At 41.2% G+C, this 144179-nt stretch overlaps 6 protein-coding genes, 1 non-coding gene and 3 pseudogenes across 7 annotated transcripts; 5 read left to right on the top strand and 5 right to left on the bottom strand.

Moving 5' to 3' along the window:
- The first annotated feature begins 4959 nt into the window (after positions 1-4959).
- Positions 4960-22900, top strand: LOC127756687 (protein LAX PANICLE 2-like). The gene is made up of 4 exons (XM_052282050.1): positions 4960-5730; positions 5828-5878; positions 6213-6285; positions 22441-22900. Exons 1-4 carry the CDS (start codon positions 5081-5083, stop codon positions 22603-22605), a joined length of 939 nt encoding a protein of 312 aa, XP_052138010.1. The 5' UTR covers positions 4960-5080; the 3' UTR covers positions 22606-22900.
- An 8941-nt stretch (positions 22901-31841) lies between these two features.
- On the bottom strand, positions 31842-35034 carry LOC127756688 (uncharacterized). The gene is made up of 2 exons (XM_052282052.1): positions 34366-35034; positions 31842-32167 (listed from the first exon to the last, which is right to left on the bottom strand). The coding sequence occupies exons 1-2, from the start codon at positions 34995-34997 to the stop codon at positions 32086-32088; spliced, it is 714 nt and encodes a 237-aa protein (XP_052138012.1). The 5' UTR covers positions 34998-35034; the 3' UTR covers positions 31842-32085.
- Positions 35035-42237: 7203 nt separating this feature from the next.
- On the top strand, positions 42238-48850 carry LOC127756322 (putative wall-associated receptor kinase-like 16; annotated as a pseudogene).
- A 10396-nt stretch (positions 48851-59246) lies between these two features.
- Positions 59247-59353, bottom strand: LOC127758255 (small nucleolar RNA R71). The gene has a single exon (XR_008013679.1). It is a non-coding gene; the product is annotated as a small nucleolar RNA R71 (small nucleolar RNA).
- Positions 59354-63764: 4411 nt separating this feature from the next.
- LOC127756320 (wall-associated receptor kinase 2-like) lies at positions 63765-68643 on the bottom strand (annotated as a pseudogene).
- A 982-nt stretch (positions 68644-69625) lies between these two features.
- Positions 69626-73567, bottom strand: LOC127756319 (uncharacterized). Its single transcript, XM_052281693.1, has 6 exons — positions 73399-73567; positions 71980-72846; positions 70862-71560; positions 70650-70768; positions 70284-70329; positions 69626-70062 (listed from the first exon to the last, which is right to left on the bottom strand). Exons 1-6 carry the CDS (start codon positions 73565-73567, stop codon positions 69626-69628), a joined length of 2337 nt encoding a protein of 778 aa, XP_052137653.1.
- Positions 73568-76130: 2563 nt separating this feature from the next.
- Positions 76131-78080, top strand: LOC127756805 (GEM-like protein 5). The gene is made up of 2 exons (XM_052282182.1): positions 76131-76608; positions 77341-78080. The coding sequence occupies exons 1-2, from the start codon at positions 76224-76226 to the stop codon at positions 77844-77846; spliced, it is 891 nt and encodes a 296-aa protein (XP_052138142.1). The 5' UTR covers positions 76131-76223; the 3' UTR covers positions 77847-78080.
- Positions 78081-91824: 13744 nt separating this feature from the next.
- On the top strand, positions 91825-102006 carry LOC127756318 (uncharacterized; annotated as a pseudogene).
- Positions 102007-105948: 3942 nt separating this feature from the next.
- Positions 105949-113847, top strand: LOC127758095 (uncharacterized). Its single transcript, XM_052283725.1, has 2 exons — positions 105949-106228; positions 113149-113847. Exons 1-2 carry the CDS (start codon positions 106067-106069, stop codon positions 113236-113238), a joined length of 252 nt encoding a protein of 83 aa, XP_052139685.1. The 5' UTR covers positions 105949-106066; the 3' UTR covers positions 113239-113847.
- A 14279-nt stretch (positions 113848-128126) lies between these two features.
- Positions 128127-129580, bottom strand: LOC127756608 (NAC domain-containing protein 83). The gene is made up of 2 exons (XM_052281959.1): positions 129061-129580; positions 128127-128977 (listed from the first exon to the last, which is right to left on the bottom strand). The coding sequence occupies exons 1-2, from the start codon at positions 129233-129235 to the stop codon at positions 128370-128372; spliced, it is 783 nt and encodes a 260-aa protein (XP_052137919.1). The 5' UTR covers positions 129236-129580; the 3' UTR covers positions 128127-128369.
- Positions 129581-144179: the final 14599 nt, after the last annotated feature.

Here is a 144179-nt window from a genome sequence, read left to right as displayed (position 1 = left end):
CGGCCGGCGGCAATGAGCGGATCCTCCTTAGCACGCCTCAGGTCCTCCTTCATCGTGTCGTGGGTGACCTCAGGATGCGGGCTAGTGTTTCGGGGATGTTGTGTGGCAGTGGCTAAATGCGGGCTAGGGTTTTGCAGTTTTTTTGGAATTTTTATTTGTTTTGCCATAATTATAGAGCAAGGCGGCTTTAGCATGCCTGTCTAAGAAAACAATTTTCGCTTGCGGGTGCCATGCAAAAATCTTTATTTCGCATGCGAAATTTATAAATAGCCACATGCAAAAATCGTTTCTGTAGTAGTGGATCCGAGTCACTAAAAACAATCATGTATTCATGATATGAAGTATATACCAACAATTATTGTTGGCCCTGTGGATTTATCTCAGCCGTCCGATTTTTCATACCACGTGAAGAGATGCTGCACGCATGTATGGCAGAAAAAAGAAAAGTATGGTCAGGTAAGGGAGAGGACCCTGAAGGAAGGAATATATATATATATAGCGTGGATCCCAGTTAATTGGGCACCATCACACGCACACCGTACGTACTCCCATCTGATGTGACAAAACGAAGCGTACTACGACGTTGCGAAAGCAGCCAATCACCTTCCAAACTTGTGTTTCATCCCACAGTATATATGGTTTATAAGCAATGCCAATAACCATATGCAATGCACTCACATAATTAACAATAAAATCAATATAGGTGCAACGTACGAACGTACAATGCGATGCACAGGCCCATCGATCGATAATTGATCATTAACTTGGTTAATTACAGCTCGTGTGTTCCATCCATGTAGTCACAAGCAAACAAAACACATGAGACAAATCAATTAAAATTAAGGAGAAACTAAGCATAAGTGCGCAATTAACAGAAACCTCGAGGACGATTTCGTTGCACGAATTGAAGCCTATCCCCCGAGCCGTTGGATTAATTAAAAGACAATCTCAGCCGTCAATCCTTTTCTTTTTCCTCCTATCCTCTCCAATCGACCCTCCCTTCCTCCCCCTCAAATGCATAAAAAAAAAGAGGGATGAAAACATATCAGATAGGAGTAGTATATATGGTGCGTATTGGGTTTGGATGTGGCATATATATTGCAAAAATACACTGGATGCGCATTATCCAATATTTTGATTAGATTATCCGTTGACTGTTTGACGGATAATTCGACTTCCTCAGCCCATTAATAAACTGAATGGCCCAATTAATCCATCAATTAATCTAGCAAGTGGAGGATCTAGGCATAGGGCAGCTAGGGCTCAAGCCCTAGGCTTAGGACAATGATTCCATGTAATTTCCAAATAAATTGCATAAATTTTTTGAATTTATAGAGAATTAGGGTAAAAATAATACAACTGATCCCTAGGTGTGCCTCCAATTAATATGGCTCTGCCCCTAAACCTAGCTCTCATCTCACCATCTCAACTTCCTTCAATAATTTCTCACCCGTTCGTCTTACGACACCGTTGACACCCACAGCCGACGGTAGATGGAAGCTAAGACGATGTGCTTTTACTGCACCCACTAGGCGAGTGGCAAGTGATGCGCGTTAATATTCATCCCGCGCCTCCAGTTGAAACATCCACATGTCGATGACTCATGCCTCCACCTTGTGACAACACAGCGAAAGATGACACCTCACATGGTAGTGGCAAAGCGACGCCCCTCCTGGTTCCCGCTTCTGCCTTTGCTAGTTTGATGTTGTATTGATTGCATATACATGTAACATCCAACAATTTCAATTAGTTTCCGTGCCTCTACACCGACTCCATACCAGTCATGACATCCGAAACAATCTGCTCTACACCCGTATCCACACACCTGGTGCACCCACTCTAAATCCGCTTAGAAAATATGGGATATGATGTGATATAAACTGTATTCATCTGAATCCGTTCTGTTTTCAGCCCTAGAAGTGCAAGGTGAAGATGGTGATGACCCAACATAGCTATAAGCTCGTTGGCCTCACCGCACTGAGTTTTCTTTTGTCATTTCTTTGTGATTATTTATGAGTTTGAATGTTGATTCAACATTTTTGCATTTTTATATATTTTAAATTTTTGAGTTTTTGAGTTTAAATTTCTAATTATTTTAACATTTCTTTTGTAATTCCTAGAATTCAAGTTGGTTTCTTTTTTTTTTGCGAGGGAAATTCAAGTTGGTTTCTAAGAAGAAAAGATCTCTTTCACCGTTAAAAGTTTTTTAGGAAATGGTTTTCTATACTGAGCCGATGAACTTCTTTTACAGCTTTTTTATAATTGATTTTTATAATTTATTTTCTGTCTTCTACATGGAAAGTCAAAGGGACAGAAGTGGATGTACATGAACAAATGTGAGTACTAAAAATAAATAGATGTGGCTCTCTGCAGTGATAATTTCTCTCTACGAAATCAACTGAGAAAGGCATGGAGCGATTACCATATATATATTGCACTAAACGTCACCAGTAATATATACTCCTATTCATGGTTTCTTTGGCAAATCTGTGAGCAATGATTCACATGCAGATCTAAGCAAAAAAAAAAAAAAAAAAAAAAAAAAAAAAAAAAAAAAAAAAACTGTCTTGCATTATTACACAACTCGAGACCAGGAGCCCGGCCTACCACTGATTTGTCTGTTAGAGCTGTTTTGAGCTGCTTAAGCTCAGGCTTGCAGATAGCTAGGAGATTAATTTGGTCCATATATTCTTTTGTAGATCTAAGGTTAGGAGATTTGGTGGAGGGCCTACTTTATTTTTGAAGATTACACCTTAGCGAGGTTTTATTTTTTTTTAATTATTAAACCTCAAAATCTTGACTCGCTAATAATATTTTAAAAAAATATTAAGATATTGATGTGTGAAATATGATATTATTAGATTCATTAAAAAATAATTTCATGCAATTCTATTTTTATAGTTTTATAAATATATTATTAGAAAAATAAAAAAATAAAATATAATCATTAATCGGGGACTATGACTATATATGTCCTTTATATACAAGTGAAAGAAATGGAGGGAGTATATTTTACTTTAGTAGAAAAGAGAGGGAGATGCATGGTTTAGATCCACTTCTTTCGTTATTTTAGTTGGAGAAGAGAGAAGAGGTAGCTTAGATCCTTTTTGTTCTTTCTTGTAGGTCTATTGTTCTTATAGTTTTAAATAAAGAGATAATTAATGCAGACGGTTTTGATTCAATTAGCTTATAGTACTTATATTCCCTCTATTTTAAAATATAAGACATAACCACCCGTAACTCAAAGATTAAGAAATATTTATTATCATCACCTCGTTTGGATCACTCCGATAAATAGAATCCATGTATCCAATATAATTAGAGATTTTAAGGGTGGGGGATTTAAAATACAATAATTTAGTAGAGAGAAGGTCATAGTTAATTACTGTCATATATGCATGCACGCCTTATATTATGAAACATCTAGTTGTGCCTTATATTTTGAATCAGAGGGAGTAATTAATTTACTACAATTAATTGCTATATTAGCTAGCTAGATCTATGTGTTTATTATCTAGGGCCAACTCATTTCATCATGCATCATCCCTGAGCAGTAAGCACTGTCTCATCCATGTGTGCCCCCACCATCGGCAGAGCACCACTATTAGAGTAACAATAACTGAAGTTTGTAGCAACAGAATCGTCCGTGATATGTCGTGTTATTTCGCAGACGGCCGCGAACCATTTGTGTTGACTTCTAGCTCGTGTTCTAGATGAGTTGCACTACAAATATGAAAATTTTTGAAAAGTATACTTCATCCGGTTCTATATTTTCTGTCGATGTAGATATCAGTGGCAAAATTATGATGCAAATCGAGGGTTGGATGAAAAACACTGTTTTTATTTTACTTCCTCCGGTTTCATATTTCCTGTTGATTCTATTTTTTTTATTTCCAATGTAAGAAAAGGTGAGTTCAAAGGTACTTTAATGAATTATTCCGTAAATAAGGTTACGTCTAAGGAAATATGAAACCGGAGGGAGTACCGGATTTATACACATCAATGTTTTCTTTTTAATAAAGGAAGTCACACATCAATGTTTTATATACATACATATATATATATATATATATATATATATATATATATATATATATATATATATATATATATATATATATATATATATATATAGGACACTCATATGGGGCACCAAATCACTCAAATTTTTCAAAATTTGAGTTATAATAATTCGATTCATACCTATACTTATCAACAAAACAACTCAAATTTAACTTTATTTTACAATCCATGATTACATACCTAACTAATTATATGTATGGATGCTATATACCTAGAATCAAAATCTAACAAAAGCAAGTTCAAATTCAGTTCAAACTTGCTTTGAACTAGTTAGTAAAGTAGTTAATGTTAATACCTAAGTAATTGAAAAAGTTTCATACTCATTTGAATTGGGTATATACTAAATTTCAACAATGGTGCCCGGGCACCATGGAGCATAAAACAAATTTACTATATATATATATATATATTTATTTATTTATTTCTAGCTCACATGGATATTTGATCTTTATGGTGTTACTGAGCAATTAAGTGGCTGATAATATACATTAAAAACCACACAAGCCAGTAGATGTGCACATAGCTAGAATGTGTTGGTAACCATAAACTAGCTAGCTAGTAGTCATGATCAGAGGGGGGCACAGCACAAATGGCACTATAGTGCATGGCATGTGATGACCTCAGCACAATATTATGCCCCTTTTCCCATAAATTATTCCTGTCTTGTAGTACATCCATCCATCCATTCACTTCCATCCACGGATCAAAGTTGGGCACTGTGCAATCGCCGTTGACGTCTTACCAGCTTCTCTCTCTAAACCCTATTACCACTTAATTAGCACTTAATTACTGAGAGTGAGAGAGATTAGAAGAAGTGATTAGTGTGTGCATTAAATGAGCTTGTCTACCTATATATGAAAGCCACTCTTCTCCTTTGAACATTCTTCTCCTTTTCTTCTTCTTCCTCCTCTCGTCGATCGATCGATCTCCTCCCATCCCATGGTGGTGTCGGCCGCGGCGCGGCGCAACGCCACAAGAGGGGAGGAGGCATGAGAGGATGGTGACGTTGCTCCGGCCGCACCGCCACGCCCATGGGCCGGCCGCCGTCGACGTTCGCCGCCTCCAGCTCACCGTCTTCGGTACGAGAAGAGGAAGAAGAAGAAGCGATAGCAGCCAACACCCGCCGCCGCCGCCGCCGCCATCGCCGCCGTCGTCGTGGTGTTTCCTGAGGTCCATGGCACAGGACCCCTCGCACCCCCACCGCCAGAGCAAGGACACCGCCGCCGCCCCTCCGCCGCCGCCGCCGCCGCAGGAGCAGCCGCAGCATCAGCAACCCGAGCTAATCACGGCGCCGCCGCCTCGCGACGACGTCGCCCACCAGGAGCCCAGCACAAGTAGCAGCAGCGGCGGCGGCGGCACCGACGCCGCCGGCCTGTCGCTGCAGCTCGGGCTCGGCCCGTCGGCGCCGGGCTCGCCGTCGTCGTCTCGTCGGAAACGGCCAAGAACCGACGCCCACCATGAGGCGGCCGCAGGCCCATCAACGTCGGCGGCCGATCCGCAGCTACCGGAGCTGCGGCTGTCGGTGCTCCACCCAGGCCCAGGGCCTTCGTCGTCGGCGTCGGCGGTGGGGGCGGTGGTGGCGGCGGCGCCGCCGCCGCCGGCGCACGAGGCCGGCACGTGGTTCGTGCTCCGGGCGGCGCAGAACCAGTGAGTACACCATGGCCGACGACGATGATCTCCATGAATGGATTAGAGACAATGTGGGTGGTTAGTTCATGCGGTTGCCGTTGATCCATGTTTGCAGGAGGAGGGAGCCGCCATTGCCGCAGATTCCCCGGAGTTTCTTGAGGGTTAGGTTAGTAATTTTTCTCATGCATCTCTACTTCTCTAGTAGCTACTACCTCCGTTCCAAAATATAACAACTTTTGGCTGTCCGGATTGATAGCTAAAAATGCTTATATTTTGAGACGGAGGGAGCAGTAGAAAAGCTAATGATCTTCTTGTTAATTTGTTGATCAACTTCTTGGGTAATTAAATTAGTTTTAATTGATTGATTTTATAGTTTTTGGTCTTGTTGGTGATGGATATTTGTATATGTTTTTGATGATGCCACATTGACTTGGGGGTGTTTGTGTGTGCATGCATGTGTGCACACATGTTGTGTGTGCATGGTGTGGCCAAATTAACAGAGATGGGAGGATGACAGTTAGAGTAGTGATGAGGTACCTGGTTAACAAACTGAGTCTTGAGGATGATTCACAGGTATGTCATGCATACCTAGCTCCCTGCTTATTTTATTTTATTTTATTTTATTTTTGCACTCCTTTGCCTTGTCTTTATGTTTTTTTTTTCATGTTTGTTTTCTTTGAATGAGTGTGGAACAATGTCTGTTGGTTTACTGTTTTCGATTCGTCGCGGTTTTGAGAGTTTCTTAACTAGAGTTATTAGCTTTGTTAGTTTAGTAGTCCCCACTGTGGGTCATGGCCTCATGGGGGCCTCATGGCTCTTGGTAGAAACAAACAATTTTAACCACTGAGCTATAAAAAGGATTAACAAGATTCTAAGAAAATATTAACACATATAAATTAAGTTTTTCAGTTGCTACAGCTATATGCAAAAGTATATATGCAATATACAAAAATTTCGTGGTATCGATCGGGCCCGACACGGCTAAAATAATATGCATCATCATGTTCTTGTGAGAGACTGTCGCTGCCAAGTTCCATAATGGAAGTACATTAATTTGGTTTTTGTGTGGGGGAAATACATTATTTTGTTTTGTGGGGAGAAGCACATCAATTTGTTTTGCGGTGAGAAATACATTATATACACATAATATTAAATATTATCCCCTGTATATATATACATAAATATATCTTCCTGGTATCAGCATATACAGATAGATACAGTAATTTTTTTAGAAAAAAAAACAAGAGGAAAAGTAGTGCAACAATATTAACTCAACTGAGAAAAATGCATGGACTAGAGAGAACAAGTTTCTAGGACAAGTGGCATCCACAAATAAGGGCAGGCCAGAAGGGTGGTTTTGCTACTTGTACTAACCTATTGTCAACAGCCACTTAATTACACTGCATGCCTAGAGCTAGCTAATCTATAGTTATAGTGCATGCATCTGGAAAATTTCGTGGCGTGTTTTATATTAATTAATTACCTTGGAGCTTGTTGCTAGCTTAAGTAGATGATCAATTATAATCGCTGCAGAGAGAGCGCAAAAATATTGGTAGGTGAAAGGAGCTTTAGAGCTACGGACAGTAGTTTGGATGTCGGGATTCCAATAGGTCTTTGTTGTTGTTGTTGTGACAAATTGGTGTAGGTGAAGGGTGTCCGTCCAAGTGTTACATCATGGGTGACCCCCCATGATTAAGGGTCTCTCTCTCTCTCTCTCTCTCTCTCTCTATTTCTCTCTCTCTCTCTCTCTCTCTCTGCGTGATTTTGTTGCTGCTTAAGGTTCCATTTCTTAATTAGTTTCCATTACTTAATTAATTAGTGACCTCACTTACTTAATTAGTTGTGTCTTGGGCATGGACTTGTGTCTCTACCATATTTTGACTGTTTTACAGTCTTAAGGTTATATATATGGTGGTTGGGAGCTTCTGTGTTGGGGAAAGGCACCAAAAAAGGTTCAGCATATATATATATTGCCCATACATGATGGCAAGTTGAAAACATTTCCACAGTTGTTTTGCCTCAAATGAACTTACCAAAGAATTGCCAAATATGTATATATCTATAGTCATGTCCCCTCATCCTGCTGGCCGGCTAGGGGTACCAATGAAAAGCATAATACATTTTTACTGACCTGATTCGGTGAAAATAGCCTATAAATTTCCCAAGTTCAAAATTTAGATCAGATTTAAACTCATGTAATTGCATAAAATTAAGTTAAAATTATCTTCTCTTTAAAAAAAATAACCTATGTAAAAGAAGACACACCTACAATTTATTCGGAATAGGGATAAGAGCACGCGTGGTACCTATATATATAATTTGCGAGAAACCGATGGGAAGTGTGTGAGGGGTATTGAGTTTACTTGAAGATATTACTGTCCCCAAAAAAGGCCAAGTCTCACCTAATGCAATGAAAGTCATGCACCATCCTATATACCACAATGTATGCTTTTGTTTGTGGCATATATATGCCTTCCCAATAAGCTAGCTGACTGAGAAGCTTTGATAGATGGTACTACTAGCTTGCTAGCTTGTAGCTAATTGCCAACATTGCACAAATGTATATCTGCCAGAGATATCAAGAGATCTGATCATCATAATGGCCTCTGGATCCTTGTTGCGACAAGCCGGCCGTGTGGTGGACCTGATTTCAATCTAAGCTAGATGCACAAACTGTAGCAACATTGATCTGATCTGATCTCATCTCATCTATATATGTTCATATTTATTTTTGTTTTTTGCTATATAGTTAGTGGTGAATTTTCTAAAACAAATGTTGTAGCTAGCCATGCATACATGCTACTATAACAGTACCGACATCGATCTCATGCGCATGAAAGCACTTTTTTTTTCTATTAGTTAGTATAGAAATTCCCTATATATATAATTAGCACAGCAACTTCCTAATATTAAGAAATAATTTTATTCAGTGGTAAATGAAAATCCCATCCCATTAAATATATAGATTTTTTTTATAAACACGGATATGTACACTTATGCCCCGTTGAGAGATATTTTCTGCGCACGTGAAACGAGAAAACTCATTAGCACGTGATTAATTAAGTATTAACTATTATAAAATTAAAAATAGATTTATTTGATTTTTAAAACTACTTCTACATAGAAACTTTTTTGTCAAAAACGCACCATATAATAGTTTGAAAAGTATGTTAACAAAAAAGACAAAGTTAAAGTTTAGAGTTAAGAAAAAGAACCGGGCATATAGATATATTGTTTCTCGCATATACTAACTCCATTCCAAAAAATATATATAAGCATTTTACATGTTTTTCCAAAATTGATGTATCCAGTTAGGTGTGTACATATAGAACATAGTACTCGGTACTTGGTCAAAAAGAGAGACCTGCCAGTTTAAAAATCATGTGCTGAAAGGCTGCAAAACTATTCACTGCATACTGGAGTAGATCAAATATTGTCGGTGCTGCATATGCAAATGGGTGGTTGCTGCATGAGAGATAGATGGATGGATCGAACACACTGCAAAGCAGCCTACGCATATCACTCCAACAAAAACAACAACTGGATGCCAATTGCAAAAGGACAAAAACTAATTAAATGTCGTATACAACTTACAAGACATGGGATTCGATCGCAAAAAAGAAAAAAAGAAGTATTTTGCTGGAACAGAAAACTAACTACCTTTTCAATTGTACTATGGACAAAATTGAATATATAGCACAAGAAACTCTCCTGAAAAAGAAAATAAAATGATAAGTCGACTTGACTTTACGAGTACTCGGCCAAGTATTTAAAATTGGATAATTAATAGCAAGACGTACAAACCATTATATATAGGAGTATTTTGTGTAAATTAACTCACGTGTCTACAGTAAGTTATATAAATATAGTTCAATTGGGCCATTATGATAGCGCTTGACGAATCTTTACAGCAAGTGCTATCTGATTCCAAATCCAAATAGAGTTAATGATTCCTTAGCCCTACATTGTACTACTACCTTTTTCTTCTTGATACATACACCTTTTATTGTACAGACATTAATTGCGTTTTTTAATTAGTGTATAGGACAAAAAAAGGATGTAGTGCAATAATACTTCTGAAATCCTGAAATCTATTAATTTATTAAATATTTAAACACAATTATAAATGCTATATACATTTTTTTTCTTTCGCACACAGATCAATTCATAGTACATCTTTTAGTCGTGGAGCCCAAAATACACACTGGCCACACACGTACTACCTTATTGTAATCTTAATAAATATGTTGTAGTAGACCTATATGCTTATTCCTATTAATTGAAAATTTTATACATCAATTCCAACAGCTGGATCTTTTCTGACACAAACTTCAAAATGAGTGGATGACAAAAAAGAACTTACAGATATATCTGTGATCACCACCGGAAGAAAACCATGAATAACAGTTGCAATATAAAGGCTGTCATGTGGTGCACCGAAAAAATTGTACATAAAATAAAATCGAGCACTGCTACATACTAAAATTTTCTTATAGAACTCTTAAAAACAATATCTTAACCGGTCAATTTAATTAACTAGATAGAAATTATAGAAAATCTAGATGTACGTACTTATAACAGGTCTCTCATACAAGATACTATCGGTTACAGCAGAATCAAAAGATGTGACACGTAGTCATAGTACATAAGAGTTAAATATATAGACTTTTCCAATAAAATCAACCTTTCGATTTTTTTATTAGAGTATTTACAAAACTGAGTCCCCACCGGTAAAGCTATATCGACTTTTATATAGATTCAAAATAAACTTGTCAAAATTTCCCTGATAGGTCTTCCTCATTGATTTCTTAACTTGCGTTCACCTTAACTACCAATATACCCTTGTGCATTAAATTCAGGTTTTGGCTAAGCTGATATATGGAACTTGGGATAATAAGGAAATGAATTCTGTAACGATCTTTTCAATATAATAACGTATTTTTTTCTGATTTATTAACAGCACTCCTCCCTAGCTATCTAGTTAGCCTCTAGAATAAAGGCTACACAAAACATCATTATTTTTCATGAAAGGGACACGTCATTTTTGTTTTGTTTTAGCTGTGCATGCTTACACATTAAAAATGTATCATAAAAATGTCAAAATACTACTTTCTACTAAATTGTATTGATTGTTTTATTGTTCAGTCGTTATCCTGCGTTGCTAATTAATCACACACACTTTCAAAATGCTCTATGCATATATTGATCTATCTAGAGTGGTAGTTGAGCCATGCATGTACAGAGACCCTTTGTTTTATGTTTGGACATCTTCTAGTAGGTGGCCCATTCATCTTTGCCATCTCTCATCTTTTTTTTTTCTTGTCTCCTTTCCTTCTTTCCTGCTTTCCTTTAGTTAGACACACTGACCTTGGCTTTTGAAGGATTATTCATATTCTGTACATTCATTTACACAAGCTTAGGCATTTTTGTAGCGAGTTAACAAGCACGCATTCATATATACTCCCTCCGTTTTTAATAAATAACACCATTGACTTTTGAATACATGTTTGACCATTCGTTCTATTCAAAAAAAAATTTATGCAAAAGCATAGGATATAAATTATACTTAAAGTACTTTTAGTAATAAAACAACTTACAATAAAATAAATTGTAATTACATAAAATTTTGAATAAAACGAATGGTCAAACGTGTGCCTAAAAGTCTACAGTGTCATCTACTAAAAACGAAGGTAGTATATATCTCTTTTTTTTTCTCAAAACTTAACGAGTTAATGAGATGGTGTACTCTAATATTTAAGAGGAGGAAAATTCAAACTACAAAGAAAGCAAAGTATGGAAAATTAAGGGACATTGGAGGATATGTGTGCTAGGGGCGGTGTATGTATGCGTCTTTCGTGTAATTATAAAAGAAGACGTTGGATGATTTATATTATATATTGATAGACATTGTAAAAGGTGCAATTAGCCATGTTAATAATACCGCTAGCTCATCACGTACGCTTTAAGTGAGTTATCGGTATTAAAAACATTTCGACCCTAATCTAAAAGTTCAAGGCGTATATTAAAATTGGAAGGTTGCTTATAACTTTATTCAACACCTCAATAAGCTCAAGGCCCTTCATCTCCAATTTAATTTTATGTAATTGTACCCAAAACTTGATTTTCTTTGGTCTAAGCACATGCACTCAATAAACTTAATTACCTGCCATCGAAAACCTTTAGTTTATTATTTTTTATGAAATATGAAACTTACAAAATTTTAGCAAAAAAACATATAGGATATATTAGTTCATAATTTTACATAAAAAGATTCGTATTATGTGGGACATAAAAATTAAACAGATAATTATTTATTCCAGAAACTAAAATAACTATGTTTATGATTTTTTTATATAATCATATTATTTTACTGAAGGTGTATAACCTATCAGCTGTAAATTAAGTTTAACTGTCCTCGCAAAAGAAAAGTTAGATTATATTTTTTCTTGTACAAACACGTAAAAGTTTTACACGTTGATATATTAGCAAAAGAAAAGATTTTTACAACTACAACACACTGGGCTAACTAGGAGGAAATCGGGCCCCAAACAGCAAGAGGAAAAGTGAAAAGACAAGGTCATGCATACGTTTTTATTGAGATCGATAATTTCATCTTGAATACACGGTTGACGATCGAAGGAATATCCAATAATTGTGAATTAACTTGACACAAACCTAGTGATCACTTGGCGTAATCAAGGTCAAACGTTGGTACGCTGTTGTAAGTTAAACCAGTAAGCCACACACAACAGGCCACACACTACGAAGTGGACGTCATAGCTTTATTAGCCACTTTGAGCTGTCAACTATCACTGCACTAGCTCCCTACGTACCATGCCACTGCCCAGATCGATCACGACTAGAGCCTAACGTTCTCCTGATTAGAACATACATTTTCTTTTTCGAAAGCGCAAAAAGCATTACACGTCAATATATTAAAAGAAGGGAGGTTCAATTACACATTGCAACCAGTCAGGAGACCATTGCCAAGGGATTTTTCTAGCAACAAAAAGACCATTGCCAAGGGATTTTTCTAGCAACAAGTTTTCGATAAGCCACTTTGACCACCTTGTGTAATATAGAAATTGTTCATGATATATTTTCTCTAAAAACTATGTTACTAACAAAATATAGTTTTCAAAAAAAAAATCCTAATATATCCAAGTACAGTATTTATATACACTAATAGTAATTAAGCACCAAATGCTAGATAAATTTTAAAGGGAGTATAGGTATATAAATATATGGAAATTAAGGCTTATTTGGCACATATCTAGATCCAAGATTTTATTTTTAGCTGAGTATTTCTAGATCTGGATATATGATTACATTGATAATTTAGGTATGAATCATTTTGTTCCTATTCCAGATGAAACATAATTTTTGAAACCACTTGCAAACTTCAAACCCAACGTAGATTTGAGACCTGAATCTATACCAAACTAAATAAAACCAGATTAAAATTAAGTGAGTGCGCGCACGCGTGCGTGAGTCGAGGGACAGATCGATCGAGCTGCGTGACGCCCGCGTACGTAAGTCATGATCAGCCATATATGTTGGAGCTTTCACGGGTGAATGGACGTCAGACCTAACGCACAATATATACACACCAGCAGCAGCAGCGCCAAACCCTGCTCTATATATCCGGTTAGATGTAAAGACCGACCGAGAAAAATAAATTAACCCTCCTTAGAAAAAAAAAACAGCAGCAGCAGCAATAAGAGCAGGTACAATAGCAGGCTATAAGCCAGCAATAAATATATTTTAAAAAGATAAAGAAAGAGAGAGAAGAGCAACGGGCTACAGATTTGTAGCCAGCTACAGCATGGACTCCAAGACGTAATGTGTGTATGACAGGTAGGACCAGATATTAAAAGTATACTAAGCGACTATTGTACGAATTAGCTATTACATTGGCTATAAATGATTTGGAGATAGTAGTTGGCTATACCATTGAACTTGCTCTAAGCAGTGCATATTACCTCTCTCCATCGTTGCATATACAATAGCTATAGCTTATGCATGCATGCAAGCAAGTTGTGCAACGTGCCATGGCGATGACGATGCATGTCGTAGTTATCGCCATGCATGTCTGCTGAAAAGAAATATATATAATGGTACTTAAGCTAAGGCAATTACAGTGGTAATTCTTTATATCATGCTCTTGCCAGATTAATTAACACACGCTGACAATTAATCATCATGGGGCCGGTACATATATAGTTTGTGTTTGTAGGGTCAACTAACTAATAGTACTATTAACAGTAGTACCAGTGTACTAATTAACAGTAGTACCAGTTATATATATTAATTAATTGTTACTATCATTAATCTATAGCTATATGTTCCTTTTTTTACGGGTTGATGCACACGTTAACTAACGCTTTTGGAATCGTGCATGCGTGCGTGCGTGGTAGTACAGCCTAGCTAAGCTAGCTTTACTTTTAGGCTGTGTTTAGAGCAAGTTTAATAGTATAGCCCACTGCTAATTCCAATTCATCTATAGCCAATCTAATAGCCAATTCATACAATAGTTGCTTACTATACTATTAATATATGGTTCTACCTGTCATACACGCATTGTGTCTTGGAGTCCGTGCTGCAGCTGGCTACAGATCTGTAGCCCGCTGTTCATCTCTCTTATCTTTTATTTCATTAAAATATGTTTACAGCTGGCTAATAGCCTGCTATTGTACCTGCTCTTAGGGGGTGTTTGGGAGAGAGGGGCTAAACTCAAAAACATAAGTCTCTCCCTTAGGGACTTACTCCCACCGTCAAAAAAAAAAAAGACAAACCCTGGTTTCCGTGCCCAACATTTGACCGTCCGTCTTATTTGAAAGAATTATGAAAAAAATTAAAAAGATAAGTCGCATATAAAATATTAATCATGTTTTATCATCTAACAACAATGAAAATATGAATTATAAAAAAAATTCATATAAGACGGACAGTCAAAGTTGGACACAGAAATCCAGGGTTTGCCTTTTTTTTGGACGGAGGGAGTATGTTTTTGAGTTTAGCCCCTCTCTCCCAAACACCCCCTTAGATTGGCCCAAAGTTTAAAATTTGGTTGAAATTGAAGACGATGTGACTGAAATGTTGTATGTATGAAAGGTTTGATGTGATGAAAAGTTGGAAGTTTGAAAAAAAAACTTTGGAACTAAACACACCTTTAAAGAGATGAACAAAATGCCCGAAATTCGGTGGTGGCTACTCCATTATTGTAGTGGGATTAATTACTTACTGATCGAGTACGTGCATCATCGATCATCACCGGATCATACTCCCTCCATACTTATATATAAGTAAGTCGTTTAAGACAATGTTTAAGCCAAACCTTGAGAATATAAATCATAAATAACTCTCAAGTTGTTGAGTTTAAAAATGTAAAAATTATACGTATAGATTTGTCTTGAAAAATACTTTCATAAAAACATACTTATATCACTTTTCAATAAATATTTTTATAGAAATAAGAAATCAAAATTGTGTTTTGGAGACAATATCGCTGTTCTAAACAACTTCTTTTCGAGTATGGAGGGAGTACATGTTCTCTTATTCTTAATTAATTAATTAATCTAGTACTATAATATTAGGAAGTCTCGTACAGTACCTAGCTAGTTGTAAGGAGTAACCACTAAATATAGTTTTCTCCCCCGGTCGAGATGATTAAATATGAGTTAATTCAAGGTGTTTTGACTTCAAAGAATATAAAACGCACAAACACATACGACAAATTAAGCACAAATAATTAAGATCGAACGAGATCACAATTAAGGAAAAAGGGTTAATTTATGACACATGCATGTCCCTTTAATTATTTCAAAAAATAGATGCATTATTTGCAAGCTAGCCTAGCTAGCCGTTTGATATTGTTCTTTCGAATTTGAACAGGTATTTTTTAAACACTGTTTAATTAGTTAGTCCTAGCTAGAGCATGAGAAGTCCCTATCACAGGCACTAGCATATACTAATATAATTGTTATATGTTCATGGATATATGTTTCTCCCTCCGAGCTATTATATTACTTGCATGTCTAGCTAATCACCAACGCCCATGGGTAGTCACAAAATTCAAACGAGGATTTTGATTTTGGATTAACTTAATTTAAAGGTACCTAAGTAAAGAAATGTGTACGTATATCTGCTCAGTCCCTAAATTAAAAGACCATATTTGTAGCTATGCACTTAGACGAAGTAATTGTTCGATCAGGTGCATAGCCAGAAATGAATTCTTTACGACGGAGAGCAGCAAACTTAATTTGACATGTCAGGAAATTGTTGGTCCATTAGACCTAATTGGATTTCTACAAGTAAAAAAAAATCCAATTTGGTGCATAATTAATACATTTATTTGAGAATTCAACTGAAAAATTATTGAAAACAATCCATTTTAAAACCGTATAGGAGAATAGTACATAGTAGCAATTAAAGATGTAGCTAGATAGGGTAAACGGGGTGTAGCCAATGGGATCGAGGTCCTTAATTTATTGTGACTATCTCGATCGACCATATATATTTGAGAGCAACTAATTAACGTCTAATTCACCAACTTGTCCTTGATCCAGCTAGGTTAGGTCGATCTTTGAGTTTGAAAATCACTTGGTCGTCGATCGTACACTGAATTCTCCATGCTCGAAAGCCTCAGCAGTAGCAATCGACAGGTGATGAATGGTTACCAAGTATACCAACCACCACGACATTTTATTCTAATCAGTTTATTGTGAGTGTTTTTGTTAGCTATAGGGCTGTCAAAAAAATAATCTCGACTTCTGAATAATATTTAAACAAAGATCAAGCCTTGGACAAATTATAAGCTCGCAAATCTATTGACTTCTCAAGCTCGATGCGGGCGTATATGCAAAAGCGATCCACGTAGTAGCCCAACATGATTTTTTGAAACATGTTGACACAAGTTTCCAAATGAACCAAATTTTGTTGTATTCCTGAAAATTTCATGTGAAATATTCCTACATTTCAAAGATGAGCACATTACAAACTTGATTAATTAATAAGGGTTTTCACAGAGAATATTAGTAGTATCAAGGATGTTCATGCTATTCCTGCTAATGGGTTGCCAGATAAGGTTATATTACATTATAGAGTACACACCAATATAACCTCACTATAAAAGATCCAAAGGCCCCACAAAGTACAGGCCATTGACTAGAATAATTTAACCTCTACTCCCTCCGTCCAAAAAAAACCCCAATCTAGGATCTGTCCAGATTCGTTGTACTAGATTGTGTCCCATTGAAGTCCTAGGTTGGTTTTTTTTTATGGAGGGAGTACAATATATATAATTGTTACATATAGGGTTCACTAATTCCCTGAAAATATTGTGTCTGTAACGCTCTATAACAAAATTTGTGTATTAATTATTTTGTTTCAAAATTATCTTAAGTATCTTGTACGTACGTATATGGAATACCTGCTGCTTAAAAGTGAGGGAAAATAAAAAAAAAGATAGTATTCTCTAACTGCCCTTGTTAATTATAAATACTTGCATGTTACTTGGCTGCCTCTTGTCTATATATGACTAGCTCGTGGCATGATTATTTTTAGTTTTACTGTAAAATTGAAATGTCTTATGAATTTCCAAAATTAAGGATCATTTTTTCTTTCTTGTCGTATTACTTTAATTATTTAGTACTGTTTAGTAAAAATAACATAGTATCGTATGGAACCAACTCAATTTCAGTTAATTAATTAGGGAATCAGAATATTATGCATTTTTTTCTACGTTTCAAATAATTTGTGATCATCATTTATTTGCCATCAAATTTGACATATCCTTGGACGTGCTAGCTATATATAGCTAGCTAGCTGGTCCTCCTCACACATCATGCTACAGTACGCCGCGATTCGCTGTTCACCAATCGCAACCAGCTATATTATAGCTTGACGAAGAAATTAGTACCATATATATACAACTAATTATATATGGTCCCTATATATTAGTATTATTTTGATACTATACGATCGACTAAGAGTGTGTTAGCGAAGAAGTAGCGTCGCTGTGTCGCATTCTGCCTTAATTACGTAGGGAGCGAAATGATGAGATGAGAGATCGTTGTTGTACTTGTATATTCCCCACCGACACAGCAGCCTCCCTCATTGGTGACACTGTGCATGGGGCAGCGACCCTGTAGGAAATTAATCAATTAATTCAATTAGCTGGTACTCCCCCCATACTCATAAAGAAAATCGTTTAGGACAGCGATACGGTTTTCAAAACACAACTTTGACTTCTTATTTTTATAAAAATATTTATTGAAAAGTGATATATGTATACTATTATGAAAGTATTTTTCAAGACAAATCTATACATATAATTTTTACATTTTCAAATTCATCAACTTAAGAGTTATTAATAATTTATATTCCTAAGATTTAACTTAAACATTGTCCTAAACGACTTACTTTATGAGTATGGAGGGAGTATATGTAGGGGTATTATATTAGCTTGCTAGATATATATATAGAGAGATGATTGAACAACTAACAATTGTGTTTAGAAAAAGTACTAATTAACACCTGTAATTTATAAGGATTTATACTATTGGATATTTTGGAGTAAAATGAAGTTTATATGCATCTAATTATTTTCTTAATTAATCTGTAGTGCCTTTTGGTTTCTTGTCATTTTGCGAGTTTTTACTGACAGTCCTATGAGCTGTAAATGGTGTAATTAATAATTAGTTATATAGCTTCTTATGAATTAAATGTCAGCAATTCTTTAACTATTTTTTAAATATCTTCTCTTAATTAAGAGAATATATGATGCATGTACTAGCTCGATATACATCACACTCACGCAATTAAAATTATTGGAGACATCAAATATCTAGCTATATATGTGAGTGCAAAATTGCAAATACACAATTGCTTTCTAAGTATGCATAAATATGTCTAGGACTTGAATATCTTAATTACAGGTTGTGTGCACCCTGCACGCTGTTAGCCGCTAGCTAGAACATCACACAAACCGGCCAGCTTCTAGTGCCACTCAATTCTTTAGTTGCTCCATTGCTTGCAAATTATCTCACAAGCACCCTTTCCAAATATGACTGTATAATTAACTAACCCTAATATACTTTTTTAGGGTCCCTAACTATTAACCGTATGTTTTACTTCCTCCGTTTTGCAATGTACTCCCTCCGTTTCACAATATAAGTCATTTTTAGCATTTCTCACATTCATATTGATGTTAATGAATATATATATATATATATATATATATATATATATATATATATATATATATATATATATATTTCTAGATTCATTAACATCAATATGAATGTGGAAAATACTAGAATGACTTACATTGTGAAACGGAGGAAGTAATACGTAATACTTTCTAGCGTTGCCTAAATTCATATAGATTTTAATAAATCTAATATATCTATGTGTCTAGATTTATTAACATTTATATGAATGTGGACAATACTAGAAAGTCTTATATTATGAAACAGAGGGAGTATGTACTATTGTTGTCTCATAAACTAGCCAAAAAAATTTTTCTGAAGCTTAATTTGTACACAATAGATTGAGTTTATTTTAATATAGCGGGGCATCATATACTGTTTTCTTCCCTTCATTCTTAATCTCTAAATAAACTATAAAAATCCTTATATTTAAAAACGGACATAGCGTTAATCATATAATGTGCGCGTTCATGTATCTCTTTTCTGTAGAATCCTACTTCATTTTCTCGTTTCGAAGTCATGTTATCGGCCTTAAATTAAAGTAACTAAACAGTCCTGTACGTAGCGAGCTCATCTACAATTTTCCTTTTTTTCCCCCAAGAGCGATTAGTTTTTTCGTGGTATATATATTAGCAAGCATAATTTCAGTTTTTTTTTAAAAAAAAACAAACATATCAATTCAGCTATCTGAAGGCTTTACACTAAAAGTGTGTATAATTCAGTATATAATTGTGAGAACAGTCCTCTAAAGATATAGTTTTTTTTACATGTTCGTTGAATTGATTAACGAGGGTAAACTTTCAAAATCTTTGATTCCATGCCATTGAACATGCATATCTGAAAAGTATGTCTGTAAAATATACAAGGCTAGTAGTTGAGTTGTGATCGATCATGAACGATTTTAATTAGTGCGTGGCGGCTTCCATTTAACCATAGCATGTTTATATGTACATATACATGTATTGGTCCACCACTACAAATACCTTTCTGCATGCATGCCAACTCTGCATGCATTTATAATTGTGTACTAACCTCACTTTATTAGTTTAGCTCATCATCATTATTATAGCTGATGAGATATATAGTAGTAGTATCTATTATTGGTTCCACCTTGAATGGTGCCCTAACGTTCTTATACCTGGTGATCACTCTCGATGACTTATATATACGTGCATGTAGGTGTGGTACTGCTGCAATGCACTTTACCTAATTCAATTCGAAAAGGTAAGAGAGGCTACATATATATAATTGTAGCAAATTAATTGTTATTTGAAGTGTTCTAAAAATAAAACGGAATACATTGCTGTGAAATACTCCCATTTGTAAATTAAACTATATTTTTTAGTCGCCAAAGTATTTTTGTAAGATGATTATTATGCGTGTGTATATAGTACATAAATATGGTTCTATTGTGTCACGCCTGCTTATGGATTTTTATCTAGTTTTTTTTATAAACCTAACTTAATTAAGATACCATGAATATCAAGGAATATTGCAGAGAACAAGAAGAGTACATATCGGGTTTTAGAAAAAAAAATTTCTAAAGAGCACTACTAGATGAGTTGTTTTAATTGTTTAAAGATGTGTTTAATTCTATTAGATATTATACTAATAGAAAAATAAATTTACAAATAAGTATTTATTTATCACAATGATAGGGACATGTACAATGAGAGCCCGAGAGAGAGAGACAAGTATCTACTCCAGGCACTAGTACTTCCCATCTTTCCTAAACATAGGTGTTTTGCGCCTCTTTGTTTGTTTCCCCAGAAAATGTGGCCCATAATACTGTACCATATCTGTCACCGGTCCAGTGACACGCAACTCACAACTTGCACAGGGTTGTCGGTGAAGAGGCCCTGTCCTAAAATGGTACTCATCTTTCTGAAATTTTACACGATATATAATATCAAAGTAAATGAAATTAAATAGAGCAGAGGTATGACCGATCGAGATAAGAAAGTAAAAGTCGTTATATGCTGTAACAAATTTTGAACCCTATAAGTTGCTATATTTTTGGCAACTTCCTAGATTTACCAAAAATACGTCGAATTGAAACTTAATTGTGTTTATTGATCTCTTCAAGAATCGTAAAATAACTTGTAGAAATTGGGGGCACCTTCACTGTATTAACATAAGAATTAAAGTGGCCTTAGAAAGGCACAAGAATCGTGTGAAATTCATGGCTCCTAAGCGTGCAGCTAAGCCATCTTTACTGGTTCCCTCCTAAAACGTTTGATTGAAAGTTTGAAACCAGTTTCAGGGCGAGTGACGTCTTTTTTTTTTATTTTTTTTAGATAAGGATATGGAACTTAGCCCCGGAAACAACCCAATCTAAAATTCGCTCTATATCCAACCGGATATATACGGCCATTGAAATAGGGAACTTAGCCCCAGAAACAACCCAATCTAAAATTCGCTCCATAGAAGATTTGAACTTAGGACTTTAGGGTACTACTCAGGCCACTGTAACCACTAGGCTACATGCCCTTTTGTAAGAGACACGTCTACTAGGCGACAAGGCAGCATCATTTGCCAAAGATATTGTAGTATAAACAGCTAGGATTAGGTGGATGGGTTCCGGCCTCCTAACAAACATCTCAATCGAGATCGACAGTGCCCTTCCTGGGCACTACTACTAACCCATCTCTTGATTTCTGCGTTATATATTTGCACTTCCCTTTTGGGCCTTTTCAATCCTCCAACCTCAAAGTAAACAAAGAAGCCCTTTCGTGCATTGCGTGTGTGAACTTTGTTATTAGTATAATAAAATGAATTAACTGGAGTGTTAGGAATTCAGGACCTGAAGGATTCCTTACTGGATTCGGATAATCAACCCTGTATTGCTCTGGGTCCAGATGCATTGAACTGCACCAACAAAATAGTTTACACAAAACTATTAAATTAACGGTAAAACGAAGACATTATATATATAGTCTAAGAATACAACAAACTAAGCTTAATACAAGTGTGCCCCACTCATTAGCTCCTATATTTTTTTTCCTCTTTTCCCTCTCCTCTGCCCTTGACTCTCTGTCTGGCTAATGGCTATATCCATGAATCAGTAAAGGATATCGTCCACATTGAGATGTTTGTAAAACTTGAAGGAAATAAGTTGCCAAAATATTCCTGGTTCCCAAATTATATGTATACATATAAAAATTAGGCTCTTACTTTTCCTATTGCTCTGATGTCTGAGCGGAACAAACCATGATATAACAGTGAATTACTTGTTCCAAACTGTGGATATATTGAGCTGTGATATTATTTCAATAATCATTGCCAGTAATTCATTCAATGAAAAATTTGATAGCCCAGATCACCAAGAACCATCAACATTTATTTTCCCTTGACATGGAAAAACAAAAAACTATTTCAAACTAGAAATTTAGCAGAGTACACATTTCAGTCTTTTTCTTGATAATATGTTATTACTGGTTGTACAGTCAAGAGTGGTAGCAGTGGCAACAGAGTTCACAGTACAAGTGCATTGATATATATGTGGATTTATGTGCAGTTAGAGATTACCTGTCGAGGGCAGCGCCTTCCTCTGGAGATGACACTGCAACACGTCCGCGACACCATCTGGCGCACCCCGCCGGCAGAGGCTGCAGCGGTTTTGCCGGCCCCCGGCTCGCTGAGCACAAACCAGGTCATGACGTTGAATTACGGCAGGAGCTAGCACCTGGAGAGAACAGGACACCGACAGACAGACACAGCAAATTTTCACATTGTAATTAGTTTTCACAGCCCACACAGGCACTGATCCCCCCCCCCCCCCCCCCCCCCTTTTTTTCCCTCCCCTAACATCTAATCCTCACCACACAATTCAATGAGAAAGAATAGCATTACACCCAAGGATACTAGATTATAGGTAACACCCAAATGTAAGTGTACTTCAAAAACCCTGAGAAATAATTCTTTCATATTTATTTAACTCCAATATATTATTTTTGTTACAATCACATTGCTTCCGTATGCAATTCCTCTTACCTTTTTCCAAATATATGGAAGTGCAGCAAGTCCAGAATCTCATATGTCCATTTATTAATCTGTTAATAGAATTTTTGCACCTGAGAAGGGAGAAAAGAAAGGTATAAGATCCAGCCTTACTACAATGCTCAGGACTTTTTGTATCTGTAACAGAAAGAAACTTTTGGTACAAAAGATTTAAAAAAAATGCAGACGATGACCTAATGATGTCGCAATGTAGCACAATGGAAGTGCCATGAAGCAGCATCCTAGTGTTCAGGTAGCATGTCAGGATCAATGAAAGAGAGTGCAAATGGGCAGTACGAAGTCAGCATCAAAGACAAGGAAGTGCAAACGATTACTCACAAGTCAAGATACAAACGAGAGGAATACAAGCAAGCATAAGTGCATAACCAAGCATAGATCAGAGTATCTATGACAGCTACAGACAGGTCAAAATATAATAAACAAAATGTAACAATGAAAAAGTTAATTAATGGATGGAGACCCGCAAAATTAAACCTTTTCTAATAAATAAGGAAGAACCCCAATTACTCCCTTCAAATATTTTGCCTGAATATTTAGCCTTGCAAATTATTTTTCGGTTTACTCTACCCATAAACTACTAAAATGGACTCACTTTACCCTCTAATGATATTTCTCTTTTTTTTCTGTTTATCTTTATACAGGTTTATTATATATGGCACAATCAAAATTTTCACTTAAAACATGTTTTCTGTCAGGATAAATTAAAAAAAAATTCTATCAGGGAGCAAAGTGAGTCTTTTTTAGAAATTCAAAGCGTCAAATGAATCAAAAAATATTTAAGGGGTTAAGTGCTAATATTTTGGGGGTAATATGGTTTTTTTTTCCCAATAAACAAGTAAATGGAGCATTATATTGCAGCCAACATACGTTGGAACATAAACATCGTTTGAAATAAAGTAGTGTTAGCCAGCAGACACAACTCCAATACAGAGGTCTCACCGACAGAGGATGCAAGGATATACTATGACATAGTACTTACTGACTGTAGTAAACATAGTTAAGAACCTTTGATGTAGCATGCTAGGAATGAGTAAGACAAAGTTGAGGCAGGTGGGGGTAGGTCCCATTTAACAGAAGACAAAGCACCAATACTAGTGAGAAGCACCTGCTATAGTCCTCACCGACAGTTGATGAAAAGAAAAGGATGAAATAACTGATAAAAAAAATGAAATTTTAATTGATTGGCTAGTACCAGCTAAAAGTAACTTGGTAGTACCAGCAAGATACTTCCATCCAAGTGGCTTTCACTACAGGAATAAAAAAAACATTAATACCGTAAGAATATCATAGAACAAAAAAAGCAGATTGGTTTGACAGCATATCTGCATGGCTCGTGCCATCTTGAAAGTGAAGGAAATGACAGAGCCAATTCAGTAATGCAAGTATATACTATGCAACTTCAGATCTGAAAAGAAGGATGAAATGGTTAGTTTATGTTGATTGCTTGGTTATTATATTCACAATTATGATGATAATAAAAACTAAAGAGAACTTCCCAGGTAAATTAAGATAACATAAAAGTGGTGGGTCTGACACTAGTGCACACCCAGTATCCCAGAAAGAACATGTTCATGTGTACTGAGAAAAGAAAATGATTTTACAAGGGGCTGTAATGAACTAATGATTTCATAGCACTTTAAGCCCACCACCTGAATCCACTCACACAAGTATAGCACAATATAGGCGCAATGATATGCCCTTCAGTAATAATATGGTGTTCCCATTTACTAGAAAACTTCCTCAAGCATCACACGTTGAACTGACTTCCAATGATTCATTAACATACTAAAATAAGGTGGCCCCATAAGGTTAAACTATCAATCCACTTTTGCCACTGTCTTTTCATATAAGCCACAACTAGTGTCATGAACAAAATAAATAAGTCAGAAGCTAATTGAATTAATAATAGTATATTAAAATGTCTATATAATGCTAGGGGCATGTGACGACATCTAAGTAGTAAAATAGTTCATAAATCAACATTTGCATGGCACTCCCCCTTTGCACATGTCAAGAGAAAGTTGAAGTGCATAACTCCCTTCATCATATCAGGAGAAGGCCCATCCAAAATTCTACATGCCATATCTCAAAGAAAATGTTTTTCTTTTCTGCATGCAAATATTTCTGTTTCATCAAATATTCATGCCTTTATCTGTTGTTATTCGATTGGACCTTCATATGGTGCACAAACTGCATCTAAAGTAGACTGCACGTTCAAACAAACATTGGAATATTGAGCATCAAACAGTCCTGGTTTCTGTAGGCCTTCAAAAATGACTAAGAACAGTGAATGGCCTTCAGGGAGCAACCCTCAATCTTGTACAAGAAAAAATCTTCTAACAAAATATTGATACCATCCAGGATGCTGCCGTTGATCCCATTCCAACCAAAAAAAATGAGAACCTAGAGAAATACCATTATTTTTACAGTTTTGTACAAGGGTATGCTATATTTGGTCCCAGAATCACTTGAGATTCATCATAAAATCGCCTATCTGGCTGCACTTTACAGCCCTACTCGCAACCAACTGCTCCTTGGCACGGCTGTGTCGCAGCCGCAGATAGCATTGTAAAGTACAGCCAAGCAGGCCTCTATATTGCCATATAGAGCACAGACATTTAGGATCCCCTTCTGAGCATCCCTATAATGTCCCCTGAGTAACTGGTGCTATCTAAAGTTCCCACCATATTACCCTAGGAAACAGAATTGGCAGAAACTTCCATCTGTGTCATTTTCCATTTCACCTATACACCCTTGCATTGCATCCATCCATGTGACATCCCAGCCCAGATTAGATGATCTCATTAAAGCCCATGAGGAGGGACAAATGTGTTGAGGGTGTGAATTGGTACCAACTTGCTAGTTAGTGCACACACTGACCAATATATAGGCCAGGGTGCGAAAGAAATTGTCCATTACCCTGAGTAGCTGGTGCTATCTAAAGTTCCCACCATAATACCCTAGGAAATAGAATTGGCAGAAACTTCCATCTCTATCATTTTCCATTTCACCTATACACCCTTGCATCCATCCATGTGACATCCCAGCCCAGATTAGATGATCTCACTAAAGCCCATGAGGAGGGACAAATGTGTAGACGGTGTGAATTGGTACCAACTTGCTAGTTAGTGTTAGAACCTCAATGGTTACTCTCATTGAGAAGAGGATGGCACAAGAGATGGGGCAATTTTCTGGTTTTCTCTCATTCACAAACACAAAGCCATACCTTCCCGAGGAAGGTTGGATACATATATATAGCCATAGCTGGCTGCAAGCTTATTGCTGCACTCTTCTAGTCTAAAATTCGAATTTCCTAGAGGGCATCCCAACTGAATAAAGCATAAAGGGGGGCATAAAGGAGATGCTAACCGCTGCTGTCCTACTAACCGCAGCTGTCCTAGCAACTGAAAATATGCTAAAGGAGTAGATGCTGTCCTGAAAAGGTGAAAAGGTGAAACTACCCAAAAGCAAAAGAAAGAATCACAAACAAGGACCACAAAGACTTATCCATCATTCTCCCCCTAAGTCTTGTGCGTCGTCTTGTGGGGAAGTTGGGCCATCCCAATCCTGGAGCAGAGCTCGAGGAACTTGATCCTCCCAAGAGGCTTGGTGAGCAAGTCCGCAAGCTGGTCCTTGGTGTTGATGTAGCTCGCCTTGATGCTCCCTTCCTCCAAGTAGCTTCGGATGAAGTGGTACCTCACCCGGATGTGCTTGCTCCGTTCGTGAAAAACGGGGTTCTTTGCCAGGGCCAGAGCGGACTTGCTGTCCACCCTGAGCTCTACCGCTCCAATGTCTCTGCCGAGGAGATCACCAAGCAGTCGAGCAAGCCAGAGCGCCTGGGTCGAAGCGGCGGATGCCGCCATGTACTCGGCCTCGCAGCTGGACAGGGCCACCACCTGCTGCTTGATCGACTGCCAGCTAACGAGGCACTCGCCGAGGAAGAAGAGAATCCCGCTCGTGCTCTTGCTGGTGTCGATGTCGCCGGCGTGGTCGCTGTCGCTGTACCCGACGAAGTGTGCCTTGCCAGGACACCTCGGGTAGTAGAGACCGTGGTCGAGAGTCCCCGCAACGTAGCGGATGATCCTCTTCACAGCCTGCTGGTGCTCCGTCGTCGGTCGCTGCATGAACCGACTGACGTAGCCGACGGAGAAGGCCAAGTCCGGCCGTGTGTGGGTGAGGTAGCGAAGACTCCCCACAAGGCGCCGGTACTGTGTAGCATCCACCTCCTCCGTCGTGCTATCGCGGCTCAGCTTCAGTCTCTCCTCCATCGGAGTGAGAGCTGGGTTGCAATCGGTGAGCCCAGCTAGCTCAACGACGCGCTTGGCGTAGGCGGTCTGTCGAAGCGTGATCCCGGAGTCGTCCTGGTGCACTTCGATCCCCAGGTAGAAGGAGAGAGGCCCCAGATCACTCATCTGGAAGGTGGCCTTCATCTCCTCCTTGAACGCCGCCACCTCCGCATCCTTGGTGCCGGTGATCACCAAGTCGTCGACGTAGACACCTACCAGCAGGGCATTTCCTCCATTGCCCCGCCGGTAGATGGCCGCCTCGTGTGGGCTTTGCTCGAAGCCCATCCCCTTGAGCGTGGAATCCAACTTGGCATTCCACGCCCTCGGTGCCTGCTGCAAGCCGTAGAGGGCCTTGTGCAGGCGTAGCACCTTGCCCTCCTTGCCGGGGAGCACGAATCCCGGAGGCTGGTGCACGTAGACCTCCTCCTTCAAGTCGCCGTTCAGAAACGCCGACTTGACATCCATGTGATGGACACCCCAGCCTTCCTGAGCAGCCAGCGCAAGGAGGAGTCGCACAGACTCCATCCGTGCCACGGGAGCGAAGGCATCGTCGTAGTCGATCCCCTCCTGCTGCACGAAACCGCGTGCCACCAAGCAAGCCTTGTGCTTGACGATGGCTCCGGCTTCATCCCTCTTCAGCTTGAACACCCACTTAAGGGTAATCGCACGGTGACCACGAGGGAGGTCAGCAAGCTCCCAGGTGCGGTTCTCCTGAACCGCGTCCATCTCCGACTGCATCACGGCACGCCATGCCGCGTGTTTCTCGGCCTCTGCGAAAGACCGAGGCTCACCGTCGTCGCACGCAAGGTGCAACTGCGCCTCCAGGTCGCGAGGCACCTGTCCCGGCACCGGCTGGTCGCCGAGAAGATCTTCCATCGTACGGTACCGTAGCTGCTCGCCGTCGTGGTACGCGTCGATGCGCTCCCCGTCGTGGGAGAGCGGAGTAGCGAACTCCACCGGGCTGCGCTCAACACGAGCTGGCGTTGGAGTAGACGTGCCCGGAGGAGTGGCTGTTGGTGCTGGAGCGCGTGGGGTCACCGGCTGGGGCGGTGTCGGCGAAGAGCTCGTCGTAGTCGAAGTCGTGGTCCGAGGATGTGTTGGTGTCGAAGTCGGTGGAGGCTCGGGGACTGGGGTAGACACGCTCGGTGAAGAAGAGCTGCCTACTCCCCCAGCTCCCTCGAAGTGGACGTACTCGATGGTGAAGTCGTCGTACGTCGGAGTCGAACCATCGTCCACCGCCTTGTCCCATACCCACCCTCGCCCTTCGTCGAACACTACGTCGCGCGCCGTGCGCACACGCTGTGTCTCCGGGTCGAGAATGCGGTAGGCCTTCGAGCCCTCCGCGTAGCCGATGAACACCCCTGGGGTGCTCCTGTCATCGAGCTTGCCGATGTGTCCAAGCTCCTTGGCGAACGCGAGGCAGCCGAAGGCCCGTAGGTGGGAGACCGCCGGCTTGCGCCCATGCCAAGCCTCGTACGGTGTCCTGCCATTGAGAGCCTTGGTAGGCGAGCGGTTGAGGATGTAGACGGCCGTCACCACCGCCTCTCCCCAGAAGATGGCCGGCATCCCCCTCTGCTTGAGGAGAGCCCGAGCCATCCCCACAACCGTCTGGTTGCGCCGCTCGACGACGCCGTTCTGCTGCGGGCTGTACGGCGCGGTGTAGTGGCGCTGAATGCCCTCATCAGCGCAGTACGACGCGAATTCAGCCGCCGTGAATTCGCCGCCGTTGTCGGTGCGCAGCACGCGCAGCTTGCGGCCACACTCCGCCTCTGCAGCAGCCTGCGCGTGCCTGATGGCGTCCGCAGCCTCTCCCTTGTTGCCGAGGACCATCACCCACATGTAGCGGGAGAGGTCGTCGACGAGCAGCAGGAAGTAACGTCGCCCTCCTGGTGTGGCCGGTGTCACTGGGCCACACAAGTCCCCGTGCACGAGCTCGAGCCGTTCCTTGGCTCGGAAGCTCGTCTGCTGGGGAAAGGGGAGCCGCCGCTGCTTCGTCACCACGCAGACGTCGCAGAGCTGCTCCACGTGGTCAAGGCACGGCATGCCTCGCACCATCTCCTTGGCACTGAGCTGCTTCAGGGCCTCGAAGTGGAGGTGCCCGAAGCGCTCGTGCCACTGCCACGCCTCGTCGTCCCGACGAGCAGCGAGGCAAACTGGTTGTGCGACCTGCGCGCTGAGGATGTAGAGTCGATTAGTGCCTCTGGTTACCTTGGCAAGAAGGCGACGACGGCGATCCCAAATCCTCATGAGTCCGTCCTCGACCAACACGCGTGAGCCGTTCTCATCCAGCTGTCCCACGCTGATGATAGAATTCCTCAACGCGGGGATGTAGTAGACTCCGGTGAGCAGCCTGTGCTCACCGGACTTGGCAGTGAAGGTGACGGAGCCAACGCCCTTGATCTCCACGCCGGAGGCGTCCCCAAACTTGACAGAGCCTCGGACGCTGGAGTCGAACTCGGTGAAGAACTCCCGTCGGCCGGTCATGTGATGGGTGGCGCCGGTGTCGAGGTACCACCCATCAGCCTTGTCGTTGCTGGAGTCGTTGCAGAGGGAGACGAGTACCTTCGGCTCATCGAGGTGGAGAAAAGCCGTTGCGGCCGGTGCCGCTGGAGGTCGCTCGATGCTTGCGTGAGCCAGGAGCAGAGCCGGTTCTTCCTCCTCCACCCGTGCAACGTGGGCCTGGCCGCGTCGTGGCTGGCGACAGTCTTTGGCCCAATGGCCAAGCTTGCCACAGTTGCGGCAGGCGTCGTCTCGTGCCGGCTTGTGGTTGCCGGCGGCGCCGCCTTGGGCACCTCTGCGAGCACCACCCTCGGCGCGTCTTCGCGCCCACCGCAACTGGACACCTCCGCGCCCCTTGCGCGGCTTGCGGCCGCCTGTCGAGGGAGAAGACTCCCCCTTCCTCCCGTCGCTCTGAGAAGCCTCCCACTGTTCTCGAGTGAGATGGAGCTTCCCGCCGATGGTGATAGGCCCCGAGAGAGGCTGTGGCTCATCACCATCGACGACCTTGAGGCGACCTAACGCCTCCTCTATCGACATCGTGGAGAGGTCCAGCAGAGACTCGATCGAGCGAGCGATCTGCCTGTACTTCTCTGGGACGCAGCGAAAGAGCTTCTCGACAGCTCTCTCCTCGTCGTAGGTGTCGTCGCCGTACTGCACCATCTTCTGCAAAAGAGTGTTGAGACGAAGGGCAAAGTCATCAACATCCTCACCCGGCTTGAAGGCCAGGTTCTCCCACTCCTTGCGGAGTGCCTGCAGTGTGGACTTGCGGGCGCGGACGCTGCCGATGCGTGCCGCAGCGATGGCGTCCCAGGCCTCCTTGGCAGTCCGCTTCTGGGAAAGCGAGAACTGCATCTCGGGCGGGACTGCAGCGATGAGGGCATCCAGTGCCCGCCGATCCTCATCGTAGTCGACGTCGCTGTACCGGACTGCCTCCCACATGTGCCGCACCTGGAGCCTCACCCTCATCACCGCGGCCCACTCGATGTAGTTGGTTTTGGTGAGGGTAGGCCACCCACCGCCGGGACCAAAGTCCCTGACCACTGTCTGGACGCCGTGGTGACCATGCCGCCGGTCAGGGGAGGGAGAGCCGCGCTGCCTACGAGGGCCGCGCGCGGGCTCCGGGCTGCCGCCGGCACGCCAGCGCCCGTCTAGGTTCCCGTCGGCGGGTGCGCGGTCCCTTGGACCGCCGCCTCCGCCGTGGGGGTGGGCTGCTGCCCACCGCTCTGCCCGCTCCCGCGCCCTTCCTCTTGCCAGCTCCTCAAGTTCCCTGTCGGCGGTGATGTCGCCGGTGATGGAGCCGTTGATGCTGCTGCGCAAGGTCTCAACCTCTACCTCCGCTGCACGTGCCACATCTTCCGCCGCCTCTGCTTCCGCCTCCGCCCTGGCTGCTGCCAACTCCGCTGCCGCCAGTCTGGCCGCCCTCGCTGCTGCTGCAGCGGTCTGAGCCGTTGCTCGCCTGCGCTCTTCTGCTGCGGCGAGCTCGGCGTCCTGCTGACGCCGAGTGCTCGAGGCGACCGAACGCCGAGACCGAACGTCGGACATGGCGTGCCTCCGGGAGGCTGCTGCGTGGAGAGGGGGAAGGGAGAGGGGAAGGAGCAGCCGGTGCTGCTGCTGCTGCTGTTGGCTGAGAGCTCAACCGAGCTTGGGAAGGGGTGGAACAGGAGATGTTTAGCCTACAGGAAAGTGTGGCTCTGATACCAGATGTTAGAACCTCAATGGTTACTCTCATTGAGAAGAGGATGGCACAAGAGATGGGGCAATTTTCTGGTTTTCTCTCATTCACAAACACAAAGCCATACCTTCCCGAGGAAGGTTGGATACATATATATAGCCATAGCTGGCTGCAAGCTTATTGCTGCACTCTTCTAGTCTAAAATTCGAATTTCCTAGAGGGCATCCCAACTGAATAAAGCATAAAGGGGGGCATAAAGGAGATGCTAACCGCTGCTGTCCTACTAACCGCAGCTGTCCTAGCAACTGAAAATATGCTAAAGGAGTAGATGCTGTCCTGAAAAGGTGAAAAGGTGAAACTACCCAAAAGCAAAAGAAAGAATCACAAACAAGGACCACAAAGACTTATCCATCAGTTAGTGCGCACACTGACCAATATATAGGCTAGGGTGTGAAAGAAATTGTCCATTAAATAAACCCTTCTATGGAAAGCGAAAAAGAGAGCATAACTGGGGCTATGTGAGTGTGGTAATTCATGCAACAACCAGGTAAACCTAAGACATTTTGGACCATAAGGCAATACTAGCTACAAATTGAGATAATTAGTTTAGACTATCAGTCCCTTCTGCTCTGTAGTCTGTATACTCCGCTAGATTGAAGTTGAACACTATCTCTAACCCCGTACATTACGATGCTTTCCTGAATAAACTGCAGCTTATACAAAGACTGGGAAGGTACATTTCATTGGCTTGGCTCCCTGACATCTGTCTGGCAACATAAAAACAAGTAGTCCGTGATAATCAAAATAAGAGGGGTCAGAAAAACTTGGTAATTAACATAGATGGAAGAGAGACAATCTTGACTTCAAAGTATGTAGTAAAAACTTCCATTTTCCTATTGGCTGCGAATTCAAGTTCCTAGTAGAAGATTAACAGCAGTAACTGATTTAGAACTTCTTGATCTCATACCAGATGTTATGCTAGCAGGCACAACATGCTAGGAACAAAATGAAAGACTAGTAAAGAAACACTGATTTTAGTTCTTTCATTCGACATCAGGATATTTTGTTGTAAATTTAACATGAATAGAACTAGTTGTCACTATGAAACACATTGAAGAACTAGAAATACTCCCTCTGGGTTGACAATACTTGTTTTGGATAAGGACATGGTTACAATGGGTTAATAATCCATTGAAGCCAAATGGTATGATTCACGAGTCAGCCAAAATAGATAACAAGAAAAGCATGCAAAGAAAGATCAGATACACCAATCAATACCAAATAAGAGTTAAAGAGCATTACACAGGAAGGCGATTAACCCAAAAGTGCAGAATGTACTTGAGGTGGATCAATGAAGTTGCTGAGTGTACTAAAGCATAGAGACCTTGAGTTTTCAAAATCATAACGACATGCTTTAAGTTCTTCCTTATACTTGAACATTTCAAAAAAGTGAACTAAGAATATGCAAGAGTTTGTTCTGGAGAATTCAATTACTTTGATTTCATTTATTGCAGATGGATCACCTCTCAAATTGCTTAAGCAACTGGTCTCATGTTCTTGCTGTGAAAAAAAAAACTAGAGCATATATGGCTTCATTTACAGCATGAAAAGAAACAAATTAACTACTGAGAGTCCTGAAGATTTGTTCTTTGTCATCAACAATTTAAGACATGTTAAGAACAGAAGCATATAAAGCAGATGCAGCAATAATGTGGGAGGATATAGCCTTGAATCTGTAACTGGGACGGCATCTCCTTACTGGAAATAGCAAAAAACACAGAAAAGGCCCAAAAGCCCAAAACACTAGCATTGTAAAATGTGACCTTCGAACCAGCAAAACTTGCAAGAAAAATGAGATAATGACTGACCAGAAAGAAAGCAATCCAGTGAGCTGTTACTATCTAGGCTACATGAGCCATGGACAAGGATGTAAAACCTTATCAACAAGGGTTAAGGAAATGAGGAAGAATTCAATATTTAACTGACTAGCCATGCACCAATGTGGCTTACTTCAAAATGTCTCTGAACATCTGTAAGTTCGATTCCAAAGTCACATGATTTCAGGCATTGGCATCTCAATATGACAGAAACTTGACTTCTGCCATTCAATGATTAAGAAAGCTAGAACTGGTAAGCATAGTGACAGATGGGCACCGACCTCCTTCACAACAGTACTTTCCAAAACCAAGAGGAATCTGAGCACACTAAGCAATTTTACCCAGAAAAAACACATCAACATACTCTAGTTCAATCTAAAATTGGAACCAGCAAACCTGAAAGTACACAACTACACACTAAAGTAATTACTGCCATAAAGACAAATCAACTTGTGAGAAACAATGTTGCATGTAACGTTTGTACATATTTTTTATGTGTTTATCACCTACGAGAGGAACCAAACTGCATAGCAAAATGCCAAAATCTACTTGGAGGGCATATTATGATATGGACTAACATGCAAGATTATTGCAGTTGCAGGAGCTAATCCGATCAATCGCAAACAACAAAACATTAGATAAACACCCAGCACAGCTAAACATATTTGTCACACTACCAAGCAACATCATGTTATTCCACTAATACCAAAGCATGTGGCTACTTCACCTAATCCAATTAAGATGCATCTCCAAAAACTTGCAAAAGCATTGCAGTTTCCATTTCGATCTCATCTTTCCACATTCACAAATCCTACCACTCCACGGAGAGAATTCGACAACATTAAAACAGAGCAGTTAGCATTTCCATTTCACCTCTTTGCATTTGTACACAACACTAGTGACACTACCATGGGCCAACACTACCATTTCCACAGGGAAGAACAGATCAAACCTTCCTCCCCATCTATTTTACACTTTTTACACCTCCTAAATCTATTCGGCACGGTGACACCCACGCATCCTAAGTTTCCGACGAAGTTAGGGCCGAGCTAAGCTACTACCAACACCACAGGAAGAACGATTTTCACCTCCGTGGCGGCGGCGGGGGAGGCGGAGGCAGAGCGGGAGGAGGGGGCAGCCTCTGGATGGCGCAGTAGAGCTTGCGGCGGGCCCCGACGGCGCCGATGCCCATGTCGCGGAGGTCGTCCATGGTGAGGCAGGGCAGCACCTCCCCGTCCACCTCGTGCGCCTCGAACGCCGCCGCGTACCTCCCCATCCCGATCCCCCACAGCCACTCGACCACGTCCACCACCTCCCCTTCCGCCGCCTCCTCCTCCTCCGCCGCCGCCGCGGCGGCCGCGGCGCTCTCTCCCTGCGCGGCCTCCAGGGACCTCGGCTTGCGGGGGAAGGCGGCGGCGAGGACGAGGTCGTCGGCGTCGGCGTCGGCGGAGGCGGGGCTCGAGGGGTTGTCGTCTTCCTCGTGCTCGGGCTTGGGGTGGAGTTGGAGGTGGAGGGGCTTGCGGGAGCGGGAGGCGGGGGTGATGGGAATGCGGCGAGGGTGGGGGAGGTGGGAGGGGAGGGGGATGGAGCCGGAGAGGCGGACGCTGGGGCGGCGCTGGCGCTTGCCGCCGGGGTCCGGCTGCGGCGGCGGCGGCGAGGCGGAGGAGGAGGAGGGGAGGCGTTGGTGGTGGGGCCCAGCGGCGGCGGCGGAGTCGGCCATGGGGTTGGGGGGGATTGGATTGGGACGGAATGTTGGGGGAAATGGGGACAGGTGGTGGCGTTCGTGTCGTCTTGTGCGGTTGCCTCCCCTTTCCACGGCCACCGAACCGTGTTGCTACTACTACCACGACATGTGCGAGTGCAACCGCCACGAGCAGATTTGCATATCCGAAACACCAAAAAAAATCAAGGAAAATAAATTATTATTATATTGTTTTATTGCCATAAAAGGTTAACCTATATATTGTATATTTGCCTATTCGGAAGAGCTAGCTCAATATCTACAGTGTTACAATAGTCAACAGCCAACCAACAACGGCTATAGGAGCTCCAACCAGCACAAAACAGTTATGTGCATTTAAAATAGTCTAGATCGCTGCAGCCGAACGGCTGGGCTATGCAGTTCAGCTCAAATAGCTGTAGAAACAGGCTACCAAGCATGCCAATTATAAATTATTGTAAAATTTAAATGTTTCAGAAGAGACTTAACAGAAAGGTGTCCACAATATATATTAATAAAATAAACCCTAAGCATTAAATATTATAACAGTAAATACTTTAGTCATTTTATAAATACAGTCAAAAAGAGCTTTAAGCTTTACCATTGTAGGAAGCAATTTATCGGTAGGACCCAACTGGACTCATCTTATGCTCTTCAAAAAAAAATTTAATTGTTATATATATTGACATAACTATTGCTTCATGTAGTTGGTACCACTCTTGTATGCTGACGGAGTCACAAACATTAACTTTACCCTATCTATCTAGTGTGCCAATTTTACTAGGAGGAATGAACACACTAGTACCAACACCACACACTAATATAAAAAAGTAGGTACCATATGGAGCTTGGTTCCACTCTTCCAACCGTAGAATCAACATATACGTCACAATCATTACATAAATGTGTCTTTGTGAAGTAACGTTGTATGGATGACATAGGCATGGGAGACAATAAGCAGAGCAACATCTTCGTTCCTACATCTCGTTGAGAAAGAGCATGTCGTGACTCTACTAGAGATGATATATTCATGGTCTGTCTTGTTGTTATTGGTATGAAGCTTGAGTCAACATTGCTGGTGGGGCTCGTTTTCACATTCCCTGCTTATATCATGGGAAGAGAAGAACACAATATTCGCTGCTAGATTGCTAGGAACAGAAGTGACAATATCAAATAGATTAACTCTCCTTGCAAAAGAGATAGAGTATATTAACACTAACATGAGAAATATGGATCAAGGAGACAGAATATGTTCAATGGATGTTGATGTAGATATTTTTTATTGCCTATGGACCATGCGTCTTGAGATTGAAGAGTATACAATATTTATAATGAAAGTGGTTTTGTGGTGTAGCCCTCACGAGAAAAAAGCGCGCTACTTAGGTAAAATCATGTAGAGAGATATAACTCTTACAATGTTAGATAACTCTAGATAGGCCCTACATAATTTTGCAATTCAGCTCTTCTACTTTCCATCAAATTCTTATATATTTTTATTTCACTTATGACTAAAAGTTTTAGTCTAGAAATTATAAAACAAACCTTGCATAGAAAACCTCTCCCTTATTTCTTCATTATACCCTTCCCTTCTCACCTCATGAGCAAGACCTTTGCCCTCATCACAACCGGCTACGTCTCCTTCCCATACCAAGACGCAACCGGCACTCTTTTTCTCCATTGCCAACCTCCGCCAACGGAGCCCTATCCTCCTCAATTCCCTTTCATCTTGGATCGATAGGGCGAACTAGATCCATGGAAGCGCTCACTTCCATTTTTCTCTCCTTTGGATCACCTCTCTCTTATGACACCCATACCTGTGCCTTGTGGAAGACACTGGTAAACATTTGAAGAGCTACTCCAAGCCTCCAACTTGGCATTCGAGCATAACTGGGGATTGAAGCCACATGCTAAAGCCACAGCGAACACTGAATGGAAAATATGGGTTGCAAACACCAGTACGATAGTCATTCCATCATGTATCAGTAGAAATGGATTTCATTGTAGGACAATGTCTACATTCTTAATTTTGTTTACAGCATAAGGTGGCAAACTGAAATTCAGAAATTTCAGGCTTCAACCCAAAATGGTGTAAAACATAACAAAGTAAACGTGGGGATCGCACATTACACACCTACCACCAACAACATCTACTGTTATTTTCCACACGCAATTCTCCCTACCTGCCATTGTTTTCCTCTGCTTTCTAGCTTATATCGGCGCTTGAACTTGGCAATCTGCCCTAGGCTCTGAGCCATCTGACGCTTCGCTATCTGCGGTGCACTTTGCCGGTGTGGCTGATCTTGGTCATCATGATGTTCATCAGCCTGCCACTCTGAGTCACATATGAGATCCACTGCATCTGAGGATGTAGTCCCTTCCTCATCTTTCCGACCTAACAAATACAAGTGTAGTAGATTCATTAAGGAAGACAAGAACAACCATGACCATATCTCAAAGCAGTGGGTTCTCCTTTGTTTACATTTACAGAACCAAACCAGGGTAATTTTACTCTGCATATGCATAGAGTAAAGGAAACAGATAAACCATCTTGGCAATCATGGATTCATGACATGTTTTAGACTCCTCTTTCTTTTCCCCGCTTATATTTTTCCCCTATAGTTTCTCTCTGTGAATTTCCTCCTTAAAATATAAGCACAATAGGAGCCTCTCCTGCTGTTTTACCCGTAAAAAAAAATCAGGGTAATTTTGCTCGCTACATGATAATGGATTGTTTAATTTATAGGTCAATGCTCAGAAAACTACATTGCGAAAATAACAAACATCGGAATGCACCATGTGACTAATAGTAATGGACATGAAACTAGTGATGATACCAGAAGAAGCCAGCCTAGTTCAAGTCCAAAGTACAAGAGATAAGTATTGCATACAACTACAATACCGTTCCTTACCCGCGTCTGCATCTTATTCAAACATTGATTATTCATTTATTAGTGTCACTGCCAAGAGTTGCCATACATCGATCAAACCATATCAGCAATATACTAACACATCACATGGGACAAAATTTTGGTTTTTTTTTCCTATGCAGTGCTTTCGGAGGAAAGAAATGCCATGAAAGGGACACATCCCTGCTTTCACTTAATTGAAGCGACCACATGAGCGCAAAAACAAAAATGTCATATACGAACTAGATGTTGATGGCACCAATTCAGTTATATGGTCAAAGCAAATTAGTATCGCTAACACAGGGAAATCAGAAATCCAGGAATTAAGCCAAGCCAAACAGGGAGCTTGAAGAGCAATCAAGCCCCGCACATCTTTGAATCAAGCATTTGGAGGGGTTACTGACCTTTTCCCCTTGCTTCTCGGAGGAGACGGGTCTGGGTGCCTGTGTTCGCCGCCTCGCCTGCCACCGCAATCCGCCGCCGCCGCCGCCGAGGAGGAGGCCGAGCTGTTCTTGCGCGACTGGAACATGCTGTACTCAGTTTTGGGCCTCCGCGTGACGGACCGACGGCCCAAGACTGACGAAACGGAATGGAATAAGTTTACTTTAGATCTCTAAAATTTGTCGCCGAGTTTGAAAATTCGTCCCGGAACCCTAATTCGTGGAACCATGTCAACTTTCATCCCAAAGCTGTATATGGCTCCCGATTTCATACGACATGGCGCTTTGCCTCCGGTCATCTATGTTGAGAAAGCGCGTGATCCACGCGGGTCCCACATGTTAGAAGCCAACCCTTTTTTCCCCTTCCCCTCTCTTCCCCATCCTCACCAGGTCGGGAGGCAAGCCGCGTACGGCGTAGACAGAGGTGGTGGCCGGCATCCGTCGAGTGGCGGGGAGAGGGGCGGTCGGCCGCCGCCGGCATCGCAACAACTAGAATCAACTTAGGCGTCGGTGCTGGCCAATCTCAGGATCATGGCAAGACATCTCAACAGAACCAATCCAATCTCATAAACCTAACAATCAAATCTCCCAGCAAAAAACTATCGAGCAAAAATTCCAAAAACAAAACACGAATGGACGACAGAGAGAAAATTTCAACTCACATGGCGGGGTGAGGTGATCGAGATGGCCCGACATGGACGTCGGACAAACAAGCACATAATCGACCTCTGCCTGCAGCACCACCATAAACACCACCTCCTCTACTAAACCTCTTGCTCCTGAAACGTAACCTGCATTCCCGTCAGAAACCCTAGCCCCCTCAGTGACGACATCGCTAACATCGCCACAACCGGAAGTGGGGGTGCCTGCTTGGCGGCGCCGCCATTCTCTTGGATCACCTACCGCTAGCTCAAGGTGGACCCCACCGCCTCCCTGTCCATGCCACCAGCGGCCGACCGCCTTTCTCCCTACTGATCACCGGATGCCGACCACTGCCCCTATCTACGCTACCCGTAGCCTGACTCCCGACCTGGTGAGGATGGCAAATTGAAGGAGAGAGATGAGAAAGAAAGAGTTGGCTAATGATATGTGGAGCTTGTTTAGGTCCCACGCTGACTCAACACAGCTGACCGAAGTTAAAATGCTACGTCGGATGGAACCGGGAGCTATACTGCCTTGGGATGAAATTTGACACGATTTTGCGAGTTTGGAGATGGGCTATACCTGGTATTATGGTTCAATTCAAACTCAGCGACAAATTGAGGGACCAAAAGTAAACTTGTTCCAATTGGAATTCAACACAAGGCCACAATTTCATTGGGAAGTTATATATACACTTTTGAAATGGTAGCTGTGTCCGATTACATGTTCACCCACAGGAGAAAATCCTATTAGGATATTTTTAGGCCTGTGTTATTTCTCCAAAGTAGAGTTGCGACGCAACCTTAACCCTGCTCTATTTTTTTATTTAATGTTTCAGCTCTAAAAGAGGTGGAGTTGAAGTCCTGTCAAACATGTCCTTATGTCCTTAGCGTTTCATGTCACGAAGTGTTCATACCGATTGATAGAATGCCGTATAAGATTATGATACGAAGACATTCAAATGCTGGTTCATGGTATACAAATCGCTGCACTTACTGTTTCGTAACAAGTGTTATACTGCTTCAATTGTATTGCGTCATAAACGGGCCTCGTCTTTTCGCTTATGTTTATGTCTATCAGTCAAAATTTGAATTTTCAATCTTAAATTTGGAGATGATTTTAAGGTTTTCTCATCGAAGTTTATTTTTCAGCATTTTCTTTTAGATAGCTAAGAACACATATATGAAAGTTTTATTTATAAATTACTTTTCATTTGCAAATATAATAAGCGAAACAATGGCTCCGAACAACTCTCGAAATCTTTTCGAGCAAGACATGTATAATCACTCTCGTTTAACTTATAATTATTTTTTTATGGTTAATCAGTAAATTTCATCCCCGTAAAAAAAATAGTAAATTTCATAAAACTCCGTATGTTATAGTTGGAGTTACAGAAAACTATATTTTAAGGCATATCTGAAATGTTTCACAAAACCCACCTTTTTTGAAATTTCTTTTAGTTAGACCAACAACCTTGATAAGAAGTTGACAACTAAAAGTTTTAAATTGTAAAATTTGAAGTAAATATTTAGGGTTGGGTAGGGTTTTATAAACTTTAAAACCATAAACCATAATAGCTTAGGTAATATATATGCCACCCATTATAATACATTGGGTTTGTGCAATTTCAACCATAAAACATTGGGTTCTAAAATTTGCTCCATAATTAATTAACTTCTCTTTTATAAAAGAAGTCAATCCATGTAAGTACAACCAAGTCCCATTGTTTCGCTTATTCATATGATTATCCGAATTGCTTATTAACAAAAAGAAAGATCATTTTTTAGATAATGGAATATAATCCCGGCCTTTGCTTAAAGAGATACAGTCAAATATTACACCAACTCAATAAAAACTCACACCTGAATAAATAAAAGCACACACAAACTAATAAAAACTCACACAACATAAAAAGATCACAAAAATTATTGAATCCTATTTGTGGATCTCCATCCAAAGTTAGTGAATAGCTGCATAACCATAACTCAAGATTACGATATGCAGTTTTCACTGACTTGATTTCTTCATCACACTTTAGTAGTTGAGCCCAAACTTGCATATAGGACATAAATGGTGATTTATCAAAAACCATATCATTTCTACACAACCATATAGCCCAACATATAGCGGATGCTCTAACAAGAATAAGTTTGGTAGATTTTTTATCAACTCCCATGAGCCAATTCTCAAAAATATTAGGTATACTATGAGCAGTATATAAACCAGTAGTAAATTGTAGAGCTCTCCAAAGAAATTTTGCATAGTGACACTCCACAAACAAATGCTGAATAGTCTTATTTCTCATGCAAAAACAATATTTCAAACTACCATGCCAATTTCTCCTAACTAAGTTGTCCTTTGTTAGAGCAACCCCTTTAAGTAGTGAACGCACGAAGATGTAGCCTAGAGGGGAGGGGGGTGAATAGGCTTTCCGAAAAATCACAAACAAATTGCAGCGGTAAAATTCAGCAGGCCCGGAACCTCCTGGTGTAGAACACTGGAACTTCCATTCTGCTCAGACTGTCCGGAACTTTCGGTGTTCTAACCACCGGAACTTCCAAGCAACAGAAAAACCTGAAGATCTAACAGTGACTTGAACTAAATTGCACGAATTAAACTACAGGAAGACAGAGCAGATACACAATCACAACAACATGCACAGAATCATCACATAGAGGACAAAGGCGATTTTTTCCTAAAGTTCGGATCTTGCGATCATACTCTCCGTTGAGGTGCTCCAGAGAGCCGGGTCTCGATTAACCCCTTGCCTCACTTGTGCAAAGATCTCAGAAGAAGTCCAATGCCTTCAACTCAACACCCCTAGGTCATTTTCTAGAATTGAGTGACTACCAAGATCCAACTCACAAATCCTTCTAGAAAAGACCACAAGTGCAAGTTGCTCTACCTAGGAGAACCTCTAAAAACTCAGCACAAGAATCTTTACTCACTTACCTCGTTTCCTTGCGGAGGTGAGGAAAACCTTCACAAACTTTCCCGGGACATCCACAAGATCTTTGGAAGCTCGCGGGCGACACCTAACCGTCTAGGAGAAGATCTCCAAGAGTAATAAGCCCAAGTGACAGCCCACAAGATATCCAAAGTGCTCAAACAAACCTAATCTTCAAACCTTCTCCAAATCACTCCTACACTCTCATCTATTCTCAGAATCTCACAAGAATGGCTCTAGATTTGAGTGGAGGAAGCAAAGGGATCTTGGGAGAAGAACCTAGCGCATGAAAGAACTGAAGTGAAATGGCCAAAAGGTGAGCTGGGTGCGATCTAGATATATATAACGGCTAGGTGACGTCATCTAGCCGTTACTCACATTTTTGAACTGGAAGGAGTCCGGAACTTCCTGACACTCGGAACTTCTGGACAACACTTAGGAAAATTTTCAACTCGCAAGGTCCGGAAGTTCCGGGTCCAGGGACCGGAACTTCCGGCCAGCCTTCTCTATCCGGGCTGGAGCCATTTCCAAAAATAGCTCCTAAAAAATATTCTACCACTTGGAACCCACTAAGAGCACTTTTTATTAGGGGTGGGCGTTCGGTCTGACCGAAAAATTCGGTCTCGGTCTTCGGTCATTCGGTCATTTCGGTTTTTGAAAACTCAGGACCGAATTTCATCTAGAAAAACTCAGGACCGACAAATTCGGTCTCGGTTTTTTCGGTTTCGGTCTTGGTCAGACCGAGTTTGCTAGAGACGTTCGGTGGCTCGGCGGCAAGGGTTGGTGGCGAGGCCACGTCGGCGCTCGTCGGGGCCGCAGTGGAGCCCGGCTGGAGGTAGCGCTCGTCGAGGCCGCGGCGGAGGCGGGCAAGCTGGAGACGGCGCAGAGGCGAGCCTGGCTGGAGGCTGACGGCGGCGCCAGTTGGGGCCACGACGGAGCCCGGCTGGAGGTGGCGCCCGTCAGGGCCGCGGCGGAGCCCGGCTGGAGGCAGTGCTCGTCAGGGCCGCGGCGGAGGAGGGCAAGCTGGAGGCGGCGCTGGCGCGATGGATGTCGGTGGAGGCGGCGCGGCGCGATGGATGCCGGCAAAGGCGACGCGGCGCGATGTGCGGAGGCGGTGCGATGGATAGGGATCTAAGGCGGAGGCGGAGGCGATGCGATGCGGCGCGATGGATGGGTTGAGGGCGCCACGTGTGATTTCTAGGGTTAGCAATTTACTGGGCTTATTGGGCCTCCTAGGCCTATTGGGCCACAAATTCGGTTTTTTCGGTTAATTCGGTTAACCGAAGCTAATAACCGAATTGCCCGAAAAAATTCGGTCTTTTGAGGGCTGAGACCGAATTACTAACCGAATTTCTCGGTCTCGGTCTTCTCGGTCTCATTCTCGGTTTTTTCGGTTCGGTTCTTCGGTTCGGTCTTATTTTGCCCACCCCTACTTTTTATATCCCAGAACCATACTTGGAACCCCTCTTAATAGTACGGTTTTTCCTAAAACTCGATTTCAAATATGAAACTATCCTATTGAATTTCGAGCTTCAAATCCACTTGAATGAATGTTGTAGGGGGTCTCCAAGCATCTCTTGATCACCTAAGTTCACCTTGGGACTAATCACCTGAATATCTCAATAAACTCATTAGTCCCTTAACCTTATTCATCATTAATCACCAAAACCCACTAGGGGGAGAAAAGCAACTTCAAGTAGGTACCACATAAAAATCTTAATCTTGAGAGGCATCTTAAGTCTCCATATAATCTTATTTCTCTAAATGTTGCCATTATTAATTAAAGCTAAGTACATAGAACGAACCGAGAATACACCATTTTGATGGAAATTCCATCTAAAAATATAATTCTCCTCTGAAAGATGAATATGAACAATTGAAGCACACATAAATTATGCCAATTGTTTAAATTCGGTCCTACTAAAGTTCTCCTAAAAGAAACATTCAGTGGGACAGAAGACATAACATTTGCAATTGAAGCATTCCTCCTACGAACTATAGCATATAACGATGGATACCTATCTTTAAAAGAATAATTCACTACCCATTTATCTTCTCAAAATCTCACTTTTACACCATTATTCACAATTCAGGACCCCATATTTAGAAACTTGCTCTTAACTTTCATAAGACTAGACCAAAAATGGAAATCCCCTTGTTTCTTCTCAACCTGACTTAAGGATCGATTATAAAGATATTTCCTTTTCAATAGACCTGCCACATGCCCTACTCATTTATGAGCCTAAACAACTACTTACTCAAAAGATATTGATTTTGAATTTCAAGATTATGAACTCCAAGACCACTCTGATGTTTGGGTTGACAAATAATATCCCATCTAGTAAGCCTATACTTGTTCTTGTGCTCATCTCCTTGCCAAAAAGAAACATGATCTATAATAATCATTTTTTTTTGAAGAACTCATTTTGAAATCTTAAAAAAAGAAATCATAAACATAGAATTAATCAACATCAGTCTCCCCCCAACTGGCATATATTTACCTTTCCAACTACTTAGTTTCTTTTCAATCTTAAAAAAAGATCATTTGTGAGTAAACATTTTGTATACATGTCCTCAACGACTCAAAAGCAAATGCTGTAATATAAACTAGATGAAAAAAATAAAATAAAAAAGCCAAACAATGAGGCCATATACTCAGTGCCACCCACGTAAAACACATGCTTCTGCTGAGGTGTGGGGTTTCAAATAGTGAGAGGAAATGAAAATCCTTTCCTAGCAATTTTCGTTGGAAAGTAAAGGAGCTAGAGCCTAAGCTAGTTAGCTGAGCTGCGCATGACGGCATCAGCGCATGCATCTGTGAATAAGCTTGGGAGTTTAATCCTATATAGCTATACAAATCATCCCACTACTAGAAATTCTCTGCTTCCTGGTGCTTCCACGTCATCATTTTTTTCCTAACCGTTCGATCTAATCTAATTGATCCACACCCCATCCCGCATCCGCGTCCGTCTTCCTTCCCCCGCATCTCGCTCTGCCGGCCCCACCGCATCGCACCTCTCTCGTGCGAGCGCACCCGCATCGGCTCCCTCTCCGGCATCTCGCTCTGCCGCCCCCACTCATCTCCCTCCCAGCGATTCCTTTCCCAATCACTCCTCTCTGTCTCCTTGGCTCGACAAAGCAAAATCTAAAACTAAAACTAAACTAGCATTGACATGACGATGCAATCTAGAATTCAACAAAGCAAAATCTAATAGAACAATGCAACGGCTCAAATTGTCTAGGTAAAGAATAAATATTTTTTATGGCAATATTTTGGTTATGGGACTGTTAACAGTGAAATTTGGTAAGCCCGGAGTAGTCATCGGTTTAGAGTCAGCATCAGCTTCGAAGTCCTGAGATTAGCCGATGAGAGTTGTCAAGTCGTCAGTTGTCGGATTCTTGCTATATTCGGTTAAGGAAATTGATCTACTAAAGGAAGCTTATCCAGAAGAGACCAAGTTCAAAGAGAATGCGGCATGACAAGTTATCTATTAATTAGGAATAGTTTGTTAGTTTCCTTTTATCTTTAGGAAAGTGTGTTTAGTGTCCTATAAGGACTTTATCTTTTCCTTTTATCTTTAGAAAAGTTTCTTTCTTGTCCGGTAAGGACTTGTATCAACCCATGGGTATAAATATGTACACCCAGGGTCTATGTAATCTATCGCTACGATCAATACAATTCGGCGCATCGCTACCCTTTTTATTTCTACTTTTGTTTTTACGTTCCGGCGGAACTTGGCACCCGACGCGGGGCTGCATCGTCTTCCATCTCCGGCGAAGGGATAAGTCCAATGTTGCACCGGTCCAGGCAATTGTATCGTCTACGTGGGCGTCATTCAAGGCTGCATCAGTACATTCGACCTCTTGGATTGCTCTGGTTTGGATGATATATTTGCCTACCTATTTATCATATGTCTCTGTTAATCTAGTCTTAGCATATCAATTTAGCTCTATCGGCTGCTTCTCGTTTTAGGGTTTCTGCCGGTATCGGCTAAATCGCGTTGCTAGATTAGATTAGCTTAGACATCTACCACCCTGAAACTCAGTCAACAGCTTGATTGTCTAGATATTATGTTTCTTTTCATACTTAGTGCTGTATCAGTTAAGTTTGATCTACTAAGTCGTGCCTAGAACCATAATCTCTAGCCTGCTTCTTGATTGCCAATAAGGGTTTCATCGGGGTTTCAGCCCGTGAGTTATCTGGACGTTGCATCGGCTCATAAGGATTGCATATACATATAAGTTGGATTTAGCCGATGACAACAAAGGTTTCACTGTTTAATCTAATCTTGTGGATTTCATGAAATCGGACCTCCAGCCGATGTGTGCTTTAACCTTCGGATCGATGCTTATTTATCATATCATTATTTGCCAATTGGTTTATACTGGATTATATTGTTATTTTATTACATCATCATCAGCCGGTTGCCTTTATATCATTATCTACATTGGACACATAACTGATAGCACAAAACCCTATCGCTATCGGCTGGTATCGGCATTGGCTATTGTCGGCTATCGGCTGGAAGTACTCCATCAGCTTGTCAGCCGATCGGCTGTTTTGATCTACTATTTGCATATCTTGTCAATTGCAGGATCAAACTGATTGGCAATGCCCGCATCTCACTAAGATTTGGACTTGCACAGGAGCTAAGCAGATCTCCTAGGCCATGTGTTCAATTTTTTCGTCAACAGGGACGATAAATTACCTACTGGGTAATCGTACTTTGATACCAACTGATGAAGAAGATAGGTCCTGATCTTTTGATAGGTATGGATAAACAGTCGATTTGGGCGGAGTCGCGACACAACTCGATCTGGCTTCTGAACAACACAATTACAAGGCCCAAAACCCAAAACTCGGTTGCTCAACAAGATAATTGTAGACATTATACTATTTTTGGATCATACTATGAGCTTTACTCATAAACATCTAAAAGTAGTCAATTATATATCCTAGTCCTCTCCTTATTTTTCCCGCTGGGTTTTTGAGGAGTTTTACGTGATGTATTTAATATACTAACTATAATTATTTCTAAGATTATCTCTACAGATATCTAGAACACTTGATGAGCAATGATCAAAGTGGATTCGATCAAGGGGGAGTGTTATGAAATAACTAGTTGGTGATTTCATCCATGTAAAAGGATGGGATAGCAACCGAAGGCAATCGCGCCTTCTTTCCCAATCGGCGCACCTTGGCAACGGACGCGATGATTCCCAACCATCATGTCTACGGTTGCCACCCCTTCCCCTTATATATATATTGTACCGCATTGATCAATAAAGAGACCTCTCGCTCATTCACTCTACAATTTCTATCACTCAATTCTCTCTCGCTCCAATTGATTTCATTCACTTTCAATATAAACTATTGCAAAAGTTGGTAGGTGGTATCACGAAATCATTTTATATTTTGAGATGATGAAAGGAGTAACAATATTGTATATACTGCTAATTTATGCATGTTTATTTATAGAAATTCCTGAATTTGGTATTTTATGATTTTTTTTGGTTTCACCATCAGATTAGGAGTTAGAGGTGACGTAAATATTTTTATTATGACACTTGCCGCACCTTTCATAACACATATAAAACTACATAAGTTGAAAAAAATGAAATATAGATTGGTGAAAAAAAATGATCTTGACGTTATAGGAGCTATAGAAAGCATCGGGTAATTTTGATAAAACTCGTGAAGTTGGCGGTGGAGGACATGACATTGTATACAAAGGAATATTAGACATAGATGTTGTTGCCATTAGGAAATTAATCAAGGATCATAGTGTAGAGAAAAATATATGATTTTATAAATGAAGTTGTAATCCTTTCTCAAGTCAATCATAGAAATGTGGTGAAGTTTTTGGGATGCTGCCTTGAGACAGAAGTTACAACGTTAGTTTATGAATTCGTTTTAAATGGATCTATCATCTTCACATTATTAGGGACTAATATCTATATCATGGGATGACCCGATAAGGATTGCACTTAAATGTCAGTAGAGCCTTGATCTATCTACATTCAGACCCTACAATCACTAAAATTTCATAGAGATATCAAGGCATCGAACATAATATTGTCTAGTGAAGGCATATATTGCTACTAACTATTTATTTTCTTCGTAAACAAAAGGGAGAAAAGTGCTATACTAAGTGGGGGCATTGGCCCTCGCACTTTTGAGAAAAGTGCGAGGGCCAATGCCCCCACTTAGTATAGTACACTAGAAAATCGGCTTCTAGTTGTTATATATTTATTTATTTGAAACAATCATTATTTTGTAAACAAAACACATGTGCTACATTATGTTGCAAACATACAAATTTATTCTGGCACTTGTTGTCCCCTTCATAAGATACAAAATAAAGTTGCATAAGGTAAAGAAGATGAAAGAGAGATATTTTAAGCAAAATCATTGGTTGCTACTTTGATAAAACTCATGACTTGCATGTTGTTTCCATTAAGAAACCAAGGATTATAATGCTGAGAGAAATAGATGATTTCATAAATGAAGTTGCAATTCATTCTCAAGTTAATCATTGAAATACCGTAAAGCTTCTAGGTTTTTGCCTTGAGGTAGAAGTTCCATTGTTGGTTAATTATGAGTTTATTTCAAATGGATCTCTTGATCATCATCTTCATGCTGATGGGCCAGTTTCTCTATCATGGGATGACCGAGTAAGGATTGGTCTTGAAGTCCCTTGAGCTTTGGTCTACTACACTCAGCTACTGCAATACCAATATCCCATAAGAGATATCAAGACATCCAACATACTTTTCTATGACAATTTAATAGTAAAGATATTTGACTTTGGAGCTTCAAGGTACATCCCGATTGATCAAACTGAGGTGACTACAGTCATTCAAGGAACAATTGGCTACTTAGATCCCATGTACTATTATACACGTTGTCTAACATAGATAAAAGTGATGTTTTAGTTTTGGTGTTCTTCTTATAGAACCGCTTACTAGAAAAAACTAGCCCACATATAGAACTGATGAATGGTGATAGTCTTGTTTTACATTTTCTGTCGCTACTCCGAGAAAGAAAGTTGTTTGAAATAATAGATCTTCAAGTTATGGAAGGGGAAGATAAGTATCAAAGAAGTAGCAAAACTAGTGGCAATGTGTACTAAGTTGAATGGACAAGACCAGCCGATGGATAAGGTTTTAAAATATAACATGATGTTGGACTTACTATTTTTTTAAGAGATAAACTTGATGGGAGGGGAGGGGACGATGATGCTCAGGTTACTCCCTCTCCCCCGGAAGGTTGGAATTGACTATGGCAAGGCTCTCGAATCCCAAATTCTGGATTTTTTCAGTTCTCCTGTTCATTTCTCTCCCCACTTTGGCTCTACCCCTTTCAAGTTGGTGGTTGATTTTGTGAGGTTCAATTTTCGTCTCACCACTAAATTGGTGGCCATTGCTCTTTAATCCTGCCTTGGTGGCACTCCTCACGGTTTTGAGGTTCATCATCTCAAGGGCAACAGTTTCTCCTTCCTGGTTTGCAACAAAAGGGTGGGGCTTCATATCTATTCTCTTCGTAATTTTATTGGCAAGGATTTTCATGTCAGATTTTTCTTATGGAGCAATGGTGGTCCGAATTGGCGCAAGGAATTCTTATCTTAGCAATTAGAAGAAGCAAATCAATGGACCTTGGTTTCCAAGCACAAGCGTCCTTCTGGGTTTCAGCAATCTTATGCCTCTATTGTCAGATCCAAAAGCAAAAATCATGTGGGCAAACCCTCAGTGTTCAAGAGACTGCTTCTTGCTAATGGTGCTCCGTTTGATCGTATGAAAGATTGCTCTTCCTCAGGTCACTCTAGCACCAATTGTCGATCCACCTTCCGCTATAAGGCCTGCCACAATTATGGACATTTGGCCGACTCTTGCCTTTCGCGGGTTAGGAAGGTTTGGAGGAAAAAGGCCTCGGAAACTTTCACGGAGAAATCAAAGGACCTCATTCCTTATTCAGTCGCTTCGCCTTCCGTTCTCTCTCCCACTACTTCCCCTGCCAAACAGTGTCATCTCCCTCCCTCCGCCACAGAAAACCATCTCCTGCTTCCTTCTCCATCTCCCATGGCGAACCTCCCTGATGCCGAGTTCCGGCCGGAGCTGTTTCTTCCCCAACGGCACCAACATCGAAATCCCCTGGAATGGCCGCTCGCCTCAGGCCGACTTCACCTTTCAAGGTACTGTGCACATGACACATGAAAATTTCGCTGCCGTAGTCACTGATCCCTAGCCCCCTGTGCATTTTCTCGGTCAGTTGATCCATGAAGTTGCAAATATTATTGAGCATCAGCATCGTATGCATGTTGTTAGGATCCAAAGGTACCCACTAGCTCTCTGCATTGTGCAACTCTCCTCCGCCCTGGCTAGGGATGTTCTAGTTGCTAGTGAGCCTGTTCTCTTGGGTAATTGATTCCATGCTTGGTTCGTAAAACATGATCAGTTAGCAAACTGGCATAATTTCCCTTTCACTAGAGAAGGTTGGCTAATGTTTCTTGGGATTCCGCTTCATATGAAAACTCGACAAATCATTGTTCAAGCCACTAACCTTTGTGGGGAATTCATAGACTGGCATTATCAAGACAGGGTTCTCGGGAGGGTTTTGGTGAAAGCCAGGTATAAGACTGTCAGTGATATGCCTAGTAAACTGGTTATGAGTGACGCCATGGCTTATGGGGGCCAAGGTCAGTCCTGGACCTTCCATGTTTTTGTTCTCTAGGGGGAGCCCACTGATCTGCTGCCTGGAGATGAGGACCTTCCAACTATCTGGGAAATGATTCCCCCAAACCCTCCTCTCAACGAGCATAAGCATCAAGGCAACTAGGGGAATAATGCAAATCATGATATCAAGCATAACCATAATGGGCTGGAACATGAGATTGATCATATGGGGGAGCAACAGGATGAAAATGATATGTTAGTGGAACCTATCCCTGGGGAACAGCAAGACTCCATCACAGTGCATGATTTTTCCTCTGAGGGCACAATCTCAACATTTCTGTTGGACCAGCAGCAGCACTTGGGCTAGCAGATCATTCCCTATGGTCTCCCAATTCCTACTTTGCCTATCATTAAGCTCCCTGAGGTCTTTTGTTTGGCAGTAGAAAATGGAGTTTTTAAGCCCCTTCTGCTGTCATGTCAGCCCCCTATGCCGCTCTGTAGCCATGTTTCAAAGATGGTCCCTTGTCTCTACTCGCTGGAATATCTCAGTCAACCTTTCATTGTTCCAGGCTCTTGGTGACAGTCCTAGCCCAGCCAAGAGACAAAAGACTTCAAGGATTGATAACCCTGTTGTCAGAGCACTTCAGTTTTCAGTTATTGATGAGGCTTCTCAACCAGCTCCAATCACACCCAAGCCAAGAAAATCCAGACCAAAGGTGCCAATCACCTCTGTAAACCTTAGGAGAAGCCCAAGATTCCTGGGCCAAGACAAGATGGACCTGGCCTTTGATGTGCCCAAAAAGAAATCCAAAGTGCAGCCCATCAAGAAATTCAAGTTTGAAGCCGGCAAGGGGCTCCCCCCTCCCATTCCTGTTCTAACAGCTGCAGAAGATTGGGGTGGATTATTGTGGGCTGCATCCTGAGGAAGAAGCTGAAGACAAACTTTCTCAGCCCAAAAAATGAATTTTCCAAATGGTTGTAATAATCAAGCTCTGTGGAGCTTTGCTACTCTGCTATGTAATAGGGTAGCTATTCTCTTTTGCTGGACCCCTTATTATTTGTGGTTATGGAACTACTGCTATGTGAAATGGCTTTGGAACTCTTGTTGCTGCTATTTGTCTACTGATAACTCCTGTTGTACCTCTGATGTTTTACTTGGTTTGATGAAAGGGTTTTCTCTGAATGTTCAGTGGAGTTTGTGGTGTGGGGTCATAGTTATCCGCGTCGGTAAATCTCTCTTTTCAGTTCTACCCCCATGAATAACAATATCAACAGATCCTGCAACATCCTTTGTTAGAATATCAGAGGAATAAACTCCTCCCACAAGTGGCTGGCTTTATCTGAAAAAATTGCAGAATCCTCTTGTTCAGTTATTTGCCTCCAAGAGACTAAAAAAGAAGTGTTCGACCATTCCTACCTGCAAAAATTTTGCCCTAGACGCTTTGACAAGTTTGTTTTTCAGCCATCCTTTGGTGTTTCGGGTGGCCTAATCATAATCTGGAATAGTAGTGTCTCCCCTTTGCTATAACCATGCAGTTTTTTCAACCTCATCCCGACATGAAACCTGGAACCTCACAAATATATATGGCCCATGTGCGGGTGAGTTACGAAATAATTTTGTTTCCTGGTTATATAACCTCGAAGTGGATTTGAATCAGAACTGGATTTTCATGGGAGACTTTAACTTCATCCGATCAGTTGAAAATAGAAACCTTCCTGGTGGAGATGTGAATGATATTATGCTTTTTAATGAGATCATTAGCAATGTGGGTCTGACTGAAATCCCCCTCAAAGGTATGGCTTACACTTGGAGTAATATGCAAGATCAACCTCTTTTACAGCAACTAGACTGGGTGTTCACCTCCACTGCTTGGAACCTAGCCTTCCCAAACACTTCAGCTACTGCTCTATCAAAATACATATCTGACCATGCTCCATGTCTAATCAGCATAGAAACCTCAGTTCCTAGAGCCAACCTCTTCAGGTTTGAAAATTTTTGGGTAGATATGCCAGGTTTTCAAGATCTTGTTCAACAGTCATGGAATACTAATGTCAGAAGCTCTAATTAGGCAGTAATCCTAAATGGAAAACTAAAAAATCTCAGAAGAAAGCTGAAATTTTGGAGTAAAAGGCTATCCAATTTGCACACTCTAATCACAAATTGCAATGAAGTTCTGGTGTTTTTGGACAGTATCGAGGAACAAAGGCCTCTTCTTATTAATGAATGGAACTTTAGATCAATTCTAAAGAATCATATCTTGGTTCTTCTGAAATACAAAAATGAGTTTTGGAGGAAACGATATACTGCTAGGTGGGTTAAATTTGGTGATGAAAATCCCTCCTTTTTTCAAGCCTCTGCTACTGACAGCTACAGAAGGAATAAAATTTCCCACCTGAAGTTAGACGACAACAGGATAGTCACCACTCATGAAGAAAAAGCTCAGGCCCAGTTCAATACCTATTTTCAGAGAATGGGTACTGCTGTTTTGTCAGAAAATCATCTCAACCTGAATGGCTTGCTACATACAGACACTGATCTAAACCATTTGACATCCATTCCATCTGAGGAAGAAATGAATAATATCATCAAGAACATGCCTCTTGATAGAGCCCCAGGCCCTGACGGATTCAATGGATTGTTCCTAAAGAAGTGCTGGCACATCATCTCTGCAGACTTCTAAGAACTTGCAAGGCAATTTTTCATCAATGGCTCATCCATTGCAAATCTCAACAACTCTTTCATCACCTTAATCCCAAAGAAGTCTAACCCTGAATCACCAAATGACTTCAGACCAACTGCTTTACAGAACTCCTCCCTTAAGTTCATATGTAAGATTACGACAAATAGGTTCCAATCAGTCATCATGGACGTCATTCACCCAAATCAATATGGTTTCATCAAAGGGAGGACCATCCAATATTGTTTGGCATGGTGTTTCGAGTATATTCATCAATGCCACCAAAGCAAAAAAGAGATTGTGATCCTTAAAATCGACTTTGAAAAATCTTTTGATATGGTGGACCACGTAATAATCCTACAAATTTTGAGAGCAAAGGGTTTCAATGAGATTTGGGTAAACTGGACTAAAAACATTTTATCCTCAGCTTTCACCTCTATCCTGCTCAATGGGGTCCCAGGAAAAGATTTCAAATGCAAAAGAGGAGTCAGACAGGGTGACCCTCTCTCTCCTTTCCTTTTTGTCATGGCAGCTGGTCTGCTGCAGTCTATAATCAATTCTGCTCATGACTCTGGCATTCTGTCTCAGCCCATCCCACAACCTGGTGCGAAATTCCCCATTATACAGTATGCGGATGATACCCTCATTATCTTGCCAGCTGATCAAAAAGAGATTTTCTGTCTTAAAGGTCTCCTTCAAATCTTCTCCCTCTCCACTGGTCTGAAAATTAACTTTCATAAATCTTGTATGATCCCAATCAATGTGGATGAGCAAAATATGGAAATTCTTGCGGGCACCTTTGGCTGTTTCATAGGCTCTATGCCTTTCACTTATCTCGGTCTTCCAATGGGTTCAACCAAACCTAGAATAATTGATTTTGCCCCTCTAGTAGACAGAATTGAGAGAAGGCTCCCTTCCACAGCGGCCTTCCTGAATCATGGTCAGCGCTTAACAATGGTAAACTCAGTACTTTCCTCCCTGCCGACATACTATATGTGTTCGCTTAAACTTCCAAAGAAGGTTATTCAACATATTGACAGGGCAAGAAGGCACTGTCTTTGGAGGAAATCAAGGGATCCTAATGCTAAAGTTCATTCCTTGGCTGCTTGGGACTTGGTGTGTCAGCCTAAAAAGAAGGGAGGTCTTGGAGTCATCAACCTGGAGCTACAAAACATAGCTCTTCTGCTCAAGCATCTAGATAAGTTCTACCATAAAAAGGATCTGCCATGGGTTAACCTGATTTGGGACAAGTATTACTCAAACTCTGTTCTGCCCCCGCATGCCATGTGGAAAAGGGATCCTTTTGGTGGAAGGATGTACTCAGATTGACTCCAATTTTTCGAGCCATTTCTTTGGTTAAAGTTGGTCTTGGTGTGTTGATGCGAAAAACACACACTGGCCTGGAAGATCTGCTTAACTTCTGTGCAGGTCCAAAATCTTGCCTTTAGGCTCGTGAGCGTGCCAGTTGATTTGATCCTGCAATCAACAAGAAAAAGAAACAAGAAAACCGCAGTTAAATCCATAAACGATAGCCGATCGGCTGGTTGCCGATGACATATCATTTATCTTTGAGCCGATGTCACATTGGAATCGATCGGTTGTCATGAATAAATAAGATAAAACTAAATCTACTCGATCGGCCGTAGATATTAACAACATATAATCTTTACTTCGATACATATTTAAACCAAGTGATTGGGGTAGATCGGTCGCCATGCCGAGACAGTATAAATCACCTAAGTCGAAATATATATTAAAGCAAAGATTATATAAATGTTTATAGCATAGCCGATCAGATAGATCTAGCATGTATCGGCTAATACTCCGATACCACTCTATACTAAGATATCAAGACAAGCAGAATATATTAAACAAAAAGCCTAATATACCGTAATGAAACGAGATCTTAATATAAAGGGCAGACTTAGCAGAACAATCAAGCACAGGGGATATAAAATGGCTAAATCAGGTAAGATCGGCTGAAACCCCGATACTATCTCTCTCGATAATCATAAAACAGGCTAGATATCACAATTATAGATAGAACTCAATAGATCGAACTTAACCGATGCAACATTAAGCATAAAAATAAGTATGAGATCTAAGCAAGATGATGAAAATCTCTAAAAGATGGTAGATACACGATATAATCTAACTTAAATAACGAAACATAACACTATCGGTCACTTCCCGACAATGAGAATCAGCCGATAACAAGCTATATGATGTAACTAACAAAGATTGCAACGTGTATATGATAACTCGACGAACAGCTCCGAAGCCATCGCCACTGAAATCGGCTGCATCACCTCTATCGGCTGTCCTCTGTCCGATCCATCTCAGCCAATGCAAACTCCAGCCGATGTCATCGCAGCCGATGCATACTCTGTTCTTCGAATCCATCTCCTTGCCGAATCTGCCTTGATTCCAATGTTAAACCTAGTTCATATATTACCAAATTTGGTCGTTAACATGGTGACACAACACCTTTTTGGAAGGATAATTGGTCAGGGCGTTTTTTAGAGGATTATCTGAGCACCCTATTCTCATTTGCCAAAAATAAGGACATATCTATCAAAGGTTTCAAATCTCGGAATCACTTAGATGAGATCTTTTATACTCCTCTCCCCATCCAAGCAATTCAGGAATGCCACCTTCTTTCTAGCACTCTTCAAACCTTAAACTCAAATCATATGGAAGACCAATGGACATACATTTGGAACTCTCCCCATTATCAACCGAAAAGAGTCTATGACCTGTTTTTCACCCATATTCAACCTGAAATTCCCTTGACTCTCATCTGGAAAAGCAAATGCACACTCAAGTTGAAAGTGTTTCTTTGGCTACTTTTATTGGACAGATTAAACACTAAAGAGCTGATGCAATGAAGACATTTCAATACCCAAGGGGGAGCTTCATGTGTTACATGCAACAACTCGACCACAGAAGACTTTCTTCATCTCTTCTTTGCCTGCCCCTTTGCCCAACAATGTTGGCATTTCCTCGGCATAATCTGGGATCTAAATCTGAATTTTTATGAACATGATCATTGCAGCATATAGGAACTTCCCTCATCCCTTCTTTATGGAAGTTTTGGCAATTTGTTGCTGGCATCTCTGGAGTAGGCGAAATGACTTGATCTTCAATGGTATCCAAGCAAAATTTGGCAAATGGAAGGCTGATTTCAAGGATGAGTTTACTCTGCATTTGCATAGAGTAAAGGAGACAGAAAAACCATTGTGGCAATCATGGATTAATAGCATTTATTAACTAGCTTGCGTTTCAGGCGGTCTTTTCTTCTTTCTTTCTTCCCCCCTGTTGTATTCCCTCTGTACAGTTTCCCTTGTATTTTGTCGTTCTCTTTTTAATATATTTGTGCAGTAGGAGCCTCTCCTACTGTTTTAACCGTCAAGACCAGCCGATGAGAGAAGTGTAAACGACACTTGAAAACTTGCAAGTGAAGATGAAACTTGCTTCAGATAATACAAAACCAAGTATGTGTAATGTATCTCAAATCGCAAGGCCTTGCATGTCAAGTAGAGGGGACCCTACGGAAGCAGTAAGTAGGCAATACAACATGGAAGACGAGATAGTGTTGGAAAGGTATCAAAGATGATATTGTGCTTTAGCGTACAAGTCACCACAATATTTTTCCAATGTCATAGGGAAAATATTGTAGTTTTATATATCTTTTTTGGTACAATGTTCTCTTAAATTAAGATAGAAAATATTTGTTTCTCCATTGGTTGAAGAGTATACTAAGTACATAGTATACATAAAAGAAATCTTGCTCGCATCACACATGTAAATAATTGTTGACGGTCGTTATCGATTAGTTTCGACCATCAATATTACCAAAATAGAGGAGAACAAGTGATGCTTGCAATGGATATATCTGTTAGAATAATAATATTCCACTAGTATAGGGTATACTAACCTTTTGCAGAGAATGACAATAAAGTGGAGGAGACTCGACATCAACACAGACGATAAATCAATCGGACGATGTTGAGAACCAGACTTACGTATGAATAGGCCAAGAAATCAGAAATGACACGACACACTGGGCCAAAATTTACAAGTCTATGGAGGAGAACAACAAAGGAGGCCGCCAGCCGAAGATGGGCTGGGTTGGGCCAGCCCATGGTTCGGCCGAACCATAGGGTTCGGCCGAACCTCCCGTGGCACCGATGGATGCAGGGTTTGGATGGATGGCTGGGATTGATCCCCAATGACGGTTGGAGGGTATTACCAACCATTCCAACCGTCATTACCTGCCTATAAAAGGAGCTCCTCTTCTCACTTCACACACACACACCTCAAGCAAGAGCTCTCTCATTTCTCTCAAGTTTAGTTTAGTAGTATCTAGCTGGTGGAATAGGAAAAGAGTAGAAATCAGGAGTCCGGAAGCCTTCAGAAGAGTTCGGGTATGGCTCTAGTAGCTTTCCTTTCCTCTTTTGTAAGCTTTGTACTTTTATTAGAATACTCTTCTATATACATTTATGGTATTGAAATACTTTCTGAGTATATGAGTACCTACTTTACATTATGTTCATGTTATATTGAATATACGGCTAGCTTATCTGGGAGATGCTTTGGTGCGGGTATAATGTTTGCTTATGCAATTACTCTATGTCATGACGATGATATTAGAGTAGTATCTGGTAGTTTAGACGTGGTGTCTAGATTACGGGATATCATTATTTGGGGTTATATGCTGCGGATGAGAGGTGGGTCGCTGATGGTGACAGCTCAGTACGGGTATTCCTCCGCGCCTGTATATAATCCTAAGTTAATTCCCTGAGGAGGGTATTCCTCCGTATTTAGCCCCGATTGTATGGTCATGACGGGCTGTCATAAGGAACTCGGCAGTCAGGGGTGGCTTCTCGAAGTACCAGGAGGGCATCGGATAGAGGGTATTAGCTACTATATCGGTTAACTAGAATGCATGTATACTATGTATATTAGAAGTATAGGAATAGATTTTCTTTCTCTCTTCTTCCCACTAAGCTTAGATAATATATTATGAGAATGAGTAGCTAATGCTTGTGTGTCATTCTACCCTTGGATTATCTTAACCCTGCTTAGAATATAATTATCACAAGTAATATATAAACTATTAATCAAGTTCTCTCTACATGATCTTACCACGGGATAAAATAAATACGATACCCTTGGAATACTCTCGGGTGAAATGCTACAATGGTATATCCGTGCGCTTGCGGATGAACTCTGTAACCATAATATACCAGAGGTATTTCTGCGCCATTGCTGTGAATTATATTTCTAGTAATGACGTTAAGAAATACCAACAAGCATTTCTGGCGCCGTTGCCGGGGAAGATTCATAATAGAGATTACCTGAACTAATACTTTATATTTACCTGTGTGTAATCATTTTCCTTTGCAGGCTAACCTTGGTTGTTTTCACTTTTGTTGTAAAAACAGGGTAGTGCATGACTGGTTTCAACTTGCCGGAAAACTTCAAAAAAAGTCCAGAAGCTTTCTTCCGGAGCGTCAGGCCGCGAGTCGTTGCTCTGCAAAAAAACTCTACCAACAGAGAAACCAGCCGTACCAGCACCACCGACCTTCAAGATTATGGCTAACAAGACTCTCCGCGAGTTCGCTACTCCCTCTGCTGACAATGTGGCCATTGGGCCGCAGATCAACATTGGAGACGTGGATTTCGACTTGAAGTCTAGCCTCATCACGATGGCGCAGGCTAGCCCGTTATATGGCAAGCCTAATAAGGATGCCAATGCTCATCTGCAACAGTTCCTGGAGATCTGTAGCACGTACACCATTAAGGGCGTCAGTCCCGATGCCGTTAGGCTGCGACTGTTTCCGTTCTCCCTTCTCGGGAGAGCGAAGCAGTGGTTCTATGCCAACCGTGCTGCTGTCAACACCTGGGACAAATGCTCTACGACATTCCTCTCGAAATTCTTCCCGATAGGCAAAACCAATGCCCTTCGTGGAAGGATTTCAAGTTTCCAGTAGACAAGAGATGAGTCTATTCCTGAAGCATGGGAGGGTCTGCAAGAGTACGTGGCCGTTTGTCCTCATCATGGGATGGACGACTGGCTGATCCTGCAGAACTTTTAAAATGGACTCACCCCGATGTCCCGTGATCACCTGGACGCGGCAGCTGGAGGAGCGTTCTTCTCTAAAATGGTTTAAGGAGCCGTTGATCTAATAGAGAAGATGGTCTCCAATATGGGTTGGAGCGAGGAACGACTCCAGACCCATCAGCGAGGCATGCACACCGTCAAAGAGACAGAATTACTTGCTGCCAAGCTGGGCCTCCTCATGAAACGCTTGGACGACCACGAGAAACGGCCACAAGGCACCGTCAAGGCCTTGGACTCACACGTTACGTGTGAGGTCTGCGGCGGCAACAGGTTATTCTGGGAATGACTGCCCGGAAACGCGTAAGGAGGCGATGTACATGGGCAACAACAATGGGTACCGTCCACAAGGAGGTCAGGGGTGGAACCAACCACGCCCATATTATCAAGGAGGTAACAACAACGGTAACTTTTCTAACCAGCCCTCCTTTAAGGATCTCGTTTTTGCGTAAGCTGAAACCACTGATGTGCTAAGGAAAAATCTTGCGGCCAATGACAAGATCCTAGAGAACATAAATGTCAAGTTAGATGGCTCCGCTTCTGCTTTTCAAAACCAGCTGAGCTTTAATAAAATGATAGAAACCCAGCTAGCTCAATTGGCATCCTTAGTCCCTGCAAATGAAACTGGGAGGATTCTGGGGCAACCTGACTCCTCCGTTGAAAATGTCTAAGGCAATCACGACGAGGGGAGGTAAGTCCACTCGTGATCTGCCATATCCTAACCCTGCAGGAACTAACGAGATTGCCAAAGAAGTGCCATCTAGTGATTCGGCTGACAAGGAAGTTCAGCTAGAAAAGACAGTGCCGCAGGAGTACTGCGACACACGTACGGTTGCTGCCGTTTCCTCAACGCAGTATGAAACCGTCAGTGGACGAGCAATTCGCTCGTTTTGTTGAAGTAATCCAGAAGTCATAAAGTCATTATTGGATACTAAACATACTTTCTTAAAGATAAAAGGGAACTAACAAACTATTCCTAATTAATAGATAACTTGCCATGCCGTATCCTCCTTGAACTCGGTTACTTCTGGATAAGCTTCCTTTAGTAGATTAATTTTCTTAACCGAATATAGCAGGAATCTGACTATTGGCGACGTAATAATTCTCATCGGCCGATTCTAGGACTCTGAAACCAATACTGATTCTAGGCCGATGATGTCTTCGGGGCTTACCAAATTTCGTTGTTAACAATGTGCTAATGGGTGGATTTGATATATTCCTTTTTTTTTCCTTGAAAGTGTTCTTGTTCAATTCCTGTAAATTATTCCTTTTCAATTCCTGTAAGAAATAGGTGCTACATAGATCGCAGATTATGCATTGGAATTGTTATTTTCCATCACCCTGATGATCATAATACATTCTTCATCAAAGCGAACTGTGCCATGGGAATGTCCCCACTTCAAGCTGAACTCACTCATTGCTCTACAATTGGCCTCCGTAATTGCACAAATAATTTTTGAACTTTGCAGATATGATCCACCTTACAGATTATAGCACAATTGCATCAACGTTCAGTAAAGGAGATTTCCAGGAGTATCCCAGACACTGGAGTCTCAGACCAATACTCAGTGAAATGCAGTGTGCGGTACAAGGAAATCATCTACAGGTGAACTGGATTCCAAGAAAGATCAATAGAAAGGCTGACAGGCGCATGATGCTAGGGACAAATTGATTCACAGTTCTCAGTTTGTTTGTAACAATACCACTCACCTAGCTTATCCGCATATCTCTTGTCATGCAGGAAGGCTGGAAAATGTCTTCAGAGGATCTCATTCCTCTATCTCTCATGTATTTTGCTTCTAACTCTATATATCTATATTATATAATACTAAATATATTGAACATTCAAAAGAAAATGATACCTAATTTACTTGGTATGTTTAGATATTATATCCATGCATTCAGTGATATAAATAAGATTGGAAAAAAGTTCTATTTTTGTTAATGTTGTATTTTATATTCACAATTCATACGAAGGATATTTGTCAGATTATTTTGTACATATAACACAGGATTAATCCTGAAAGGGCCTTGATGTCGCCTAGAGGGGGGTGAATAGGTGTTTCTAAAATTTACTTCAAATCGCAGCGGTTAAAATCAGGGCCCAGAACTTCCTGGCAAAAGGTCCGAAACTTCCTGACAGCTTTTTCTCACAAGCAGAGAAAACTGCCCGGAACTTCCGGGGATCTTCCTAGGAACTTCCGGGCAGTTGTGAATTGCTATTTCAAGCACCTCACAACAAGTAAATTAAATCACAAGGAAGCCTAAACCATAGAGAGGTACAACATGTCTGAAACAAGAGTAATACACATGAAAATATACAAGATAGCACAAGTGATCATACAATGGGAGACATGATAGCACAACTAGGCAAATAAGGAGAAAAGCATCACAATCACAAAGATAAAGAGAGTGAGAGGAGACAAACGATTTGTTTCCCGAAGTTCGGATTCTCCACCGAGAATCCTACGTCTCCGTTGAGGAGCTCCAAAGAGCCGGGTCTTGATTAACCCCTTGCCTCACCAAGCAAAGGCCTAGGAAGAGGTCTCCGGTATTCAAGCCAACACCCCTAGGTACTTCTCTTTGGTTTCAAGTGACCACCAAGAGAACACCACAAGTGAGGCTTGCTCTACCAAAACGACCTCCTAAACCTCAGCTCGGAATTCACTCACCGTGTATTCCGTTTCCTTTTGGAGGTGGAATAACGCCCTCACAAACTTGCCCGGGTCAATCCACAACCTTGTTGGAAACTCGCGGGCGACACCTAACCGTCTAGGAGGTCACCCTCCAAGAGTAACAAGCTTCAAATGATAGCCCAACGAGATACCCCAAGTGCTCAAGTCATCCTAGCCTTCAAACCCTTCTCCAATCCTCACCACCACCCTCAAAATCACTCTCTCACTCAAGAAGTACATAAGATTTGGGTGGAGGAAGCAAAATCACATTGGGAGAGGCTAGAACAAGCTAGGGAACACAAGAACTAAAGTGGAATGGCCAAAGGGTGACCTGGGGACGAGATCCATATATATAACGGCTAGGTGACGTCATCTAGCCGTTACTCACAAGTTTGAACTGGAAACCTGCCAGGAGGTTCTGGGTAAAAGTGCCAGGAACTTCCGAGCAGCACTTAGGAAATTTTTCAACCTCACCTCGGCGCTAGGAAGTTCCGGACAGAACCTCCGGGTGGGACTCTCTGTCCCGAGTAGAGCCATTTTCAAAAACAGCTCCTAAAAATATTTCAACACTTGGACACCACTAAGAGCAATTGTGTTATCTCAGAACCACACTTGGAACCCCTCTTAATAGTACAGTTTTTCCTAAACTCAAAGCGAAAAAGTAAACTAGTCTAACTCGGCTCCGAGTCTTCTCGCCGCTTTGATTTTGATGTTTTGGGGGGGGGGGGTCTCCAAACATCCTAGCCCACTTCTAAGCAACCTGGGACTAATACACCACTAGGAATGTCATCTTCTTGCTTCACCTTGAGGGTTGTCAACGTCAACGCCATTTCACTATTGGGACTATTCTCACCTACACTCATTAAGCATATTAGTCCCAAATCAATTATACCTTTGCCTTGATCAATGCCCACTTTGGATTTTGACTTGATGTTCATCGAAGAACCACATCCTCTTGATCCTCGGCATTCCATCTCGCGGTCTTCTTATAATTGATACGGATTACTCATAGCTTCAAATGGCCTCGCACGGTCCATCATGACCATCATGACAAAGCCTTCACTCGCCCTTCACTACCGGATTCGGTCCATCGGTGCCAAGCCTCTCCCCGCATGGTCCATTGTAGCCGAGCCTTGCTTGCCCTTCACCGTTTTGCCATAAATAGCCATTTCATACCCCGCATCATCAATGTCTTCACTTGCTCCTCATCAAGGTATAATGTCCATCTTCTAGCCTAGCTTTGCTTTCTCTTCACCGGTTTGCCATAGATAGCCATTTCATACCCCGCACCATCAATGTCTTCACTTGCTCCTCATCAAGGTATAATGTCCATCTTCTAGCTTTAATCTTTTAACTTGATGCCAGAACTTAACCTAATCTCACCAACTCATGGAAATAGTTAGTTCCAACAATGGGTTGTCATTAATCACCAAAACAATCACCACACTCTTAGGATCATAGATATTCCAATCTCCCCTTACAAGGCAACTCTAGTGCATAGATCTTTCAAATCCAATTAATGTATACAGAGTGGCCTTAGTCCTTTTTGTAACATGAAACAAAGCCATGGCATTTTCTTCTTTTTACAAAAGAGCATTACACAAAGGAAAAGAATGTAGAAAGTAGCAATATATTCCTCTACTAAACAATATTATGGCGATTAGAGATGCGGAAACACGATATCATCTAGGATACCTTTCTAACGACAACATCTCATCTTCCATGCTGTACTGTCTACTTATTATTACTTCTTCGATGTCCCCTCTAGCTGATATGCAATGCCCTGCAACTCGGGATACTTCATATCTACTTGGTTCTATATTATATGGAGCAAGTTTGGTTTTAGCTCGCAAGTTTTCAAGCCTTATTTCCACTTCTCTCATTGTTGGTCGGTGTTGTCCATTCAACTTAGTACACATTGCCGCTAGTGTTGCTACTTCTTCAACCTCCCCATTCTCCTCTTCCTTGACTTGGGGATCTATTATTTCAACCAATTTGCCTTCTTCCAGTAGGGAGGCAAAATGTGGAACAAGACTATCACCTCTATCAGTCCTATATATAGGCTTTTTTCGGGTAAGTAGTTCTATAAGAAGAACACCAAAACTAAAAACATCACTTTTGTCGGTTAGACGACCGGTATAGTAGTACATGGGATCTAGGTAACCAATTGTTCCTTGAACAACCGTAGTCACTCCAGTCTGATCAATCGGAATGTACCTTGAAGCTCCAAAGTCTGATATCTTTGCTGTTAAATTATCATCAAGAAGTATGTTAGATGCCTTGATATCTCTATGAAATATTGGTGTTGTTGTGGCTGAGTGTAGATAGACCAAGGCTCTACTAACTTCAAGTGCAATCCTTATTCGGTCCACCCATGATAGAGATATAGGTCCATCGACGTGAAGATGATCATCAAGAGAACCATTTGAAATGAATTCATAAACCAACAATGGAACTTCTGTCTCAAGGCAACATCCTAGAAGCTTCACCACATTTCTATGATTCACTTGGGAAAGGATTGCAACTTCATTTATAAAATCATCTATTTCTCTTTGCACTACAATCCTTGATTTTTTTAATGGCAACAACATGCAAGTCTAAAATTCCTTTGTATACAATGCCATGTCCTCCACCACCAACTTCACGAGTTTTATCAAAATTGTCCGTTGCTTTTTCTAGCTCCCGTAAGGTCAATATCATTCTTTCACCAATATTTGCATTTTGCGACATCAATTGTTGCAGGAGTAGCCCATGATTTTGCTTGAAAAATATCTCTTTCATCCTTTTCACCTTATGTAGCTTTATTTTCCGTACTATGAAAGGTGCAGAAAGTGCCATAATTAAAATACTTATGCCACCACTAACTCCCAAACCAATTGTTAAACCTGAAAATTCGTAAAGGAAAGAATTCAAGAATTTGGATCAAGAACATACATAAATAAATAAGTAATATGTGTGTGTGTTTGTTACTCCATTTGTCCTAACAGTAATACAATCATAGCATTCAAAAGACAAACTAGTAGGAAAGGAAAATATCTTAGATGTCTTTTAGTAAATAAGAGGTGGTTGGGAGTGGGATGGTGGTTGGGGCTAAGATGGAGAAAATTTGAACGAGAGGTGTTTGGATAGAAAGTAGTACTCTATAATTGTATTCTTCTTTATAAGATTTGAATGCTTGGATTGTATTCTTTGATGGAGGGAGTACAATATTGGTACCTGACACAGAATGCTTGATCTTAATACACCCTCCTCTTATTGTTGGATCCCCCTCGGTTCCACTGTGGCAATGGCATTGAAAACTCCCAAACGTATTCACACATTGTCCATAGCATGAGTAAGATTCCGGGTGCATACACTCATCAATGTCTAGAAGAAATATAACATAGAAGAATATATGATGACCAAATTAATTAATCATGGGAAAGAAGAACGATAACAAGTCAAGAGAAAAGCCAGATTAGTAAATAACATAGCCATATATGGGGAGCCAATATTGCATAAAACTCTAGCAAGCTAACTACTTCCTATGTTCACAAACACAAATCATTTTGATAAGCATCCGACTAAAGTTTCAAAAGTTTGTCTCATCGTCTTTTTAAATATATATTTAGAAACAAGTAGTAACATTTTTAACTCAAGACAAATATATTATGAAAATATACTCAATTATAGATTTAATGAAACTAATTTAGTGTTGTAAATATTACTATATATATTTATCTACGAACTTGATTAAATTTGGAGTAGTTTGACTTTAACCAAAATCAAAACGACTTATTATCTGAAACGGAGGGATCACATATACGTGTTGTTAGAAATTGTTTATTAAAAATATACATTGTAATATTTAAAATGTTTATTAAACATAATATATATTGTAATATTAGAAATGTTTATTAAACATTGGAGAGCACAAATTAGTGGTCGAAGTTATATAATTTGAAAGGGAGTAGCTATATTTATGGCGCCATATTTTTCAAAAAAAAATAATCGGACTTGATGAGTGCCTAACTGAATACTCCCGCTACTTAGTTAAGTCGTTATACCTTTACATCCATTTGGAATTGAAGCATTGCCCGTTAAGCCGAGAGGACACTGGCAAAGATACCCTCCTTCTGTGTTCTTGCAATCTCCATAACAGTAGCCAGGGGAATGACATTCATCGATATCTAACAAATAATCATGAGCGTATATTTTAGTTAGGCGAGTCATTGAAACATTAATGAACCTGAAGAAATAAAGGGACGTACCAATGACTAGGATATTAATTTCCTCTGATTCTAAATGTAAGTATTTTATAATTTTTGACAGAAACAGTCCTTTTAAATGTATGCACAGATCGAAAGAAGGAAAATAACCTTACTGCTCTTCATTTATACTAAAGAGAGTGGTAACACATTTTTTTTTAGAAAAATCAAACATAGGTAAAACAGAAAAGATAATGCATAAAAGTTCTAAAACAACTTGTGTTAGTACTAATATTCTTAAATAGATGTCATCTAAAATTACTTTATGCAATCAAACCTTGAAACTTTAAAAGATTGTTTAATGAAAACATTAGAGAAGAGAAAATGGTAATTGATATATTATTTGTCATAAAAAACACTTATATTGTTACTATACTTTTAAAGCTTTCATAAACATACATAGTTAGAAAGTAATGATAAATTGTGTATTCAAGATTGCGTAGATATAAACTGGGCAAAAACAAATGGAGGTAGTATTTAATTAAGACATATATATAGTTGAGCATTCTAAGTGCCCTATTCGGTTCATAGCAGGATTGCAATTTTGGTTCAAAATTTCCAACCCGGCAAGTGATTATCTCGGCCGAGATTTCCTTTTTCTCTCAGAATTTTGCAAATTTAGTCAAATTCAGTTAAATTATGTTAAAATTTCAAGAAATTTTGGCCCAAAAATCCAGAAATTTCAGGGATTTTGGTAGAACCGAAATGAGCTAAATTTTGGGTGAAATCGAAATTGTAAGCCTTGGCTCATAGGATTTCCAAATCAAGAAATTACGTAAAGTAAAGGATTAGAATATCACATCTATTTAATTCCTTAGGAATTTTTCCAAAAAAGATCTCATCTCATCCTAAGAATCGTACTCCTTCCGGATTGAAAATACTTGTCGTTTAGAACAAAGGCACGGTCTTCAAAAAATAACTTTGACCATTATTTTTTATTATAATATGTATAAAAATATTTAAAATATATATATGATTTTATTAAAGTACTTTTTAAGACTAATCTATGCATATAGTCACCATATTTGAAAGACAAATATTTTTAAAATGATTCAGAATCAAAGATTTTAAAGTTTGACCTCACTCTTGTCTAAAACGATACAAGTATTATCAGCTCGGAGAGGGTATAAAATAAGCTCGTAAGACTACCATCCTTAGAAATTTGGTAAGATCCATTCTTATGAAACAAGTGATATATGTTGAAAAAAATCCTAAGGATTCAATTCCAACAATTGTTAAAAAAAAATGTCCTAAGGTTTCATATAGAAATCATTTAAACCAAACGAGCCCTAAAACGACCAACATTAATCATCCGAGCGAGCACACACGTACCATGGCATCCACCAGCAACGTAGGGATTTCCTCGGTAACCCTCTGAGCAGACGCAGCTATACCCAAGGAGGGCATTACCACCACCCTTGTAATCCTCACAAAAGCTGTGTTCGCTGCGGCACTCGGCGCCGGCCGTCGAGTTCGCCGGCGTCGTCGAACACGACGAGTTGCTTCTGATCACAAAGTCTAGCGTGGCCGGGAGCGCCGCCGGAGTGGCGCTGCGGCCGGCGATCTCTTCCGTGAAATCCAGCGTCTCGTCCGTGATGTAGGCGATGTAGTGGAAGTCGAAGCTATGGAGGTTCTTCTCCTGCAGCTGCTTGATCTGGATGGTGTAGGAAGGGTAGCCCAGCATGATGTTTGCCTGGCAGCAGCCGACGCCGGAGCACTTGCCGTTCCAGGCGCCGATGATCGCGATGGTGTGGCCGTCGCCGCCGTCGCCGTCGTCGTGAGCCGCGTCGTCGTCGCCGCCGACCGGTGGGCAGACGGCGGTGCAAGAGCTGACCAGGTTGTCGCTGTGGCGGCGGTCTCCGCCGCGGAGGTCGATGCGGGCGTTGCATCCCATCAGCGCGATCGTGTTGCGCCTCGACACGACGAACGGGCCCCCGTCGTCGTCGGCGGCGGCGGCGGCGCGCCATGTCGTCGTCGCATTGATGACGCCGCGCTGCACGTCGTCGGCGGGGTCGAACGCCATGGCGGTGGCGTTGACGCGCACGGTGGAGTTGGGGATGGAGATGTCGAGCACCTGCACGGTGCCGTCGCCCATGAACAGCCTGGTGTCGTTGCTGCTGCAGGTGAGGTTGAAGCCTGGGTGGTAGCAGCCGGGCTCCACGCCGAACGGGTACTCGAAGCTGATGTCGCCGCAGCGGGTGGTGCAGTTCGTCGCCGCAGCTGCCGCTGCCGCCACCAGCAACGGCGGCTGCCGCAGAGCTGCTACGGCCGCCGCCGCCGCCGCGAACAACACGGCGGCTTGCACTCTTCTCATCTCGATCGATCGATCTCCACAAACTAGTAGCTAACTAGCTTAGATCAATGGTGGTCGTGATATGATGGATTTTCTTCTAGCCACTGTCAAGGTTCTGGGATTCATTTTCGTAAAAAATTCGGGCCTCACCGAAACGGACGAATTTCGGAAATTTCAGAAATTTCGGACAAAATTTGACCGAATTTGCTGCAATTTTTAAACAAACAAGCTGAAAACTGGGGGAAAAAAGAAAGGATCATACCGGCCTCAGCACATAAGCAGAATAACACCATTGATGCAAATTTTAAAACAATCATCAGACAACTAGCTAAAATCATCGAAGGATCATCCAGGCTCCAAGCATCAGCACACAAGCAGAATAACCAGAATAACAGTAGTACCAGTTTTACTTCCAAGTTCATTACAAATGCAATAATGCAGTCCTAAAGGCTAAAGCCAAGTTCATAACTGCATATGCATACTGCTAATAGCAAGTTCATGGTCATAACCACATAATTGTAGTCCATAAGTCTAGTCATCACTCCATCATAGAGTCTAAAGTCTAAAATAATTACAGTCCACCCATACATACACCCAAAAGAATTACAGCCATACACCCAAAAGTCAGCTATCAAATGTCAGTTGTCACTGGCACCATTCACTTTGATGGTGTCCAACCATGACGCCGAATGATCATATATGCCCCCAAAAAAAATGCTCCATAGTTGCTGGACTGTACCTGAACATCATGCATAAAACATATTAAGAATGTTTTTTGGTGAATCAACTGGATCAACTGGTTGGAAATGGTATGACAAGTACAAAATATGCTCAGCATGGCTGAAACATGTCAAACCAAGCACAATCAAATTGGCAGAAGAACAAAAACTCATGAAGATACAAATATTATTATTTCAGAGAGTATTATACTTAAGCATGAAACTGATATAATCAACACTAGCCAAAATCATAAATGGGGCATGCAACTTACATAAGTGACTTGCTACTCTCTCATGTAGAGGCTCTGGATTCTCCTCTTCTTTCGCTTGAGTCGTCCAGATCCAGCTGAAGCTTCTATGTCTTGATCAACCCTGGTTGATGTTCTCACAAGCTCATCTTGGTCAACCCATGTTGAGGTTCCTATATGCTCATCACAATTGTCATCATTATTAGCAGTGAGTTCATCAATACCATCATCATGATTGTTATCATCTTCACCACCAGATGAGGCGTCATCAAATTCATCCTCTTCATCCCCAGCTTCACTTTCCTCAAACTCAATCTCCTCACCCTCCACATCCACTCTTGCCCTCCTCCCTTTCCTATTACCACCAGTAGCAAAATCCCTCTCAAAGCTCTGATACATTCCAATCAAAGAAGGGCCTACTTCATCAGTGGACTTATCCAACCAGTCCCATATTGGATTTTCCTCATCAAATACTGCAGCATCCAACATGATAGCACATGGATCAACTTCCTTTTGTTGTCCACTCTCATTCTCTTGGATACGTACTTTCAAGTTATAATGAACATACACAAGCTTATGTAGCTTGTCGTAGCTTAGTCGGTTCCTAATCTTCGTATGCACCAATGCAAAAGTGCTTCAGTTTCTCTCGCAGCCACTGGATGACACACATTGCGAAACAATACGCAATGCATACTTTTGTAAGGTAGGAACTTCTCCTCCAAATTGGAACCACCAAGCACCTGCCAAATAAGAATATCATTACAGATAAAGGTAATTTGATTACTCACTTAATTGCAAAAAGATATGCTAATTACTACATAAAAATGAATGCAAAATTTATCCACGTTATTACATTAGTTAATCTAGATATTTTTCAACAGCAAAGAGATAATCCATATGAACTAGCATTTAATTACAACTCTTTCTTAAAGTGCTTAAAGATAGAACTATGATAGGATAGATAAGACTTACTTGGGGACATAGATGACGCTCCAGCACGTGCCACATGCCGATTAAACCTCCCAATGCACTCCTTAAAATTCACTACTTCTTTAATTGCCTGAACGGCATCATCGGGTGTCTCTGCCATCTTCTCCAAAGCATCTGTTAGCGCCAAAGCATATACAGGATTTTTGCTAGAGTTGTACTTATAGTGAGTATCCGGATCAAGAACAGCAGCTACAAGTGAATGGTGGAAAAGAGAAGTTAGAAATATAACCAGTGCAGTACATATGTAAATTGTTAATTTGTTATTAATAGATTGATCAATACCTACAACCATTAGTGTATTTGTTTCCATCTTGCAAACTCTTTTGGTCACCTTACTCATGAATGCTTGGAATTGACGTGACCCTCCACCAAGCTGAGCTTCCATTGCATGTATGGCTGCCATCATTCTTGTCTTGAAACTAGGGAGTGTACAATTCTTTTGTGTATCAGCATATCGCAGCACCAAATAGAGTGGCTTCACTGCACCTACTACCCACTCCAGTGCTGACCACCATGTACTGCTTGTCAAGCATGCTTCAGTGTAGTCATAGCTCTCATCATCTGTCCAATCACTTTCTTTCCAATCTTTTGAAACCATCCATTTTCGGAGCTTGTCTTTCTTGTCAAGAAAACTCTGTAGAAACATGAACACAGTTCCAAAACGCGTAGCATTGGGCCTTATTAACTCCCCATCGATCATCCTCTTCATCTCATCATGTAACCTGTTATGGTTGTAAAAGAACCTACAGATCAACTTGGCACTTGCAACAACATTATTAACCCTCTGAAACTTAGCAATGTCTTTTAGCATGAGGTTGATAGTGTGAGCAGCACATGGTTGCCAAAAGATATGCTTATACTGTGCAACAAGCCTCTCACATGCTTTCTTGTAGTTTGACCCATTGTCTGTGACGATTTGGACAACCAGTTGAGGGCCAATCTCCTCAACAACAACCTTTCTAATCTCTTCATATATAAAATCTGCATGACAGCAAAACATTTATTTTTAGTATCTATTGGTAATACGTACAACTTATATTTCGACTTAATAGTTGAAACTAATTGCATGGCAGAAATTTAAAGGGAAAGGAAGACAACTTAAGTGACAACGAAACAATTATTTTTAGTATCTATTGGTAATACATACAACTTATATTTCGACTTAATAGTTGAAACTAACTGCATGGCAGAAATTTAAAGGGAAAGGAAGACAACTTAAGTGACAACGAAACAATTAATTTTAGTATCTATTGGCAGTAAATACAGTTTTTATCTGCAGCTGATAGTTGAAACTAATTGCATAGCATAAATTTAATAACCACAGCAAATTGCATAGCAAGAACTTAATAGGAAAGGAAGGAAACTTGAGGGACATTGATATATCATGCAGAAACATTTACCTGCGCTTTGCTTGTGAGCAGATACATCAATAGACTTATGGAAGAACATGCGTGCATTACAGTACACCATGAAGTTGATGATAGCCATGCCAGTAGGTCCTGTCCATGAGTCACACATAACAGTCACACCATATTGCTTCCAGTCTTGCTTGAACTGTTCAAGAGAATGTTCTGCTTCCTCAAAGTTTGCTTGCAAATATTCCCCATCAATTCCATTGGCAGTAGGAATTTGTGCTGTAGCGCCCAGTTGTTGAGTAAGTTTCATTGCAGCACAGAAGTACGGACAATCAGCTTTCAACCCAGCAATGTCGTTCGCATGGAACCACTTTGCCCAAGCTTGGCCCAATTTCTCTCTAGATCCCTCCAAAAGAACAGTGTCAATCCTAGGCTGCAAGGATACTTTGCTGCGTGCCAAGTCCTTATCAAAGTAGGCAGTGATACTCTTTTTACCAAGAGAAACACGGACACTACTCCCACTCCCACGCCTTCTTTCTATTGCACGAGAAAGGTTCTTATCTCTCAATGAGTTTCTTATTGCCATCTGAACTTGCCCTTCTTCATCACTTCCAAGATCAATCACCTCTTCTCCACCATTTAGCCCTTGCATAAGCTCTCTCTCCAAGCAGAGTTTTTTATGTTCTCTCTCTCTTTTCCTTTTCCTTGACAACTGTCGACCCTCCCTCATTGCATGCCGCATATTCGGGGGCACAGTGTTGCATGACCTCACTTCGCCTGTTATACCACCAAGATGCTCCCTTAGTCGGGTTGCACCTCCACCTTTGTTTGTGAACCTACAATACCCACATCTAAAGCCCTGGCCAGCAAGCTTTGTGCTATGATTCCACACATCTTCAATGTTTCCTAGACCTACTGTCCAAAAAAAATTTCATGCATAAAATTAGCAAAAAAAAAGAGGTAGGAAATTCACATATCAATTTAATTCAACTAGTAATAAGCTAACCAAGCTATAGAGCATGGACTCAAAACTATGCTGCTTTCTGTGCATCATTCATTCATTTGGCTGCAAAATTCACAAGCTAATCCAAGCATAGAACTAAGAAGGCATGAATGGGTAGATTTTAAATAAACATCAGCATGAATAGAATTAAATTGCTAGTCTTGACTCTTGAGGCTTCAGATCATTACTCTATACTGCATAGAATCTTGTTTTTTTTTTACAATTAGAAAGGCATCTGCTCCCATTATACTAAAGTATATCCATCTATAGCCAACTATCATTATCTACTGAGGACCTTTGCTCAACAAAAGACACTAGATTTGCATGTGTTTTGACCTTGCAATATAGAGCAGAACAGGTATGCTGGCCAAAGGACAAGCAACAAAGACATACATGGCCTTGCTATACATTTCACACAAACATCATTAGTTCTAACAAAACAGGGGGCATTGTTCCTTTACCTTGGCAAGCTGGTGGAGATCGTGGCACCGCAGCTCCTTGTGGCAAATCGGTAGCATCACCAACACCAATGCGTGCATCTGGTGCTGTTGCGTTGCCCCTGTTCCTCGTCCAACTGCCGCCGCCATTGCCTTGACCACCGGTGCCATCGCTGCCGCACGACGCCACCATGAGGGAATGAGGATTAGGGACTCAAGGAGAAGATGGTGGAGGGGAATAGGAGGAGATGGAGCTGGGAGACGGAGGAGGACGCTGGAGACAGAGGAGGACGTCGGAGCTGCTGCTCCGCGTCTCCGTCTTAGTCTCTCTACCAGCCGCCACCAGGGAAGGTGCACAGGGAGGAGAACGAGTGAACTAGGGTTTTTTGTGTGAGATTTGCACTTTTATACTAGGGCAAATACTTAAGGGCTGTTTTGGACCTTGGGCTGGGCTGAAAATTCAAATTGGGCCGAATTTTTTTGGCCGGTTTAGTGTTGTCTCGGGCTCCACCGAGATGGGCGAATTTCACCGAGTTTCGGTCCACTCGGTCCGAATCCCAGAACCCTGCCATGGACACCAGGCTTGGGTACTAGTCGTCGTCGGCTGTGAACGCCTGGATGCTGCTCAGCAGCTTGCCGCAGCGCTTGAGCATTAATCCGCGGTCAGTCCGAAGCTCGTCAGGGAGGGTGCGTTGCTACACTACAAAGAGCCAAAGATTCCAGTGCTCTGTGGTTGCTGGGAGGACTGACGCCCTGCTCCTTTCCTCCTTGTGCTCTACTTGTGTTCACAGAAAGAAGAAACGAAGAAGTGGCAGAAGAAAAAGAGAGGAGGATGGAGGAAGAAGACGAATATGACACGTGGGTCCCACGTAGAGGTGAGAGAGAAGACAGAAAACTCACTGGCGATGGAATGGTTCTAATTTTGTAAAATATAAGTGACACGGCTATATATAGGCGAATTAAAATGATATTTTTCTGAATAGTATATTTGTAATGGCATGGATTAAATTAACCATTTGTTTTCTATGCTTAAACAAGCGACGATGACTGAGTGTTCAGTTTTCAATGTACGGTCTCGGTTTTTTCGGGTTCGGTACTCGGTTTATATGCCCACCCCTAGGAACAGGTGATGGTCGATTCTTTCTCTTTTTCCTGCGGCGTGACACGTGGAAGCCGGCCGAACCGCCACCGCGTGACGCCTCCAGAAGAAAAAGTTGTTCACATTGGAGAGAGAGAGAGAGAGAGGAGCAACGCTAATCTGACGACGGCGTCTTCACAGAAGGAATAAAATCGGAAGGAGAAAGAAAAGAAGGGGGATGGAGGACACGTTGTCGCCTGGGCTAAGCTTCCGGGTGTCCACGTAGGCCCGCCGCATCCTCGTGGATTAGTTGGATGCCGCGCCTCGAAGGTTCTTGCTCGCGAAGAAAATCAATTTGACTCAGACTACTCTCTCCAATTAATCATTTCCTTATTTCACTTTCTGTGCTACTAGTTTAAAGTTTGCCAATTTAGGGCCTATTTAGTTCCAAACAAAACTTTTCACGCTACCACATATATAAAATATTTAATGTAAAAAAATCAATTACATAGTTCATCAAGAAATTACTAGACGAATATTTACTAATATGGTGATACAGTAAATATTTACTATTAATGGATTAATTATGCTTAATAAATACGTCTGGCAGTTTTTTGACGGAATCTATAATTTATTTTTATTATTAAACTATATTTAATATTTTAAATATCTACCCGTATATCCAATGTAATTTGGGATAAAATTTTACTAAACGGGCCCTTCGTTCGGGCCTTCGTGTTTAATACAGTAGTCTCCGGTTTCATACTAATGTTTTAGATAATAATTACTTGGTCTCCAAAATTTATAGTCCCAACATAAGTACACACTGGGAGTCTCTGACTATGTTTTTTTAATTATAATATAGAATAAATGAATAGTTTTTTATTATTGCACGTTACGAACATGTCTAATAAATATTATTCTAGGATCATTAAACTAAATACTTTTAAAGTTATGATAGTTGAAATTGTAAAATTTTAATTTTAAATTTATTAAAATGGTAAAAGAATTAAGTAATTACCAGATTAAACTTGATAGCCGCAGCAATGGGCTCCGTCCCCTATAGCCAAATACTGTTAATATGTCATGAAAACAATATTTTATTGATAAAAGTTTGATATATGTTTTCTTAGCGATTTACACATCTTTATAAAAAATAAATTTTGATAAAAAAATACTTTAAAATCAGTTGTACAACTAAATTTCAAAATTTAAATTTAGACAACGGATTCTGTACAGAGGTAAACAGGAGGCCTCTCCACAAGTAAGCCAATCTTCCGGAAAAGTGATTTCATCCCTCGTTTTGTATATGTTAATAGTTATAGAAAAAATATTAAAAAGCCACAAGATAAATTAATATAAAATACATCATTACACAAATATACAAACACAAATTCAACTTTTACAAGTTGTAAAAAAAATATAACTACAAATGTCCGATAATTATTTCTAATTTTATTTTTTTCAACTTGTAGAAATTAATTTTGACTATACGTTTATGTAGTGACATATTTTATATTAATCTATCTTTATTAAAAATTATTTTTTTTATAAATATTTAGATAAAAATGCAAGCAATAAGGAACGTACTGAAAATCCACATCCCAATCATCTAAACCGACAGCACGGCCCACACTATAAAAACCCATCACACCGCTCATCCAATTCATCTCTGCTCTTTCCAATTTCCAAACAATTCCAGCATCATCCATCTCTCTCTCGGTCCCTTCTTCCTCATCGATCTCTCGTAGCTACAGCTACTCACCCAGCCATGGACGGCAAGGACTCCACCACCACCCCCGCCCCTGCCCCGGCTCCGGCTCCGGCGCCGGCGGCAGAGCCTCAGACGACGGGGAACGCGCCGCCGCCGCCGCCGCAGCAGCAGCAGCAGCAGCCGGAGGCGGCGAAGTGGGGGACGAGGCAGATGGGCCCGCCGGCGGCGCCCGGGGCGCACCCGGAGAACCAGCAGGCGGCGCGGTGGACGGCGGCGAGGGGCGACCAGGAGCTCCCGCCCTACGTCATCATGGGCGAGGCGGCGGCGGCGCCGCTGCGGGGGCGGCCGGAGAGAGGGGACAGCCCGATGGAGCACATCCTCGACTTCTTCAACACCTGGAGCCGCAAGGCCGAGGAGCTCGCCTCCAACATCTGGTTCAACCGTAAGTAATCCAAAACTCTCAAATCTTTGCTTAAAATGTTTCCCGTTTTGAGTCTGATTTACAAAAGACAGTTTTAATTTTGGTGTTCTTTAATTTGAGGAGAAATTGATTAGGATTACCACTTTTACTCTGCTTCTTGCGCCAAAGCTTCTGCTCACGTGTGATTTGACCAGCCACGCCCACACGTGGCAGTAACAAGCTTTTAATTTTGGATCAAGAGTTTGGATTTTTGAGTCTGATTCAGGAAACAAGTTTGAATATTGATGTATTTTTATTGAAAGATATCAACTAGGATTAGTAACTGTATAGAACCACACCATTTGTCCAAAGTCCAAAAGTGTTAAGAATGTTTCAATTTTTAGTTTTTCTAAAAGAGATAATTATAGTTGTGTAGTCTTTGTGTTAAATTATTTCTTAATCTAAACTAAGCTGTTATTTTAATTCTTGTATGCATATAGATTTTTTTCTATTTTGTGGGGATGAGGTTAATTTTTTTCTTGGTGATAAAAAAATTGAAATAAATATATCTTTCATCTTTTATGAACGGAGGGAGTAATTACTGGTACTCAACAGAAATGCAAAATTAGATGCAAACTCTGATGCTTCTAGTTGCCGGAGCAGAGTTACCTTCTCTGCTTCAGATCACGTGTGCCACGTGTCCTTTGACCAGCGACACGTGTCACGAACAGGTTGCTGACGTGTCACCTTCTTCTTCCTTCGCTCCTCTTTCAGTGAAGACGGCGCCGTCGATGTCGGACGCGGCGATGGGGAAGCTGAGCCTGGGAGCGAAGGCCCTCAGCGAGGGCGGCTTCGACAAGCTCTACAAGCAGACGTTCGCCGGCGCCGGCGCCGACGAGCGGCTGAGGAAGACGTTCGCCTGCTACCTCTCGACGGCGACGGGCCCCGTCGCCGGCACGCTGTACCTGACCGACCGGAGCGTCGCGTTCTGCAGCGACCGGCCGCTCTCCTTCGCGGCGCCCTCGGGGCAGACGGCGTGGAGCTACTACAAGGTGATGATCCCGGTGGCCAAGGTCGCCGCCGCCGAGCCGGTGACGATGAAGGAGAGCCCGCCGGAGAAGTACGTGCACGTCGTGACGGTGGACTCGCATGACTTCTGGTTCATGGGGTTCGTTAGCTATGACAAGGCCGTGCACCACCTCGTCCAGGCCGTCTCCTCCCAGCAACGTGGCGGCGCCGCCGCTGACACGGCCGCCGCCGTCCCCGGAGACGGCAAGTGATGATCGGATCGAACGATGAGCTTTGTCTGTTTGGCTTTGTACAGTGTGGCTGTGTTTCATTACTTGTATTTTGATGTGTTTTGAGTATATATGCATGCTTTGGTGTCCTCCTACTAGTTGTTGGCATGTATGGAGGACATCATTTGTTATACTATATATACTACTAAATATTAGTTTGTCGAGGTCGCTATTGTGTGTATATAATTTGACAAACATTATAGGTTTTTATGCACTGATCACTGATGAATCATATTAGCACCTATTTCCTCGGTCCGGTCCTCTGTTTCATGTTATAAAACTTTCTAGTATTGTATTGTGTCTAGATTTATTAATATATATATAAATAAATATGGACAATGCTAGAAAGTTTTATACGAAGATAGTAATTTTCACCCCCTTTTGTGCACTCTAGAAAAAAATACTCGTACCAACTTCAGCTACCCAGCAGCCTGCGGGCTGCAGGCAGCTCATGAAGGCCAAATTGTTTACGTGCAGCCCGAACTGTCCAAATGCCCAACAGCTACAACCCCTGAGTGCCTTGTGTAAATTAAGTGTGCACTCGGGTTCTCTGTGCTCTAGATTCGCCCTGGCCGGCGGCTTGCCTGGTGCTAAAAATGGGAGGTTTTTCCATTTCCTTCTTTTGACCAGGGTTTTCCCCATGAGGAGGCAATGGCGAGCCGACACGTGGCACCGACCATTGTCTCTAGTGCCACACCGGATCCCATGTGAGTCGAGACCGGGCTTCGAGAAGCAGCTTCCCCACTCCCTCAGCCTCCACCTCTCCTTGGGCCGCCTCCACCTGCTGAGCCGCTGGCTCTTCTCGGCTATCTCCACCTGATGGGCCGTTCTCTCTCCTTGGGTTGGCTCTGCTCTCTGGGCCATCTTCTCTCCTCGAGCCACCTATTGGGCCGCCCCTGTACTTGGGCCACCCTCGCATGTTGGGCCATCGCAAAGGAACAGTCTACCTCGGCTGTGCGCGGTCTCACCTGGGGCGCCTCGTGCAGGCCCAATGGCGGTGGACCAAGGGCTGCAGGGGACATGACAATGGCTCACCGGGACAGCGTGGCGCCGGCAGCTCTCTCCTCTCCAATGCACACCCCTACCACGGCAAACGATGCGTTCTCCTCCGACGGCCTACGGTGTGACGCTAGCGAGGAGCAACGGACCTCCGGTTCCTCTGGTGTATGGTGCCATCGACGCTCTGCCAGCCACTCTGGTCGTCGTCGTGCGTCGACCCTAGCTCTCCTTTCCGATGACGCCGTCAGGCTACCGTTCTCCGTCGTCATAGTGTGGCTTCTGTGACGGGCGGACCGCTGGCCACCATCTCAGTACCTGGTGCAGCATCTCCGACGGGCGACAGGCCACCGGCTTTTCCTCAACCGACATCATCGGCTCCATCACTGGCTTCGTGCCTCCGGCGTCTCTCTCCTCCCCGACGTGCTTTGGCTTTCCTTTTACCGCTAGCCAATGACAATGGTGCAGCTCCCCCAACGCCTCAGGCTTCTCCATACCCACCAGCCAACGACAATGGCACGGTGCCCATGATGGAGACAACATCAACTCTCTCCCTCTCTGCCTCATTGGCTGACGGCGCCTTGAAGACGGGTGGACACCCTCTAGCAATCGGCATGTCTCCTCCGTCGCCTCGGTCTAGTCCGGGTTTCAGGGGCTCTGGGCGTGCTCCATCTCCACCACCACGGCCGCCGGTCTTGCCCTTGCCACCGGGAACTCTGCCGACCGACCCCTCATCTTCGGTTGTGGGGGACGGGTCCTGTTCGACGTGTCCGTGGTAGTCCTCGACTTTGACGGCCGGTCGATGACACATTTGCTCCCACCCTCGATCGTGGCGAACACCGCGTAGCGTGCCTTCCTCGCCAGCTTCTCCAAGCCCCTGCCTTCTGTGCTGCTCCCGCCACCCACGCCTATAGCACTTGTTGTCACAGTCGTGGGGGTAGCGCAGAAGTGCAACAAGAGGATGGCGGCCAAGCTCATGCTCGCTGGACCCAGTAACACGGTCTCGTGTGTGTAGCGCAACCTGATACGCAAGCTAGGGCTAGTGCTGAAGGAGGGTCTTGTCTCGGCCGAGGCATTTGCAGCTTACAACGCACTATTCTCTCAGGATCACGTCATTGCCATGTATTCGCTCTTCTCCAGCTACGACTAATTACCTCCCCCTCTCTCTCTCTCTCTGCATGGCTCCTCCTCTATGGGATCATGCAATGAGAATGTGTTGGTGTGGAACATGCAGGGTCTGAACTCACGTGCCCACCAAGATGTTGTCCGTGATGAATATGTCTTGCTACTCTATCTAGAGGAGACCAAAATGGATGTAATCTCGCCCTGAATTATTTTGGAAATGCTAGGCCTGGACTTTCACCATTCATTTTTGCATGCGATCGGTTGGAGTGGGCGTATGTTGCTTGCTTGGCGGACCGCCGTCTAGTCTATCTCCAACATTCACCATGCTGACTTCTTCAAACAGCGTTGGTTCATCACCACTCTGACGGTACCCCCTGGTGGCTCTCTGTAATCTATGGTCCACAGGAGGAGATGGACAAACTTTGATTTCTTGACGAGCCCCGGTCGTTGTGCTCTTCTCGTATGGGGCTATGAGTTGTCGCGAGTGATTTCAATCTAATTCTTGAGGCCCAGGACAAGAACAACATGAACCTCAATTGTAGCATGATGGGCCGCTTCACGGCTGATTGACGAGCTGGACCTCCGAGAATTGCCACTCCATGGCCGTCGCTTCACTTGGTGCATAGAGCGCGATTCCCCCACGATCGTCAAACTTGATCATGTCTTCTTTTCCACGGATTGCGAGGAGTTTTTCCCATCTTGTCTCCTTCAAGCGGCCTCCTCCATTATCTCTAATCACTGTGCTCTACTCCTTTACTCTTGCGATTCTCGTCAAAAGCACATCGCTTTCACTTCGAAGCGATCTAGCCTAAGTTCGACGGCTTCCTCCAAGTCGTGTAGGACGAGTGGCAACTACCGGCCCATCTTCCCCAATGGCAGCACTCGCTTGGGGTTTCTCTAACACAGCTAAGTGCTTGCAGAGCTAGAGCTACCAGCAAGTGGGCAATGTCTATCTTCGATTGCTAATGGAGAAGAGCTTATATTTCGGCTCGAGGTCATGTAAGAGTCTCGCCCATCTCTCCATTGGAGTCCTGGTTATGGCATGACCTTAAGTTGAAGTGCCTTGACCTTGCTTCAGTTGAGCATACCATTGCGCACCAGCATTCGCGTCTTGTTTGGCTCAAGGAGGGTAATGGCAGCACCAAGTTTTTCCATCTTCACACTAAGGCCAGGCGGCAGAGGAACTGCATCACGCGCCAGCGCGCTTGCCTCTACTCACTTTTGCAGTGTCATGGGGACGTGCATCGAGCGAGACCTTTGTCTTGACCCCCACTCTCTTGATCTCTATTCGGTAGACTTTGCTGGCCTAGACAACATCTCCTCTGAGGATGAGGTGTGGGCGGTAATCAAGCAGCTACTTTTAGATAAGGCGCCTGACTATAATGGTTTCACAAGCCATTTCTACAAATCTTGCTGGCCAATGATCAAGTGGAAATACCGGTTGCCCTTAACACCCTCTTTTTGGCGAACAACCATGGTCTCGCCTCCCTCAACGATGCCCTCATCTCTCTCTTGCCTAAGAAAAATGAGGTTGTTCAAGTTAACGATTTCCACCCGATAAACCTCATCTTCAGTTTTGGCAAGCTGTTTTCTAAGGTCCTAGCGTCCTGCCTCACTCCCCACCTCCACGAGCTGGTGGCGGTTAATCGAAGTGCTTATGTCAAAGGCCGTTCACTCCATAACAACTTTCGCTATGTCCAGCTTGCAGCCAAGGCACTCCATGCTAGGCGCACGCCCCATCTGCTCCTCAAAGTGGACATTGCGAAGGCCTTTGACAAGTTAGTTGGCTGTTCCTGCTCAAGGTGCTTACCTACCTTGTGTTCAGCAATCGATGGCGTGATTGGATCTCCCTGATTCTCCGTTGCTCCTCTTCCCGGGTGCTGGTCAACGGGGTACCGAGCCACCATTTCCTACACTGTAGGGGGGCTCTAGCAGGGCGATCCCCTGTCTCCCATGCTCTTCCTCCTTGTCAAGTATGTGCTAAATGGGCCCTTCAATCTGTGTGCACTCTTGTGATTAGCCGGAAATATGTTTCTTTGCATGTTGGCTCATTCTCCTTCATTTGGTAGCCAATCCATGTATTTATAATATTCTCCAAGGGAAATTATTTGAAACAAATATGCGTGTAAAAATGCTAGTTCTATATATTTATTTGTTAAGATAATTGACGGTCGAAATCGGTACTTAACAACTGTCAACGTTGATATATTCTCATATGTCAACGTAGGATCCACGTGCATGCTGACTAGTGTTGATTTTTTTTTTCTACAAGTAAACTACTTGGTTTAAAATAAGTGAGGAATGTAAACGACCGAATTAGACAAGCAAAAATATACTCCATTATGATCAGACAATATGAAAATTAGTATTATGCTTTAAAATTCACAACCAATGGTGCGGCCTCAAATTATCTTTCTCCATATATGGAACTCCCTGGTTCCATTGACAACAATGAAAAAGAACATGTATACATAACAGAGGCCAAAAATTAGTTGAAGCCAAATCGGCCTAACCGACGACGCAACCTCCAGGGCCTCCATATAAGCACCTTGAAGTGCTTTCACCAAAAATAGGTGTCATGGCATAACAAAGGTCTGAGGTCTCGTCTTTGATCGTCTTCACATCAAAGGGTGCGATTTTGCCATCTTCATCGACTAATAAAATATCCTCAATTGATGCAGCCTTGTCAGACAGGATCGATGGCAATAATCCACTGCCCATTGGAGGGGTTGAAGCACCTTCTACTGCTAAAACACTCCCACCAAATAAAATGCTAGTTGCCTTTTCAGATAAGTTGGTAAATAGATTAGCTGGGAAATAACCCACAACTGTTGGAGCACTGTTGAAGCCATAGTATATCCACCAATCCCCAGTAGACTTTTCCTGTCATTATTTTTTTTAAAAAAAAAGTAAATTGAGTTTATATATGTTTTTTTAGTTCACTAGCTAGCACCGATCATAACATTTACATATGCCTAACAATATACTCCCTCCATCCCAAAATGTTTGACGCCGTTGACTTTTTTAAAAATGTTTGACCGTTCGTTTTATTCAAAAAATTTAAGTAATTATTAATTCTTTTCCTATCATTTGATTTATTGTTAAATATAATTTTATATATACATATAGTATTACATATTTCACAAAAGTTTTTGAATAAGACAAACGGTCAAACATATTTAAAAAGTCAACGGCGTCAAACATTTAGGGAAGGAGGGAGTATATAAATGGAAGTTATGCTTTGTAGTATATATATTTAGTTAATTACCCTAGACACTTTAATTGTAATCTTTTGTCGCGCTCCATCAACATCGGATACTGGGCTTATGACATCACCAGGAGTTATTTTTGATCCAAGTGTGAGTTGAAAACCTGGACACCTCATGTTGTAGCACCCTGTAGTTCGGTATGAGTCCCTCTATTTCAAATGCAAAAAAAAAAAAAAAATGGTCAATGGCCACACATGTTTTATAAGCAATATAATTTTTGAGTTGTAGAGAAAATCATACCGTCCAATAAGTGAAGAAGTGGGTGTGTGAGTCACCGTACAATTCAGGAAAAACCTAGAAAAAATGTGATATAGTTAATGCTGAAAACGAACAAAACATAAACATAAGATTACTGACTTTTTCAAGGAGAACTGCTTACCTGCCATCCAATCCTAATTGCATTCTCTTCTAGGTTGTCATTGGGACCTCTGTTGACAATCCATACTGATGATATGATTCTTTGGCTATAATTAATCTCAAATCCATACACATCCAATGTAGCAACAAACCCAAAGTAGGTCCCCTCATATGTCTGATGCATGGCCATCTGTAGAAACAAGCAAAACAAATAGAGAGAAAAAATCATGGAAAATAATTTCTATAAGGATAAAATAAAACACAATGGTTGTGCATATATACTTACATATGACTTTGTGGCATCACCAACTTTTGATTGCAAAGATTTTCCAAACATTGTCTGAAGATGAAAAGGCATTTATAGCATGAAGTAAGCAAACTACTCTTATTAGCACTTGGTTAAATTTCATCATAAACCACATATGGTAGGAGTAGAAGATTTAGAAAAGGAAGCCATATATGTATCGATACATCGAAACAAATTGCACTTTCCAATTTGGCTTCCTCTATCATCAAAAGGGCATGAGTTTGCAATTATGCTCATGTCAAAACAAAACGATCAAAGTTCATAATGGAAAATACTAAAAGTAAAATAAACATAGGCCTACCATATTCACATCTTGGTTGGTCAGATGAAATCCTCCACCCAGGATTTGGTGAGCAGCAAACATGATATAGATAACATGGATAGATAATCCTAGGTTATGCTTAGACATCTTGAAATCTAGGAGCATTGTAACTCTATATGGAACTCCATTATATAGAAAGAGTTATAAGAGGTACTCATTAATGGAAATAGATATAAAATCTACATAATAAATGTACAAATCAACTTATGATTTGTACTGCAATGAATTGTTTCCCCTCCTTGAGCTGTGAATATTAATTATAAGAGGTACCAACCCTTGAAATCCATGGACAATTAATCTGATAGAATTAAAGAATTTATTACCCTAATGTTGGTGGTTCTTACGCCCAACAAGAAATATTTCACAATTTTGTGGAAACCGCTTTAGTTTTTACCCTAAAGGATTCTAAGGTTTTGAATCCACGAGGTAATGCTTGAAGCTTTTGTGTTATTGTTAACGCGAAAAACACACACTGGCCTGGGAGATTTGCTTAGCTCCAGTGCAAGTCCAAATCTTAGTGAGGTGCGGGCGTGCCAGTCAGTTTGATCCTTCAACTGACAAGATATGTAAACAATAGATCAATGAGCCGATCGGCTGATAAGCCGATAGAGTAGTTCCAGCCGATAGCCGATAATAGCCGATGCCGATTCCAGTCAATGTCGATAGGGTTTTGAGCAATCGGCTATATGTCCAATGTAGATAATGATATAAAGACAATCGACTGATGATAATAAAATATAACAATAGTATAATCCAATAGAAACCAATCGGTTAATAATGATATGATAGATAAGCATTGATCCGAAGGTTAAAGTATACATCGGCTGGAGGTCCGATGTCATAAAATCCACAAGATTAGATTAAACAATGAAACCTTTGTTGCGATCGGCTAAACTCAACTTGTATGTAATCCTTATAAGCCGATGCAACGTCCAGATAACTTATCGGCTAGCACCCCGATAAAACACTAGCATGAACCTATCGGCTTAACAAGATTTATATTATCAACAACAATCTAGTAGGTCGAACTTAACCGATGCAGCACGAGATTGTATATAATAATCTAATACTCGATGAGCCGATAGATCTGTCTAATGTGATGGATATAACAAATCTATTTACAACAACATTGTGATTGTAGAGATATATCGGCTAAGACAGAAGATCGGACCTAACCGAGACAGTCCCAACTAAACCGATGCGTCTCTAAACACAATGCAATTAGAGATAGAATTGAGATATTAGGTAGGCAAATATATCAACCAAACCAGAGAGATCCAAGAGATCGAAGCGATGCAGCCTTGAACAACACCAACGTAGCCGATAAATTCACCAGGGCTGGCGGAACGTAGGACTTACCCCTTCGCCGGATATCGAAAGCCAATACAGCCCTGCTTCAGGTGCCAAGTTCCGTCGGATGATAAGTAAAAACCTCGGTAAAGAGGGTGGTGATGCGCCGATAGTAGTTGTATTGGTCGAGAGATTGATTACAATAACCCTGGGTGTACATATTTATACCCATGGATTGATACAAGTCCTTGTAGGACAAGAAAGAAACTTTCCTAGAGATAAAAGGAAAACATAAAGTCCTTATTGGACACTAAACACACCTTCCTAAAGATAAAAGGGAACTAACAAATACTACCTAATTAATAGATAAACTGCCATGTCGCATCCTCCTTGAACTCGGACTCTTCTAGATAAGCTTCCTTTAATTGATCCGACTCCATCAAGAACACAACTGCTGGCGACTTGACAACTCCCATTGGCCGATTCCAAGACTCTGAAGCCGATACTGACTCTAGGCCGATGATGACTTCGGGCTTACCAAATTTTGGCGTTAACAGTTATATATGCTTCTTTTTGGAAAAGGCTATCTCGATAACACATTGTTTCCTCATATGGTGCTCTTGAGCGGTTATGATTTTTTCCTTAAAATCAATCCTTAGTAGCCTTTTGGCTAACCACTTCTCTAAACTCTTAAGCCCTATGTGGGGCCCAAGGTAGAAATACATTAACTTAACAATATTCACCAGATTATTGAATTGGATTATCTGCTCCACACTTCAAAAAAATATGTTTTAAGCCATTTATTATGTTTATTTCCTTATACTTTGTGCTTAGACCACTTGTTTTAATGTTAAGTTTATTTATTGAAATATTTAATTGATACATATAGCCTACTAGATAATCCTTGACAATAATGTGCTCAATAATCTAAATTGAACATGGCCATACCAGTCTCGTGTATGTCGTCGTGTTGAAGAATGGTTCTAGTGAAGATTATAGTACTTCTCATTCCGACCATTGGAAAATAATGGGCAGCAGAAAGGAGGAAGATGGACTCAAGCACAAATATAGCCAGTAAAATTTGTCCTAGGGCATAAGCACAGTTCCTAGAATTGAATTGATGAGAACATCACCGGCTTAGATATGACCATTCCCATGTTCCACATCAACACGATAATATAAAATGTGCATGTGTTTTATATCGGGTTTTGTTTCTATATGTTTGGACATAGAATGATGCACCATGAATTTTATGTATCTTCCCTTTCAGAAGTGTTAGCATTTATCAAGCAAAGGTGAGCATACACATGGAGACAATGAATGATCAATGAAGTTGATTAGGAACATGTGAAGTTCTCCCCCCCCCCCCCAAGTATTTTTCCATGTAACTCCATTACTAAGGGGCTAGAAGGCAAGAGATACTGTTTTACATGTTTCGGATTCGAATTCAACCCTCCTGGCAGCATCAAATTAAAATGGACCTAGCTGCTAATCCAGAAGCATTTGTTAGGCCCATCAATAATTATTGGATAGGCCTTTTTTTAGATAATGGAATAAACATCCCGGCCTTTGCTCAAAAAGAGCTACAACCCATTATTACAATCTAGCACTCTAAAACGAGTGTAGTTCAAAAATGATAGAATGAAATGACCACACAATGGTAAATTTAACCAATACAAGATCAGGAGAACACATTATTGAAGTATATTTGTGAATCTACATTCATAATTGGCAAAAAGCTGCATAGCTGTCGTCTCAAGCTTACGACATACAACTTTTAAAAACTCACCATCTTCATCACACCTTTGTATTCATCACACCTTTGTAGTTGTGCCCAAAACCGGAGCCAATATGTTGCCCTGAAAATTACCTACATATAAGAAATAGATGGTGATTTGTCAAACCATATCATTCCTACTCAACCACAGAGCCCAACATATTGCAGAAGCTCCCACCAATATAAGTTTACTCTTTTTCTTGTCCACCCCCAACAGTCACCCATCAAAAATATGAGATATACTAATAGGGAGGTATAAACAAAAAGAGAACTGTGCAGCTCTCCATAAAAACTTTGCATAATGATAATCCATAAAAGATGTTGTGTTGACTCATTTTTCATACAGAAACAACATCTTAAGCTACCATTCCAAATCCATCTTGCTAAATTATCCTTAGTTAACACCACTCCTTTAAGCAAGTACTACATAAAAATCTTAATCTTAAGCGGCATCTTAAGCTTCCAAATTATCTTATCCCTTTCAATATAGCCATTGTTAATCAAAACTAGATACATTGACCTTATAGAGAACCGTCCATTCTGATTAAAGTTCCATGAAAAACAATCAGAAGAATTCTTCCTTCTAACAATAGCATATAATGATGGATACTTATCTTTAAAAGCCATATTACCTAACCATTTATCTTCCCATAATCTTGTTTGTTCCCCATTATTCACAATCAAAGAACCCATATTCAAGAAAATACTCTTGACTTTCATGAGACCTGACCAAAAATGAGAATCACCCTGTTTCCTATCAACTTGGGTTATAGACTGATTATAAAGATATTTTCTCTTCAATAAGTCCTGCCAAACCCCTTGCTCATTTATTAACTTAAGCAACCATTTACTCAAAAGACATTTATTTTGTATCTTCAGATTATGAACCCCCAAACCACCCTGATATTTGGATTGGCAAATAATATTCCATCTAGCAAGTCTGCACCTTTTCTTATGATCATCCCCTTGCCAATATCATCTCCAGATTGGATAGGTCTTTAAATCTACTTTTAGATGGTTATAGTCTCACGTCAAAATCCCACCTGAGCTTCTCGAAATCTGCGAAACAACTAACATACCTCATTCGGTCCAAATATAGTTTAGCCCTTGGGTGTTCTAATTGAGTCATGTTTAGTTAGCCTTTGTTATGGACGACCTCAGACTGCTAGATAACCATCATTGTATTTAGGGATTAGGTTTTGCTTAGATTGTTCTGTCACTATGCAGTTTTGCCGCAAGGTCGGTTTGTGCAACCCCAATTTCAAGTGCTAATCGTTCATCTGCAATTCAGATTTCACTTTTCCTTGTTCTTGTGAATTTCTTTGAATGTTTATAGGACAAAACCTTCCTAGTGAGGTCAATTATGAGAGAGTGGTCAATAACGATGAGAAGTGCGGGGTGTAGCGATTACAAGTGATGATCGTCTGATCGGAAGCCTCAAAATGTGAATATCTTCATGTCAACAAATCGAACCAATTGAAAGATCAGATACCTATTCGCATTAGAAATGATTGACTTTGAAATACAAAATTTCATAATAATCCAACCTCAATAGGACTCAACATAGAATATGCAGCCTATGTTGGGGCTCATGAATCAACCTAGGGTAAAGCTATAGAGCCCCTTGATTTCTAGGAAGAACATAGAAATTTATCAAATTTGAATCCTATAGGAAATTTTTCCTATTTGATGCTTGGAGCCACATAAGTTTTGGAAAAAAGCTAGAGTGAGGTCCATCCTCATGGAAACTTTACTTTGAGTCTTTAATTATCTCTCCTCTAATTGTTTTGCTTTTTCCTATGGTCTATTGTAACGGTCATTCATGTTTTTCCTATTTTTGCAATCCTATGTTTTTACACTTGTCATCCTATCAAAATCATGTCTTTTTCTATTTTCACTTTCTCAATCTTGTGTTTCAAACAGATCCTTAATGTCTAGCATAGAATGACTTCTCGAATAATGAACATTGTTGATATCAAACATGGCACTAAAACAAGAAAGGTTCATTCTCGGAAAATTGTCAATGGTTATACTTCGATAGAACCATATCTAAGCTAATGATTGAGCATGCTTGGATTCTCCTAGTTGACTACTTAAAAAAAACTGTGGTGAAGTCTTCATATTTATAAGTTCCATAATTGAGCAAACGTAAAATCAGTTGATAGGATTAATTTTCACTTGTATTGAGCTTGTCGCTCTTAGCATGGAATTGAAAGATCTCATAGACGGTATAAAATTGTTTGCAATCTTTGATTTCACTTTTTAAAGATCACTTACTAAAAAAATGGACATGTATTTTCTTTTACAAAATTGGCACTGCAATTTTTACAATCATGATCAAATTTTATTTGGAAAAAGTCAAAATGACTTATAATATAAATTGGAGGGATTATTGAATAATGAAGATGGGGAACTTACGATAGCTAATTTTGGGTTGGCCTTCGCTTTTAATCCTAAAAGCAAGAAACCTATCACTAGCCAAGTTGTTGCATTGTGGTATTGAGTGCCAGAACTGTTGTTGGGGTACATCTTTGGAGAGAGTTGCTTATTGGACAGCCTATTTTACCTAAAAGATTAATTGAGTATGGATGAGCAAGTGTTGGGTTTAATTATTTCTAGAATATCTGGTATCTATAGAGGTATATGCCCTGTTTGTGACAAGTGCAGAACACACCATTCAAAAATACACAAACTCCATTGCTTCCATCTTTTTAAGACAATTCTTGGCCATTAGCATACTCAAATTACTATGAGATTGCAATTTCCTTTGAAAATCACTCAAGCTACATGAATACACAGAAACCTACATCATGGCATCCTGTCTGGAGGAGACAAGATACTTAATGAGCACAGCGCTCCTCATCATTCATCAACCCAACACACACTCCTTATCCACCCATCGCTTTCCTCCTCGCACCTGTGGCACACATCTTCCTCGCGTTCTCCCTCCTCCCTCTCATCTTCCTCCTCGGCTACGCCGGCTAGAATGGTTCGCACCTCTCCCTGCCAGTGCCGGCTCATTTTCCTACTCTTCATTCCTCGCTTTGCTCCGTGCACCTCAAGACAGTCGACGGCTGCAGTCGGGGTTCCCCGGTGGCCATGGAATGGGATACGGTGTTCTCCCCTACAATGGCGATACATGAGGGTTCCTCGCCCTCCCTTCTTCTTAGTAGATCTGATGGAGCAGAAAGTCAAAATGACTAGATGTGGAGATTCGTTGTGCTCCTCGCTAGCCCATTGTGTGAAAATCACTAATTAGTGATAAACCATGCGCCTCCTTGCACGCAGACAGTTCCTAGCTAGGGCCATAGAATATTCTATTTTTCACATGTATATGTATAAAGTTTTGTACATATACCTGCAAACTTTATATGTATACATGTAAAGTTTGCGTGCATATGTATAATTTTTTTATACGTCTAAAGTGTATATGTACTTATATGAATACAATTCATACATATATAAAAAATTGAAAAAATATATATGAAGTTTATACATACATACTTTTTATACGTACGTATAAACTTGATATGTGTACATACAATCAAATAAAATATGTATTCAAAGTAATATACTTACCTATATACGTATATAGTAGGACTTAATGAGGGTGGCTATGTGCGCCGCCCATCAGCACTACCCCCATTGCGCAACTCGCTGGCATTGTGTCCAGGTAAGTCATGCAACACGTTATTTTTGGCTGGCACTTGTAGTATCAGGCCTCATACCTAGAGATATCACGGCTAATACCTACAAGTACCAGGTGTTGTACCCAAGTACTAGATCGGCATGATTACTTGTGTCATGATCAGCCATTCTGGCCATCTCATTTGGCCCACTAGCGAGACCGAGGCCAATACTGACCGGTCTCGCGTTTTCGCTTTGCGAGACCACTTGTGTCGTCACGCTGTCGTCTCTATCGCGCATTGGTCTTGCGATTTCGCGCTGCCGAACCGTGACGACTGTCTATTTGTTTAAATCGGTTCGAATCTCGTGTTTCAGAAAGAAAAAACTTGAACAGTATAATTACAAAAAAAAAAAATCTCATGCATGCATCCATGCACCCCACCCCGGCGGTTCACCTTCCCGCGCGATCATCGAGGCGCCGGCGCGTCGATCGATCGATCGATTCACGCGTACGCGCGCGCCTCCTCGACTGGCAAGCAGCCCAACAGCCGCCTCCTTCAACAAATAACGTACGGAGCGCCATTCAGAATTCAGCAGATAGCTTTGCTTGCTTGCTTGCTCCTCCTCCTTTCCGGCCAGCGATCTCTCTTTCTCTTCTTCGATCGGTTAGCTAGCTCAATCAATCTAGGTCTCAGCTACGACGTACGGCCGCCGCCATGGCCTCGCCGGCGGCGTTGACGGCGGCGGCGGCGGCGAGGGAGCACGTGGAGAGGATCCGGCGGGAGCGATTCTACATCGGGCGAGAGGAGAGGAACCCGCTGGCGGAGGACATCCACCAGGCGGTCACCTACCTCTCCCAGGAGCTCTACTCCAAGGACCTCCATTTCCTCATGGAGCTCATCCAGGTGGGTGTATATCTGATCACTTAAATAGTACTAGTGCAGGATTTACCTGAATATTCATCCATGCGTGCGTGCGTGTTAATCAGGGTTGGAAATTTCGGACCGGTCATTTCGGTCATCTCCAATACGATATTACTTCGGCTGAAATTTTTAAAATTTTCAATTTTTTCATGAATTTGGGTAATATTTGTTCAAATTCAACTAAATTTTGCTCAAAATTTCCGAAATTTCGGTGACCCCGATACAAAGTCCGAAAACGATAGAGTGAACCCTGGTGCTAATCCCATTGTTAATTATTCCTTTCTGAGATAAAAATTAATTAATTAATGCGCGAGTCGATATCGTATGTTTGATTGAATAAGAAAATTTCTATGTGTTTTTCTCTCATGGTCATACATGCATGCATGAAGGGAAAACAGAACTGATATAATCTCTCCTATACGATCTGCATCTTGATCCCTGATGGGATGATTGTTTTTCGGCAATTTTTTGCTGAATTTATTGTTTGAAATTTGATGAATTTCTCGAAAACCATTCAGAATATGCCAGGAAATCTACTTTCGTCCTACATCAAAGTATTAAAGTTTAGTGCTTTGATTTTTGATCGGTTTCCATTTGAAACATGCAAGCACCGTCGGCATCATCAACGTCTTATAGAGTGCTAGTACGAAGCACTTGAAAAAAAAGGCGAAAACTAAATGTATGACTCCTCAAACAAAATGGAAGTTTGTTGCAAGTTTTTTTTGTGTTTTTATTTTTCTAAAAAAAATAGTCTTGTGGTACTCCCTCCATCCTATAATATAAGGGATTTTCGAGTGACGTGATATTTTCGAGAACTATGAATCTGGACAGGCTCCTGTCCAGATTCGTAGTACTAAGAAGTACCACATCCCTCCAAAATCCTTTATATTATGAGACGGAGGAGTATATTTTAGGGAAACTGCTTACACAAAAGATAATAGCACAAAAAATATTTTGTGTAGCATATAAAAGATAATTTGCGTTATAAATAACAACAGAAAGAAAACATTATAGATAGCATATAATGGATAAATTATACTTTTCAAATAGAATGCAAAAATCTTGAAATTCTACACAACTTCTGTAACGAGGCTAAAAAACATATTTTTTTTCTAAACTTATGTTAAGATAAATCAATTGTTAAAATTTACTCCATCTGTCACAGAATATAATAAGTTTTAGAGTTAGAAACGGTTATTAAGAAAATAAGGAGAAGTGAGTGGTGGAGGATTGTGATTGGATGAGTAGTGGAGGTAGGTGGGAAAAGTGAATGGTGGAGGGTTATGATTGGTTAGGAAGAGAATGTTGGTGGAGAAGTTGTTATATTTTGGGACAAATCCTAAGGGCTAAAAGTTTTTATATTTTGGGACGGAGGGAGTATGGGCATGTTCACTTTGATGCCAAAAAAAACCTTACCATTGCCAAAATTTTGGCAAATTACCAAAATTTTGGTAGGATTTCTTATATAGTTACCAAAATTTGGCAGCAAACTAAATGTAGACACTTTTTGGTAAATTTACCAAAATTTGGTAAGGTTGAAAATAGCATCAAAGTGAACAGGCCTTATGTCTATAAGGGAATTTTGGGTATTTAAAAAAAAGTTAGCCCAATAACACATTGTAGAAAAGTAGATAACTCGCTAGTATATTATAAAAGAACAAAGTTAATATCAAATCGTTTAAGTGAGACAAACTTAGTGACATAGGATAGATTCTCTTATCGTGCATGCCTTAGCCAATGTTAACAAACTCCAAATAGCTCTTTGATTGTACTAATTTATAAAACTAAACTCTTCGTGGGCCAACATCAATAATAGTTAGCATTTGGTGCACTTTGCACTGCGATCTTTGGTGTTGCTAACATAGATTGAAACTTTATATCAAAGCTAGTCTGTGAGAAGATCAAAAAAAAAAAAAGCTAGTCTCTGAGGATATTTTGATTGAGTACTGCATTATTTCTTCCTGCAAAAAAAAAGACATAAAATTGGTATTGGAAAACATTTATTAATAAGTAATAATTAATCAAATCCTATAAAAAATATTGCCGGTGCTCTATTGATTAATTTTTTTTAAGAAAAGAAAAATAGTATAATACATGCACACTCTCGAAAATCGTTGGCAGGTCACGCAACCTGTTCTGTTTTTTTTTTTTTTTTGATCAATGAGATGAGATCAGTCTCTGTTCTGAACAAGAAGGGTGTGTTTAGATAATTGGAAATGGGGATTGGGATTGGGATTGGGAAATGAATGAAGGGTTAGGATTAAATAAAAGTGGGAGAATGAATGGTTAGGATTTAAAGATGTCTTTTGACGGGTGGGAAATCATTTCCATTTCCAATTAGCCAAACATTGCAGAAAAGAAAAACTGATGCATCGCCAAACCCATTCAGATCTTCTGCGGTACTGCACACGTTGCAGACAACCTGCGTCCTCAACGCCGTTCTGATCCTTCAATTCCCCCCACAAAAATTAGTCTACTCTCTCTTTTCCCCCCAACATCAAGATAGGCCGCAACGCGCGCCTGCGAAATCCTTAGGAGCTGCAGTTCATCCTGGTTCGATTTTCTCCTCGTATCTACTGTTTTCCGATGTCTCTTGTCCTGGCATCCCTCCTGCTTCTCTTGATTTGAGGAATACCCACGTTTTCTATTATTATTATTTTTTTGGTCTTGTGCCCTGCAAATCTGTCACCACCTAATGACGCCCTAGAGGTGTTCGTCGGATTGCCGCTGAAGTGATTTGTTACTTAAAAGCCAGTTTGTGTTGTGGCGCACTAAACTTTAGTTACGAGGGGTTGGAATTCTCAAAATAGAACACTTTGACCTTAGAGAATTAATTCCATCTTGGACGAAATTAAGAGGTATGATTCCTACAACTAGCATTTGGATAGTACTTTATTTTACCTGTCAGCTGAGGCTAGCAGCATTCTTCACTTGTGTAATATCTTCAAGCGCGCTGGTACTTTGGCTAAACCTTAACTTTCCAACTTATATCACACTATTCAGCAGTGGACTCTGTAAAAAAATGAGACTGTGAGGATGTAGAGGTACCAAAAGCACCATGTAATCGAGATTTGCTAATGTATCAGGAGTTGCCCTTTACTGTTGTTGCCTGGGCATGATCTAGTTAGAGCAATATAATTTCTGAACTTGATTTTTAATTATTAACGATATTGAAGCTGAATTCACATATAATTGAAGACATCTCGGTTTTTTTTATTATTATGTCTTCTTCATTATGTGATCATTATAACCTGTTGAAATATTGAAACTGTACCAGGGGTAACATTTATTAGTTAGTGATAGAGAGCATACAACTAGACATTCAACATTCTCTAATGTGCTGACGTTTTTGGTAGAATGCGGAGGATAATGAGTATCCATCAGATGTGGAACCTGCACTGGAGTTTGTTATCATTAAGAAAGACATCACTGCTACAGGAGCTGCCTCAACTCTTCTTGTCTTCAATAATGAAAGGGGATTTTCTGCAGCAAACGTTGAATCCATTTGTAGGATTGGTAAATCCACTAAGAAAGGAAACAGACATCTTGGCTATATTGGTGAAAAAGGTAATCTCTGTCAGAATATTAGTCTGATTGGCAGTGCCACCCCTGTTGCTTACTTTATTATTTTACCTGATTTAGACAAGTATGCAAGGACCTGCAATGCAAATAGTAATGGCTATTTCAGTTTCTTAACATTCGTATTGAATTAGGATCATTTTGGCAGGCTGGATCAATATTTTGGTCCTATTTTTGCTGTGACTATATGAATATTGGTTCACTTTTTACTCTGGATCAAAAGATTTGCTTACCTCTACCTGGTGTTAATAGTACATTTGAATTTACTAGTCATCTATACCTTGTCGATGGTCTAAAGATGTCCCTACAACTTGTTATACACTGAATCAAGCATTAGAATTTGCATGGTAACCAACACTTTTGCTTTTGCAGCAAATAACATTGATTTTTTAAGGCTATCCCGTTGGTATTTAAGACTACATTTATAACATCTTGTACTATAGTAATATTGCATTTTTGGTTGTTTGTCCTTCTAAGAAAAAAGTAATCACCTTTCATTCAGGTATTGGATTTAAAAGTGTATTTCTGGTATCTAGTCAACCACACATCTTCAGCAATGGGTATCAGATAAAATTTAATGAAGAACCCTCAGAAGATTGTGATATCGGATACATTGTTCCTAAATGGGTTGATGAGAAGCCAAGTATTGATGACATACATGCGGTATATGGCTATTCTAAAAAGCTTCCTACGACCACTATCATCTTACCCCTGAAGAGTGATAAGATACTCCCAGTGAAGAATGAACTATCAAGCACGCATCCTGAAATTCTTCTGTTTCTTTCGAAAATTAGGCAGCTGTCTGTCAGGGAAATAAACGAGGATCCAAAGGCCAGTAAGCTTAGCCAGATTTCAATCTCAAGTGAAGTGGACTATAAGACACAGAAGGATATAAATGCAGAGTCATACACTCTCCATCTAGCTATGCAAGAAAATAAAAGGGGTGATAAAGAGGAGTGTACCTACTATATGTGGAAGCAGAAGTTTGTGGTCAAACCAGAGTGCAGAGATAAGAAAAGAATGGAGGTAGATAAATGGGTGATTACCTTAGCATTTCCTCATGGACAACGACTAAGCAGAGGAGCACGGTCACCTGGTGTCTATGCATTCCTGCCAACAGAGATGGTTACTAATTTGCCCTTCATTATTCAAGCTGATTTCCTTCTTGCTTCATCCCGTGAGTCCATCCTGCTTGACAGCCAATGGAATCGTGTTATACTTGATTGCGTATCTTATGCTTTTGTCAGTGCATTTGAAGCTCTTTTGAAATCATCAAGCAATGCCCCATCATTTGCCCTTCCTCCAATTTTTAGGTTTTTGCCAGTAGCCACTTCTTCCATACCTGTGTTTGATTCAGTAAGGTTGTGAATAAAAAACAACATTGCAACTAAAGATATAATGCCTTGCGAGTCCTTTGATACACACAAGGTTTTCTGCAAACCCAGTGAGGTCGCTAGGCTGGATGGTGCGTTCTGGAGAATTCTAATCATGGCCAAGAAACGTGGAATTAATCTGCAGAATTTATGTTCTCATGGCACTTCTGTCCTGAACTCCTATCTTGATAGCAAGGAATACAATGATGTATTAGGATTTCTGGGAGTTGGATATGTCAACCATGAATGGTATGGTAAGTTTATTGATGGTTCAAATCTTGTGACACAGGCTCCGGAAGATATTTATCTTGAAATATTATCTTTTATTGCTGATAATTGGTGGTTGAAGTTTTCTAATACAAGCATGTCGGATGTACCCCTCATAAAATATGTGACTGGAGCTGATTGTCCGTCATATTGCAGTGTAAGTGGAGCTAACATGCATCATAAGAGGATTTGTATAGCATCCAATGTTAATGACTTACCATGGATTATTGACTGGAGCAAGGAACTCTCAACTACCTCTAACATGTTCTTTCTGCCCCTGAACACACAGAAGTCTCTTAACACGTTTTGCAGGAGAACACAGATTATTGAGTGGCTTCAGAAAATTGCGAAGCTGGAAATTCGGAACCTCTATGAATATGCTTTTGCAGCTTAGAAGACTATTTATAAGGCAAGTTCTGCTATTGCTTACTGCCACTTCCTTTATCACTCACATGCAAACAAATACATTACTGAGGGGAGCATTATCAACCTGTGTCATGCAATGCCTTTGGTAGATAAATGTGGATCCGTGATAAAACAGAAAAATGCTTTGCTTGTTCCTGCTGAAGGGAGCAACTGGTTTACTTTGATTGGAACGAATCCTTGGAGATCTCAAAAGTATATTGATCTATCAGCAGATTACATGTCTTCTGGAACTTATGCCGGAATTATACACCTGAAGGTCAGCTCATAACATTCTTAAGGACTTATGCACAAGCAATGGATGTGCCGTTTATGCACCCTCCCAATGCTAGTTTCCCCTCTGTTTCATCTCCTTTAGCTAGGGAGAATGCACTTTTGCTTCTGCAATGGATTAAGAATATAAGATCAAGCAATATCAGTCTACCACATAACTTCTTGAGCTGTATCAGAAATGGGAAGTGGCTAAAGACTTCTGTTGGTTACAAGTCGCCATCAGAATCTTTTCTATCAAGTGTAGGATGGGGAAGCAAGCTACAGATTCAATTTATTTTTTCTGGTGTGCCCATAGTTGATGAAGAATTCTATGGGAGTAAACTGCGTGGGTATGTGGAAGAGTTGAGAGCAATTGGAGTGCAGTTTGAGTTTGCAAATGCTAATTTACACATTGCCGACCAACCGTTGAGCATGGAAAATGTTATTTTACTCCTACAGTGGATCAAGGATCTAAGATCGATAGGTGTCCAACTACCTCATAACATCAGGAGCTATATTAGGAATGGAAGTTGGCTGAAGACATCAATCGGGTACAGTTCTCCGTCACGATCTTTTTTGTTGCCTGCACATTCAGGAAATTTGGGGCAGATCATATCTGTATTTTCTGATGTAGCCATCATTGATCAAGAATTTTATGAAAATAAAATAAGCGCATACAAGGACGAGCTGCATGGTATTGGAGTGCAGTTTGAGTTTGCAGATGCATCTGTACATATTGTCAACTATCTTATGTCAAAATCATCAAACGGTGCTCTTTCTCGGGTCAATATGTTTGCAATGCTTCAGTTTATCAGAAACCTGACCGAGAATAACCTGACCTCTGTAAATTTCATTGAAAAAATAAAAAAGGGCTGCCAGTTCAAGACTTGCCTTGGGAACAGATTGCCAGTAAATTCTATCCTGTTTAACTCAGAATGGGAAAATGCTTCTGTCATCAGCTCATTGCCTTTTATTGACACCCTGTTTTATGGTGAGGACATACTTGAGTACAAACCAGAGCTTGAGCTACTGGGAGTTCATGTTGCCTTTAAACAGAATTACCAGCTGCTAGTTGACAACTTCAGTCTCATTAGAGATCAAATTACTCCTGATGTCACCGTACTGATGCTCAAGTGCCTTCGATATGCCGAGACACCTCAACATTTTGTTAAAAAGCTGAAAGAGCTGAAATGGTTGAAGACTTGTCTTGGCTTCAGAGCTCCTCCTGGAACTTTCGTTGTTAATGATGATTGGAAATGTCTTCTGAATATTGTTGATGATGTACCGCTGCTTGATTTGAAGTTCTATGGAGATGAAATTAGGGTGTACGCAGGAGAGTTAAGGAAGGTTAGTGTAATCATTGGCTTTATAGAGGCAAGTAAGGCAATTGCCTGTAGAGTCACGAAACTGTTATGTTCTTCCTTGTTTACAGAGGAGAGGGGAGTTGCCATGCTGGAATGCTACAGAGAACTTAGTACCAAGCATGGAAAGTTACCTGTTGATCTTGCCAATTGCATGAAGTATGAGAGATGGCTGCATACATCACTTGGATTCAGAGCTCCTCAGGAAGCAATTATTTTTGGTTCTGAATGGGAACATGTTTCTAAAATTTCCAATCTACCCTTCATTGATGATTATTATTATTCTGAGTATGGCCAGGGGAAAGGTATCAGCATCTACAGAGATGAACTAATGGCCTTGGGTGCCAAGGCTGAACTAAAACATGGAGCACCCTTTGTCATCTCTGGACTCAAAATTCCTCATGATGCTTCAGCTATTACACCAGAAGCTGTTATATCATTGCTGAAGTGCATCAGGAGCTGGAAAATGCTTGGCTCAGCTTTACCTGACAATTTCATGAGCTCAATCAACCTGAGGTGGGTGAAGACGACTGCAGGATATAGGCATCCCAAGAATTGTCTCCTGTTTGGTCCTGCCTGCTCTTCTCTTCACAGGGATGATGGCCCCTTCGTAGATGAAGTGTTTTATGGGCAGGAGATATTGTCATATGAGAGTGAGCTGCACACATTAGGAGCTATTGTGGATGCTAGGGCTGGCTGTGCGCTGATGGCGCAGTGCTTAAAGAGTTGCTCTAATGGCGATGCAATTTCCAGGATATACTCATATTTGGAGGCATTACGTTGGAAGCCTCGCAATGCTAACGATAATTGGATTTGGGTACCACAGGGAAGTGATAATGGACAGTGGGTGAGCCCAGATCGTTGTGTTCTTTATGACAGAAATAGCCTCTTTGGCTCTCAGCTCCATGTTTTGGTAACATGGTACGACTACAAGCTACTTAGGTTTTTCAAAACTGTTTTTGGTGTGAAAGGTCATCCAACGATTGGCGACTACTGCAGGCTCTGGATCATGTGGCAGAACTCCAAATCCACTCCGACACCAAAAGATTGTGCTGCTTTCTTTGAATTTGTTGATAAGAATTGGAACACAGAAATTGGCAAGTACCTTGCTGGATCCATCACAAAAGTTCCTGTCTGCTCAGAAGATCGGATCTTGCTACTTCCGAAGCAGGATGTGTTCATTCCAGATGATCTGCTGCCGGAGGATTTGTTCAGGATGCAGGCTGAGCGACCTTTATTTGTATGGTATCCACCAGCTAGCTTGTCTCTCTTATCTCCAGCAAAACTAAATGAGATTTATAGCACTGTTGGTGTCCAGAAAATATCCAAGGTTGTTACGCGGGATGAATCTGAGGACTTGAAGCTCGATCATTCGCTAACCATGGTTCAGAAAGGAACCGTGATCAAACCTTGCTTGCTCAGGATCATACTAGCATTTCTTGCAGATCCTGCTCTCGACTTTCCTGTTGAAAAGAGGCATGAAATGGTATCATGCCTCACCAATGTGGTTGTCTATGAGACAGCTATGCCTCTTACAGCAAGCTATCAGGTAGGGCTTTCTTCCGGAAGAAGCTTGAACGTTAAATCTGCACGGATTTTCCGCTGGGAAAGGGAGGAGTCCAGAATTTTCATGACTAGGAATTACGGGTCGGTGTCACTGGAGAATGCGGAGAGGGTACAGTGTGCAGCATATTTTGCTGAGGAGATACCAAAAGGGTTGTTGTTTGAGAGAACAGACCGAGTTCCTGCTCTCGCTGAGCTTATCATGGCTGGGTTTCTGTTGGACTTTGATGTTCCTGCTGTTCGGTTTCTGTTGAAGTTCAAGAACGTAAGGCTGCTTGAGGACGATGAACAGTTCTGCAGCTACCTTGCATAGTAACAAATCATGTAATGCTCTTGCATATATGCTCTTTCGCTCTCTCTCTCTCTGTGGACTGTGGGTAACATACTAACAATCCTTGCTAACTTTTCATCTCATGCAGGTTAAATGTTACCATTTGGATACTGCAACTCTGCGAGTCACTAATTCCCCCCTGTTTATCTGCATCAAAGTTTATTTTTTTATGTGCAAAGCAGCACTGGTACTGATGTACTGCTCTTAATTCTAATTCATGCAGCATATGTCCATTTTCTTGTAACCTATGATTTCTCACTGCTTGTGTTCTGACTAACTATAGGACTTCTGGACCACTAGATGTGTACTCGTATGGAGAATGGTGGTTTACATCGTGGCATAGCAAACTTTTTTGTTCTTGGGAGACAGAGTCTGAGGCTGCAGGATTGAGCGATGCAAATTATTGCGTAGTCATGTTCAAGAGTTTGTTGTTTCGTTATGCTATCTCGTGGAACTGTGCCATTTGAATTGTTTGCCCCCGCATTATTATTAATGCTAATTATCAACTATGGCATGAATGCTTCCGAAAAAGAAACTGTGGCATATGGAAGTGTTTGTGTTAGCCATATATCGGTGCCTTCATACTTCAATTTAATCTTTATCGATGGTATTCGATATGAATGGTAATCTCCTCTATAAACTATGTTTTCCTTACTTAACCATTGTCTTCCTTTTTTGAAGTAATAAATAAGTGGTTTCCTTACTATTCATTGAATAGTTGGTTAATTTGCCGGGTTGCATTTTGTTGAATTTCTCCAATCACGCCTCTTGTATACTTTGCTGCACTCTTGGTTTCGGAATGAAGGGAAAACCTTTTGTAAAGCAAAATAAACCTAATGGTTATTAATGTGGGCTGGAAGCCTGAAACCATTACCTTTTTCTTTGAACAGAAAACCTACACCACGGCATCTCGTGGAGACGGGATCCCCTCCTCCTACCTCACTCCTCTCCTCAAAATCATCCGAATCCTCTCCTCCTCCAAATCACACAGCACTGCAGCCCTCCCTCTCCCTCTCCCCTCTCTCTGAAGAAGGCCGAGCGGAGACGAAGCCGGCCAGGAGGAAGGGGTCGTCGTTGTCGTCTCCGGCGGCTGAGGAGGACAACGACGACGGCACTGCGTCGGCGAGGTCGGCCAACCCTCGGCGGGGTCGCCCTCGAGCTCGCCTCCTCTCGCTGCGCCGCTCTGGCTCACCGCCCTCGTTGGTCGGGTGTGCGCCAGGGAGTCGTCACCCCGGGGAGGGCAGAAGCGGGAGCTCCCCTCGTCCTCGCCCTCGGCCTCGGCGTCACCGTCGTCCCCGCTGTGGCCTGCCGCTTTTGCGCCTCCAGGATGGACACCGGCAGCCCGCGTCGACCTACAACAGGTATGGCCGTCAACCTCCTCCTCGGCTCCTCCTTGAGACTTCTCGCGCTCTCTGGCTCAGTCTTCGCCCCTCACCTCGCCATGCCTCCTCGACGCCATCTTCCGCCATTGCGGCCCTCCCTCCCCCACGTCTCCTCTTGTTTTTGACAGTACCCTCTGATACCCCACAAGTATCAGGCTTGATACCTTGGTACCAAGGTTTGATACCTAGGTACCACCCAGTACCTTAGGTACCAGGCATCAGGTATTGGTCGATACCTTGTCAGTACCAAAGATACCAGGTACCAGGTACCAACCGGTACCTAAGGTACCAAGTACTAGGGGAGCACACATCCCTCACCTCGACGTGCCTCCTCGACGCCATCCTCCGCCATTGCGGCGCTCCCTCCCCTACATCTCCTCCTCTTTTTGACGGTACCCTCTGATACCCCACAAGTATCAGGCTTGATACCTTGGTATCAAGGTCTGATACCTAGGTACCACCCGGTATCTTGGGTACCGGGCATCAGGTATCGGTCGATACCTAGTTGGTATCAAAGGTACCAGGTACCAACCAGTACCTAAGGTACCAGGTATCAGGTACTAGGTACTAGGGGAGCATACGTGGACAGAGAAAAGGAAAAGGGAGAGTCACTTAAAATATTTCGTTGCAACGGTATCCCGTGGGCTAGCAGCCCTCTTCTTTGAAAGGGACCTGGAACCATTATATTACCAGGTAGGGAAACTGTATGTATATAGTTTGTTAGGGGAAAAGTTATAGTTATTATCTGTATATATGTTTACAAAATAACAAGCTATTTATAATTTTCAAAGACTTTTTGGTCTCCTCACTACTACAAAAACCCTCATAGGGACCGGCTCATAGGTGCTGGTTCATTTAAAACCGGCACCTATAGAGCTTTCCCCCACTCCCCTGAGCTGAAAAATTGTAGAACCGGCACCTTAAAACACTGTAGAACCGGCACTTATACTATAGGTGCCGATTTTTTAAAAGAACCAGCACCTATAATATATTATAGGCACCGATTAATTAAAAAACTGGCACCTATAGTATATTATTGGTACCGGTTAAATAAAGAACCGGTACCTATAGCTTTGAGCCGAGCCGTCCAGCTGATCGAGCCCATCCGCGCGGATCCACACCCGGCGTCCTTATCTACTCTCTCGAGCCCATCCGCTCTCGCATCACTCTCTCTCGACATCTCTCTCTCTCTCACTCTCTCTCGCATCTCTCTCTCTCTCGACCTCTCCATCCGCACGAGCTCGCAGGCGACGGGTGGCGGCGGTGGCGCCCTCCCCTCCGCTGGATCTGGCGGGAGGGGAGGCGGCAGGTGGCGGGCGACGGGGTGCGGCGGCGCCCTCCCATCTGCTGGATCTGGCGGGAGAGGGGAGGCGGCGGGCGACGAGCGACGGGCGGCGGCGCCCTCCCCTCTGCCGGATCTGGCGGGAGGGGAGGCGGCAAGCGGCGGCGCCCTCCCCTCTGCCAGATCCGGCGGGAGGGGAGGCGGCGACGGCGGCCGCCGCGGCCCGGAGGAGCGGAGGCGGCGGTAGCCGCTCGGAGGAGCGGTGGCGGCGTCCTCCCCTCCGCCAGATCTGGCGGGAGGGGAGGTGGCGTTGGCGGCCCAGCCGCGGTGGTTCGTCCTTGGTTTTTTTTTATGAATGTTGTTTTTGATGAATGTGATGTTGATGCATTGTTTGAATGTGATAAATGTGATGTATGTGATGAATGTGATGTATGGATTTGAGAAATCTTTGGGGGAAATTTTGGGATCGGCTTGATGGCTCAATTGGCTCATGGGCGTCTCAAAGGTGCCGGTTCTATTTTTGCTATAGGTACCGGTTGCTAGTATTGGTGCCGACCTATTGGTGCCGGATGGAAAACCGGCACCTATTGTCAGTTTTCAACCGGCACCAATAAGTCTTTCTGTACTAGTGCCTTTGGATTGGAGGATGTTTGAAAGGAAAATGGAGGATTTGAATCCACAGGAATTTTTCCAATTGAGGTCACTTGGATCAAAAGATTTGGAGTTGTCAAATTCCTGTGAAATGCATTACCGTCCAGCACCTCATATTTTATTTTCGTTTGCTAAGTCCAATGCATGTTCCCTCTTCGTCCCTTCTCACTCTCATTGATGCAGGATTTCTTATAAAATTCATATGTTTTAATTCCTATGAACCAAGAATCACTTTTTAGGACCCTTTGAATCGCACGATTGAAAAAACGGAGGAATAGGAAAAAAAGTATTATAATATGAATGCAAGTATAAAACAGAGGATTGTAAAACATATAAATGACCGTTTGATTGGACCGCAGGAAAAGTACAAGAATCAGAAGAGAGATATAAATTTAAAGGAAATTTTCCAAGAGGTTAGAGTGGATGTTAAATTTCCTACGTTTTTCCTCTAGAATCGTAGGAATAGGAAAGTTTCATACGTTTGTCCTTTTCTCATTCCTACTACAAATCAAAGGTATGAATATTATAGGATTCTGATTCCTTTGTTTTCCTCCATTTTTCCTCCAATTCAAAGGGGCCTTATTTGTTCCTTTGTTTGAAGATCCCTTTCATTTGACTATCATATCATTTGACTATCCCTTTCTTTGTTTTTTTTTCATTCCTCTATTTTGAAAATTCGTGTTCCATGTAAGCCCTAAAGATTTTTTGCATTATTTCACAGGCTAAAGCTATAGTGCACCTTACAATTTTTTTGCTGAACATTCTGCTGAAACTAAAATTTCATATGGTATAGTAAATGGGAATTTAGATTAACGTCGAAAATGGTGCAGAGTCTGTGTGGAACCGATTTGAAAACGGATTAAAATTATTGGATGTTACGTGTGTATACAATCAATGCAATATCAACTTAGTAATATAACAGACAACAATGCAATAATCAATGAACGATAAATCATAATAACCATATTCTTAAGTGCTAAACAAAATAAATACATGATGTCCATAATATAAAAAAAGTAGCTATATAACTATGAGATGAGACAGTCATTTGATGAGCCAACTCATGTAGGCAACATATAAAGTGGTTACATATGCTGATAATTTTGAATTATCCGACAAATAGCATCCTATGGATTTTAAAAATACCATATCCGCATCCGTATCTATACCACATTATCCGCATCCACGTCCATGCATGTCGGATTTCTATAAACCCATATCATATCCTCATTTCGAACGGATTCCAAGTAGATCGGATTGAATATTATCCGATTCATTTCCACACGAGGCCTTAGAGCAAGGTTAATAGTATAGCCCACTACTAGCCAATTCATACAATAGTTGCTTACTATACCATTAATATATGGTCCCACCTATCATACACACACTGTGTCTTGGAGTCCGTGCTGCAGCTGGCTACAGATATGTAGTCCGCTGCTCTTATCTCTCATCTTTTATCTCATTAAAATATGTTTATAGCTGGCTAATAGTCTGTTATTGTACCTGCTCTTATTATTACTAGTTCTCCTCGTTTGTGGCACCGGGGGTCCCACTGGCAGCGAGCCAGACTCAGTTCACTGCTTATACTAACCGGGCCCACTGGGCCGGAGGCCCAAAACCCAAACAAGTCCCAAACCCCTCTCCTCTCTCGTTTCTCCTCTCCTCAACCCTTCTCTCCCCGAGCCGCCGCCGCCGCCGCCGCCGGAGAGCAAGAATACGGAGGAGCGAGCAGGTCGTCGAGGGCGATGGCGGGAGGCGGCATGTTCGGCGGCGCCGGCGCGTTCTGGGCGACGCGGGCGCTGGAGGTGGTGAAGCGGAACGATTCCCCTGGCCTGCTCTGGAAGCGGATCAAGCTCACCACCACCCGCAAGAACAACGCCAAGAAGCGCCTCAAGCGCCTCTGGCAGGTAAATCAATCCCCCCCACGGCCGCTCTTTCGTCTCCGTTGACGTTTACCCCGCCCCGGATATGCTAACCCCACCCGCGTGGATGAACGTTTCTTGCCGGGGTGCCCAGTTTAACTGTCCGTGATTCAATTTCAGTGATTCCGTTTGGTGTAATCTATCTGGGATTGGTAACATTTTGTGTAGTTTGATTGTGTCTAGTAGTATGTAGTTGGTATGGACTTGCACTTCATTCCGGAAGTACTTGTTTGTGATTTTAATTTAGTCATTGATTAAAGGAGAAGGGTTGAGTGGGGATGAACAGTCTCAGTGGTGAAAATGGGTGGATGTTAAATTGGACCTCGTATTCGGACGGAGGCGACCATTCGGTTTTTGTTCCTTTTACATGAAGGGGAAATCTCATATACCACTTCCAATGTCAAATTCATGCGCATAAGTATGCAGTTCGATAGGATACTTGATGTAGATTAACCGGTAGTACGGTAGTAGAAAGTTAGGGCATTGCAATTTGGAACTTGTTAATTTCATAGGAAAGGGTTTACCTGCCCTTAGAGGAGTGGATTTTTTTTTTTTTTGAAATTTCTCTGGGAATAATCCTATATACCTAACAGGATAGCTGCTTGCTTGAGAATGTTGTATGTAGAATCATCATATTTACTTCTTAGGCTGCGTTCTTTGCATGGTTCTAGAGAAAGATTTGCAGTGCACACCAAACGAGAAAATCTATTAACACAAAATTAACTAAGTATTAATTATTATAAACTTAAAAAATGGTTTAATTTGATGTTTTAAAACAAATTCTACATAGAAATTTGTTGCAAAATACACATCATTAAAATTGTATGAAAAGCGTGTCAATGGAAAACGAGTAAGTTAAGTTTGGAGTTGAAGAAAAGAACTGAGACTTAGTAGTAGGAACAAATTGGTTGTTTGTGCTAACTGGGCCTCATACCCCGAGTTTGCTGGTAATTGGGTAATCCAATTCAAATCAAACTCTAATTTTGGAGAAAATCTGAGTCCAGTTCATTATGAGAGAAAAATACGAACACAAACATGCAGGTTCCCTGACCTCTCCCCTCATCCCATTCCCATCTGTTATACGCCCATGAATCCACATTGTGTGTTCCACATTAGTTCACTTGTGCGATCTTTGCCTTGCTTGTGGGTTCAAATCATCCATGTGAGTTCCCTTTGCTGCTACACACCCCTGTTGCTTTTGCACTTTGCCGGGGCAAGGTTTTGAGTTTCCTGGGCTATGACACAGTAAAGTTGTAGGCGCCTGGGCCCTGGGTTGTAATAATTAGTAAAGGGCTGCATGGCAACTGGCAAGAGAAATCCTTGTTACATTTGGAGTGCAGTAGCCTGAAAAATAGGGAAGGATGTGTTCATCTGGTTGTGGATTTCATCACCCATTTAGAGTGTATTAAAAATCCAAGTTTGGTTGCATAGGTGAAAATTTGTGCTGCTTAGAATTAGAAGTTTATTATTGTGACAATTTGTTGCCGTCTTTGACAGAAGTCATGCATTGCATAATACCTTTGAAAGTTGTTGCATTAACTTCTAAATTTAACTTTAGTCTTTAAAGACATATATTAAGTTGTGTAGTTGCTGAAAGAAATTAAACAAAGTTTACTTTAGCAAAGTTATTTTGGCTGATTTTGCATGCTAATTCAGGGTATAAGGCTCAAAATAATGACCAATTGTCTGTATAGCACTGACAGAACGTTGAATGCCACTTTGGGGATGATCTTAACAACTTTCTTGTTCATTAACTTTCATGGCTACATCAGGAAACAGCCCTCAAAAACTGTGAAGCATTACACTGACCCCATATTGATACATCAAAAAGTTATCTTCCTGGCTCCAAATTATGAAATCACCTCCACTAATATACAACAAAAAATTCTAATCAAGATGACTAACTAGGGTAAGGGAATTTGACTTGATACCAACAAAAGCAAACAGTGAATTCTCTTTGGAGTCGTTTCCGTGTAGTGTTTGTAGTTTATGAGTTTTCACCCTCATAAGCATGCTCAGTAAGGAAAAGTACAAAAGAGGCAAAACTAAAGAGTTTCTACTCATATATTTAGCTTGAAGTCCCTAGAAATCTCACCCTCTTGAGAACCATTGATGTGGAGAGGGAAAATAAAAGTAAGCCATATTCTCAAGAGTCTATAGATTCGGACATTAAATGGTGTACCTTCTCATCTGTGATTTATTCTGAAGAGTGGACAATGTGCATAAGATGAAAAGATAATAAGACCTCAGAATGAATGCTGCATTTATTAAAAAAAATGATAGTCTCCTTGATTACAGACCATTTCCCTCTATCAGAACGTACCTTTTTGACCACAACCACCTGTCGATCCCAGAACCTCATTTCTCAGGCCTCAACAATACGAGGTGCAATATGATATATAACCATGTTAAGGATAGTGCCTGTATCTAAATATTCATTGTGTACAAAGCAAATAATGCAGGTTTGTTCCATGCAAAATATGTCTACACAAACTTCAGTACTTTTGAGTTTGATAAGTTATATACCTTAGTATTACATCAGAACCCAGTACCACCCAACTCCTCAGAGTACTTTCTGTATGACATTGGTTGCAATGATCTTTTTTCTGCTGTGTGACTAATGAAGTGCCTACATGCTGATATTCAGGAGTGAATAAAAGGAATCAATTGACACTCTAAAAGGGTGGAAACTGGAAAGAGTTTCTGATTTCATCATCACACCTAATGATATAAAGGCTAGTGAATTTCTTATGTGTATTGATTGAACAGGATTAGGATCAAAACATGCAAATAAGGAAGGGGGGTATTATTAATTGCACAGGGCTTTCTAGAGTTACTAAGTAGAGTATTGACTTTGCATGCACTGTGAAGATTGTTGATCAACACAGAGAGATCTAATTGATTTGCTTAGGCAGGAGGTAGTTAGGATGCAGGGAAGGCACTTGATGGTATCCTATGCTGAGATACCACAGTCAGTTACAAAGTCTGTGACCAGTTGCACTCAAAGTGTTGAAAAAATTATCTTTGCTACTGCTTCTTAGTATATACATTTGGTGCATGAGTGCATCACTTGAGCCTTTTGATCACCAAAATGTGGCGCCATAATTTTAGCAATCCCTCGATTTTTGTTCCTTTGGCATGAAGGGGAAATTTCATATACCACCTCCAATGTTAGATTCACATGCATAAGTATGCAGTTCGATAGGATACTTGATGTAGATTGACCGTTGGTCTGGTAGTAGAAAGTTAGGGCACTGGAATTTGGAACTTGTTAATTTCATAGGGAAGGGTTTACCTGCTCTTAGAGGAGTGAGATTTTATTTTTATGGAATTTCTCTGAGAGTCCTACGTATGTAACAGGACAGCTGCTTGCCAATGTTCTATGTAGCATCATCAAATTTTACTGATGTTTGTAGTAACTGGGCCTAATGCCCCAAGTTTGGTGGCAATTGGTAATACAATTCAAATCAGACTATATGGGGGAAAAAACTGAGTCCAGTTTATGAGAGAAAAATAAGAAGAAAAAAAAAGACATGCAGAAGCCCTGAACTCTCCCCTCAGGCCCTCATCCTATTCACATCTGTTGTTATACGCCCATTCATCCACAATGCGTGTTCCTCATCAAGTCACTAAACCCTACTTCTGCTTCTCATCTTCACTCGTGTGATCTTTGCCTTGATTGTGAGTTCAAACCATCCATGTGACCTGTTCCGGTTTCATGGATATCAGTTCTTTTCTCTTGATACTACCCATGGACTTATTATTAGTTTTTAGTATTACCCCCATCCCATAATGTATGATGTTTAGTTCAATTTTGAACTAACCAACAGCAAACAAGAATGAATGGAGGGAGTAGTAGATTAGTGGGCAGACTTGGGGACCCCGACTTCTAGAGTGTAATGAAATCCAAGTTTGGTTGTATGGATGGAAATTTGTACTGTTTAGAATTAAAAGTTCATTATTGTGATAATTTGTTGCTTTCTTTGACGGTACCCATGCATTGCAAATGAACCATTGAAAGTGCTTGCATTAACTTTGAGATTTAACTTTAATCTCTAAAAACATATATTAAGTTGTGTAGTTTCTGAAAGAAATTAATTAAGGTTGCTTTGGCAAATTTACTTTGATTGATTTCGCGTGTTAATTCAGGGCACAAGGCTCAAAATAACAACCAATTGTTTGTATAGCACCAAGCAGAACTTTTAGTCCCACTTTGGGGATGATCTTAACAACTTCCATGTTCATTAATTTTCATGGCTACATCAGGAAACGGCCCTCAAAACTGTGAAGCATTATACTGACCTATATTGATGTATCAAAAAGTTATCTTTCTAGCTCCAAATTATGAAATCACCTCCACTAATATACAATAAAAACTTTTAATCAAGATTACTAACTAGGGTTAGGGAATTTGAACTGAGTCCAATGAAAGCAAACAGCGAATTCTCTTTAGAGTTGTTTTCATGTAGTGTTTGTAGCTTATGAGTCTTCACTCTCATAAACATGCTCAGTAAGGAAAAGTACAAAAGAGAGAAAACTCAAGAGTTTCTAGTTTCTATACCTATGCTAAGGTAGGAAGTCTCTAGAAATCTCACCCTCTTGAAAAGAGTCTACATGTATTCAGACATTCTGTGGTGTACCTTCTCATCTACGATTTATTCTGAAAAGTAGAAAATGTGCATAAGATGAACATATAATAAGACCTCACAATGTATGCTGCATTGCTGCATTTATAAAACACTGATAGTCTCAGACACAGACGCTTCCCTACATCAAAATGTAGCTATTTGACCACACCACCAGTCACTCCCAGAACCTCAGGCCTCAGCCATATGAGGTGCAATATGATATAACCATGTTAAGGATATGCCTATATCTAAATATTCATTGTGTTCAAAGCAAATAATGCAGGTTTGTTCCATGCAAAAGATATCTATGCAATCTTCAGTACTTTAGATACCCTAGTGTTGCGTCTGAACCCACTAACACCTGATTCCTGTTGATTTCCTCCTGGTTTACAGATTCAACATTTATAGCCCGATGGAAGTACAAAATTAAATAACTACATATGAATGCCTGTGTGAAATAAAAATGCAAACTCCTAAGTGCTTGCTGGATGACATTAGTTGCAATTTTTTTTTTCTGCTGGTAGGTCAAATTTTATCTAGAGACTACAGAAGTATTAGTGATACTCATGAAGTGCCTACATGCTGATATGAGGAGTGAATCAAAGGAATCAATTGACACTATAAAAGGGTGGAAGGAGTTTCTGATTTCATTAGCAATGCCTAAAGATATGAAGGCTAGTGAATTGTAATGTGTTATTGATTGAACAGAATGAAGATAGTAACATGCAAATAGGGAAGAGTTTTTTTTGTTTATTGCACATGACTTTCTAGAGTTAGTAGAGTATTAATTTTGCATGTGCTGTAAAGGTTGTTGATCAGTAGATATGGATGTAATTGATCTAGAGACAGGAGGTAGGTAGGATGCAGGGAAGGCACCTGATTGTATCCTATGCTGAGATACCACTATCAGTTAGTTAAAAAGTCTGACCAGTTGCACTCTTAGTATAAACATTTGGTGCATGGAGTGCATCAGTTGAGCCTTTTGATCACCACCAACTTGTCACTTGAACCAACATTTTATCCTTTTTCTGTACTCACCATGTCACCTTTCTTGCTCTCTGTGAAGTTTGGTCACATAAACAATTATACTGCCAATATAATTATTTTTCTTCTGTTCTTATTCAGTTTGTCGGATGCAGTTAATACCCTCTCACTGAGACTTAACTTTAGTGAGGCATATGGAATTGCAATATGCTAGTTGAACTATCCAGATCTTCCATCATTACTCCCTAATGAATAGCTTAAGTAATTCATGAGTTCAACTTAGCAGTTCTGTTTGTCCAGAACCCATAAGAACATACTTCATGTTGTTGTGCAACCAGAATTACAGTGTTATTTGTTTGGATGATCATCACTGGTTATCTTGTTCAGTTTATATGCATGGTTGAAGATCATTTTAGTTTTGAGAACTCAAATTGTTTGCATAATTTCACATTGCTTGTTATTTGCGCACGTTTACAAAGTTATCATGTTCCCTTCATTTGACTATTTTGCAATTTACTCATGATACATTATATCCATATTTTCCCAACTAAATATCACTCGGTGTTTACTTCAAATGGAATGCATTCTTCACTTTTGTTTATAAGTTCTATTTCCAAGTATGATTTGGAGTTTAAATTCTACGATTTGTTTAGATTATTTTATTCCATGCAACAACAAGATATCAAACGAGGTTTAGCAAAAAACAAGAATAAATAAAAGAAACTTTCTTCCCTCCTAAGTTTTTTCCCCGAAATTTTGTTGGACAATAATATGCTATGATTTGTTAGAAAATAGTTTTTATTAGATACTTTAAACCCTAGGATAGACTAAAAGAACATTAATTTGCTGTTATTAGTAATTGGCATCAGCTAATTTCTAAGACAAATAATTTGCAAAGTCCTGAACCAAGGAATCTGTAATAGAACCTAAAATTCCCCTACCTATATTATGATTATGTGCGTACTCCTAAGTGATTATTTATTTACACATTCCAACCAAGCTGTGCAGTTTATCCCATTGAATTTGAGCCAATATTTGTTGGATGGCGGTTATGAGGCTCTTTTACTATGTTTTGATTAAAAATTTGTGATTGCGTGTACTTCCATAATGATAATGAACTGTCCTTTGATGCGAGAGATAAGGCAAAATAGCGTTTACGGGTTGCATCTCTGTTGTTTTCACTTTGAACTCTATTGGCCAGTCATCACTTAACCTTCTAGTATTCTTGCATTTCATATTCTCAGATCAGATGAGTGAAATGCTAATGACTGTTTGCTACGTTTTTGTTTTCAGAATGAGGCAGTTATAAGGGCTTGTGGTGAAGCAGAGTCGTCGTCGTCGTCAACATCAAACACTGCATCGGCCTCTGGGAAACAACAGTAGATCCCAAAGTCAATCTGATGACATGCACACAGGTTTAAATGCAATTTGAAAAGGCCCAGTCAGTGACCTTTGCATGACAATGCTGAAAGCCTCTCCATGTTTCCAAGCTTTGTTACTTCATCAACTGGAACAAGTACATGCATGTACACATCCAACCTTTTTTCATCAAGAGGACACATACATCATTGCTTGCTGCCATATGCTTCCTCTCCTGCTTACATCACCCTTTAGCATCTTCCTCTCCCCACTGAACCCCACAACTTTGTGCTTTGCATCACTTCCCTGAAGCTTCATATTTGTCTGTTTGCTTCCATCCACTATGCATCATGCTTAGATCAGTGTACTCACATCTACTGTTATGCAGATGCTTCTATGCTAGAATTCTATTCAACATTGCAATAATGTGGAAACTTGAAAAAATGCAATGCACCCCCATTATGTCGTTGACGTCAGAGGGTCACCATTTCCCAAGCTTGCAAGTTTGGTTAAAGACATGAGACGAGGAGGAGGAGGAACCTGTTGCCATCACGGACAGCTCTTGTCCGTTGTGATGTTTTTGCCATGTAATTTGCTCCTCTCCCATGTGCCAGCATCTGCATCTGCATTAAACATATGTGTTTTGATGTGAGCTAACACGCAACAGAAATATCTGTCCTGCGTGTGACCTTTTTCACCTGTGGTTGGGTCGGCAGGAGGAACCAAGAAGAGGCAAGGGCCGGCGCCGGGAGCAGATAAAACAGAGGCTTGCAAGCATGTGTTATTGATGGATTGTTGTGGTTTTTTCTGACTTTGTTTACCGTACATAGGGTTGAGGTTGGGAAATTCACCTTTCTGTGCACAAAACGAAGCGATCCACTAACACATGATTAATTACTCCATCCCACAAAAAACGTATTTTAATACCATCCGTCTTATTTGAAAAATTTATGAAATAATTTTAAAAAATAGTCTCGTATAAAGTACTATTCATGCTTTATCATCTAATAACAATAATTTTTTTTAAATAAGACACAATAATTTTTTTTAAATAAGACACGCAGTCAAACATTGTGTTAAAAACTGAAAAATGCACTCTTTATGGGATGGAGGGAGTAAGTGTTAGCTAAAATAAAGTTAAATAATAGATAACTATGATTTTCTTTAAAGCAACTTTCCTATACGTGAAGTTGATAGAGCATGTACTGTCTGTGAAGTGACTATACCGTTGAGATAACGGAAAGAGAGTTGTCATGCCACTTGGGAAAATCGCTAGGGATTGGCCAAAATGACTTTGTGGCGTGGAGACAGGGTTCTGAATACTACCACTGTCCGGTTATTAGATTTGGATAGAAGTTCAAGTCTAAAATGTTGAATTTGTACCAATTGGTAACCATCTAGTTGTTGCACAGAAGAGTTGTAGATTAAAGTTTGAATTTATATCCTCTCTTCTGGTAATAGGGATGTAAACTATACTCCCTCCGGTTTCATATTTCTTCACGTTTTGGATAGTGACACGGTTTTCCAAATATATCTTTGCCCTTATTTTTCTGTTATAATATATAAAATAAATAAATACATGTTTATTTTTATTATAGAAATTTGAAAGACAAATTCATATATGTTGTTCTTGTTCTTTTAAACTAAATACTTTTAAAGTTATTGATAGTTAAAGTTATGCAAGTTTAACTTTAACCTCCAAAACGTCAAGAAAAATTATAGAACCGGAGGAAGTATCATTTTTACGGAGACGATTCTTGGACCATCGTGAATTTTCATATTTATCAATGTTAAGTACTTAGTTCCGAGTTCCGACTGCAACATGATGGCAAAATTAGAAAAATCAAATTTTATATATGACTAGGAAATTCAAATATTAGATATGAGTAAAACATAAATGGTCAAAAATGGTGTCACCTTTACGGAAACGACCTAATTGATCCACTGGTCAATGGTTTGTTATTGGTCACTCCTCTGGGTAGATTTTTTTTTTAACCACTGTAGTTTCTTCATTTCCTTTCTTTGTGTGCGTTTTAATGATGACCAAATTTGACCCAAAAAACGCAAATCAACTCGAAATTGAAGAAAACAAGAAATTATAGGAAGATAATAACCCACATATATACTGTATCTGCCGAGAGCCGACGAGTATCTGAATCTTCCACTACAACGCTACAGCTGTTACAACTTGTGTGTTGAGCAGCGAGCTAGGTATTGTCCTTTTCTGATTAACATACAAATTTTAACTTGATTTATATATAATAGAACTGTTAAACGATGCATTTAGTTTACAAAAATTATATATATTAAGTTGCTTTAAAATAACAAATAAACCTATTCTCTAAATTCATATATTAATCGAAATTTAATTTATTATGTGTGGAGTAATAGCTACTCCCTCCGTCCCATAATACAAGGGATTTTGAGTTTTTACTTGTAATGTTTGACCACTCGTTTTATTCTAAAAATTTGTGCAAATATAAAAAACGAAAAGTTGTGCTTAAAGTACGTACTTTGAATAATAAAGTAAGTCACAAAGAAAATAAATAATAATTCTAAATTTTTTTTGAATAAGACGAATGGTCAAACGGTCCAAGCAAAAACTAAAAATCCCTTATATAATAGGACGGAGGGAGTAGTATCATTTTTTTTCATTAATCACATCTTCATTTCCATCTTCCTTTAAACCAAGGCCACTTGAGTGCGCTGACAAAAGTGACAAGCAGATGAAATTAAAACAGCCCATTAATTCGTCCATCAATTTGTTAGGAAGAAAACAAACATAAACAACAGCCCAGGATGGGATGCGATCTCCGTGATCGCTCAGTGTCACTAGCGTACACAACTCGATAACTCATTAAAAACAAAACGCTTCCCCCCTCTTGCAGCATGGCACTACAAGTCGTATGTGTATTTTAGGTTTGACACTCCATGGAGATCGATCGAGAGACAGATTCTCTATTAATTCTTCCCCGGTTTCAAGTTTTTAACCCCCCGGACCTATGGGCCGGGGTCTCATTAATTGGTTACCCATATAATCCCTAAGAAATCAAAACGATTTATTAAAAAATAAAAATTAATTTTGTTGTTAAAACTCTTATACAGTTATTCGTGACGATTTAAAAGCCAATGCTAAAAACGAACGATGTCAAAGATTTCTTAAAATTGACTTTAAAATTTAAATTTTAGATTTTTGCTTTAACTTATTAGGTAAACCGATGTGCAGTCGACCGGCCAGCGACGGCAGGGCGGTGATAGCATGCATGAAACTAGGGATGAAAACGGTCAAAAATTATCGGAGACGGTATCATTATTTTATTATTTTTTTCAAAAACGAACAGAAATGTTGGGAAAACTTTCATATTTATGAATTCATCTATTTAATGTCAACTTCAATGCCACCCACGCTGACAGAAATTAAAAAATAATTATAACCATCGGTAAAAATATTATTATTATTATTATTGTTATTATATTAGTTTTGCGGAAACACTATCGTACATGGAACGACCATCCCGCCCCGTAACCATACACGGCATACTCCTGGTACGCAACTCGATCGGATATGGGAAGGACGAGACGGACGGGGGAGGGGGAGGGGACCCCGGCCTGAATGGGGGGGCACATATTCTCGTACGGTCGAACGCAACAAACGCGACGCGACAAAAAAACCCCGACGTGCCGTGCCGTCCCCGCGCACGCACGCAGTAGGCACAACAGCTGCTTCCGTCCGTCGTCGGGAGGCTGGCGACGGACGGGGACGGCGACTACTACGACTGCGTCTGCGTACGTACGCGAGAGTGTAGCAAACATCCATCGATGGAGGCCGGCCCCCTCCCGTTGCGTTGCGTGCCGACGTCGTCCGCGCGCGCGCATCGCGATCGTCTCGCTCGTACGTACGTAGGTTCGTGGAGGGTAGTGCGTGCTGATCGTCTGATTTGGTGTGTAGTGTACGTATACATAGGTCAATGCATGTGTGTGATCATGCATGGTCGGTCTTTCTCTTCCTGCCCGGGTAGGTTTTTTGTCGTCCTTCGCTCTGTGGTTGCTCCATCTATCAACTGATCCTAACTCATCATATCATGGTTGGTTAATTCGGTTTTGGTTCCACCGTACTGATGTGTCCTCGGTGCATTATGCATGAGATTATTCTAGGGACCGTTTGGCATAACTCCTACGATTCTCGATGAATTAGATCCTTATATTATGTTAGTATGACTATAGAAACTATATCTCTTCAATTTCAAACTGACACCATTCCCGATTTTAAAACCGACAAAGAGAAATAGGTACATATGCTTAAACACCATCACAATTCAACAACTAGCCAGTAGGCTAGTTCCACCAGCCGCTAGCAGCACACCCATGCATGTTCCTCGTTGTTGATTCCCTCATCAATTCCTCATCAACTATGCTCACGCCATAGCTCGGAACACCCATCGTATGCGCTATAGCTCCCCTTCCTGTCCTCGTTGCCATCGCCTATGGTCGTGTCTAGATCTAGCTCTACATGCCAGCCTCCATCGCTCGCACATTTGTCCCACCGCCGAGCCACTACTCAAAGCGCAGCCAGATCTGCCAACCATTAGCATGAGGACAACATATTTTGACGACTCCAAGCTTATTACCAACAAATCAACTCTTCTGTGTTGGCAAGAAGAGGAGCATTGGTTGCGAGAGCTCTAATATCTCTCCTCTAGCAACTAGATGGGTCAAGACATCGGGGTCGCTGAATCTAACAGCCCTGACCTCCTTGCTTGTAGATGCAATGTCACATTTAGAGAAAGTTGTAGCGACGTGGTGACTACCACTACTTAAAAAACGATTAATCTATATGAGTACCCTATAGTTTGTAGGCGGATCGTAACTGGTTGCGCCTGCCAAAATCAACATGCATTTTAGGATACGGCTTCTTAAGAGACGACGCACAAGCAAAAATTAATTTTCATTGATAGATCTCTTAACATACCCGCATGCAAAAATAAGTCTATTTTCACAGACAACCCGCCTACCACCAGCTCACTACCACCTTAAAATATCAAATTTCCTCCCTCCACTCACTCTTTTCCCTCACCTCCCTTATCCTCTCCTCTCTTCCCACGACGTATGGCTCCGACAGACCACGCCAGGAGCGACGGCGGACTAGGCGGGAGGAGCTCGGCGAAGGAGGTGCGCATTGAAGGTGACAGCGGTGGGCCCCTCCCGCGCTCTCCTCTGGTAGCGGTGGCCCTTCCTCGCGCGGATCCGGCAGCGGAGGGGTAGTGGAGGCGCAGGGAGGGGAGATGGCGATGAGCTGCGGGGACTTAACGATGGACACGTCGACAATCGGTGGCGGATTTCGGCAACCACGTTGCGGGCAAAAACCCATGCACGGTCATGCATATTCTTCGCCGGTGTATGAGCTAGGGTTTCGAGTTTTGATTTATTTTTTTTAGGGGGGGTCATTTTTATTTTTTCCAGATTTTTATTTTTACAGATGGATGACATAAGCACCCGCATGCGTATGCGAGTGCGCCACCCGTATGAAAAAATAGCAATTTTAGCAGATACTTTCAAACAGACGGACGGCTCAACCGCAAACAAAAATAGGTTTTGACTGTATAAAAAATGATTTTCGTAGTAGTGTAGGAGGGTGAGCCTACGGTGGCAGCGGCGGTGACTGAGGGGAATAGGATACTATATGGGTGAGAGGAGTGGGGGAACTTAGCCCTTAATGAGTTGACGGTTCAACCGGTCAACCAATTTAATATGGTCCTTGATGTATCTTTTGCTGGTTCAGAATAAAAACTAGCAGTAACGTGTATCGCCGCCGACCTTTATTGATCGAGAATTAGCAGCAACATCGGTTTAGACGGTGCAGTGATGATGCTTCTACAGGAACCACAAGTGATTTGATTTGGTGGTATCTATACTAGCTAGTGAGACTATTAAATGTATACTACTGTCAGCAAGCACTGGGAAATTAAAAGGAAACAAACTGTTCCTGGCTACTCGATCAAGCGTGTCACTCGTTTCAAGAAGCTTCAAAATTTCCTATTCCCGTTCGATTATATTTGTTCCCTTCCTTCGATCCGGTGACGACGAGGACGACGACGGACAACGACACCCCCAGATGAGACGGTCAAAACGGGGCAACCCAACCCCAGGCCGTGCCATGCCGGCCGGGGGCCGGAGACAGCTTCGCTTTCGTTGAATTTTTCAGCCCCCGGTCGCCGCCCCAAAACAAATCACACACACACAAAAATAACTCTACCTAAGGCATCTAGCTCTAGTAGCTAGCTACCCCTATCATCATCATCTTCTTCTTCCTCTCGATCGCCATCACCTCCCGGTTGCGTACGCGACCGGCGACCCGTCTCCCGGCCGGTGTCGTGAGCTGACCCTCTAAGCAACCAAGCTACCGACGACGTCGTACGAACGAACGAACAATCTTCTTTCCCATCATCGGCCGGCCGCCAATCAGCCAGCCACATGACTGGCCGACTGGCCGGCTGACCGACCTGCCACGGTTTTATTATTATTCAGCTCGATCGCGACGGCGATTTGCTCGTCGCCGCCTCGATCGAGCTCGCTATAACTGCTCCAACATCGCAAGCAACTGACGCCGATCGATCGATCGACCTGGTCGGCTACGGCTAGCTGCAGCGGCGTCCTTCCATCGTTTTCGATCTCTAGCTCGATCTTAATGGTGATGTTAATTTAATTTACCCTGCATATGCATGTGTCATTAAGTGATGTGGGTACTTGTTGGGGGATGTGGATGAATAATTAAGGAGTATGTGAAGTGTGTGTGTGCGTGTATGTATGGACAGAATCACTTGCCATTTGCTGCAAGTAACCTAGCTAGCTCGATGATTTTGGTTGGTTGGTTCATGTGCTGTTTTGCTGCGTCGTCGGCCGTGGGCCATGCACGCATGTACTGCCGGGCCTAGCTCGATATCTATATATATCATTCAGTATTTATCGGTTTGATTGGCCTCTTTGTTTAAGGGCGTGATTTGTAAAGAGATTAGGGAGGTTGTTAGTGTTTCGTACTATATGATCTCTTCTTCTTCTTCTTTTTTTATCAACTCCGTTTAAATTAATTAGGAGATAGTGGTATGCCTCAGTCAGCCACACTGTTGGTTGTGTATGCATGGTAGTAAACTACAAGTTTATTTTGATCAATCTTTGTGGGTTTGTCGGCCATGTTCTTCACACTAAAAACAAGGAATTTTTCATGTGTATTCTGATCCCACCTCAGTTATTCCTTACTTACTGTTGTAGAACAAGTTTGCTGCTAACATATGAAAATTATTTATATATCTAGAGAGGTGTTATGCAAAATGAGACATTGGATTTGCGGTTATAAATTCTTCCATATATAGGGCCTGTTTAGATCCCTGGTAAAATTTTACACCCTATCACATCGAATGTTTGGACACATGCATGGAGTATTAAATATAAATGAAATAAATAATTAATTACACAGATTGCGTGTAAATTGCGAGACGGATCTTTTAAGCCTAATTGCGTCATGATTTGATAATGTGGTAGCTACAGTAAACATTTGCTAATGGCGAATTAATTAGGCTTAATAAATTTGTCTCGTAGTTTACTGGCGGATTCTGTAATTTTTTTGTTATTAGACTACGTTTAATATTTCAAATGTGTGTCCGTATATCCGATGTGACATGCCAAAACTTTACATCCATGGATCTAAACATAGTCATAATTTTGATGCCAATATAATGCATTTTACCAATAGTTCTATACAAGTACTACCTCTATCCTTTGATATTTTAAACTAACGAATGTCAAACATAATATTTTGAACTAATGAATGTCAAACAAAACACACGGAGGGAGTAAAATTCGATCATGTAGGAAGACGCAGAAAAAGAAAATAGAACATCTCTACTACCTTAAAAACAAAGTCATTCTCCTTCTATCCCCTCCTATCATCAAGTGCAATATGTCCATACACGAAACTTAATCACCACGTCCAATGTTTTATGATCAATCATCTTTCTAACCAATCCATAAAAGGACATTTTACTAGCTAGTCAAGTAAATTAAAACGAACAGAGGTAGTCAAGCGGCCTTTGCGAAACATAAATAGTTCTAAAGTGTTTAATTTCAGCATCAGAGTTAAACAAATGCATGGGGCCAAATCGCAAATGGGGACGACCGTCTAGATGAAATCCAGATGGAATTAAGCTTGATTCCATTTCGAAACTCGGCCGGTCGTACCACGGAGAATCAATCTTGCAAGCTAGCTAGTTTGAAAACAAATACAGATTAATTAAATTAGACCTATAATCATCTGTAGCTAGCTAGATGCTCGATCGATTGAGTGTCTCAAAACGCAATATCAGAAAAAGGGGCACCTTTTACACACACGCACCCTGGGCTTCCTTTTTCTTTGAGCATTTTAATGATATGAATTTCAACTTTGCTCGTCAACGTTCCACCAAAACGACACGTTGCCGTCAGCCTTTTCGCGACCTTTCTCCCTTCTCGCGGTAACGTGCGCCGCGGTGCTTTGACAAAAACACCATATAATTTTATATAAGTATATATATATATATATATATATATGCATATCTATCTCTGTATACATATTATATATATTCACTTCCATTACACACATAGAACCTATATATTTATTCATATATACCGAGACAGACAAAATAAACATATAAATTGCTATGTACCGATACCAAAAAGATTTTGTCTCTAGCTATGCACTTGGACAAATGGTGGAGCCACCGCTTCGGGACCCAGCAAGGGTCTGGGCCCAATGAATATGAAGTGGAATTTTTCATATTATTATTTAAATTGAAAATAAATAGAATTTTCATGATAATTAGATTTGTTCTGGCCTTGCTCCGGCACTACACCTGCATGCATAGTACTAAGGTGCCGCCTAGAAAAATATATTTTTCCAGACGGAACCTTAAGCGGTCCGTCTGAGAAGATAGATATTCCTAAGTGGATGGCCACCGAGCCCGACATTCTATGTTGCAGGACTGGTGGTGGCGAAGTTTTTGTCTGCCTGGAAAAAAGGTAGTAAGTTTTTCGTCTAGAAAAATGATTTTCCCAGCAGTGTGCTTGTGCAGCTGCATAAGCTAGAAATGAAATCTTTCGTGGAGTAATATATAGATTGTGAGACAGAGAGACCTTTTCGCTATTGGGATGACGGCAAAAGCTTCGGGAGGACCACACTGTCGCATATGCATGCAGCTAGCTAGCTATGGCTTGATTTGATTGGTTTGGTTTGGTTGAAACGGGAATTAAATTTGGAGGAAATTTGGGATGGATTTGGTGGTGTGCATGTAACACCTTCCTATATATTCTGCGCCGGTGCATGCTTAATTTGTCTGACACGGCAGGCAAGCGTATGCATGCAAGGCTGCTAATTATTGCCAACTTATCAGTACCACTAGTACTATACTGTCCTTTTGCGTTGCTTTCTTTTAGTTTAATTTCAGACCATGTTAGCAAAATAATTATAGGCTGTATTCTTTCCTGGGTGATCTGGGTGATTGTGAGTGAGTTTGTTTCGTTTTTCGCGCGCACGCTTTCTAAACTACTAACGGTGTGTTTTTTGCAAAAAAATTTCTATAGAAAAGTTGCTTTAAAAAATTATATTAATCCATTTTTAAAATTTAAAATAGTTAATAGTCAATTAATCATATACTAATGACTCACCTCGTTTTGCGTATCTTTCCAATCTCCTCTATCTCCTCTCCTCAAACACAGCCATAGTCAAGTTGCCTGCCTTTTTGTGATTAGTTTTTCAAACTGGTTGCTGTGCGCCTCTGTTTGTGATATGGGGGCCACAGGTGGTGTGTACGTGAGATCACTTTGAGTCTTTGACAGGGAAATTAATTAATTAATTATAATTGCATGCAATGTTGCAAATGTGCCCTAGCCTGTGATGTGATGCAACCCTTTGCTTTTGCTAATTGCTTGTCATGCACGGCAGGCTAACCTGAAATTAACTGCCATGCCATGCAATATGACAATATGCCCTGTGTCATGTGCTTCTTCTCTATTTGTATTTCGTACAGTGGTTGGGGTCGGGAGATTTCGTGAGCTTAATTCCAACCTCCGATTTGTTCTTCCATAACTGCTACATGTACGCTGCATAAAATAGACGGAATCCCAAACATACTGTAGAAGTGTTCATGTAAAGTGTTCTCCTAGTTAATATTGATTTTTTATTGTTACAATTTTAACCACTAATTAATTATTTGGCACCGGGATGATATCCTCGACATGATTGTAGAAGTGTTCAGGTGTGTAAAGTACTTCGGCTGTGTTTAGTTTGGTTGTGTTTAGTTCAGCGCAAAGTTTGGATTTTGGTTGAAATTGGAGATGATATGACTGAAAAATTGTGTGTGTATGACAGGTTAATGTGATGGAAAAGGACTGAAGTTTGGATCTAAACTTTGGATCTAAACACAACCTTTCTTCCAAAGTTGAAAGTTTGGGTTGAAATTGATACGATGTGACTGAAAAGTTGTGTGTGTATGATAGGTTGATGTGATGGAAAAAGTTGGAAGTTTGGATCTAATGTTTAGATCTAAACACAGCCTTCCTTGGTTTTCAAATAATTAATATTATTAAATTTTATTTGTTTCAACTTTGGCTAATATTTGTTGTTAAATAATTAGACTATAATTATTAAAAGTTTCATGCTTATATTAAGGATGATATACCCTTTAACAATATGTTGTATTTTTTTGTATTTGAAAATATATATTTTGCAAAAAAAAAGACAAGTGGTCAAAGCGTGAAAATGAATAGTAGTTGTCCGTTATTAAAGAAAGCGAGGGAATTAATAGTAAATATATATTTAAATTTTCTACTTTGTGGAAATACAGTTTACAATAATAATAATAATAATAATAATAATAATAATAATAATAATAATAATAATGTCTGTGCTTCCGTGTAAAATCGTGTAAAAGGAATAATAATAATAATAATAATAATAATAATAATAATAATAATAATAATAATAATAATAATAAGGTCTGTGCTTCCGTGTAAAATCGTGTAAAAGGAGTGCCCACAAACGCAACACAATGTCGCACTGGTCTGTCAGAAATTAAGCATCTTCAAAGAATCACATTTGGGATGGCATTGTACCTCCCAAGGACTGTAGGACGTACTTGCTATGACTAATGTGATTCTTTCCTCGCAAAAGAATGTGTGGTTCTTGTCCCCATGTACACCTATGCGCACAAGAATCACAAGTCATAGTGAAGTTATTCCTATCTCATTTTAAGCGCAGCCATAAAGTTTTGCGTACAACTTTAATCGTCTGCCTAATTTAATTTTTTTTAAAAAAATAAAAAAACATAAGTCACACATGAATTATCATTCATGTTTTATCATCTAATAATAAAAAAAATACTAATCTAAAAAAAATTCAAATAAGACAGATCATTAAAGTTGAACATGAACATGTAAATTCATTGTTGCGTTTAAGGGCCCCTTTGAATCAAATGATTTATATAGGAATTTTGTAGGATTCAAATCCTATAGGAAATTTTCCTATTTGGCCCTTTGATTCAAAGGATTGAAGCTTTCCAAATCCTATGAAATTCCTATGGAATGGCACATTGCATGTGGATTTTAGAGGAAATTTAGCAAGAGCTCCAACCTCTTAGAAAATTTCCTTTGAGTCTATATCTCTCATCCGATTCCTGTGTTTTTCCTGCGCTCCAATCAAACGATCATTCCTATGTTTTTCCTGTGTTTTGCAATCCTCTGTTTTACACTTCAATTTCCTGTCATAATCCTGTGTTTTTCTTATTTCTCCGTTTTTTCTACCCTGTGATTCAAAGGAGCCCTAAGATGCGACTGTGGGAATAGTATTTTAGGCCCATGTGTGATTCTTTCCTCACAAAAGAATGTGTACGGAATAGTAACTTTAAGCACGCAGCACGTTATAACGGCGCTCATGAAACATTATATCTAAGCCGTCATGCAAGTTTAATTGTTTGGCCCGCAGGTAAACCATGATTTTAAATCTCCGGCTATAGATATGCCACTATTTCTGATTATACCTATTTAAGAAAGATTTTAACTATTTGCTTTTATATATAATTTAGTCGTTATAATTCTATTTAGACCGCCATAGCTATCGCTATAATTGTTTGAGAAGCCTAACCGCTAAATGTCTAAGCCCACTATTTAAAACGACGTATATTTAGCAAACAACAATTTAATTTATAGTAAGACATTTATATTTTATTATTCACGGTTTAAAAGCTTTGGCTGGAAATTAAAATACAATAAACAAACCACAAAATCAAATTTAAAACTAAGTTTTAAATTAAGTTTTGTCAGTGATGGTCGAGTGTGGATTTATGTTTACTTCGTTGGAAGCGCAGGTCGCATGGCTAATTTTCCTCCGTTGATTCGTCCCTCATCCAAATATACTTCTCTTTCTAAGTAAAATTATTTGTCATCTTAAAGGCCATGCACAAAGTTAGAGACGGGTATGAGCTCTACGCTATCTAGAGACTAACATCATACAACAGTTGAATACAATATGGTCTCTACTATTAATAAATGCTAAGAGTCGACTCTGAACCGTTGACCTGCATAACAACCATATTACTCTTTCCTCCTTTCTCTTTCTTCTATATCAACAAATTTACTTGCATGATAATATAGAGACCACTAATAAACACTGTTGTACATGCCCTAAGCAGAAAAAATATGCTATATGGTCATAAATATTTGACAGTTACAATGAGATTCAATTAAACTTTCAAAATTCAGTCCAAAAATTATGGATAGCCGGAATTTTAAAAGTTCAATTGAATCATATCCTGAACGTAAAATATGTATGACCGAAGGAAGTAATTTTTTTGGGTCGTAAAATGGCCCAAAATCACAAATTTTAGCATGAATCTTTCTTTAAAGTCCCCAAAAAGATTAATCTCTTGCAACTCACACCAGTCACCTCGAACCCAACACAAATATTACCTCATTTCGTCTATTTAAAAAATTTTATATAATTATTATTAATTTTTTTGTAATTTTTTTTATCATATTTTAAGCATGATTTATATCTCATGCATTTGCATAAATTTTTTTAATGAGGCGAATGGTCGTTTGAAAAGTTAAATGCATCATTTATTTAGAAAAGAAGGGAGTATATACCGGGTTACAGTGTGGTAATTGCGTTGGAGGCTAATTAACCTATAATCATAATCCAAGCAATTAACCAACCACGGCGGGCACGGCATGCAAAGCAACACGGCGGCATCTTCCCCCTCGTCTTCTTCTACCTCTCCACCCAACCCAATCCCATCCCATCCCATCCATTGGGGCCACCACCACCTCGCACACGTTCCGTGCAACATGTGATTGCTTTGCTTCCCTGATTGATCGACCTCTCTCCTCTCCTCGCGGTCAACACAAAATCCGTGCAAAATATTCCCGACCGGGACGAGCTCCTCGATCACACGCTTGACCACCATCCCTCACGCGATTGATGTTTGTTTCTAATAAAATTAAACATAAAGTTAAATCACGTAAAACATAATAAAAATGTTTTAGCGCAACGCTTGAAAAATAGATTTATTTGATATTTTTAGATTAACTTATGTATAGCAAGTTTTCGTATGAAACATATTGCTTTAAAACGGACCGAAATTTGTGTTAACAGAAATCAACATTTTAAAATGTGTATCTTAATTAGAAATGCGCACTACTCACTCCTTTTACGTAGTAAAATACATGCTAACGAAAATCGACAAAAAATCTATATCTTATTAGAAATGGACACTTCTTACTCGTCAGAGTCTCCTAGTCCTCCAAGCTAAGCTGGCCCATACTCTACCACCAAGTTGCCCTAGCTACTAGTAGCTAGTAGTTAGTTCTCGTTTCATTTCCATTTCATTTCACCACCAACAATTCTGCTGCATATGCACCATCAACTTCAAAGTAAATTAGGCTGATCGTTTGATCTACGTACGGCTGAAAAGCACTGGAAAAATAGATTAAATAATCGGAAATAATTTATTGAGAGCAAAACTTTTATAACCGTATCTAGAAAATGCTGGAAAATAAATCACGATGAAAAAATACCCCTCAAAATCAATTTTAAAATTTAAACTTTTGTTTACGGAAAATCAATTTTAAAATTTAAATTTTTTGTTATGGCTGATAGGGTAACAAGTAGGCGATGGGAGGATGTTGCCTCCTGCTTTCCTTCATTTGTTTCTCCATCTCCATCCATCGTCTTCAATTCTTCGGTTCTTCCTTGCCCAACATTCCAACCTTTTTTACCTTTTTGTTTTGTGTGAGATGGAAGTGGACCCACCAGTTAATTAATTGATTTATTATTAATCTCCATTGTCATAAGTGGTGGCATTGTGAATTAATCATGCATGCTGATGCCCCTATTGCATCCGGTTTGGTGGCATATCCCTAGTGATTAATCTAGTCAGACGACCGTGTTGGATGGGAGATTGAGAGAGAAAGGGAGAAGACTGACCCAATTGGTTGTAATCAATCCAAAGCAATTGAGAAAAATGGGAGAAGATCAGAAGATTCCCTTTAGCTTCCATCGCAAATTTGCCATTTTCGGCCGGCTCTCGCAACATGTTCAATGATCTTATAGAAATTTATATGAAATCAAGATAGTTATCTTTTAAAAAATTCGAACAAAGAATACGAGATTATCAACTCTTTTGATAATGCGCGGGGTTTATGAATATGATAAAAATTTAGGACATGTGAAATTGATTCTTAGAATTAAAAAACCTAGGACGTGTCAAACTGAATCTCCCACAAATCACAATTTACACATTTGCTTGGGACCAACTTAAGTCAAACTGAATTTTGTAAAAAAAAAAAAAACTAATCCAATTTAATGCGAATTTGCGATTGAGCTCACCGAATTTGGGACGAGCACCGCGGGTGCGTGTGGCACTGTGACATAAAACACAACAAAAAACAGCAGATTAAAAATCAGATACATTAGTTTTAACAGATCTTGAGCTACACTGAACACTCTTGAGCTACTCTCTGTCTTGTCCTCCTGCATTTTTTTTTTTGGGGGCGATTTCGTTAAGCAAACTTCCAAACAAAGCTTAACCCTGCCTCTTTCTTGCTACAATCTTGCAAGGCTTGCCTTGCCTAGCTTAGTCGGAGGCGTCGCCGGCGGCGGCGCCGCCGTTCCGGCTCGTCGTCTCCTGCTCCCTGCAATGCTCCGCCGACGCGTCCGTCACGCAGCTCGACGACACCGGCGACGCCGCGCGGCGCCGCCGCGCGTCGGCGCGGGCGAAGAAGTCGATGAACCGGACGCCCGCCGCGGCGTCGTCGGCGCGCTCCGTGGTGGCGTCGTCGTCGTCGGCGTCCGCGGTGGGGCTGGCTGTCGACGCGGCCGCGGAGCCTTTCTTCCGGAACACGCGGCAGAGCACCCAGCCCTCGGCGGGGCGCGCCGGGTGGTCGGCGGTGGCGGCGCGGCGGCACGGGGCGAGGCCGGCGCCGGCGAGGCGGTACTCGTGCATGACCCAGTCCGTCTTCTTGCCGGTCGGCGGCTTCCCGCGGTAGAACACGAGGGAGCGCTTCATGCCGACGACGACGGCGGCGGCCTGGCTCCTCGGCGCCGCCGCCACGGACACCGCCACCGGCTTCTCCTTCCCCGTCGCCTTCCAGTACCCGGCGCCCGTGGCGCGGTTGGCGCGGCGCCCCTTGACATACTTGGCCTCCTTGCACGTGAAGAAGTACCTCTCCTGCTCACTCCACCCTGCACGCACGGGACCTCGTCAGCGCCGGCCGGCCACACTCCGACGACGCCGCGCGACGGCGGCGAGCTGGCTCATGACTCACCTGGAGGAAGCAGGTCGGAGGGGTCATGCGCGAGGAGGCGGACATCGGGGATGTCGACGGCGGGCGGGAGAGGGGAGCCGAGCGCGCGGCGGCGGAGGTAGTGCACCACAAGCTCCTCGTCGGTGGGCCTGAACCTGAACCCCGGCGGCAGCTTCTTCGCCGCCGTCGTCTCCATCGATACACCTCGGCAAAATCAAGAACTCAACCCAAGCAGAGCACCAGATCGCCGCCGCTAGCCACCGTCTTGGCCTAGCCGAGCTGAGCTTGTCGCGGGTGTGCGGGGAGTAGAGGCGGGGGGAGAGGTGGAGGAGGGAGACGAGAGGGATTTATAGCGGGAGGAGGAAGGTGTTCGACGCGGGGCGGGGAGGGGGGAGCAGTGGCGTGAGGAAGACTCAAGCTCGGGAGCCGAGCTGAGCTGAGACGACGCTGTGTGTCACTGTCACTTGCGCTGTCGCGTTGCTCTGCGGCGCAAGGCAGCGACCACCACGGCACCATGGATGGTTGGATGGTTTTAATTGTGGCGCTGCCTTCTACGGCGATTTGGAGTGATTTTTTTCATTTTTGGCACGGTGAGGAAGAAACGAAAAAGAAAAGGAAAGAAAGAAAAACAAAAAGGGTGGGTTGAACTTGGGGGAGTGTGTACAAGCAAGTTGTTGGGTATCTCTTTGGCATAAGTTAAGCATAAGAGCAAGGCTAATAGGCTAATAGTATAGCCCGCTACTGGCTAATAGCCCATAGCTAAAGCCAACTACTAGTACAATAGATTGTCCATTAGTTGGCTGTATCTCATAATCAAATAATTAATTATAACATACACATATCAATGTATGTGATCAGTAGTGAATTGTATCCTTGTAGCTATTTGTGTTGTTAGATGAACTTTGTTCACCAAACACCAACATCATTTCACAGATCATACCAACCAAGTTATCTGTTGTATAAAAATTACTACATACAAAGCGCTAGTGTTTCGTGGGCAAGAAGAGCTCACGAGGAAGGAGTATATTTCCTAGCCGGATTTTGTTGAACGGTGTGGCGTGAGAGTTTTTCACCGGGCGAGTTTTTCGCTGACGAACGGACGACGATTACGCACGGACGATGGAAATGGATTCGCGCACGGTAGGGAGGGGGGGAGGGGATCGCGCGCCGCACGGGATCGGGCTGAGGATGTGCGGGCCCCACAAACCGCGTTGTTTAGCGCTAGGGTCGACTGCTCACGAGCGATACGGCGTGGAGAGAAGCGCTAGCGCCCTGCGACAATTTAGTCGCTCGCTTCATTCTCTCTCATCCTTTCTCTCTTATCCACATAGGAAAATGATGATGTGGCACTGTTTTAGAGCCCGCTGAGTCAGCTTATTGTACCTGCCCTAATGAGTTCTGTGAATCTCAAAACATGTGGAATTGTGGATGGTTGTAGTGGGTTATATTAGTTTGTTGTGTGTTGTATATGCGGTGGCTGGAGTGTTTATATTGTTTTTATCTAAGAGAAAATGTGGTGCCGAAACTTGGGGCTGGGATTCAGCTTGAGTTTTGTGAATGTATAGAATTGAATTGTTCTTTAAGGTTTGGTTGTTTGAGAGAAAATTGTTGTATAAAGTTGGTCATAACCGATGTGGTATATACTATCGTGGAGAAATAGTGATTCATCTATTTGTGTGAGGAACAGTAAGATATTTAAGATGTGGTGAACTTTTTTGCATTTTTGAAGAAATTAAACCATCTCTTGTAAATTCCATGTATTTATAAGTTGCTTGATGGATCCATAAACTTATTTGCTCTGCGACGCAAGGAAGCGCCCACCACACCATGACAGATGATTAATTGAGGCAATGCCTCTAAGGACATTAGAGAGATTAGGGAGTGATTTCTTTTGGCATGGTGAGGAAGAAACAAAAAGAAAAGAAAGAAAATGGGTGGGTTGAACATAGGGGAATATGTGTAGTTGCAAGTTGTGTTTCCATGGATCACCTCTTTGGCATAAGTTAAAAGTAATGAGTTATGCAAATCTTAAAACGTGTGGAATTGTGTAAGGTTATAATGGGTTATATTGGGTTGTTGTGTGTTGTAGATATGGTGGTTAGAGTATTTATTTCTTTATTTGATGGAAAATATGGTGCCGAAACTTGAGACTGAGATTCGGCTTTAGTTTTGTGAATGTGCAGATTTAAAATGGTCTTCCAGGTTTGGTTGTTTGAGAGAAAATTGTTGTACAAACTTGGTCATAAAAAACGATCTGGCACTATTTTTGAGAAATAGTGATTCATCTATTTGTGTGAGGAATATCAAGATATTTAAGGTCTGGTGATTTTTTGTAATTTTAAATAAACTAGGAAGGTAGCCCGCGCGAATGCGCGGGCATGACCGTAAGTTTGAGACACTTATAATAGCGAAATATTAACCGGAGAACATCTACCACGATTTCTCCGTAAATTGTTTTTGTCAGCATTAACTTCTTTTATAATTTTCTAACCTCCTGCTTTATATTATATCATATTTAAGTAATATCTATAAGCAATTATTTGTAATCTTCTTCGTCATTTGAAAAGAAGGTAAACTTATTTTCTTTAGAAAACATGTCAATGAAAAGTAAGTGTAAAGTAAAACTAAGGTATTATTCTTTTTTTAATTGAATATATATTATCATGGTTCATTCGAGAATGAATTGGGTGGGACATGAAGCTCCACTTAAAATATGGATGTATATAGCTTAATATGACTGATGTAGTTTGAGACACTAAAACAAAACATCAAATAGATACCGGCACTATATAGGTGCCGGAAATGTTAAAACCGGCACCTATATAGATTTTCCCACCTCTACGGGGTGAAAAAAAAAAAAGAAAACCAGCACCTTTTATAACTATAGGTGCCGGTTCTAAATAAAAACCGACACTTATACTACAGGTGTCGGGTTTTTTTAAATGTGATGTACCATGAATACACACTTGTTTTTTCTTATATAAGATAGATCTAACGGTTAGAAATAATGTTTCCACCAATTTAAAAGGCATAGGATTATTCCGAAAATGTAGCTTAAAAATTATGGTTGTTTTAATTCCAACATTACAAAGTGAACATAGCTCAACTGGTTAGGTTCCTTGTGGTGGAACTTGTCCACTCGGGTTCATGTCCCAGATTTGACAAATTCTTTCAGTGGTAGGCGATGTGGCCGTTGATAGCGAGGCGTAGTGGTAATTTCGTCAATCTCAAAATATGTCAAACTAGTCTCTTGGAAGTACTCATAGGGGTAGTGTGCACACATTGTGAGCGCCTGCATTTGTACTTTGTTTCTAAAAAAACATATCAAACAATATTTATTGTTTCTCTTTTAATTAAATAGATAAAACAATAGAGAGGACCACAGTGTTGTGTACATCTTAGTGTGAGGAGAAGGTGGAGATTTTATTTTTCTATTTTTTTTCTAAATGATTTTTGATTTAAGTGAAAGCTGATGACAGGATGTTTCATTTTTTCTAAAAATTTCTGAGATTTTTCCTTTTTTTTTTATAGAATGTGACATATGGCAACTTAAGATTTGTTTTTTTTAAAAAATAGATCTAATAGTTAAAAATAATGTATACGTTAATTTAATGATTTATTAGTGCTCTAAAAGGTATTTAATTGATTTTTTTTGTTATGTACAGTGATTTGGTATAATATAATACATATGTTCAATTAATTTTTAGTTCTTTTTAAATTGCCATGCAAACGATAGGGTGTACCATCAAATGATATATTTTAACTTTTATATAGTAAAATATAGCTAATGTGATCTTGATTTATTTATTTAGTTATAAATAAAAAAATAGTTATATTATGTTAGTTAAAAAAAAGAAGAGAGGAGAGGATGGGAGAGTCAGAGCCTCAGAGATATACGCAAGGCAGGAGGATGGGAGGAGATTATTCTTTTTATGATAGATCCATAGAATATATATGACCCAAAGTAATGAAGTCTTTTAATAATAAAGTGAACTTCGATCTTCAATTGTACATTTTATAGTAAATAATCTAATATAATGGTGCACACCAATAAAGAGTTAGCTATATGATTTAGATAATGTAATTGTTTAAAATTTGCTATCCTAAAATTTTTTTCCATCTAACAAAACAGGAAAATAGGAGAGAAAGGTAATAGGTGGAGAGGTACGTAAACACAATGGGTCCACCGTATATTAGTGAATGTCGATATCCGGATGTTTTATTTATTCTCGTAATTTTTGTGATTTTTCTAATTTATTAAAATGCTACGTGGCGGCGTAGCAGCGTTTGTAGAAGTGCTACGTGGCGGCTTAATAGCGTGTATAGAATATTTAATGGACAAAGAGCTAAATATGCTTCCATGTGATAATTTTTAAATTAAAATATAGTTAATATCAAATGTAGTCATAAGATTTTCCCAAATACATTTAATTTAGATAAGTTTATTTGGGGACGGGTGAATGTTGCTAGTAGAGGGAAGGACGGTGCGTAGTATCTACATACCCAGGGGAAACTTTTTTTCTCAATCCGGTGAATAGTAGTACGTATTGTATATGTGAGAATTTTTTTCAGTTTTTGGGTGAACAGTACATATCACTCGTAACAATTAGGTGGGACAGTGGTAGGGTTAATCCTTCTTTTTTCAATCGTAATTACATTTTTTTCCTTTTTTCCATGAGTAGCAAAGTACGGAAGCGCGTATATATATGTACAACTATTCATGAGATTTTTTTATTCGGGGAGGTTACATGGGATGTATTTTAAATAAATATAATCTAATGGTTTAAAAATAGTGGGTCCTCCAATGAAAATGAGGGTTGGATGTTTTTCTTTGTTTCCTAGGAATTTGTAAGGTTTTCTCTAATTTATTAGACCGTCACGTGGTGGCGTAGAAGCATTTGTAGGAGTGCCACATGGTTGTGTTTAAGAGCATTTGTAGGAATTTTAATGGACTTTTAGTCTCTAACGTTACCTATTGTATGTCGATCCGATTTGTCGTGATGTATTTAAGACTATAACATAACTTTTATACACCGTTAGTTTATATAATTAAATGAATACAATGGATCACATATTGGGTGTATAATTAAAAATAATTTAAAAGATGATGTTTACAGACCATTGATTTATTTGATATTTGATATTTATATTATAGATCTAGCTTACATGCATATACTTCAGTGTATTATGTAGTATTATATTTTATTTTTTATTTTATATTATACAAAATCCTATTCTAAACCGTCGTTTTTTCCACCTGTACAAACTACGCATTTTTTGGGGGGTATATCATTTTTTATCATATATAGATGTCTATTTTTTTTCTTCTGGCCAACAGTACCAGTTGCATAGTTTATTTGGAGGAAAAATTATCACATTTTTAATAATAGATCTAATCTAATGGTTTAAATTAACGGGTCCACCAATCTAAATACAAATCGACGGTGAGATTAGATCGTGCCATGTGGTGGCCTTGGAGTGTTTGTAGGAGAGCCACGTGGCTGTTTGAGAGCATTTGTAGAAAGTTTAGTAGACTTTTAGCTATATATGAGCTCTGAACTAATAGGATTAAGCGTAATTAACTCACTAAGGATGAAATTCCGCTTTTTAAATAACGTTTATGATGTTAGGCCATTCATCTTCTTTAAAATCCATACGGTTTTTTTCTTAGGAGGGTATCGAAGCACATCTCACATTAGAGAAATGTTTTAATTCGGTGAATAGTAGGAGTACGTATGTACACAGGATTTGTTTTAGCTATTTCCCTGGTGAACAGTACTACTATGTATTTATACGTACACACGATAATTTTTTTTTGGGAGGCATTATTTTTTAATAGATCTTGGTCTAATGATACAAACTAATCCACCGATTTAAGTGAAAATCGAGGGTTGGATGTTTTATTTTTTTTGGAATTTGTAGGATTTCCTATTATAATTATATAATTTTTATACTAAGACAAATAATCAAATATACGCTGAAAAGTCAATAACATAAAAAAAAAGATCATCAATAACATAAAAAAACAGATCATGTGATATAAATATATTGTAGGGTATTACAGATGAAAATAAACGTAAAAGGAAAAAATAGGAAGTAAAAAAGGATGGGTACGTACGTAACCTGCTTTACAGGATGGGGCCGCAGGCGCAAGTACATGTGGGTAGATGAGTGGGGGAACTAACTTTTTTTTATCTAATCTAATCTAATGGTCTAAAATAAAGATCCATTAATTTAAGTGAAAAATCAACGGCTAGATATTTCTAATATATTAAAATACCACGTGGCAGCATAGGAGGGGTTTGAGGAGTCCTACGTGGCGGCTTAAGAGCGTTTGCAGGAAGTTTAATGGATTTTTAAGTATATAATATAAGATAGATTGAACCTCTTCTATAAAATTATGTGTTTTTATTAGCTCCTTATTAGACCCTTGCTCTGTAGCGCAACGTAGCGACCACCACGCCATGATGGATGGTTAATTGGGACGCTAACTTTACAGCGATAGGAAAGATTGGAGAGTGATTTCTTTTGGCAATGAGGAAAAAAAGAACAGAAAGAAAAAGTGTGGGTTGAACTAAAGGAAATATACCTAGCAAGTTATTTTTCCATCGATACCTTCACCGTAAGTTAAGCATAATATATAAGTTATGCAAAAAGCAAATTAAACGTGTGAAATTATGGATGGTTGTAATAGGTTACAGTAGATTTTGTCTTTTAGATGCGTTTATTTCTACTTGATGGAAAATGCATGTGTCAAAATTTATCGGATTAGAACTTGGCCTTACTTTTGTTAATGTATGGATGTGAAATGTTATTTGAGGTTTGGTTGTTTGAGAAGAAAATTGTTGTACAAAGTAGATAATAAAAACTGACGTGGCAATATTGCAGAGAAATCAATCATATAAACAGTTGGTTGTCTAAATTCGTAGATGTACGATATATATCACATTATGTACTAAGTGTATTTATTTTAGGACAGAGAAAGTATTTATGTGAGGAACGGTGATGCCTATTTAGGACGTGGGGAGTTTTCCACATTTTAAAGAAATTAAAGTTTGCTCATGCAAAATTCTTGTGTCGTAAATACGCATTACCCGCTGGACCCCCTTAACTTGTTTGGTGTTATATCACCGAGGCCATTTCCTATTCAGCTTCCTAAGCTTTGCAGGCGTTTGTACGCCAAGTCAGTTTATGGAACGGAATCAAATGATGTGGCATCCAATTTTCGTTAGGTTGGCAATGGCTGATTTGGACCACTTTTACGGTGACGTGGCAAAATAGGCCAGCATGTCAATGTCTTGCACTCTTCCCTTATTCGTAGCTCACACGGTCACACCCCACCATTGATTTTCAAGCGGTTTCAGGGCCTGTTCAAGATTAATGTCAAAATAAACCTTTTCAAATTTTGTACTAATATTTTAATAAGTTTGATAATATTACCAAATTTTGGTAGAACAGGATAATATGTTGTTGTCAGAATTCACTATGCATTATCAATATTTGATAACAAACTAAATGCATCCATATATTTGTTAATTTTACCACATGGTATGGTTTAAAATGGTACTAATCTGAATAAGCCTTAGTGTATAAATCTTTAATAACTCTTTTTTTGTATCCTCTTCAACTTAAAGAATTGTCTTTTTAAGTAATATATTCATGAGATTTCTTTAATATTACTTTATTTTCTCTCGTTTTAACCATTTAACAAGCAATATTTTCATCTCTTTCTCATTTTTTTCTCCATATTGATGAAGGGCATATTAGTTTTTTTTGTTTTCTTACTTAATTTACCTTTTAGGGACGGAGGGAGCAAAGAATAATTACCTGGGTAGAAATGGATAATCCATGGAAATTGAACAAAAACAACAAAAGGAAATATAGGTAAAACTTTTTTCTTTTGTTGTTTGCAATGCTAAAAAATAGACAATGATGAAAATAGTCCAAAATCAACTCTAAAGTTTTAAAATTCAAAATTTGGTTGTAGGTGATAAGTTAACAAGTAGATAATGAGATTGAAAAATGTTTCAATTTCACCCTCCACAACTCATTTCAATTTCCCCTAGTATTGTTTTTGTAAAAAAAAATAATGGATGAGATCCGGCCTTCACTTCAACGGAACCTACAACCAATTATACAGTTTTTTAGCTTAAAGGCAAATAAAAAATAGCTACGGTAGGATGAAAAGGAAGACAAATAACCACTCCGTCAATAAAAGAAGATATACAACTCTTTTCTGGACAATAATCATATTTAAAAATTTCCATCCAAAGTTAACGATAATCTATATTACCGTGTTCTCTAAATTTGTGCATGCAAGATGAATGGATTCCTTCTCCTTATCACACCTTTATAGATTGCTTAAAATCGAAGTCGGTATGTTGCTCCGAAAAATACTTGTACATAATATGTAGTTGGAGCTTTGTCAAAACCATATTATTCATACTAAGTCACAAAGCTTAATTTGAAGCCAATACTCCTAGCTATTAATATAAGTTTTTACACATATATAACTACGGACAAAATTGCTCATGTAATACGGTCGTTAAAAGTTAACTCTAGTATCACCCTCGAATAACAGTTATTATCACAAATTAACTTTATAATAGTTAATTTATCATACGTATCACAAATAATGACCACAGTTTATTCGCAGGCTATTCAACCATTCGACTATGGCATAATGACTTTACATAAGTACTGCCTCCGATCCATAATATAAACATTTTTAGAGTTAGACACGGTTATTAAAAAAATAGATAGAAGTGAATAATGGAGTGTCGTGATTGGTTAACTAGTGAAGGTAGAAGGTAGATAGGAAAAGTGAATGGTGGGGGTTGTGATTGGTTGAAAAGGGAATATTGGTGCAGAAGTTGTTATATTTTAGAACAAATATTAAGAGTTAAAAGTTGTTATATTTTGGAACGGAGAGATTATCTCAAATTAACTTTACATAAGTAAATGAGAATGGATCGCGATAAACGAGAACTGAGACGAAGGCAGGCAGGCAGGTGGTGGTGGTGACATTGAATGTACTGTATACTACCACTGACTACTCGGGGTCGGGGGTAGCTGGAGGTATCCGGCATGGCGGCATCTTGACGTTGTTGGAACTCGAGCAAAGCCGGTCAAACTTGTGATTCTAGAAACGACACAGCCTCCTCCTTGTGTAATGGTGGAGCTGCGTGTGTACTGTTACTGTGGCTGCCTGCCTACCTGCAGGCTGCAGCCGCTCCAGAGAAGCAGGGCCCGTTAGTCCATGCAATACTAAGGGCAATAGCAGTGCAAGCTAGAATTTTTTTCGTTTTAGATTTTTTTTTAATATTTACAGAAATAATCTATCGATAAAAAAATTATAGAAATAGCCCCTGCCGCCCTAATGGTGGGCGGCGAGCTGACGTGGCAAACGGTGGGTCGACCACGCCGTCTGCCGCCGTTGGCCAAAATTGCAATTAGCCCCTTGCCGCCCATGGCGGCAAGGGGCTAATTGCAATTTTAGCCACCCATAAAGAGCTTGCGGCCGTACTTTTTTCATCTGGGTCCTTTGCCGCCCCAATAGAGGGCGGCAAGGGATCCAGATGTAAAAAGTACGGCCAAAAGATTTTTCTATGTTATGTTAATAATAAATAAAGAAGTATTTATTGGTAAAACTTGTTAATATTGTTATAAAAATGTATTGAAGTTGGTTGTTGCGCAATTTCATATGTTAAGTAAGGTATTATTTTGTACCTTATTCGACGTATTAGTACTCGGATAATTTATATAGGCCTATCGTAGTCTGGGTCGTAGAAACATTATATGGACTTAAACAAGGAGAATTATGTAACATGAAGAAATAGTAGTACAATTTGAACATGATATAACTATTTGCATTGCGGTTACATAGATGATATTAGATTCGAACTAGGAGGGAGGTAGTACAATAGTTGAACACAACGACGATGTAGTAATGGGACAAGGAAGCATTACAATAGAAATTTCAATATGCCAAGTTGTCCGATAATAGCTAACCCCTACGTGAGGATCCCTCTCCTCTCTCAAACCGCGCTTTAGTAACCCTGTATTGCTCTGGTAGTTCAAGCTGCACAACACGGCTAGGTGGAGTTAGAACCCTTCTAGTGTCTATCCATTCTCTGTATTGACATCTCCTTGGTGGTTCCTGGGAGGAAAGAATAGATGTAAAGCAAGCAAAGTTAGTAAATGTTGTGAGAAAATAAGGATTCATGTAATCAAAATATTCTTACCATGAAATCGTCGTCAAGAATATTTGGACAAACAAAGAACCTTCGACCCAATGTTGTAGGATTTATGGAACGAAGAACCTGACAACGGTCACCACACCTGCATCTTGGACGGGCTTCCCATGGAGGGAGTGCCGTAGTTAGCACCCGCCAATCGCTCTGTTGTTCACGGCATTGTCGTTCATAAGCTGCTTTTCTCTGTAAGTATTGCTCAGTACTTTCGGATGCGAAATACCAGCGACCTTCTTGTAAACAAGTGGTTAGGTCGAGAACGGGATTTTCTGTATCGACCCACTCGATGTATGCGCAAGCTGTAGTGCGGGTCTGCCGAATAGAGTAGTGTTACGAAGAATAAAGCGATTGCCCATACGGAATGAATAAGCATATGCAGATAATAAAATACCTCACGGTCATAGTTAGGGCACCTAAAAAAGCGCCTTCCTCGAATATCAGGATTCCTCGAAGCCATTAGTTGGCATCGATCACCGCATAGGCAGAGAGGACGCTGGCACCAAGGTGGTAGTAGGTATACACAAAGATCGCTACGCCAGTTTGGATCCTCAACACCCCGGTGTCTAGCCATTGACGAAAGCCGGTCGGATTTGTAATGAAACAAGTGGGGAAGAGAGTACTGAATGTGACTGAATTCTGAAAGATTGTGAGGCCTCACTCGTTAAGGCGACTTATATAGACGCAAAAAATTGAGTGATACCCCTGACATGTGAACGTGGTGGGGTATGGTGGGTACGCCTGATTGGCACCGAAAGTTACATGCCTGATCGGCGCCGAAAGTTACATTGGTCGTATGCGCCAAATGGCGGGCAAATACTCGTATCGCACGCGAATAAAGGAGGCTGCATCGGTGCGGCAGAAAGTAGTCGTGCATGCGCCGAAAGGTATCGTGCACATATAACAACAACGTAGTCATTACACAAGCATACAGTACTGGAAAGTGAAGCAAATAAACAAAGAGAAGACTGCTCTACTGGCCTTGCCCCGCGCCGCGACCACGCTTGGTCCTCCGGGCCTGTGCTCGCACGTGGTCCTGGGAGTAGGTGAAACGATCCGGTGGCACAGCACGGGTAGCACGAGTGTCCCACGGAGGAGTGGCCTACGCCTGGTCCTGCGTCTGCACCGGCGGTGCGCCTCCCAGCTGTGAGGGGCCGATGACGTCCTCTGTCGAGCCTGAAGCGAAGTCGAAGTCAGTGATGTCGAAGAGCAAGGTGGAAGGTAGCAAGCGGTCCGACGAGGTCCCAGCATGGTCCAGTGGTGGACCCTGACTCGACGTGCCGGCTGCCTGTGACGAAGTCCCGATGTACTGCCAGAACTGCGCTGAGTACGAGGTCGACGCAGCTGCCTGAGACGCTGACCCTGCAGCCTGGGAGAAGTGGGCAGCCTGCGTCATAGCGAACTGGGCGAAACCTACACATCGACAATGGGACCCTTGTAAGCTAAGACATAAAATGCATGTAAATTGATTGTCGAAGTAATGTTGTTTTTTTAAGTACCTGTGGGGGGCACAACAGAAGGCCTAGCCGAGGAAGGCGGGGTGCTGAACGGTGCACGAAACCCTGAAGCAATTGGCAAGTGAAACGGCTCACTTATATGTGCGAGGCATGTACAGAAATAGTAATAAAAATACTTACCTCCGTGCGGAGGGGGAGTCGGCCTAGGAACGTGCGCAGCTGGACGGGGACCAGTTGGTACGGGTGGCCGCTGTATAGCTACGTCTGCCCGAGCAACGTCGTCTGCACGACAGGTGAGCACTCGGAGAATCGAGCGCATCGACTCCACCATCCGCGTGTACGTTGTCAGGTGCTTCTCTACGGGTACCGTAATCCCTGCGCCTAAACGTTGGATGGTCGTTGAACCGTCAACGACGACCCGGTTGATGTCGTCGACCTGCATGGTTAATTTGTTCGTAAATATTCGTAAAATTTGACGAAGAGAAAGACATGAAAACATAAAGGAATGGTGCGATGAAGGGTACTCACAGCACGAGCGAAGTCCTGGTCGCGGTGCCTGGCGTAGAGGTCTCTAGTGCTCGCAACGTGGGGCTGCTGCTCCAAGGGAGCGAAGGTGACCCTAGTACGGGTGCGTGGCTGGTACCAGCGTAGGTAGGCCTGGTACGCCTCCTCAGTGTGTGGCTCTCCCTCGTGGTCCACGACCTCCTCGGTTGCGAGCAACCAGTCCTCAACAAAAGTCGCCAGCTGACTGCTGACCCTTGCACGAGTACCTGCGAGTTAATGTGTAATATTAGTGTGAATCGACAGATGTTACAAATTATTGTGAACAGGTAGATTTTAATGCAACAACGGAAAGCGTAGTGAAAGATCTTACCAGTGAACAGCAGCTGGGACGGTGGTCGGAAACGGTACTGGAAAGGGCTGACGGAAGCCGAACTGCCGCATCACGCGGAAAGGGGCGTGAGGCTCAACGCAGATGTCGAAGACCATCGGAACCGTAGTCATCCAGTACGCCTGGTCCCTGGTGCAGAGTGTGGACAGACCCAACGGCGCACGAGCCTGGGTAGCCGCGGCACTGTAGGGCTCCCACACGACGTCAGTCGGCAGAAGGCGGTCGAACTCCATAACAAACTCAGGATACGACTACCTAACCTGGACGTGAGCCCATCGGCGCTACAATACGAGACAATCGATGTGATGTACAATGAACTTAGCAATTAACTTAACAATACGATAAGATTGATGCAACGTACCTGACGACGGCACCACAGAGTACCCATCGTAGGGTAGTCGACCTCTGGTCGCTCCTCGTACAGTGACTCCTCGTACGCGTGCTGGTCCACCTCAGGGCGGCCGATCGCAATCCTCTCAGCTGCCTAGATAGAAAGAAAGAGAGGGCACCCACCAAAGGTCGCGCTGGGATCCGTCTTCGTGCAAGCCTCACAAAGTGCACGGTACAGAGCCGCCAACAACGTGGATCCCTAGCTCCACTGAGGCACCTCGCCTACCGCGGCGTCGGTGATGCTCCTGGCGTAGTGCACGAATCCCTTATCGACCGCGTGCCCATGACCGCCACAGAACATCACCTAGCCAAAAAGCCAGAGCAAGTACGCCTCTAAACAGCGGCTGTAGGAGTACTCGTCGGCCTCCGCCTGTAGCTGCTCGACCTGCAAGCCGTCGATAAAATGTTAGGCACCTTAATTGTGGACTAAATATGTAATACGCTTGTCATTTTGGTACAAAAACACTCACGGTGAACTGAAGCAGCCACCTCTTCGTAGGTCCGGTGTTGCGGTGGTGTGCCAACGGCTCGAGCGGGAGGTGCGGTGCACGCTGTACTAGTGCGAAACGTGCCGTCAGATCGTCCTGCCAGTCCATAGCCGTGGTCACTGGCCCAACAGCGTCTCCCGCGAGCGGTAGCCCCAACAAGTACAATACGTCCTGTAGGGTAGGGGCTACCTCACCGCACGGCAAGTGAAAAGTGTGCGTCTCTGGCCTCCATCAGTCGACCAAAGCTGCTAGGAGGGACCGGTCCACAGTCCATCGTTTGGCCGGGTCCGCGTTGCCGGCGGCAGCCTCCACCAGCCGACACATCGGTAGGAGGCCGGCCTCACGCAGCCTGCAATAACAAATTAATATGTCATTATAAAAAATATTACAGCGCAACTAACTTATAATAATACACTGTTCGTACCTCTTGACAAAGGAGTCGTGAACCGTGAGTAGCTCACTGCACGTCCGTGCCCGGAACGTCCCAAGCTGAGCCCCCTGCACCGTAGTAAGGTGAGACCGGTGTCGGTGATCTATCGCCGGGTCCAACAACTGAGGTGTATCCTGACGTGCCATCTCTGAAAAATATAGTGTTTCGTGTTAGTACAATTCAGAAAGTAGTAATGTAAAACAAAAGATAACTTGCAAAATTATGAAATAGTAATAAAATGATGAGAATAATTATGTACAACAAGAGTACAGGCTATTTAAATATAGAAAACGTTACTAATGGTACACTTCGATGACGTGCAATTTAACATATATGTAGAGCTCGATAATATAACATAACATTACATGTCGAAGTCCGACATACATCAGCATACCTAAAGACGTTAGGCGCCTTAGTCCGACGTTACATCACGAGACCAAAAGACATGACATGCCGAAGTCTGACATTACACGACGAAACATAAACACATCGATAAGTTTGAAACGAATTACAAGCAAAGCCACACGCCAACATGGAACATAAGAACTACACCACGTAGCCAGACGTGGCACAACGACACCTAGGACGTGGTCGAGTGGAGGTAGTGCCTTCACCCGTAGGGCGAGCTCCATCTGCTGCTGATCCTGATAGTCCTGCCTCCGCCGCACTTGGTTTCTCCTTGTCTTTAGGACAATGCTTGTAGGTGTGCCCATGTTCATCGCATTTGCTGCAACGCTTCACCCTGCCAGCCTCCGACTCGTCCATATCGTTGCGGATGCGACGAGTCCTCCTCCTTCCAGCCTTGCCTCGGAGCTTCGATGGGTCAGGAATATTGAGTACTTCATCGTTAGTCTCTGTGAACTCCCCAGCTATGCCGAACCCATAAATCTCGCCGCTCCATGTATGATATATTGCTTGCTTACTGAAGTACTGCACATATATACTGCATCTGGTATGACACACTCCGCTGCGGCAGCAATGACATGGGTGCATGGCCTGTGGAGCAGCTTCGGCTTTGCACAAGAGCAATGACATGTGCCGTCGGCTTTGAGAACACACTCCTGCTTCACTCTCTTGCGGTAGATACCCCTGCCTGCCTTATCTTGACATAGTATCTCAAACCTATGCTGTTGGGTACCTTGCACTAGAGCTCGATGTTTCATGGCCTTTTTACGCAACTCCTCTAGCTTTTTCTGCATGAAAGTTCCAAACAAAATGCTGTTGTTCGGCACA

This window comes from Oryza glaberrima, chromosome 12 (genome assembly GCF_000147395.1).
Source record: "Oryza glaberrima chromosome 12, OglaRS2, whole genome shotgun sequence".
Classification (NCBI taxonomy): Eukaryota; Viridiplantae; Streptophyta; class Magnoliopsida; order Poales; family Poaceae; genus Oryza; species Oryza glaberrima.
Note: the sequence above shows the minus strand (reverse complement) of the source record. Positions and strands in the feature narration are given on the sequence as shown.

Excerpts from the sequence above, each read along its gene's own strand:
- LOC127756687 (XM_052282050.1), top strand. The coding sequence starts at position 5,081 with ATGGTGACGTTGCTCCGGCCGCACCGCCACGCCCATGGGCCGGCCGCC. Across the intron at positions 5,879-6,212 it reads CGGAGTTTCTTGAGGGTTAG|AGATGGGAGGATGACAGTTA; the intron begins GTTAGTAATTTT and ends CCAAATTAACAG. Across the intron at positions 6,286-22,440 it reads GTCTTGAGGATGATTCACAG|TTAGAGATTACCTGTCGAGG; the intron begins GTATGTCATGCA and ends ATTTATGTGCAG.
- LOC127756688 (XM_052282052.1), bottom strand. The coding sequence starts at position 34,997 with ATGGCCGACTCCGCCGCCGCCGCTGGGCCCCACCACCAACGCCTCCCC. Across the intron at positions 32,168-34,365 it reads CCCCCGCCGCCGCCACGGAG|ACAGATGTCAGGGAGCCAAG; the intron begins GTGAAAATCGTT and ends TTATGTTGCCAG.
- LOC127756319 (XM_052281693.1), bottom strand. The coding sequence starts at position 73,567 with ATGGTGGCGTCGTGCGGCAGCGATGGCACCGGTGGTCAAGGCAATGGC. Across the intron at positions 72,847-73,398 it reads ATCTCCACCAGCTTGCCAAG|GTCTAGGAAACATTGAAGAT; the intron begins GTAAAGGAACAA and ends TTTGGACAGTAG. Across the intron at positions 70,330-70,649 it reads CACCCGATGATGCCGTTCAG|GTGCTTGGTGGTTCCAATTT; the intron begins GCAATTAAAGAA and ends CTTATTTGGCAG.
- LOC127756805 (XM_052282182.1), top strand. The coding sequence starts at position 76,224 with ATGGACGGCAAGGACTCCACCACCACCCCCGCCCCTGCCCCGGCTCCG. Across the intron at positions 76,609-77,340 it reads CTCCAACATCTGGTTCAACC|TGAAGACGGCGCCGTCGATG; the intron begins GTAAGTAATCCA and ends CTCCTCTTTCAG.
- LOC127758095 (XM_052283725.1), top strand. The coding sequence starts at position 106,067 with ATGGCGGGAGGCGGCATGTTCGGCGGCGCCGGCGCGTTCTGGGCGACG. Across the intron at positions 106,229-113,148 it reads GCCTCAAGCGCCTCTGGCAG|AATGAGGCAGTTATAAGGGC; the intron begins GTAAATCAATCC and ends TTTTGTTTTCAG.
- LOC127756608 (XM_052281959.1), bottom strand. The coding sequence starts at position 129,235 with ATGGAGACGACGGCGGCGAAGAAGCTGCCGCCGGGGTTCAGGTTCAGG. Across the intron at positions 128,978-129,060 it reads CTCCGACCTGCTTCCTCCAG|GGTGGAGTGAGCAGGAGAGG; the intron begins GTGAGTCATGAG and ends CCGTGCGTGCAG.